The sequence below is a fragment of the Eschscholzia californica genome, unplaced genomic scaffold, assembly GCF_041429995.1.
Source record: "Eschscholzia californica isolate CP2 unplaced genomic scaffold, dmEscCali1.0.p SCAF_1, whole genome shotgun sequence".
Lineage (NCBI taxonomy): Eukaryota > Viridiplantae > Streptophyta > Magnoliopsida > Ranunculales > Papaveraceae > Eschscholzia > Eschscholzia californica.
This window is the reverse complement of record NW_028238198.1, coordinates 40,887,047-41,008,380: the sequence shown is the minus strand read 5'-3', so window position 1 is coordinate 41,008,380 and position 121,334 is coordinate 40,887,047. Positions and strand designations below refer to the sequence as shown.

At 35.5% G+C, this 121,334-nt stretch overlaps 4 protein-coding genes, 3 long non-coding RNA genes and 3 pseudogenes across 11 annotated transcripts; 8 read left to right on the top strand and 2 right to left on the bottom strand.

Moving 5' to 3' along the window:
* The first annotated feature begins 18,273 nt into the window (after positions 1-18,273).
* On the top strand, positions 18,274-21,061 carry LOC147566859 (anaphase-promoting complex subunit 11). Its single transcript, XM_086655886.1, has 3 exons — positions 18,274-18,341; positions 18,707-18,825; positions 20,728-21,061. Exons 1-3 carry the CDS (start codon positions 18,274-18,276, stop codon positions 20,838-20,840), a joined length of 300 nt encoding a protein of 99 aa, XP_086512012.1. The 3' UTR covers positions 20,841-21,061.
* Positions 21,062-38,441: 17,380 nt separating this feature from the next.
* Positions 38,442-41,192, top strand: LOC147566858 (calnexin homolog 1-like). The gene is made up of 4 exons (XM_086653417.1): positions 38,442-38,599; positions 38,691-38,760; positions 39,608-40,677; positions 40,947-41,192. Exons 1-4 carry the CDS (start codon positions 38,510-38,512, stop codon positions 41,088-41,090), a joined length of 1,374 nt encoding a protein of 457 aa, XP_086509543.1. The 5' UTR covers positions 38,442-38,509; the 3' UTR covers positions 41,091-41,192.
* Positions 41,193-48,026: 6,834 nt separating this feature from the next.
* On the top strand, positions 48,027-52,571 carry LOC147566857 (uncharacterized). Its single transcript, XR_015230584.1, has 5 exons — positions 48,027-48,218; positions 49,232-49,419; positions 49,502-49,571; positions 49,898-50,632; positions 52,403-52,571. It is a non-coding gene; the product is annotated as an uncharacterized LOC147566857 (long non-coding RNA).
* A 1,180-nt stretch (positions 52,572-53,751) lies between these two features.
* LOC147566856 (calnexin homolog) lies at positions 53,752-56,280 on the top strand. Its single transcript, XM_086653416.1, has 4 exons — positions 53,752-54,097; positions 54,189-54,258; positions 54,699-55,774; positions 56,050-56,280. The coding sequence occupies exons 1-4, from the start codon at positions 54,008-54,010 to the stop codon at positions 56,188-56,190; spliced, it is 1,377 nt and encodes a 458-aa protein (XP_086509542.1). The 5' UTR covers positions 53,752-54,007; the 3' UTR covers positions 56,191-56,280.
* Positions 56,281-65,126: 8,846 nt separating this feature from the next.
* LOC147566855 (uncharacterized) lies at positions 65,127-67,613 on the top strand (annotated as a pseudogene). The gene is made up of 6 exons (XR_015230582.1): positions 65,127-65,346; positions 65,450-65,632; positions 65,731-65,895; positions 66,461-66,658; positions 66,781-66,881; positions 66,967-67,613. The product of XR_015230582.1 is annotated as an uncharacterized LOC147566855 (transcript).
* Positions 67,614-68,119: 506 nt separating this feature from the next.
* Positions 68,120-69,503, bottom strand: LOC147566854 (potassium transporter 8 pseudogene; annotated as a pseudogene).
* A 1,379-nt stretch (positions 69,504-70,882) lies between these two features.
* On the top strand, positions 70,883-71,961 carry LOC147566853 (uncharacterized; annotated as a pseudogene).
* An 8,355-nt stretch (positions 71,962-80,316) lies between these two features.
* On the top strand, positions 80,317-82,971 carry LOC147566852 (uncharacterized). The gene is made up of 3 exons (XR_015230583.1): positions 80,317-80,465; positions 81,272-81,619; positions 82,088-82,971. It is a non-coding gene; the product is annotated as an uncharacterized LOC147566852 (long non-coding RNA).
* Positions 82,972-98,949: 15,978 nt separating this feature from the next.
* Positions 98,950-102,621, bottom strand: LOC147566851 (uncharacterized). 4 transcript variants are annotated; one of them, XR_015230579.1, is made up of 5 exons: positions 102,379-102,621; positions 101,625-101,676; positions 100,395-100,733; positions 100,242-100,303; positions 98,950-99,128 (listed from the first exon to the last, which is right to left on the bottom strand). It is a non-coding gene; the product is annotated as an uncharacterized LOC147566851 (long non-coding RNA). The 4 variants fall into 4 exon arrangements; XR_015230581.1 differs by having other exon boundaries at positions 100,395-100,660; positions 102,379-102,542; XR_015230578.1 differs by having other exon boundaries at positions 100,395-100,793; positions 102,379-102,538.
* An 828-nt stretch (positions 102,622-103,449) lies between these two features.
* LOC147566850 (uncharacterized) lies at positions 103,450-104,631 on the top strand. The gene has a single exon (XM_086655854.1). It carries the CDS (start codon positions 103,450-103,452, stop codon positions 104,629-104,631), a length of 1,182 nt encoding a protein of 393 aa, XP_086511980.1.
* Positions 104,632-121,334: the final 16,703 nt, after the last annotated feature.

Here is a 121,334-nt window from a genome sequence, read left to right as displayed (position 1 = left end):
CAAAGTTATTCAGTAGGTGGGCGTCAAAAAAAATGTCTAGCAGTAAATAACAGTTAACTCCATTGCTCTACAAAACATAACCTTCTTCTGATTCAATTCTCACTACAAAATGGAAAACCATATAAAATGAACAACTTAAATTCCAGGGCAGTGTAGCTCATACATTGAGGAAAATAACAATTTATTCAATAAGATTATTTATAATCAATTAACTGAAAGAGGAAATCCAGATTCATAAAAAAACTTACACTTGACTCGATTAATTCATTGGAAATGAGAATGCTTCAGCTGTCTCTACCATAGTTGTTGTAGCTTTAGGGTTATAAACTGTTAACCTCCTGAACCAAACATGAACCTTTCCATTCATTTGGCTCTCACGCTCAGTTACATGCGGAGCAAACTAAACACCAATTAAACATTTCTAACCAAGTAATAAACACTGAAATTGAAATAAAAAAATTGAAGAAAAAAATTATCTCAGAAAGTTCAATGTATATATAGTATATCAAAACCCTAATCAAGTAATAAACATTCAAATTGAATTAAAAAAAAATCATCTCATAAACTTGAATGATATACTATATATAATTAAATAAAATTATCTCATATTTACTAAAGAAATCCGAAACATACCTGTCCTCACCTTGATTCCTCTGAACCCTGAAAACAGAATCACTGAGAGAGATAATTAGTGTAAATAAAAACCCTTATTACAGTGACATGAAAACTTTAATCATAAAAATGAAGACTTGGTGGAAAAATTCTGGTCAAATCTCACCTTGAAAATGAATCTAACCGTGAATCGATTTGGTAATGAAAACCTTAAATTGAAGCCAGAGAGGTTTTCAGCAAGAACAAAAACAGAAAAGCCGATTTAGAAAAAACACCAAACACCGAAAAACTAATCACCAAGAAAAGAAGTAGGTCTTACCAGTTTTCTGGAGTTGTTCAAATAATGAAGAACCAGGTAATGAAACATGTACGACCAAATAAAAAGATTGGGTGACAAGTAACGGGGGAGAGATAGAGACTGACAGAAGATGATGAGAATGAGGAGAGTGAAGAAACTTTTAGATAGATTAGTAGAGGTGATTCATTTTGGCGTTTGGTATTAGCGAAGAAGAACCACTTTCTTAGGGAATCATTCAGAATTAGTAACCGATATCTTAAATGCCAAGAATAAATACCAACATTTAAAGAGGATGACCATGATTTGAGACGTAAATGTATCCAAAGGCCACAAATTGAGATGAAAGTTCAACCACGTTTTGTTATATTAATTAGACGGTCCAGATTCATCATGTTGTTGACATTCTCTCATTGAGTGGGTTAACAAATCTTCATTTTTTAAGGGAGGTAATAGATCTAGTGGTTTAGATTTGTAGAAAAATACAACGAACGACCGGATTTGTCTTCGAGTTTGTCCCAGTCAGCAAAAAACTTTGAGATGAAAGTTCAACCACGTTTTGTTATATTAATTAGACGGTCCAGATTCATCGTGTTGTTGACATTCTCTCATTGAGTGGGTTAACAAATCTTCATTTTTTAAGGGAGGTAATAGATCTAGTGGTTTAGATTTGTAGAAAAATACAACGAACGACCGGATTTGTCTTCGAGTTTGTCCCAGTCAGCAAAAAACTTTGTGTTTTATATAATAGATAGATACAGAAGCAGAGGGGTTACAAGAGGGTTGGTGGTAGTGGAATAATGAGTGATTTATTTTAATACATTTCTATAAAAAGAAACTAACTATTCAATACCATCACTAATTACTTTTCCATTTCTAATTTATAAACTTATAATATGGATTTTTGAGTCAAAGATCCAAAATCTGGGGGATAAACCCAAAAAAAATCCACTCTTGCCCAAAAATTAGTTGCAGGTCCAAATGTCAGTTTTTTTATTTTTATCCCCCTCTTGCCCTTGGATGGGACATGCTGACGTTTTCCTGAAAAAAAAACTGACTGGTAAATAAAATAATTTACCAGTACACGAAAAATTCAAATTTTCAAACGAAATTTCAAATTCCCGCCCAGCAAACCATCTCTTCCCAGTAAATAAAATAATTTCCCGTACACAAAAAATTCCAATTTTCAAATTTTTTTGAAATTTCAATTTTCCGTCTAAAATTTCAAATTTTTTTGGACGAAATTTCAAATTCCCGCCCAAATTTCCAGTAAATAAAATAATTTCCCGGTCACAAAATTTTTTTTTTCAAAATTTTGAAAATTTCAAACAAAATTTCAAATTCCCGCCTAAATTTTCAAATTTTTTTTACGAATTTTCAAATTCCCACCCAGCAAAAGTGTCTAGTACAGAAAAAAATTTCTAGTCAATAAAATAATTTCCCGAAAAAAATTTCGTTTCCCGGGAATTTTTTGGTGGCTGTTCCGTAAATTTTTCGATGGCATGAACTGTAAATATTTTGTTTTCCAAGGGCCATTTCGTCATTTTTTTTCCTAACCTGAAACTTTGGACCTGCTTTTTATTTTTTGCCTACCTAGGATGGGAATCCTATTAAGGGCCTCCTTTTGGACCCTTCACCCAATCCCCCTTATAATATATAGTATTTATTAGCTTTAGTATTTTAACTTAGAATGTTATTTTTTTCTTAATTAGCTTTTCCTTAAATGTTTGCTTCCTGCATCCCAATGATTCACTCTAAAATAGTAAAATTAATTTGAAATTTTGTTTTTCTGAGACCAACTTATACAATTCGTATTTCAACAAAAAAAAAAAAACTTATACAATTCGTATTCATGGATCGGGGTTTTTTTGGAGAGAAGTTCCCAAGGCGATTTTTTCTTCCTCTTCTTCCACCCAAAACCCTAGTGCAATCAATTCATAAATTTCATCTCCACCCTCCTAATCTAAGAAGATCTCTAACAGTAGCACATCACAATCTAGCTATACATATTATTAACCCCTTGATGATTTTCTCCATACGAACACACCTCGAACCCTAGCAAGCCAACACATAAACTGCACCTCTTTAAGGAGATGAAGAAAAGCTACTAAACCAGTTTGGAATTACTCAAATCCCTCTACTGAAACTCATATTAATCACAATAAATTCTTCCCTTACCAATTCCTTCACCAACCATAGTCCATCTTAAACTTTGCCCTAATTTCAAGGGTTTTCTCGGTTACGTCTTATTGTGCAAGCGAAGAACCTTTGATTCTCTCAAAGTCCCATAACCAGCAAATCTAACTCGATCTAAAGGAAAAGCTACCAAATTTCGACCTAAACATGGAAGACCCATAAGCATGATATCCTCAAAACCAAGCTAGGCGATACGATGGAAGATCACTTACCTCCTCTCTTAAGATTTTGCTTCCTTTTCACACCCTATTTCAGTGACCTGCTTTGATTTTGATACATGCTGGATCTTGTTGATGATTTCATTTGAGATATAATTTGGTGATATTTCTGGCTAGAATGCTTTACCTTGTTTCTGCATCTTTTCATATGCTGATTTAGTTTCTGGGTATATTAGTATTGACGTAGTAAGATTAATACTCTGTTTATGTTTGATGTTTGTTAGGTAGTTCTCTTTTGGTATTGCAGTAGACTGCTAACGCTAACTAGTATAAGATAGTTGGGTTAGATTTTTGTGGTTTTCTTCCTGCCAGTATGTTGGTTGTACTTTTGTGAAACAGGTTTGCTGTCTTGGTCGGGCTCAGTTAGCTAATAGAATAGTGACCCTTGTAGTTGTTATTTTGTTTTACTGTTATAGTTGGTATCTACTTTATCTTTCAGTCATTACCTTGTTCCCTCCTTCCTGTTGTGTTCTTCCATGTTGTTTCCTTGTCCTCAGTTATGTCTTTTTGCCGCCTCTTTCGACCTTTAGCGACTCCTTAATAGGGCGTGTTTATAAGTTTGTGTCTGGGTTGTTGGGCTTTTTGTCCTTTACTCCCTGTTAGGGCCTAGGGTTGTTTTATCTTTTCTCCCAACATGTATAATAGCACCCCCATCACTGATAGCCCATCCATCCTAAGTTGGAATGTGAGGGGAGCCTCCTCTTTCCTCACTAAAAAACATATTCTTAGTCTTATTACTAAAAACTCACCCGACATTGTCTTCCTTTCGGAGACAGAAAACACATCAAATATCATGAACAAAAACATCCCCATCAGTAAAACTTACGCTAGCCACTTTGTTGACCCGATTAACAAAGCTAGAGGTCTAGCAATGTACTGGAAACATCATTTGAATATCAACATCAAGTACTCTGACAACAATATCATCCATGCAAAGATGAAAAATGCCCATTCGACCAAGCCCATCATTATCACTGGCTTCTATGGATCCTCTTACCATAAGAACAAAATCAAACCTTGGAAAACCCTTATCCAGCTCACCGGGAGACAACCCTTGGATAGTGATAGGAGATATAAACTGTATTCTGGATCCCCTTGAGAAAAGTGGGGGCTCTAGTGTGTCCAACTCCCACATGCCTAAAATACTAGATATCATCAACAACCTTGGTTTGCTGGATTTGGGTTATCAAGGTAAGCCATACACTTGGAGTACAAGCAGTTCGGAGAGCACCTCATTCAAGAAAGACTGGACAGGGCGATTACAAATCTCCTGTGGCTTCAACAATTTCAATCCTCAGGAATTACTCATCTTGAAGCTGTTGGTTCAGATCATATGCCTATTCTTCTAGACAACAGAGACCTCAACCAGCTTAGCCCTCAACCTTTCAAGTTCATTCGCACTTGGATGACCCGCCCAGACTGCCACAGTTTTATTGCTGAAAACTGGACTAACATCAAGAACACCCTGCACCCGAACAATATCCAGCAAGATCTCAAGAGGCTTAGCAAAAAGCTCACAACCTGGAACAAAAAGGTGTTCGGTAACATTGAGAATAATATCAAATAGATCATTAAGAAACTTCAGAATTGTGCCACTAAAGAGGAGTACATCAGTCTGAATCTCAAGCTAGAAGATCTTTACACCTAACAAGATAGCCCATGGAAGGATAAATCGAGGAATAACTTTATTGCGCTGAGAGATAAAAACACCAAATATTTTCACTCCCAAGCTATCAAACACAACAGAAATAACAAGATCAGCGCCACAAAAGATACGAATGGAGATTGGAAGGAAGACATTAAAGATATCCAAAACATCCTCACATCTCATCTCCTCGACATCAATACCTCTATCAATCCCAAGGAAGACCCGGCTACTCTCAACCTTTTCAACGCTGTGATAACTTATGAACAAAATCAAGATCTTCTAGCCATCCCTAGTAAGGAAGAAATAGATCAAGCTATACAAAGTCTTAAGAAGGAGGCAGCCCGGGTCCTGATGGCTACCCCCCTTTTTTTCTTCAATCGAACTAGGAAACAATTAGCGCTGACATCTACGATCTGGTCCAGAACTTCTTCAAGATAACCTACCTCCCCCCTGAGATTAATCACACTCACATTTGTCTCATTCCTAAAACCCCCATTCCTCAAACTCCTGCTGACTACCGTCCCATCAGCCTTCTCAACACTACCTATAAAATCATCACCAAGCTGTTGGCCGACAAACTTAAACACACTTTGAACCCCATCATCACTTCATTCCAAGCAGCTTATGTCCTTGGTAGACAGATAACCGACAATATCATCATGGGTCAAGAGATCATCCACTCTTTCAAGAAGATGAAAGGAGCAGTCGGCTACTTCGGTCTTAAGTTAGACATGTCAAAGGCTTTTGACAGAATTGAATGAAAGTTTCTCACTGACATCATGAGACGATTGGGCTATGACGAGCATTGGATTAGGATGATTCCTACGTGCATCGCTTGTTCCTCGATGTCAGTTCTAGTAAATGGTCGGCCGGGTAAGGTTTTCTACCCCTCTCGAGGTATCAGACAAGGCGAACCGCTCTCCCCTTTCCTCTTCACGATTGCGATGGAAGGCCTTAGTCGTAAGCTAATGTCAAATAACAGTAATAGATTCTTGGATTTTCCTACTAACAACTCAAATCTTGAGATTTCCCATCTTCTCTTCACCGATGACTGCATTATTTTCAGTCGGAACACTATCGATAACATTCATAATCTTAAGAATATCCTCAAAGAATTCTGTGAGACTTCGGGTCAAATGATCAACTACACCAAATCCAACATCTTCTACTCCAAGAACTCACATCCTAAATTCAAGCGTCTTATCATGCGTGCCCTCAAAGTCAAATATGCTTCCACCTCTGAGAAATACCTGGGTGCCCAACTATTTATTGGAGCTCATAAAACCAAAGTTTTCAATGATATCCTCGATCAAATCAAGAATAAACTCAATAAATGGAATCACTCCTTTTTCTCCCAAGCTGGTCGCACAGTGGTCATCTCGGTCATTGCTGCAGCCGTACCCCGATACCAGATACAGTGCTTCGCTATCCCCAAAGGAGTGAGCAAACGCATCAAGTCCGTTCAAAGGACTTTCTGGTGGGGTAAGTCGAAAGGTATATGCACCAAAGGCTGGTCATATATCTGCCTGCCGAATAATCTCGGAGGTTTAGGGATCCACTTGCCTGAGCTGGACAACACAGCCTTGCTCTCTAAACTTGCCTGGAGGCTCAAAACTGAACCAGATGCTCTGTGGGTTAAACTCCTCAAAGCTAAATACTTCCCACAAACCGATAAACCTGGTCCAGCAAAACCTCATCATTCATGGAGTTAGAAAATGATCAGAAAGCACTACAATCTCATAGATGATCTTGCCATATGGGAAGTGCACTCTGGTAAGGATATCAACATTTGGGAGGATAATTGGATCCCTGAATTTAATGGTCTTGTGCCGAACAATAATCATTCTAATCTAAATAAGGTGGCCCAACTTATAACGGATAAGAACTGGAATAATGAGGTTCTCGACGCCAATTTTGATGTTCCGACTAAAAATCTGATCAAGACCATCCCAGTGAATAGCGAAGGTAAAGATCAACTCAAATGGAAGCTTACTAACTCGGGCAACTTCACGGTTAAATTTATGTACCAAAATTTGAGCACCAACAATATCACCCATACTCCTAATTCGCCTAACTGGAATTTCATCTGGTCTCTTCCAATTATTCTGCGTATTGAAATTTTCATTTGGAAAATCTGTACTAAAGCTCTCCCGGTGAGGGAGAGAATAGGAAAATACATTGACAATAATATCACTTGCCCAAATTGCATGAATATTGAAACCATTGAACATGCACTGTTACATTGTGCAATGACAAAAAATGTTTGGTTTAATTGTAATATTATTTCTGAGAACATCACATCTATTTCAGATTGGATCTTCTCGTGGCAAGACAATACCCATCAATGTTACACTAGTGATAATATTCACTTTGTGAGCATTCTTTGGATTCTATGGAAAGTAAGATGTGACCACTGTTTCCAGCATGAGATTAATGATCTTAATAAAGTCATTAGAATGATCAAAACATTTCCAAAATCCAACAAAAAAATAGAGGAAAATAAATAAAAACCACATGGAAAATGGCAACCACCAACAAACCCCTTCATTAAAATAAATGTTGATGCATCCTTTATTAATGTAACATCCAATAATGGAATTAGTTTAATTGCACATAATGCAGAATCTAATTTTATAGAAGCTCAAGTGCAAACCTCGAGGGCTAGAATTAGTGAAAAAAGTGAAGCTATGGCTATCTTATATGGCATGGTATGGGCAAAAGAACAGAATTACAAATCAATAATTGTAGAAAGCGACAACATAATCTCATCAAGCATATCCATAATAAAAGGCATACGGTGCACTGGCAATCGCTGATCCACATTCGACGAATTCGAAAAACCAGAAAAGAATTCGAGATAGTCCAATTCAAATACACCAGAAGAGAACTCAACTCGTAAGCAGACAAGTTAGCAAAATGGACAAGAAAGAAGAATAGAAGCAAGAAATGGAATAATGTTCCTTGTATTTTTGTTGATAAATATTGTAATAACGTTTATTCTAATTAAATAAAGGAAAGTTCAACAACAAAAAAAAAAAACTAATATAATTCTTTTACAACTTTTTAATATAGGTCATGCATGACCGCAGACCTTTTTTTTTTGTTTCTGTCTATATTTTGTCCGAATAACTCTTCCACTTGGAAGGACTTCTGGATTCCGAATCACCCTCCTCCCATAATTAACCATAAGGGGGTCAATATCCAATGGGTGGCTCAACTAATTACTAATAACAATTAGAATATGCAGATGATACAACAATGCTTTAATGATGATATATGCAGTGCAATACTGAGCATAAACCTGCAGAATAACCAGGAAGACAAACCAATATGGACACTCACCAAGTCAGGTAATTTTACAATAAAATCTATGTATTTTCATCTACGATCATATAATATGAATGTGATACAGGACAACCTCGAATGGAAATTCATATGGAACTTAAATACGATACCACGAGTAAAGATATTCCTTTGGAAATGCTGTACAAATAGCCTACCGGTCAAAGCGAAAATTGGCAAATTCATAGGTGATCAATTCACATGTATTAATTGTGAGGATATGGAAACTCTTGACCATGTGCTTTTGCACTGTACGGTTGCTAAGGCAATTTGGTTTAACTATAATGTAAGAACAGATCAGATTAGCTCTACCACTCAATGGATCATACAATGGCAAACACTCAAGGAAGAAACTATTAGCCTTTATACCAAAATTCTTTGGCATATTTGGAAGGCGAGATGTGAAAATTGTTTTAACACAAACAAGAAGAATCCCCCACAAATTATTGAACAAATTAACAATACCAATATAACGCCTCTCAAGTTCGAGAAATCAACCAATAGCAAAGACAGAATAACAAAGAAGAAACAAAAATGGAGACCTCCATCGACACCATATTTAAAGCTAAATGTTGACGCCTCGTTCACGAAAGTCGAAGAACCAGTAGGTATAGGATGCATTATTAGAGATGAAGAGTCTAGATTCATTATAGCAGCAGCACATTCAGTGCGTAGCCAACATGCGGAAGAAAGTGAGGGACTAGCGATACTAACTAGCATGCAATGGGCGACACAATTAAGTATAACTCACGCTCACATAGAAAGCGACAATCAAGCAATAATCAATTACCTCAATGGCCATATTACTACTCTTCACTGGCAATCCATGAAGGCAATACAACAAATCCAGTCCATGAAAAACAACTTTGCAGGAATCAAGTTTACTCACATTAATAGAAAAAGCAATGCTCCAGCTGACGCGCTAGCAAAATGGGGAAGAAGACATGGAGTTCGGAAAGAATGGAATGCAGTGCCGGCATTTGTAATGCCTTTACTTCAATAGTATATGTATTTTAGTTTCTTTGCTTTTCACGCTTCTCTGTTATGTACGCTTGGTTTGTTTAATGCTATGCAATTTCATCAAAAAAAAAAAAACTCTTCCACTTGTGTTGACTGAGACCTCTGTATATATATATATGTATACTTATAGTGTCCAGCTCATGAGTAGCACTATAGTTACTACTCTCAGTTTATCCGACACTTATTTAAAATTTTGAAACATTGCTAACGATCAAAGTTCAACTACTCCTTCATGGAGATGATAATTCATAATACATTGATTATGTATTATTAAGAAGGCCATAAATAAGAATATTTACGATCATTTGTGACCTATACGAAAAGATTGTTAAACAAGTATATTTACGATCATTTGTGACCTATACGAAAAGATTGTAAAATCTCGAGGAAGCTGATCCCAAAAAAGTAAAATACAAATTAATTTTAGAGTAAAAAAAATAACAATAATTACGATAGTTTATTTAGAATATTTTAGTATAAATCCAAGGAATTATAACCTTTAATTTTTATTTTTATTTTTATTATAATCTAATTAATTTCTTTTTTAGTTTATGGACCTATCAATTAAAAGTAGGCCTATTTTCCAAAAGGCCCCCTACTTTGTGACTAGCTTCCCGCGTAGCCTCTACTTTATCAAAAATTTTCAAATGACCCCATTCTTTCGTTACCGTTAAATGTCTGTTAACTCTCTCTCTCCTACATCTCATTACCTCTCTCTGCCACGTCATCTCTCTCGCCATCTCATCATTTTCTCCGATAACGTCGTCGACCGATTAAAATTTCCAGTGACCTTCATAATTAAAAAAAATATATTTCCTTTAAGCGAATATATTTGTTTTTGGATTTACTTTTCTTTCTGTCCAGTCATCTGTTTCAAATAATTAAGATCATCAATCATCAATATTATTCACATCTTGTAAGCTCTTACCATGAAAATAAATCTTTTCCATGAGAAGATTCATCTCTTTCGTTTTGTTTTTCATTCGAAGCTTCCTCAGCCTCTCTGTCTCTTTTTGAGTTTTCTGCGAATTGAAAGACAGTTGATCCTCCATATCCTTAGCGGTAGAACTTTTCCAAGATTTCATATACTTTAAGAACAAGTGTGAAGGGAATGGCAAGAAAAGGAACCCCCTTCAAAATATTATTCAAAAACAAATCTTCTGCCTCGAAAATGCCTTCTTTGCCTGGTCACAAAGAACTCAATTGTCTGGTATGAGAAAGTCTTATTGACTTAACATTGTGTAAATTGTTATCCAGTCACGAAAAACCCTCCTAGCTTAACATGATGTTTTTAGTCATCTAGGCACGAAAAACCCTGCTCTGTTGAGTCAAAAGCTCTACTCCGCCAAAACAAAAGCTTTGCCCTGCCATACGCCATACAAAATATATCTTAACCCTAGAGTCGCCCCTAATTCCATTTTTGTAATACTGACCCCGCTCGATTACCACCATCCCATTGACACCGGTAATTAAAGGGGTGAGAACTTTTAATGGAGCATGCTGATAAATACAGAGCATCCCCAATAACACTAGAAAACACCAAAGTTTTCCAGCTCCATGAACAGTGACGCGCCAAATCTGGTGCATCACTGTTCATCCGACCAAAGTGTGGGCTTCATATTTTCGGTCTCTTATCATTTTAATTTCATGTCAAGTCTTCTTCTTTATAGTGTTTTCATCAAGGAATGAAATTTCGGTTTCGGTGGAAATTTTGGTCGGTTCAAAAGTGGAAATGTTTCGTGGAAACGTTTCGGTCAGTGTGGAAACATTACAAGTCTATGGAAATGATAAAAATGTAACAAAAATAAATAGAGCAACATTATTAAACTATAACAAAGCATAGAAAAGATGTTATGCTTATTCGAACAATCATACAGTTAGGTTAGGGGGGTAAATTGGATATCTTATTGACAATTACACCCGATTTTTACTGCCGGTAGTCATAAGTAGTTGATGCAGGCAGTAAACATGAGAAAATTAATAAATATTTAACAATTTCTGTTAGTTTGGGGAGGTATCTTCAATCACATAGCTAGGTTGGGAGGGTAAATCGAATGATTTCAACTTATATAGTTATAGCAGGGAGTAAATTACTATTTTAAACAATTATGTATACTTAGAAGTAAAAACATGAAACGTCAGAAAGGATGGATCTGAGTACAACAAAATTTGACTCAATTGTGTAGACACCCTGCATAATTGTTAAAGGCGCCTCTCTTAAGGTAGGAAGTTTATGAGGGAAGGGGCGCCTTTTACACTAATATGGGGTGCATATAAAACTCTTATACATTTAGGTTTTCTTCTCTTTTGAGAATAATCAGAACAATACGTAAGATTTGGGTTTCTTCGAGCTTTCTCTCTCTAAGGTTTTCTAAGTTCTCAAATCTTCTCAAGTTGATACAAATTTCTTCGGGCTTTCATACTGAAGATGACTTATAAGGAATTAGAAAACAAATCTAGAAGAAAATTCGATGAAACCAACCAGAAAATGAACAAGAAACGATGAAGGTGTGTTCAGTTTTTTCAATCAAATGTTAGAATCCAGTAGGGTTTCGAAACCCTAAAGCTTTCGCAATTTCGTCTGAAATCTGACACGAAAAATATGTATTCAGCTTTTCCTGTCGGTGGAATGAAATACCGACATATGTCATTTCGGCCGAAATATGTCGACATTTAATTCCTTGGTTTTCATGTTAGGTCTATCAATAAAATTGATATTACTTTTAAGGGTTACTTCTTGAAAGGCCCCCTACTTTGTGATCAGCTTCCCCCGTAGCTCCTTGCTTTTTCAAAAATACCCAGATGACCATTTGTTTCGTTAAATGTTTGTTAACTCTCTCTCCTCCATCTCATTACCTCTTTATGTCACGTTATCTCTCTCGCGACCTCATCATCTTCTCCGACAAGAACTTTGGCCGATCAAAATTTCCGGTGACCTTCATCCTTAAAATTTTTTTGTTCTCTCCTCCGCCTCACCGCTCTTTATTTTCATGCTAAGAGCTAACAAGATGTACATAATATTGATGAATGATGATCTTAATGATTTGAAACAGATGACTGAACATAAAGAAAAGCAAATCCAAAAACAAATATATTCGCTTAAAGGGAATAAAAAATGATGTTGCTGACCTCTCTATGTCGGTACTAATAAACCCTAATACTACTACTACTACCGCTCCAAGTAGTGTCATTTAAAGTACTACTCTTAATACTACAAATTTAAGTATTGCAATGACGAATTTTATTAACGACATTGGGAATCCTTAAAACATGAATCAAATTGGTGGTAACTACGGTAATTTTAATAATGTTGGTGGTGAAACATGAATCAAATTGGTGGTAACTACAGTAATTTTAATAATGTTGGTGGTGTTGAAATCAGCATGGTTCCTGCTCCTCAGATGCAGCTACAACCTGCATCAAATACTAAGAATGCTTCACAAAACCAACCATATTGCAATAGGTTGCAAGATGTGTTTACCAATATCCTTGGTGATGAACAAATGATCCAGGTTGGTGATCAAATTGTTGATTCTACAAACCAAATGCAGATAATGCAACCAAACATAGATCATCATCCTAATCAGCAAGGGCTTGGGAGAGGGGGTGCAACAGGTGCGACAACATCGGGTCTCCCTCAAACGTAAAGAAGAATCGAAGGATTCGGGCCCCTCAAATAACTAATTTTGGTATAAATGTTTGAAATACTAACTTATAGCATGAATTTGATTATAGCTTAGTTGGTAAATCCATTTTTTAAAACTAGACGTCAAGAGTTCGATTCTAGGGCCTCTCATTTTTTTTCTTTTTCTAAATATTTTATTATGAGTATAACTTCTAGACTAATAATTTATAGAATTCTAAATTCAATAATTATTGTTCTTTAATGTGTCTATGTAGGACTAGAATTTAATTTATGTTCTTGAAAGAAAGTAAGTCGGTGAGTAAGTTCTCTCATCTTAAGTAATTTGAAACACAAAGTACATAGTTAATTACTCCGTCACTCACATTCATCTAAAATATAACGAAGAAAAGAACTATGCAATCAAAGTGAAAGTTTTGTTTACTATGATAGTATACAAATTTATTTTTCGTTTTTTATTACCGAAGGGCACCGAGTAAAACTTCTCACCGGGCCTCGTTTCTCAACCACGCCACTACTAATCAGATGTAGTTGCAGTTAGTAGCCATGGAGGGTAGTTTACCGACTGAAGCGTGGAACGGTTATGGGAATGTAATGAATAATGTTTCTTTTTCGCCGAGGCAGATGCGGCAAGAAAATCAATTATCATATTCTGCAATTCAGAATACCAATACCAATATTGGTAAATATTATAATAGTTATATAGTCCCACATTGTGCAATTGGTTAAACTTCTCTCTTGTATTAGTCTTCATAAAGATCTTATGTAATAGCTAGGAAATCAATACAATCAATACAATTTCTCTTTTCTTACATGGTATAAGAGCCTAGTTCTTCTTTCTTGGGAATAGTTAGTCAATAAAGTCTTCCACTTTGCCGGCAGCGGTAGTCCCATTAATGGCTACTGTCCGCCGAACTTTTGTCGATTTTTAGTTTTTGCTTCAAGTTTAGTATTTTTTTTTCCAATAAGAGTAGTTCTCTTCTATTATTCAAATATAGTCATTATTCAATACTTTTCTCAATATTATTTGAAAATGATGAAGTTTAACAAGAAGAAGATATCAAAACAAGAGTGGTTTGTTGAAGAAATCAAAAGATCTCAAGCATTTCATATGCGTCAAGTTCTCCACAACATGAAATCTATGTGGATCAATGGTCATTTAAATGAAGGTCTATTTGAGATGTGATAAATTGGAAAGCTATTAAAGAGGGGAAAAGATTTCATGGGCTTTTCTTAAACTAGTTATTTACCCCATGTTTATCTTGAAACTATACTTATAGTTGTCCAAAATTTTTATCTACTAAATGATGCACACCACATGTTTGATAGAATGTGCGAAAGAAATGAAGTTTATTATCATAGAGGGTTTTATTTTGATGTTTTTGTAAACATATTTGTGGATTCGTTAATGGCAAGTGAATTCATCTTCTTAGTTGTTTACTCATACTTCTTATATCCAAGATGAGAACTCTCAAATGTTTGTTCTTTTAGTAATCTACTATTGCTAGTTAGTTTTCATAAGATCAAATGAAAAGGAGATAAAAGAAAAGAGTATAGAGAAGAATTGAGGTGGGAAAGATCAAGAATGGTGATTGCTAGTGGTTGAAAAAAAAGATAAAATCATTAGATCAAGTGTTTGCATTTTATATGGAGTAATAATCATGTATGAGAGCTATTAATAGCAAGGAGTATATCTCCGCCCACAACCGGACAATGGGTTATAATTGTCCGCTTTCTCTTTAAATAGAGAAAATACTTGGCAATGGCGCCAACTTATCTTCAAATGGCCTTCAAAGGGGGAAAAGATAACAACAACAAAGTAAAATCGTGAAAATGTATAATCGCAGAATGGTGAAATGGTGAACAACTTCATCAACAACAACAATACTTGGCAATGGTGCCAACTTTTCTTCAAATAGAGAAAAGATCAACAACAACAACAAACAACATCATCATCAACAACATAGCAACCTCACAATGATGTCTCCATACCAATAACAAGTCAAAATCTACAATTTGTTTTTTTGGCAAACTCATGAATTTTTCACTCGCAAAAGTCATTCGTTTGAGGGAGAATATTAGAATAGTTATATAGTCCCACATTGTGCAATTGATTAAACTTCTCTCTTGTATTACTCTTTATAAAGATCTTATGTAATAGCTAGGAAATCAATACAGTTTCTCTTTTCTTACAGGTAATAATGGGTTTGGAAATCATATGATTATTTATTCTCAGCAAGGAAAACAATCATCTTATTATATGGTTGAGAATAATGATATTGACAATTTTGGATTTGGAGCTCAAATGATTGTCCCTTCTTATCAGATGCAGATGATGCAAGGAGGTCAATCACCGTATCGTGTGATTCATGATTAATAAGGGAGAGGGCGACTATTGTGGTCTTTAGGATAGTCTTTTTTTTCTCCGGGATATTCGTTTTCTTGTCCTTGTAACATTTACAAATATTTCTTGTGTTTACCACGACTTATGTTATTGACTTATCTTAATATCCCGTTCAAACATATGATGTATTTGTAATGCTGACTCCCACATTAAAATAATACTAGTGTATTTTCTTCGAGAATATAAATTATGAAGAGTTTTGATTTACAGGAAAGAATAATATAATCTTAAGAGAAGGAAGGCACCGGGCCAATAGGCTGTTAGAGGGCGGTCATTTCGTTAACACGGATCAATGATCATTGACCTGAGTTCTCTATAAGCACCGATTCTTAACGTGGGTGATGTTCACCTTCGTTTGCTTCTTCCAAAACAAAAGGAAGCTCTATTCCCTTTCAAAATAAAAATCGAAAAATAGAAGGGCCAACGGATCACATCATCTGTGGCTTTCTAACATAACACTGTTAGAAAGTCACGGATCTCTGGATCCGTGTTTGGTGACACAAACGGATCCAGTGATCTGTGACCAGGAAGATCGGGACGGACTGGACCAGTCCGTTAGAGCCGTAACAGGCAGCATGTAAACTAGGTTCAATGATTGGGGGCTAAAATCTTGACATAAAACTCTCTAAATGTGTTCGAAATTATAGTAAACAACATTCTAAACATGTAATACTATTTTGTTGATGTCCACGACCACTCAAACAACAAATTAATTCAAGAAAATCATAAAAGTTTGGTGTTTTTTAACCAATCTTAAAGGAGCAAATCGAGCTTGATTTCTACTTCGTCTTCACCAAATGTTCGTTGATTCTTTATCTTAGAGAGTAAAAGAACTTATTTAGAGAAAGATTTGACAAAAAACGAGTGAGATTATGAGAGATTAAGTGAGGAAATTGATGGAGGTTTTTCTCCAAATTTGTGTTTCAATTTCTGAAGTGTAAATGGAGGTTAGGGTTAAGTTAGATGAAGACGTGTGCTTACAGATTAGGCCGATGCTACAAGAGAAAATAGCTATTGGGCCTGGTGCTAATAGAGCCCGTTCGCTAACAGCCTGTTGGCCCGGTGCCTTTAGAAGTACCCTAAGAGAAGCTTTAATTTTCGTATCTGTTTCACTCTTACTACTTTCTTTATTTATTAATCTTTTTTAGTTATGTTTTAGTTTCTAAAAATAAATAAAGGTAGTTCTACTTGCGCCCATGTTTTGCTAAAGCAGACGATATCTATTTAATAAGAGAGGAGGATATCTTTTCCCCTCCTCCCAATGTTACAGATTCAATGTCATAAGATTATATTTGACGGTGGAGATTTAAATTTTCAAATTGCAGCCTTGATTTCTTATTGTTAAAATGTATTGAACTACACTTTTATAATTTTGACACTGTTGTAAATTGTCGGTCTATATTCTTCAATGTGTATCGATATTTGCATGCAACTTAATGGATCTAAGGGAAGGGAAAGAGATAGAGGTAATGAGCTATACTAAAATAAAAGTGATAAACTTGAACCAAACTTTATTAGATGAATTCTTTCAAAACCTTTTCCATCTCTTACAAATTCATACAAACACTACACCATGTACATCTATTTATAGGGTGGGAGAAGTAGTAGGAAGGAGACACATAACCCATGTGTTGTCATAAAAAAGATGACACTTCTCATATGGAGCTCCCATGCAATGACACTTCTCATATGGAGCTACCATGAGATGACACCTCTCATATGGAGCTACCATAAAATGACACCACATCTAAGTAGTATTATAGGAATGTTGTACTTCTATAGATATAAGTTTAGATAAGAAAAGGTATATTAAAGGCCTCCAAATCCCTTGCATCACCAATGATTTTATGGGCGGTCACATCCCTTATAACAGATAGACCTTCTTACTTCTAATAACAACAACACCACTATGACTAAAGATAATATGATGCAAACATAACTCAACCATTGGTTTAATGTTATTCGTCCCAAATGGTGCAAAATTAGAATTAATCCATACAGGTATAGTCCTATTTGATCGGGTAGATTACTGTTTACCCCCCCCCCCCCCCCCCCCCCATGGAGGGGCTTTAGGTTTGGGGTTCATCAGCGCGGGAATTTCGAAAGGTGGTAGAGAAGTGAGAACCGATTCTCCACAGTCCACCCACTCCCCGGAGCCCGCCCGCACTTCCTAGTTCCTCCCTCTCGTTCGCACCCTCCGCCTCACCAAAACACCAGTCCTTCCTCCGACTTTCAACTGGTAACTCTCTCTCTCTCTAAAAGTGTTGATTTTGAGTTGTTTCGATTATTAAATCACCTGGTTCTTTTGAATCGCAATTAACGTTGATTTTTATTTAACTTTCTAGAGTTTAATTGATAAAAAAACCCATCCAAATTTTGTATCCAACTTTTCACTTTTCATCTTCTAGGGTTTTTAAAGTTCTGAATAAAAAGTACAGTGGAGTGTATAGATTAATAGAGATTTCTGGTGGGTCTGATTCATAATGTGATTGAGAAGTAAAATTATTGGTGGCGTTGGTTTTTGCAGGCTAGAAAATGAAGGTTAAAATACTACGTATCCTTTTCCATTGAGTTTTCAGCTTTCCATGATAATCATGTCATTGATTACTAATCTTCATTTCTTCTTATTAATTCTTTTGCTTTGAAACTTACTCGTTCCGCAACTGTAAGTGTTAGTCTCTCAGCCCTAGCCCAACAGGCACAAGGTTTTGTTCATTTGAAGGTTCCGCGAGCCTACCTAGAAGTCCTCGGAACTTACTAACCTCATGCTCTCACGGTCTCACCTATAGCTCAAGCTCTAGAAAATGTCTGCTCAAGCTCTGGACGGACCAAGCCTACCCCAGAGTACTAAGTGTTGCACGTTTAGTTCTGGCTCTGGGAACACCTCCAAGCGATATGGAACTAGCAAATAACGAAGAGTCCAAGAGGATAGACTTGATACCTAGGTCGAGTGCAATAAATCAGTGCAGTTGAAGATAGAGCAGTTTTTTGTGATAAGGCTTGCATTTGATGTGGAATTCTTCTACATTTTCTGTATTCTCTATAGCTTCATATGTTCTAATGAAGTTCGGTCCTATCTTTATTACTCCATAACTCTGAAAATTTTCTATTTTCTTGCCAATATCTGTGATATTTCCAATTCATTCTTGCAGCTTTCCTTAACCTACAATTCTATTTGATGTCATTATTGGTAAACAGAGTATGTACTCTTCACCTCTTACAATGTCTCCTCCAAATTAAGTTTTAAAATTCTTCGAGCTATTAACTAAATGATCAGTATGTTAAACTTGTGCTAGTTGTGGTAATTTCTTATAGTGTGAATTTATAGATGGCATGGTGTAGCTTCCTGGACTTGGGATGCCCAAGATGAGACATGTGGGATATGTAGAATGGCCTTTGATGGTTGTTGTTCTGATTGTAAACGCCCAGGAGACGACTGCCCTCTTAGTAAGTTCAAGTGACTCTTTCTTTCGTTGTATTTATATGCTATCAAAATCTATGTAGTTGGTCTCGGCTGTCTCGGCCGAGAATATCGGGCCTCGTCTAGGTCTCGGCCCTCTTCCGAGACGAGACTCGGCTGAGACACCAAGTTAGGGTTGGCCGAGAACCTCGGGTTTCCCGACCGAGACAGACCGAGACAGCATCTTTTAACTTTTTTGAATTTTTATTTTTGGAAACTTTAAATCCTAATCGTATACTATTATTTGTTACCTTCTTACCTACTTGTGATATTCCCAATCAATCTAAGATAAATATCAATGATATTATATATTTTAGGACTTCTGCCTTGTGCAAACTTCGAAAATTTTATAGAAACTTTGAAAGTTCTAGTAGATTAGGAATAAAATATTTTTATTATGATAAAGATTTTGTTTATTATGAATGATTGAAGTAATTTTATGTTTGAAGTCCAGAAAATTATGAGGTAATGAAGAGTCAGATAATTAAGCTTATTACTTAGTACTTATTAGCTAACATGTTTTCTCGACCGAGTTTCCCGGTCCGTCTCGGTCTCGTCTCAGTCTCGGCCTTCAACCAAACCGAGACCGAGACCAACTACATTGATCAAAATTATTCTTCTGGACTAGACCACCATAACAAAATAAGTTCATTGGGATTGTCCGAGTCGTTCGAAGAAGAGTTTGACTGTTCGGTACGTGATGACATCTGATACTGGTTTAGATTCTACTATGAAATTGTATAGGATTTTATCAAACACAATTTTGCTGTTCTTCATGCTCACCAGGAAACAATATAGGAGTTATTGGTAAGAAAGGTATTAGATGTGATGCAGTTCATGCATAAATTATATCAGGAACAGAAAACTATATAGTATGCATTTAGTTACATAATAGCCATGTCGAACTGTCGATGTTGCTTTTTTTTGACTAATTTGATTAAATTGAAAGAAAAAGAGGATACAGGGGTCCCTAATAGCCGAAGCCAAAAAGAGAGCAGGGGACTACACACCCTAACGGGCAAAAAGACAAACAAACAAAAACTTAAAAAGAAAAAAAAAGAAAACATGATTAGAGCGACGAGATAAATGCATCCCAGGATTCCACCATGGTCAAGAAAGAATAAGATCTAGTCCAAGAAAGGAGTCTGCTCCAGTGGTAAATAAGACATTTGGCCGAGAAGAAGATTTGATCCTTGGAACGAGATTTATCGCTGAAGATTACTTCATTTCTTCCCAACCAAATAGCCCAAATGATAGCTTTTGGGATTAGATTCAAAATGTCCCTCTTATGTCGACTGCCTTTGATTCCTCTCCAAGCTAACACCATAGTTGCAATTGAGTTGGGAGAAGACCATACAATCCCCAAGCTGGCTATAAAGCAATTCCACACTCCATCGAGGTATTGCGAAGAATAAAAAGATGTGTGCAAGATTCTTCTTCTAACCCACAGAGACTACATCTGTTAGGAGTTGTACTACCTCTCTTTCGTAAGTTGTCCACTGTTGGGATCCTGTCCCAAATGACAGACCACAGGAACACGCTTACTCTCATAGGAATGTTGCACCTCCAAGTGTCTTTGAAAATAGGTTGCGCCTCCTGATTGCTATTCCATAAGAGAAGGTACATAGACTTGACTGATACCTCTGAGACCGAGGGAGAAATCCAAATTCTGGTGTCCATCTGACTCGATGTTGCTTTTCACAAGCATATTGTCAATGTTTTGTGGTTGGAGTTGAATGTCAAAATCAATGAGTTAGAGACAAGAGTATTTGAATTAAGAAACTGCAAGAAGATTCTACATGAACACATCAATAATCAAAATGATCTTATATATGGTTGTGGATCGTGGCTGTCTTCTTTTCTAATATGATCGATTGACTTTCTTGCAGTTTGGGGGGCATGTGACCACGCCTTCCATCTACACTGCATCTTGAAATGGGTGAACTCGCAGACTGCCCAAGCAAACTGCCCCATGTGCCGAAGGGAGTGGCAATTCAAATGATTCTCGGCCACTGGTTCGCTTCTTCCAGTGTTATATAACAAAAGCATGTAGATCTTATGCTTTTGTGGTTTAAGAGAACGGAATTTTGTGTTAAGGTAATCATTTCCCTAAGTACAAACTTTGTTTTTGTAATTGCACAAATGTTATGGATTATACGATTATTATTTTTGCCCTGTAAGGAATGAAAATCATAATAAGTGCTATGTGTGTATTTGTCTCGACATCACTTTAGTTTCAAGTGCATAGCCCTTTTATCTGAATGACAAGAAAGAGGGCAGGAAAGGGTCTGACTTTCTGTAGAAGTATGTCCTCAGAAACACAAACCCTGACCCATTGAATGAAGTACCCATTTACATAGTTGAAACAATATGAGCTCCGTGACTTCAGAAATTCTGCCGAAGTTATACGATAATTAGTGAGTGAGAACTGAGAAGTCGAACTCACTATATGAACAGTATCCTGTATTGTGTAAAATTCACTTATTTTAATCTCATAGTTATTTGTCACTAGATGAGTACAAAACATCACAGTTTCATACTGAACTTATAAAATCGCTTTTCTAAGCTTCATTAGAAGTATTTAAACTTAAATACTGGATTTGAAAGGTTTCTTAAAAGAAGTTGATCTCGGCTTGAATTGAAGTATATTCCTGCGCTCTGGGTGTTCGGAAGAGATGTTATAATAGTTTGGAAAAACGATAGCCATAGCAGAAATAACCGTCATTTTTAGTGACAGTCTCCATCCAATATTATTTTTCAAAGGTAACACGGTTTGAACGGATAGATGTTATAATAGTCTGTATTGGCAAATTTGTTTTAATTTTATTAGAACATTGATAGAAAATACAGAAAATTATGGTTATCCGTATTATACTGTTTTACTATCTTGTGAATATGTGGACAATAACTTTTTTTTTTTTGATGAAGCTGTGGACAATAACTTGTAAACGCCTAGATCAGGTAAAAGAGAAAACTTGTAAAGACAAAAGAGTGACATTTTAAAGCCGATCAAAACATGAAAAAAGACTTATTCTCATTATCTGTTTAGAGTCTCTCAACAAAAGTTTTCTGTTGAGAGTTAACGTCGATCAACCAAACCAATTCTTGTTCTACAAACAAAACACCAATAAGAAAGTAATTCTACCAGGAAACTAAGAGAAATAACACCATATTGAAGAAGCTAATTTATGAGATTTATATGATGAAGTTCACTTGGTAATGACTAATGTTGTCAAATCGTATATCGTAGGTTCAAATCGTTTTCCGATCTTATGAATCGTATCGTAGGACGTAGATTCAAATCGAAAATGGTAAGATTTATTTCTACTTACATATATATATATATTTGAATATCTATATCTATATAACAAAACAGAACGGGTTTAAAGCTGACTAGGACAAAATAAATAAGACTGACTGGGACAAATTAAATGAGGCTCTATTTCATTCTAGAATTAATCTAAACTGTTGAGTGAGATCATCTGGACCATTAAGTGAGATGAACGAATCCTTATATCCATAACCTTTCGTTTCCAAACCGGAGTGTCATTTTCTCTATCACCTAATAGCCCATAACCCTTTCTACTACGAAAACTCCTTCTGTCTACTTATCAAAGAATTCCTTCGTTCTCTCATCTTCCTTTCTCAATCAATCTCTTTCTTGGCTTTAAAATGAAGCTTAATAATCTCAAACCCGAAATCTCTTTCATGGCTTCTCACAAACATCTTGTGGTCCTGCTTCTATTCAAATCCGACATGTTTGGTTGATTGTCTGGGTTTTGAATCATAAAAGGTAAGTCAAAATAGCAGAGCTAAGGGTTTTATTCCTTACAATTGTCTGCTATCTTGTTCTTATAATTTTGTTTTCCCATCCATATCTAATGTCGTATTCACATTAACAATGCATAGTTCATCTACTACCTTCTGAAATCTATTGGTTCCTTCTTCAAAATCTAATAGCTAGATTGAGGTCAACTACTACGGATTCTCATTCTTATCTGGTCGGTTTGATTTTAAGATTTATCTTACCAAATGTTTTCTGAAATCTAACTCCACAAAAATGTCTTCTGAAATCATCTGCCTTATCACAATCACTTTAGGGGATGGATTTTGGTTCTCATTTGAACATTTGTACAAGTGACGGTTTCCTTGGAATGGGTTAGCTCACTGTTCAGTTATCTATTTCATTGAGGCTACAACAATCTGGCATAAATCGAAGTGAAAGTGTATACTCTAAGGTGCAAAAAGATTTATGTCTAATTACTTCGTAACTACTGAGAAAATTTCATATTTGGAACTAACTTTACCTAAAATAATTTTGAGTTATTGGCAGGTGCTATAATGGTACTCAGGAAGAGTATACGTGTTCTCTACAGTTGAGCAAATATGTTACATAAAGTTTAGGTTCCTGTTAGTATACATGTGTACCTTGACTTTGAAGAGTCGTAAACATAAATGGTTATATATTTCAAACATAGACACCACTCTTGTTCTTCCATTCTCGAAGTAATTCGTGGTAATTTTTCTTTTAAATTTCAGGTTGGCTGCAACTATCAACATTCTCTATTTGTTCCGCTAGTTTCTGAAAGGTAAACCATTTGTTTATCCTTTGATCTATGTTTGTTAGTTAAATTTTTTCCTCCTTTCATCTCTAATCTAATATTTTCTTAGAGAAGTGTTTGAACAAATTTGAAAGTGGAGTTCAAATTGTAATACATAGTAAATTTCTTCATGGTTTTTGCTATTGTTGCTTGAAAAGTATTTGAATTGATGTCAAGGTAAAAATGCAAAATCAAAGAAAAAGAAAATAGTCTAGGTCACTTTGATTGATGCATTGCCTCTTAGACACACATTCCCTTTAACCAAATTAAGGATTGCCTTTAGCGAGATTGTCTATAAGAACTTTAGATATTGGCCATAAAATCTCTCGAATAAAAAAGAAAAGTGCGGGCAGTAGGGTTTAAAAAGAGGGGTTTACATTGTTGTTACATAATTTGTTACATTGGTTTTGTTCAAAACCAAAATTGCATCACTCTTTCAACAAACAAAAACTTTCATAAAAGAAAAACAAACAAACAAAAATCTCTCTCTAGCTCACGCTTGGTGGAGACGAATGAAAAAAAAGTGTGTCCAGTAAGGTTTACAAAAAAAGGTTGTAACGTTCAAGTTGAATGAATAAGACAACGTTATCATTTAAAAAACAAAAAAGGTTTACAAAGGGTGAGGGCTTTGAGGAATAAAAAAAATCTTTAGGGAATAAAGACTTAGCCAACCATGATTGACTTAGTGGTTATTTTGACCCAAAAGTTAACTAACTTGTCTCTTGCCCCCTAATCTTCATCTTCCTCAAATCTCATCTCACCACAAATTCTGGCCAACACAGATTCCGACCACCACCTTCATCTCTCACCTTTTTTTTTCTCTCTCTCTCTCTCCCTCCCGTCTCCTTTTTTTTTCGCAAAAATGGGTCAAAGGTCCAAAAACAGCTCCTTTAATAAGTGAAAAATACAAGCTAGAGAAAAAATGGGTTTGAGGTCCAATTTGACAGTCTTGGTGGGACCAAAGCAAAAAAGTCACCATAATTTTTCTGACATCCCGTGTTTACCCTTCACACGTCCATTCCCCTCTAATTTTTTTCTCTCAGCTAATTTTCTCTTTATAGTTTCTCTCTCTACCTTGCTTTCTCTCTCCAACTTTCTATCGTTTTACTATCAGATTTGAAATTTTTAACTCATTTTTTTTATCTCTCCATATTTTTTTCTTGTTTGTTGATAAATAATCCTAAAATCAATAGGAGGGGTGAACTATTTTTTCTTTAGCGGAAGCCTGGATAATAACAAATCTGGATTGGATGATAACAAATCAAGGAAGTTGTAAAATTTGTTTTTATTTCTCCATGGATAATAACAAATCTGGATTTTCATCAAACTAGATAGAATATCTTTGTTAATTCAGTTTCCTATTTATGATCAACCTTGGGTTTATTTGTAAGAGGTTTGTTAGATCTGTTATTTTTGGGTAAAGAGATTGAGTGAAATTTACGATTTTTTAGATCCCTAAAATTGTGTGAAATCAGATTTAAAATTGCGAATGAAATCTTAATCTAAATGGGAAACTATATCCGGATTTGACGAGATCTAAAATTGTGTGAAATCGGATTTAAAATTTACTATTTTTTAGATCCCTAAAATTGTGTGAAATCAGATTTAAAATTGCGAATGAAATCTTAATCTAAATGGGAAACTATATCCGGATTTGACGAGATCTCCCTGTTCTCTTAGATATTGTACCATTTTTTTTGTTATATTTAACGTCATTTACGTATTGAAATGTAGTGTACATTCCTCACTTCTCGCTACGTTTTATCGGTCCCAATCAGTTCCCACGTTTCCTTGTTATGTGCAAGTTTACTGTACATTTTTTAGTTTCCTTCGTCTTATATTTCTATCTTTTTCCTTATTTTGTGAAGATTCAATTTAGAAAGAGAGATAAAGTAGTTAGAGAGAGAGAATTTACGAGAGAATATTAACTTGTTTACAGTACATTATATGCTGGTGAGTAAATACGAAAATGTATTGTAAGTCTTATAGTTCCCGGGATACTTTAGTCAAACTATTTGTACTGTTCATAGTACATTCGCAAATGTCTAACACATTTCCAAATTTCTTGTTCTTGTTTGTTTTAGTAGATTCCAAGTGCATGTTAAGACTTAAGAAGGCAAGACATAAAAAAAATATATATATATTAGTTACATACGTAAATATATATTCGCAAATGTCTTGTTGTTTTTACTAAAAAAAATTTTCTCTAGAAAATTTCTAAAAGTGTATCTTATCTTTACAGATCTTCATATACTTTCTTTCCAAAAAGGTTTAGTACATAACCAAATGGCCAGTACATAAAACAGTTTCCTGTACATAAGCAAATTCCCAGTACATAAATAAATTCCTGATACACAAGAAAATTCCCAGTACAAAAGCCTCTAGTACATAACCAAATGACCAATACATAAAACAGTTCCCGGTACACAAGGAAATCCCCAGTACAAAAGTGTCTCGTACATAACCAAATGGCTAGTACATAGAGCAATTCCCGGTACACAAGAAAATTCCCAGTACAAAAGTGTCTCGTACATAACCAAATGGCTAGTACATAGAGTAATTCACGGTCACAAGATAATTCCCAGCACAAAAGTGTCTAGTACATAACCAAATAGCCAGTATATAAAACAATTCCCGGTACACAAGAAAATTCCCAGTTCAAAATGACCAATCCATATTTTCCAATGTATTGTTTATTTCTCAATGTTCTGCACATTTGCGAATATACACTTTGAACGCTTTCTAAACTAAGGAACGTTTTCTAAACTAAGTCATGAGATGTATCTTAGTTTAGAAAGCGTTCAAAGTGTACATTCACAAATGTCCAGTACATTTCAAAATTTCTTGTGCATGTTAAGAAGGCAAAGTATAGAAAAACCCCATATTATGCATCGTATATTTGTAAGTGCCCCGTGCATTCACAAATGTCCCGTACATTCGAAAATGTCCCGTACATTTGCAAATGTCCCACACATTTCAAAATCCCCGGTTCATGTTAAGAAGGCAGAGTACAGAAAAAGTTTTACTATTCATCGTAAATTCGTAAATGTCTAGTAAATATCATTTATATTACCACATTTAGATGATTATATGAAAGATAATTATTTTATTTATAGTACATACACAAATGTTCAGTACATATCAAAATTTCTTGTGCATGACAAGAAGCAAAGATGGAAAAAAGTTACATTATTCACCGTAAATTCATAAAGGTCCAGTAAATATCATATATATTCCCCCATTTCTAAATTATGTGAAAGAAAATTATTTTATTTATAATACATTTCAAAATTTCCTGTACAATTTCAAATGTCAAGCGAAAGGAAAAAAAATATGGGAAGGAAAGAGAAATGTGAAAAAAAAATCTTAAGAAAAAAAAATGAGAAAGAAAGAAAAATGGGAGAAAAATTAGGAATTGAAGAAAGAAAAAAATTAAAAAAAAACAAAGAAAAATACCACAGATAAGGAAAGTAGTTAAATAAAGAGATGAAAAATATTTGTATAGATAGAAAGAAAATTAAAAACAAAGAAATAAATTAGTTAGATTGGAGAGAGAAAAAAACTATAGAAAGAAAATAATTAATGGAGAGAGAAAATAGGAAGAAGAAAAAAGATCTGGAAATAATATTATAGAAACAATAAAATTATAGAAGAAAATTTGAACAAAGTTGGAAAAAGAGAAAAAGTTGAAAAAGGGAGGATAGTACGTGCATTTTTTTGATTGAAAGGGAGTACGATCCTATTAAAGAGAAAAAAAAAATGACGTGGAAGGTATGAAGGGTTGCCATTTTGAAATGGTTTTAAATGGATGGCAAAACTGTAATTCTCTAAAAATGTCAAGTCTGGAAACGAAATTTCCCACCCTCCCTGCCATTTTGGACCTGATCCTTATATAAAGGTGGCAGGGGATTTCCGTCCTATTAAAGTCCACTTTTTGGATGGTTGGGTCAATCTCCCTTTTTTTTCCTCCTCTTTTTTCCTTTCTTTCTCTCTAAAGCCAATTCTTTCTTCAAAATTCATAAATTAGGTCTTCTAAAACCATGATGTGGGAGTTATTATCTTAATGCAATTTTACCTCAATTAGGAAAAGGTAACAAAATAAGTATTGATTTTCTAAGTTTGTGGGAGTTGACTGAACTCGATCCAAGATTAATTTATCCCCTTAATTAGGAGTAATTTTGAACCTCTGGTCAGGGAGTATTTCTGACCGTGAGTTGGATGGATGAGATTAATCCCCGTTGACTCTGGCCGAACAAATCCGTTTGGAGGACCAGGGATGCTTACTCGCTCTTCCCTAACATCCACCGTACTAAGGTTTTTGATAACCCGAGCTCGTCATTGGTGGCTCCCCCAAAAAGAAAAAAAAAACCTAGCTCGTTTTTCTTAATTTCTTCTTCCTGAGCAAGTCGAGTCTTCCATTGCTAGTAGACATAAAAGGGGTATACTTCAAACACTGCCTATGAAAGTAGGGTTCCAGTGACCAAAAAAGAAATTTCAGAAGCACAAACATTAGTGATTAATCCTCCAATTTGTGAAGGATGATGGGCCTAAAAAGTTTCCTAAATAGGTCTACACCCGCAAGTGCACGGGTGTCAAGTTGTAATAAATTCCGGTAAGACCGGTTCGTTCCTCAGAGACTAAGTGAAACCTATTCTAAGACTTGGAAGTAACTTGGGTTTTGGTTTTGATGAGGTTTTGGTAATAAAATAAAATAAATAAAATATTAAAATAAAATTACGGAAAGAAAATAATTACAAATGATACAAGGAACTCAAATGGGGGAGAGCCTAGGGTTTTCTGAATCCGTCTTCCTAACAATTCTAACGACAAATTAATTTTGGTCTGATTAGATAGTTCTTTATATAACTCAGGTTTTTAGTCCATGAACGGTCTAAAAACCCGGAAGATTTTATCGTTAAAATGGTAAAAACTTTAATAAATTGTCGAGAAAATGATTATTACGACTTCATCTAAACCCTAGATAGAAAATTAGTTCTTCATGATAAAGGATGGAAGCTTAAATATATGGAAAAAGGAAAGAAAAGTAGAAAAGTTGGATTTCTTACTGATTTTGTAGCCAAACAGAGCCTTAGGGAAGTGATTTCCTTCTGATTTTCCACTGTTCTGCCAAACGCACCCTCTGGGAAAACGATTTTCTCGTCTTCCCGGAAATATTTTCCCTAAGAGAAAATTATTTTCTCTCCTATTTTCTCATCTTCTCCAACTATCTTTCTCTCTCTAACTTGCTGTTTTCTCTCTTTCTCTTTGAGTATTCTATCTCTCTCTCACAAAGTAAACAGAAAACAAAAAGAAAAGAATCAAAACAAGATGAAGATAGTGATTTATTAAAACTGAATCTCTTGGTTCTGTTTTTCTCTCTCTCTACAGTAACTCTCTTTCTCTCTCAACTCTTTCTATCTAACTCTCTCTTTACAATCTCTCCTTCTATCTTGATAATCTTTTCCCTCACTAAAAAGGATTACAAACAGAAGAAGAAGAAGAAGAAAAATAGATGATGATGATGATGATCAATGGATGGTACTCTCGGTTGTCTCTCTCTCTCACTCCATTTCTTCATCCCCAGCCGAGAGCTCTTTACATCACTCTCTCTCTCTCTAATATAGTCGATTTTGGTTGAGCTACCAGAGGAAAACTCTCCAGTCGAGATGATGATTTTTTTTCGACCCCAAACCGAGATGTCCCTCAAATGGTTGCTCTCTCTCTCTTATATATCCAGCCGAAATCTTTCCATCTTCGGCTTTCTCTCTCTAGATTATCTTCTATGTATCCTCTCTCTATTGTATCAAACAACCAAGATATCTTCTCTGTTTAGTTGAAGAAATCTTTCCATAATCCAGCTCTAATGGCATCCTTTTTCCTTCTCAAAGAATTCTTCTTAATATCAAATGAATCTTATCTCTTACCTTCTTTGATTTTGAAAGAACCAAATTTCTCTTTGTTTTCTAATGATTCCGAATTTCCGATAATAGAAGAAGATTCAATCTATATGATCCTTTCCAACTCACCCCCCGCGATCCTGTCTCTACTCTGTTTCCACTTTTTAATGTTGAAAGAAAACTCCAGCTGCCTCATTCCTTTTAGGGGTAGGAGTTGCAAAAGTTAATTAATTGGAAGGATTTTTTAGGGAGAGGCCCAAAAAATGGAGGGTAAATAAGCATTACCCCCAGCCCAAAAAAAAAATTAGAACCCAGTCCAAATTGTCAGGACAGCTCACAGTTTCCTGGTTTTTATTTTATTTATCCCTCTTTTACCCCTCCACGGGAAATTTCTGTGTTTTCTGATAATCTGACGGACGACAGCGAATCAATTAATTCCCCGTACATGACGTCATGTCAGAGAAACATTCAGATTTTCTGAAAATTCAAAAATGGCGCCATTTTTTGACGAAATTTCAGCCAATTTTTTTGGATCCCTCCCATTATATTTTGTTTCAACTCCTTCTTTCTTCTTATTTATACATCCAAAAATCTTCTTTTCATCATTCTTATTTTGTTTTTCACATTTTATCTTCTTCATCTCTTTCAATCTCTAAAAACATAAATTTTCTTTTCTTTCTCTCTCTAAAAGTTTTATTTTCTTATTTTTGGATGTCCATCATTCTTTTTTGTTTCACATTTTATTTTCTTCATCTCTTTCAATCTCTAAAAACATCAATTTTCTGTTCTTACTCTCTCTAAAAGTTTTATGTTCTCATTTTTGGGTGTTCATCATTCTTATTTTGTTTCACATTTTATCTTCTTCATCTCTTTCAATCTCTATAAACATCAAAGTTTTCTGTCTCTCTCTCTAAAAGTTTTATGTTCTTATTTTTCTTCTTCATCACTCTTATTTGTTTCACATTTTATCTTCTTCATCTCTAAAAACATCAAAGTACATAACCAAATGTCCAGTGCACAGAACCATTTCCGGTACAGGAGAAAATTCCCAGTTCAAAAGTGTCCAGTACTAAACCAAATGACCAGTACATAGAACAATTCCCGGTGCACAAGAAAATTCCCCAATACAAAAATGTCTAGTGCATAACCAAATGACGAGTACACAGAACAATTCCCGGTACACAAGAAAATTCCCACTACAAAAATTTCTAGTACATAACCAAATGGCTTGTACACAGAACAATTCCCGGTACACAAGAAAATTCCCAGTACAAAAATGTGTAGTACATATCTAAAAAATGACCCGTACACTAAATAGTTCCCGGTACACAAGAAAATTTCTTTATACAAATCAATGAAATACTACCAAAAATGAAGAAATTTGTTGAGATTGGAAAGAGATCAGAAATAAATCTGGAAAAAAAGAACGAAATTTGTTGAGATTGGAGAGAGAAATATGTGTGGGAGAAAATAAAAAAGAAATAAGAAATAAATCTGGAAAAAAGAACGAAAATGGCAAGTTGGTAAATTTTGTAATGGCAATTCTGTAAATTCATGGAAAGTACAAGGTTTAATGTCAGGTGCGTCAGACTATTTTCCAAAAAAATTCGAATTTCCCGGGAATTTTTCGATGGCAATTTTGTGAATTTATGGAAAGTACACAGTCTGATGGGAGGCGTGTCAGATTACTTGTCAGAAATTTTCGAGTTTCCCGGGAATTTTTCGATGGTCGTTTCGTAAATTTCAAAAAGAAGAAGGGTGTTTCGGAAATTCCACCCCTAGCCTGACTTTTTTGGACCTGCCCCTCATTCTTTATCTGCAGTGGGCCTGATACATATTGTTGGGCTGATTTTGGGCCTTTTGCCCAACCCCTCTAATTGGAATTGGTTGTGAGATGCCAAAAGTTAATTGGCTATATATCTTCTCTGTTTTACCAAAAAGATAACACCCACGTGTGATTGCATCACATAGGACAGGCTGGTCGAGATCTTAGGGGATTCTCTACACTAGGGATTACTTGGTCAACGTACTTTTAATTAAGGCCGCGGCTTTGGGGAATAAAGAAAATTCTCCGGGGAATAAATTCTCGAGGGAATCCAGATTTTTTTGAAAATTCTCCGGGGAATAAATTTTTATGGGGAATACAGAATACAGTTTTTTGAAAGTTCTCCTCCATCTCATCTGTTCTCTCTGCCACTTCATCTTCTCGACACCTCATCATCTTCTCCGGTGAAAGTCGCCGGCCGGCGACCTTCAAACATAAAAAAAAACTTTTTTTTATAATTCTCTCTCTCCTTTCTTTCCCTCTAATTTTTTTTTCTCTCTCTATAGAACCGGTCGCAAGAAGGGTTAGGGAGATCCAGTAGTTCTGATAATCGTAGAGGTGTTTTTCTTATACAGATTCATTAAGAAGAGGAAATGACAACACGACAAATCGTTCCACAGAGTCAAAGAGGTAAATTTTCTTCATGTTTTCAATCAAAACCCTAAAACCCATCATTATGTTTCTTTGATGATCTTTATTTTTTGTTTATGTTGATTTTGTTTGGTGGGTGTTTCTTTGTTGAAGAACTTATTTATCTTTTCTTTTTCCTTTTAATCTTTTAGATTCTTCACTGAATATCAACCCTTCCAGTTTTTTATCGATCTTGATCTACTTACCCGAGTTCTTTCTTCAATGAAATCTCCATTTGTTACATTGTTCTTGGGTATTTAGTTTGATTATTTCACAAACAAAGATCTTGATTTCCCCTTTTCATATTAGGGTTAATTTGGTCTCTTAAAGTGTATTGATATCTTACTCATCTTTGATTGAATGATCTCTTTTGGGTCCTTTTCGATTTTGCATCTTGGGGGTTTAAGATCATGATAGAAATTATTATCTGGGTTTTGATGGAACATTTCAGATGCTGTAGCACCTAGTATAGCCAAGCCAAAAGCTAGGGCACAAGGAGCTCAAAGAAAGAACAGAACAGTCCTTGGAGATATTGGGAATTTAGTCATTATTCCTGGCGTAGTAGACGGGATACAAGTACCGATTAATCGACCCATCACGAGGGGTTTTTGTGCACAGTTACTTGCCAATGCACAAGCTAATGGAGCAGAGAATCACAAGGTAAAAACTTGAATAATCCCAAACAAAAAAACAACAACTTTTTTTCCCCTAAATTTCTTCTGATCAAATTCATTTTGTTGCCTTCTTCTAACATAAACAAGTTCCTGTAATTGCTGATGGAGCTGTTGTTGCAAAAAGAGTACCAAAGGCAGTAGTACCCAAGAAGGTTACAGTTGTAGCCAAATCGAAACCAGAGATAATCGAAATCAGCCCCGACAAGGAAGAAGAAGATATTAGAAATGAGAAACCCAAAAGCCATAGATCAACAAGGAAGAAAGTTCAGAACAGACCAAAAGCCATAGATGTTCTAGAGAAAGAGAGAGAAAAGAAAAAAAATAGAGAGAGAGGAGAGAGAAAATAAAAAAAAAAATTTTTATTTTTATGTTTGAAGATCGCCGGCCGGAAAATTGGCCGGCGGCGACTTTTGCCGGAGAAGATGATGAGGTGTCGAAAAGATGAAGTGGTAGAGAGAGGTGATGAGATGGAGGAGCCTTTTTATAGCATCTTCTAAAATTAGAAGCCCCTTAGCAATAAAAAGAAACATAAAAAGTCAATCTTATTTGACTAGTTTTAAGAAAAGTCTTTATTCCCCGGAGAATTTTCTTTATTCCCCAAAGCCGCGACCTTAATTAAGCAGGGACAACCGTCTGATTCCTTATGCCATGCCTTGTCTGCCAAATCCTACCGGCTTACGTTAATAGCTTGTCCCGTGTTACACCATAGCAAAGGCTAAGCTAAGTCCCGATTGTGACCCTCCTGTCCCACAATTGTACCGCATGTGTACCGAAATTCACATCTTCTGTTCCTGAACTCGCCACGTGTTGCTGAAAGATTTGCTTTTGACCCAAACTTTGACCTGGTCTTGTTTTCTCGTCCGGACTCCGATTCGGTTTTCGTTTTCACCCACGGGCTCGTCTTGGACTCTACTTTAATTTGAGCACCAATGTTGACGAAAATACCCTTGTCATTAAAATGACCAAAATGCCCCTCAAGTATGTCTTTATCATGATGTTTCCGCATCGAACTCCGTAAATGAGACCTGAGAAAGAAAATCAAACAAATAATCAGAGTAACCGCTCGAACTGGACTAACTAACCCGAGTTAAGAGGTTCAAATGAGACTGTTTCATGTCTCATCAAAGGACCATTAAAAGGAATATTGTTTGACTCCAAACTGAAAATAGGATTTCTACTCATAATCATTATGATTAAATAAAGTAGATTGTTATACTCATATTTGAATGGGATCAAACACTAGAGGAAGTGAATTTATTTCTCAATTCATTATCAGGACACAAGGTATTTCCATCATGATCTTGCATGTCCTGTTAAGACATATTCTTCATTTTGGACTATAAGTATTTCCCTTTTATTATCCCTCTCTGTACTTTTTAGAAGACCTAATTTATGATGAAGGAAAAGGCTTTAGAGAGAGAAAGAATGGAAAAAGAGGAGGAAGAGAGAAGAAGGGAAAAAGAGAGAGAAAGAGAAAAAAAGGCGAAAGATGAAGGTGGTGGCCGAAATTTGTGGTGGGATGAGATTTGAGGAAGATGAAGATTAGGGGGCAAGAGACAAGTTAACTACTTTTTGGATCAAAAATAAATATGACCATTAAGTCCATCATAATTGACTAAATCCAGGCTTTAAATTTAAACAACCTGATATCATCTTTCTGTCTGAAACAAAAAGGCGATCCCATAATATTGCAAAGCACATACCCATTAGTAAAATTTATGCCAGCCATTATGTAGAGTCTTCAAACAAAGCTGGTGGACTGGTCCTCTACTGGAAGCATCATTTAAACATAAAAATTATCCAATCTAACTCCAACTTAATTCATGCTGAGATTAGAGATACATCTAATATGAACTCCTACCTCACAGGCTTTTACGGCTGCCCTTATAATAAAAACAAAATTCGTCCCTGGAAAATGCTAATAGACCTTAATGTGAACCTCAACCAACCTTGGGTAGTGATAGGTGATCTTAACAGTATCCTCGATCCACCGGAGAAAAGTGGTGGCAAGGAATCATCTAATTCTTACCTCCCCAAAATCCTAAACATCATTCAACTTCTAGGCCTGGTGGATTTAGGGTATCAGGGCAATCCTTTTACCTGGTCCAATCGTCAATCGGGCGGAAAGCTAATACAAGAAAGACTGGATAGAGCTTTAGTTAATGATACTTGGCTCCAGTCCTTCCCCAATTCTAGCCTAATTCATCTAGATACTAGTGGATCTGATCATAATCCTATTTTCCTTAGTACCATTAATATTAATAAACCGAAACCTAAACCGTTCAAATTTATCAGAACATGGATGTCACATCCGGATTGCCATGACTTTATAGCGAACAAATGGAATAGTAACAATTTTCACTCCCCTCTTCAGATTCAACCTAACTTAACTAAATTAGGGAAACATCTATCAAAGTGGAACAAGGAGGTGTTTGGCAACCTCGACATTCAAATTAATAACACTCTAGCATCCATCCAAAATAATAATAACAACAGTAATGAACTTAGACAACATAAAACTCGTCTAGAAGAATTATATAGACAGCAGGAAAGCTTATGGAAAGAAAAATTACGTAATAATTTTGTGACCTTAGGCGATAAAAATACAAAGTATTTCCATTCACAAGCCATTCAGAGAAATCGTAGTAATCGAATCCTGGCAATTAAAGACCAAAATGGGGATTGGAAAGATGACATAAATGATGTCACTAACATCATTACTAACCATCTTCTGACCATTAATACTTCTTCCGATTGTAATAGATCCACCACTATTCTTGATCTCTTTAATCCAGTCATAACTCAAGCCCAAAACCTAGACATGACAACAATCCCAGACAAAACAGAAATTGATCTTGTTATCCAATGGCTGAAAAAGGATGCCGCCCCTGGTCCGGATGGTTACCCTCCTTTTTTCTTTCAGGCCAACTGGGATACGGTGAGTAAGGATATATACCAGATTGTTCAGAATTTCTTCCAAACAGCAGAACTTCCCCCAGAAACAAACCATACACATATTTGTCTTATCCCCAAAACAGTTGTTCCCCAAATCCCGGCGGACTATAGACCAATTAGCTTACTTAACACCACCTATAAAATTATAACAATAATCCTGCCTGAGAGGTTACAAATTCATCTCAACCAAATAATTTCACCATTCCAGGCAACTTATATACCTGACAGACAGATCTCTGATAACATTATAATGAGCACTCTTTCAAGCATATGAAAGGTACCACAGGATTTTTTGGCCTCAAGTTAGACATGTCTAAGGCTTATGATAGAATAGAATGGTCTTTCTTGATAGATATTATGAGGAAACTAGGATTCTCTGACCACTGGATTAATATGATCTCCAGTTGCATTTCCACTGCCTCTATGGCAGTGCTCATAAATGGTCATCCAGGACCAAAATTTTATCCTTCGAGAGGAATTAGGCAAGGAGACCCTCTCTCCCCTTTCCTATTCACTATAGCAATGGAAGGTCTTAGCCGACTTCTTACTTCCAATCCTGACGAAGGTAAATTCGTAGGTTTTCCTACTAAAAATCAGGATCTTACAATCTTTCATCTCCTCTTTGCAGATGACTGTATCATTTTTGGGAAAAATTCAATTGAAAACGTGCATAATCTTAAAGCCATGTTGACCTTATTCTATTCAGCTTCAGGTCAAACAATAAATTATAACAAATCCAACATTTTTTACTCCAAAAATTCTCATCCAAAATTCAAGCGAATCATCATGAAAACCCCTAAGGTGAAATATGCTTCAACTTCAGAAAAATACCTCGGAACCCAGCTTTTCATTGGTCCTCAGAAAACGAAAGTTTTTAACTCTATTCTAGATCAAATAAAAAATAAATTATCTAATTGGAATCACTCCTTCCTCTCTCAGGCTGGCCGGACAGTAGTTGTTTCTGTTGTAGCGGCAGCCATTTCCCGATATCAGATGCAACGCTTTGCTATTCCCAAAAGCATAAGCAAAAGCATAGAGACTCTTCAAAAGTCCTTCTGGTGGGGAAAATCTAAAGGCATATGTACCAAAGCATGGTCTTACATATGTCTTCCTAAAAAGCTAGGAGGGTTAGGAATTCATCACCCTCACGTTGATAATAAGGCCCTCCTTAGCCAGCTGGCTTGGCGCCTGAAGTCTGACTCAGACGCCATATGGGTCAAGTTTCTCAAAGCTAAATATTTTCCGCAGTCCGAATACCCAGGCCCAGCCAAACCTCATCATTCATGGAATTGGAAAGTACTCAGAAAACACTATGATCTCATAGAAAACCACATTAAATGGGAAGTGCACTCAGGAGAAAACATAAATATATGGAAAGACAGTTGGATCCCAGGGGAAATTCAACATCTACAGAACACAAACAATTCAGAGTTGACTAAAGTATCTGAACTCATCATTGATAACAGATGGGATGATAACATTCTGAGTCACACCTTTCCTGAAAATATTTGTAATCTTCTTAAAGCTATTCCCATTCAATCCGAGGGTACAGATAAGATGGAATGGAATTTAACACAATCAGGTAACCATTCGGTTAAATCCATGTATCAGCATCTAAGTTCAGTCAACCAACCTACTTCTCCTGAGGAAGTAAATTAGAATTTCATATGGTCTATACCCACCATTCCTCGCATCCAGCTTTTTATATGGAAAATATGCACTAAAGCACTACCAGTTAGACAACGCATAGGAAAATACATTGGTAACATTATTAACTGTCCTAACTGTTCTGAAACTGAACCAATAGAACATGCTCTTTTGCACTGTCCCATAGCGAGAAGTATATGGTTTCATTTTAATGTCATTTCGACAAAAATCACTTCTCTGTCTGAATGGATCATGTCGTGGCAAAACCCGGAGCAAACTAGTTGTACTGCTGATAACATTCACTTTGTCACAATTTTATGGTATATATGAAAAACCAGATGTGATCACTGCTTTCAGCAAACGTTATACAATGTGGACACTATTTTAGAGCTAATTAAAACATTTCCAAAAACAAGTAATGACAAAATGAAACCTGATGCTACAGCAAGCGCCAAGTGACAACCTCCAATCTATCCTTTCTTGAAAATTAATGTTGATGCCTCTTTTGTCAATGTGGAACAGGTAATAGGCACTAGTTTAATTGTGCATGATGCCAGATCGAAATTTGTCTCAGCGAATGTGAAAATTGCTAGAGCAAGAAATAGCGAAGAAAGCGAGGCTATAGTCATTCTCAACAGTCTTATTTGGGCAAAAGATAACAATCACATGCAGGTCATTATTGAAAGCGACAATATCAACCTGATAAAACACCTTAATAATCCAAAGCATCAGTTCAATGGCAATCACTGGTACATATTCGTCAAATAAGAAACTTAAAGCATGAGCTTCAGCAGGTGAAATTCAGTTATATCAAAAGAACAGAGAATAATCAAGCGGACAAGCTAGCTAAATGGTCGCGCAGAAAAGAAAGATCTAAGGAGTGGTCTTGTATTCCGTATTTTCTTCTTAATATGTATTGTAATGCTACTCTTACTTATTAGTTTAAATATATACATCCTTAAAAAAAAAAGGGCTTTAAAGAAAGGGTGTTACATGGTTGTTACATAATTTGTCCTAAGGTCAACATTCAGGACCAGAAAAAACAAAAAATGGCATCACTCGGCCAATCACAAAAGAGCAAAATTGGGGCAAGAATCTGACTATGTTATGAAACAATTTACTGTTATTAAAATCAGGTGGGAGTAGTTGGAATGAGAGAGAGAGAAGGAACTCAACATGGACTTATTCTCACTACAGAGTATGAACTACAGACTCCCTTTTAGAGTTTTAGTCAGAGAAAAGAAAAATAAGAAGAAGAAGAAAGACCCTTCTACTAGTCAGAGAAGCAGAATTTTCCATTCTCCGAGTTAAATTTAATTATATTATATTATTTATAAAATTGTATCAATAGTTAGATTTCTCAGTATTTAAGTTCAAGCTTCAAGATGATAAAATTGCATAATTATTTTGAATTGAATTAGTGTTTGAGCTATACAAATTCCATGGAAATGAAATCATTCCTTTTGCAATTTAGTTTTCTTTGTTTAGTTGAATCTGTTATTATTTTCCAGATTTATTGTGCTTCTGATGTGGTAATAATAAATAAGGGTTTCTGATTAATTTACATAAAGAATTTGAATTTTGTGAATATAATGTGTTTTATTTGTGGGTTTAATTTTTCAGGTTTTTTATGAGTCTTTTCAAGAATCATTTGAAGGCAGATGGATTGTATCTGAGAAAGATGGTTATAAAGGTTAGTTAAGTAGTAAAATTCATTTAGATGTGCTTCTTTTTTGTTCTTGGTAGTGATTGTTTCTTTGTTCTGAGTCTTCGTCTAAATTGCTGATTCGAGTTGATATTGGTGTATTCGTATCTGACAATTCAGACTCAGACGAGTCAGATTCAACCACCACCTTAATATGACCTTAGTTCTACGAGAAGAAAACTGTCTTGCTTTCGTGCTCTTGGTTCCCTCTCTCTGTAGGAAACCCTTACAAAAGTCTCTCATGGCCTAATAATAAAACTTGGAGTCACTTGTAAATATTTTTTTTTTCAAAAATCATTTTTTTTTCAAAAATCATTATTCTTCAAAAATCATTATTTTTCAAATATCATTATTCTTCAAAAATAATGAATAATGATTTTTGAAAAACACAATGATTTTTAAAAAAAATAATGATTTTTGAAAAAAAATAAATAATGATTTTTGAAAAAAATATATTTTAAAAAAAATTAATGATGTTTGAAAAAAAATAATGATTTTTGAAAAAAATAATGATTTTTTATAAAAAAAAATAATGATTTTTAAAATAATTATTTTTGTAGAAGGGAAATAAATTTTTGTTGATTTTAAGTTTGAAATTTAGGTTTATTAATCCAAACTCCTAGCAAATCCTAGGGGGTAGGGTAGGATTTTGGTCCAATACAAATTTTGGAATTAGGAATCCTTAGGATTCAAGAGTCCTAGGATTCTTGGTACCCAAACAGACCAAGAATTCATAATTCCTACCAAACACACCATAATGTTTTTTTTCCCTGTACTTTGTTTGGCTCCCATTGGCATTTCGATTTGGTAATAATTTTCTCATTTTGTGTTTTAGGTGTTTGGAAGCATGCTAAAAGTGAAGGGCATGATGATTATGGACTTCTTGTGAGTGAGAAAGCCAAGACATACGCTATAGTGAAAGAGCTCAGTGAACCTTTAATTGTTAAGAACAGAACAATTGTTCTGCAGTTTGAGATACGCTTCCAAAATGGATTTGAATGCGGTGGTGCATATCTTAAATACCTCTCGCCCCAAAAGGGTGGATGGAAACGAGAAGAGTTTGACAATGAGTCTCCGTATACCTTCATGTTTGGACCTGATAAATGTGGTTCCAAGAATAAAGTCCTCTTCATATTGAGACACAAGAACCCCAATAGCGGAAAGTATATCGAACACCATCTTAAGTACCCTCCAACTGTCCCGTCTGACAAGCTCTCTCATGTCTATACAGCTATTTTGAAGCCTGATAACTCATTGATGATTTTAATTGATGGGAAGCAGATGAAACATGTGAATTTTCTCGTAGGAAATGATTTTGAACCACCAATTATCCCTACCAAAACAATTACCGATCTAAATGATTCAAAACCAGCAAATTGGGATGAGAGGGAAAAAATCGAAGTTGTAAAAGTAGTAAAGACTAACGATTGGGATGATGATGTACGAACTAAGAAAGAAGACTACGAACAAACATGCCAAGAAGATCAAAATGACGAAGAAAATGGTATGTGCAAATTGGTACTCAAGTCTAATAAGAAAATATGCATGAAAAAACCTAGTTATGGTGAATGGAGCAAGCTTATAAAGAAGAACCCAACTTGTAGAAGAAAATGGTATACACATCTGATTGACAACCCAAACTACAAGGGCATTTGGAAGGCAAAGGAGATTCCTAATCCTTACTACTTTGAGCTTGACAAGCCTAATTTTGAAAATGTTGTTGCCACTGGAATTGAAATTTGGACTGCCGAAGATGGTATATTGTTTGACAACATTTTGATAGCAACTAGTGAGGAGGTTGCAAAAACAATTAGAAAGGAAACATGGAAACCCAAATTTAAAGTTGAGAAAGAAAATCAGGAAATAGCCAAAGAAGTTTTAGTTAGTTTTCTTAAACCTATTAATGTGAGTATTCTTGCTCTTGACTCTCTTTTTAAGGGAGGTTTAAAAGCGCCCTGTGTAAGTATTAAAGGTGTCTCCTTCACTCACAAACTCTCTAACAAATTTGTCTTGAGAGACACGCCTTTAACACTCAGAGGGACGCCACTCTCTTTTTTTTCTTTTTCCCCAATGTCAGTCTTTTGGTGTATTTTTTTATTTTTTTATTTTATTTATTTTTTTTTTGTTGAAAGTCTTTTGGTGTTACTTCTAAAATCTTATTCTTTTTCTTGCAGAAAAGAATAGTTGACTTGATCAAGTGTAGCAGAGTGGATATAACTTGGAGCATAACCTGGGGCACACCGGCTACTGTTTCAGTTAGAGTTTATTGTTTTCCTTACGTGGAATTAAGTTTTCGTTATGAGTTCAGTTTATTTTGAATTTCTTGATATATTTCGAAAAATAGCCTTCCTCGTATAGGGGGTTAGGCTGGCGTTCATATTCTAGTCAATCTTAATATTTAAAAGTTACATTTCTACATCTAATATATGAGCACGAAGAGAAGAAAACCTAAACAATGTGAATTCACATTCGCCATTGACTATGGAAACAATAAGACGAAGAGATATGGTGTCCACCAAACACGGTATTAGTATCCTATTTGCAATCTGAATTCATATTGGTGGCCAATAGGGGGACAAACAAGATTCTTATGTGGACAACTGAAATTGGGTGTACAAAATAATCGATGAAGGGACACATTAAATTCCTGTGTGGACAACCAATTTATAAACCTCCGCACTTTTTGCAAGTCTACAAGTCAATCAACAAATAGGGTTTCTATTTGGACAACTGCGTAATCATCTAAACCCCAATAAACCTGGTAGATGCATCCACTGGTTAAAGAACAATTCAAGAGAAGAATCAGTCAATCCTTGAACTCAACAATACTTAACTCAGGAGAAGAAGATACTAAATATTTTGTTTACCTGTGTATGGGTTTGTCTGTGTCTTTGTGCGTGTGGGTGTATGATAAATAATTTAGAGAGAGAGAGAGATCAGAGATAGGCTTTAATTTGAAATGAAAGAGAGACATGGTTTGAAACAACTTGAAACATTTAGTGAAGGATGAATAGAAAGTAAGAACAAAGAGAAGTACTAGGAGAGAATTTGATTCCTTCTTAAGAACATTTTCATAACTATTAACTAGCCCTAATCAAGACGCCAAAATCAAGACGCCATAATCATCAAAAACTCCCCAATCTCAAAAAATATTTTTTTTAATTACCCACTTTCTTAATAAATGAGTTTGGTGAAGATTAACTCTGAAAAGATGAAATCCCAGACACTGAAAAAAGATTGTGAAGGAGTACTTGTTAAGTTGGTAGAAGGATTACAACCAGGAGGCAATTTAGCTGAAGGTTGTTACGGTTTATTGTGTTTTTAGAGAGAGAGAATAAGTAAAGTTGAGAAAAACTTATAACCAATTCTGTTTTCTAGTAAATTCTCAAGAGAGAGAAACGATGAAGGATGAAGATGAAGGAGAAATTTATTTTTCCACTCATTATTGTTGTCTCCACTTATTGGCCACCTTCATATTAGGGTTGTAAAATCTATCTGGGCTCACGGCTCCCTAATTGGGTATTAAATAAGGCCGCGGCTTTGGGGAATAAAGAAAATTCTCCGGGGAATAAATTCTCGAGGAAATCCAGATTTTTTTGAAAGTTCTCCGGGGAATAAATTTTTATGGGAAATACAGAATACATATTTTTGAAAGTTCTCCTCCATCTCATCTGTTCTCTCTGCCACTTCATCTTCTCGCCACCTCATCATCTTCTCCGGCGAAGGTCGCCGGCCGACCAATTTTCCGGCCGGCGACCTTCAAACATAAAAAAAAAATTATTTTCTCTCTCATTTTTTTCCCTTTCTTCTCTCTCTCTAGAACAGATCTAGAGAGAGAGGTTTCACGAAACTAAGTGCCAGCAGCAGCAGCGTTATCAGCAGCTGTAGACTACAGAACCAACCAGGCCACCACTACCACCACCATCTTCTTTTTAGAGAGAGAGTAGATGAAGAAGAACATCTCCTTGTTTGGACCTTAATAACGCCATCAGTGAAGATGATATTACTAATACTACTACTCTTGAAAATACTACATTGTTCTCTTCCTTACCACCGTCTTCTTCATCAATTTGTTTGGAGCTTTGGCATGCTTGTGCAGGACCTCTGATTTCACTTCCAAAGAAAGGAAGTATTGTTGTTTACTTCCTAAATTTGTTGTAAATTGGAGAGATTTCTTTTACAGGTTCTTATGTTTCTACATTTTTTGGGAATGATTGATTATTTGGGTTGTTGTTTTTAATCATTAAAACCCTAAATCTCTTGTATAACTACCAGATTCAACAGAAATGGGAAGGTGGGAAGATGGGGAAAGACATTTTTTTGGAACAAGAAGAAATTGAGGGTGAAATTGGTAACAACTCCATTACTACTACCACCACCCCTCACATGTTCTGTTAGACTCTTACTGCTTCAGATACAAGCAGAACTCACTGTACAAGAATCTTGCTCCAATTTACAACAAATTTAGGAGAGAAAATCAAGCCCTTTAAAACTTATGTTTTTTTTTAGCATAATCCTTAGAAAGTTCTATTATTGAAGAAAACAACAAAAAGTTTCCAAATAACATGTCGGAGCATCATATGTGTTCATAGATCTGGTCTGTTCTCATTTCTCTCTCTCTCTAGATCTGATCTAGAGAGAGAGGAAAGAAAAAAATATATATTTGAGAGAGAGAGAAAAAAATTTAATTTTTTTTTAATTTTGAAGCGCCGGTCGGAATTTTTTTAATTGGCCGGTCGGCGACCGTCGCCGGAGAAGATGATGAGGTGGCGAGAAGATGAAGTGGCAGAAAGAGGTGATGAGATGGAGGAGTTTTTTTATAGCATCTTCTAAAATTAGAAGCCCTTTAGCAATAAAAAGAAACATAAAAGTCAATCTTATTTGACTAGTTTTAAGAAAAGTCTTTATTCCCCGGAGAATTTTCTTTATTCCCCAAAGCCGCGACCATTAAATAAGAGGCGGAATTAAATGAGTGATTTTGTGAACTAATAATAGTGATAGTGTAAAAGTTTTAGATGCATTTTCTATTAAGTACTTGGGTTTACCCATACAGGATTCAGCGAAAAAAGTTAAGCTTCTCGTCAGGGTCGGTCCTGAGATTTGGGAGGTCCGAAGTGAATTTTAAGGATGTGGCATACCCTCGTTTCACCAGAAAAAAATAGTATATCGAAACCTTCTAAAATTTTTCTTACGCGTAATGTGAGGACATAACACTTATGTTTATAACTTGCAATCTAAATCAAACGATCTGATTTAGTTACTCGGATTCGGGGAGAGTCCTCGTATGTCCTTCGTCGATCTCCCGATCAAGTGGTTCAGCGAGTTCGAAACTCGGTTAACTCGATTTGAGTCAGTAGCTTGTTCAATCTTCTTATTTTAACCGAAAAAATATTAAAAAATAATTATCTGGAAAAAGAACCCAAAGCAATTTCAGCTTTCTTTTTTTGGTGCTTATGGTGATAGTGGTGGTTGTGGTGGTGGAGGTTTAGTAATGGTGGTTGTTGTAGTGTTGGGGTTTAGTAATGGTGCTGGTAGTGGAGGTACCATGGTAAAGGTTTAGTAATTATGGTGGTGGTAGTGGAGGTACAATGGTGGAGATTTAGTAATCGTGGTGGTGGTAGAAGTATCAAGTAAAGTAATAAAAAAATTACAATTTGATGATGGTGGTTGCGATATTGAAGTTTAGTAATGGTGGTGGTGGTGGTGATGGTAGTGGAGTGGAGGTACGATGATGCTTAGGCTTGAGTTTGAACTTGGGTTGTTTGGACTCTCTAACATGCTTTCTACCAATTGAGCTAAACTAGGCCTCTTGTTTCTTTTGGTAACTTGTTTATAAAGATAAAATAAATTGGGGTCCTCTTAATCCTTTCTTTGTAGTCTACGTATGAGGCCCTTTGGCCCTGAGGGTCCGAAGCGAGGTTTTGTCGCTTGCATCCCAGGGTCGGCCCTGCTTCTCGTAGTGGCGGATCCAAAATTTGATTCTGGGCGGAACGAAATTATTTTCCGAAATAAAAAAAATATTATAAACATAATTAACAAAAGAAAAATTTAACACAAATACATGGCATAACTAGGATTTTACATCAGGCGTGACTGATCATAAGTTAAACAATATGAAAGAAAGAATGGAAGTTTTAGAGGAAGAATTTCTAGTGTAAATACAATTGCTTGACTATATATATTAAAAAAATTTTTTGATGAAGAAACATTGCATTAAAACCAACAAAAACAGACGTACAGAGTCTCTAATGTAAAACAAGTATAAAATTAGGGACTACATTCTAAATTTTCCTTTGACCATTGCGTCTACCCCATTTAGCTAGTGTGTCTGCTTTGACATTGCATTCTCTCGGAACATATGTGAAGATTATGTGAGAGAAATATTTTTTAAGGGTCAGAGATTGATTCAAGATTTTTTGGATTGCCAGTGGATTGCGTCACTTGTGTCATTGATGAACTGGATTAGAACTTTATTATCACTTTCTATTTGCACGTGATTTATCTGCAGTTGAATGGCCCATAGTCTTTTGGGACTATATATGTTAATTGTTAAACAAATACTTTAGCTTCTTTTGTAAAAGCTAAATAGGTAGTTTAGAAAACTAAAATTCATAATATTTAAAATATCCACCTTGAAAATCATAGATAAGAGAACCTCCATTAATGTAGGCTCTCTTATGGAAAGAGAAACAAATCAAGATACAATATTAAAAGACATGAGTATAAGGGACTAAAACAGAAATTAAAAAGGAAGAAAGACGAAAGGGTAGAATCGAAAAGTTTAAATTTAATTTTTTAATAAATGCATAAAAAACATAAAAGAAGGGAATCCAGACATTTGTGCAAATTTAGGAGATCACGCGGAAAGCTAGTCACACGAGTCCAATCGGGAATAAACCTTTTCTATTATAATGTAGTGTATAATATTTATTGGGTTAATTCTGTTTTGGCCCCCGTTGTGACCAACTCGGTATTTTGGGCTCCATAAGTGTTCGACAGTTTGATTTGGCCTCCAAGGGCCAAAATGGAATTATCCTAAAAATTTTAAAACATAAACTCCACCTCATCCTTCCCTCTTTCCTCCATTTCATCACATCTCGCCTCCACTTCATCCCTCTCGCCACCTAATCATTTTTTCTAGTGAAGGTCATCGATCGACCAAATTTTATTCTTAAATGTTTGAAAGTTGCTATAAAATTTGATATTGAATACATTTTGATTATCAATTAAGATTGTACTGAGTGGGACATTCAAATGACGTAATTATCATATAATAAGTAATTCAGACTTTAAACCTTGCAAAAATATCAATTAATCACATATTAGAGTCGGGTATTGGGTACCTATCGGGTCCGTGTCGGATATACCCATTTTGATTGAGACCAGCAACATGGGCCTCTCGGTCATAACAATAATGGGCATCTCGGCAAACTCCAACATAGTTATTTAGCAAGTCCAAGTTTTAGAAGTTTCTTTATTTCATATTTCTATTTAGGGTGATGGCAATCAAGAAGATTTAGTTATTTAGAAGTTATCTCTTTCCTAGTTTGTGTCTATCTAGACCTTATAAAAGGGAGTTCAGTTTGTCTTTGTTATTTAGATCTTGGAATATTATCAATCGAGTTTATTATTTATCAAGTTAATCGTTTTTAACGTTGTTTTATTAGTTTATTTAGTTATTTTATCATAGTTTTAATGCTAGATTCCATTACTTTAACGCTTCCGCAACAATCTACATCAGCTGGTATTCAGAGCTTGAAGAAACTGGGAACAGATGAATTTTTTTTTTATGCATGGATACGTCTCTTCTTGAATGTTTGAAAATTTTTTTCACGTTTATGTTGGGATCCTAGTCGAGATCCACGTCAATTCTATATTGATCGAGAAGATGAAAGAAAAATTCATAAAGTCTCTAAAGTTCGACTCTTCGACGTTCCATTTCATATAAATTTTTGGATTCAACACATGGAAGATTGATTCAGAAATAAGATGTTCATGCCAAAGATAAGGTTTTATTTGTTGAACAACATATGTCGCAAAGAATCAATGAACAATTCAATGCAATGCAATGAAGACTCATTAATCAAGGAAAAAAGATCATAGACGATTGGACTGTATGGTTTTGTATGTCTCTAAGACTACCCAATATTGTTAGTGGAATCTCAAACATCTATATGTTTAACACTAGGTTTCCAGGATCGCATGCATGAACTAGTAATGAGTTAATAACGGAAAGAAGAATACCTTATTCGCTTTCCTAAAATTCAATTTCGTTGCCTTTTCGGATGATCAAGAGCTTCAAAGTAGTAGTTCCTCTATTTGAGACATCGACTAGGTTGACTTGACCTCCCTCCCTTTAAGTCAGCTAGGACCTTGATGAAGGTTGAGACGAATAACTCCTTTTTGACTAGTTAGAAAGAACTAAGAGTTTTTTTTTTTACTAAAATCTTATCTCTCTAAGATGTGCGAGAGAGTTGATTTTCTCTTGAGAAAATTTCACACCTTTTCTGTTCTACAATGGTCCTTATATAGAGAAACCCTAATTAGAATCCCAGTCCAATTAGGTTTCAATAAGAGCACCAGAAAAGATAAACATTAGAGTCCCATCTGATTGGGAATCCCAACTAGTATGGATTCCCATTAGGGTTTCCCCTAATGATGTCTCCGACCAGAGTAACTCATTAATGTGCTTGGCCTGGCCGGCCCACTCCCTTAGGATGGCCGGTTAGACCAACTCTTAAGTGGGCTTGATCTACCCGGTCCATAGTTGCCTTTTAAGTCTTTTCGGGCTTCCCTTTCGAGTCTGGTTCTTTCTTTCTGTTCAGCGCTATCAGACTGGATCACATTCATCTATGGGCAAGCTCCCACTAGTCTTATCTCTCCGTTCAAGTTACCCCTCTTATGTATAACCCGTGTAGGATCCGGTCTATGTTAGCCGTGGATTACGGAAGTGATCCGACGATTGTAAGCGTCTTCTAGCTAAGCATTACGACTCCTAATTGGACCGGACTGGATGATCTTTTGGATAAGGTCATCGTCATCCTATTCGCCAAATTACACGCATTAAGATAGAAGTTTATAAGGCAGTGCCAAAGAGACCTTAAGTTTGTGAGGGAATGAGGCGCCTATAGCACTTACAGGAGCCCCTATAAAACTTCCCTTGATGGGAAATAAAGTGAGTGTGTCTTTTCGGCACCTACCACCTCCACTATCTTCAATGCGAAATAAAGTGATTCGTCTTTGCTTCACCTACCACAACCACTATCATCAATCCCAACTATAAAGTGCTTCTTCTCTTTGTTATGAGTACAAATCAAACCCTAGATTCAAATCTATCCCCATGCGTATGTTTTCTTTGTATTAGAGAACCCTCAAATCCAAGTTCCAATCATATAGAAATCTTCTGGTATTTGAGAGGGGAGAGAACTGTATTTGATAACATCAAGGTAAGTTGGTTTTGATTCATTTCAATTCTGTGTTTTCTTTAATCATGAATTCTTCTTCTGCTGGTTCATTTCTACAATAAATTTTATCTAAGATAAATTGGCCAGTCAGGTATAACAAATGGAAGGTCCTAGGGTTTATGAGGTTCTGGATCTCTACTTTATAGAATCAATATTATTAGCATGGGAGTTCATAAAAGGGCAAGTAATTATCTTAAACTAAACTAGACATAATAGAACATGAGATTTATCAATCAGGGAATTATAGCTTGAACACTATCTAGGTTAACCATGGGTACCAGGAACTTATAGGAAGGCTACTTTATGATGCTGGTAGCGTTTGTTATTTTTCTATGTTGGATTTGAAGTTCGACCCAAATTGTGATAGTCCCACATTGCTTACCAGAGTGTCTGGAGTCTGGGCTATAGGTGTACGTTCAAGCTTAGTAAGTGGCGAGCTCTTTTGGGTGGGCTCGTGAAGCCTTCTCTTAGAACAAAACCCCGTACATGTGGGCTTGGCCTGAGGTGCGGAAAGCGGGGACTGGGACCATATCCTTAATTGCTAAGGCCAAGCAATGAGGAAGAAAAAAAACACCATCTTAGTCTCGTCGGAATTGAGGACTCCACACGTTGCATAAATCAGTTTTACACATAAAGAAATATTATTTTTATACATTTAGCTAATGATCTATTAAACCACTTGTTTCACTCTGCATCTGTTTTTGTTGCTCAATTTCTTCAACCAAAGTCTGTATCATTTTGTTATGTCAATTGCACATGAAAATTATCCGTCTGCTTTTGTTGGTGAATCAATAATAACTTAGCTTCAATTCCAAAGAAAGACAATCTCTCTTTGCGGAAGCAAACACTTATAAAAGATTGTCTTTCCGTCTATGTCAATTAAGTAGAGACTTCTTCATGGTCTTGATATTCTCAAGCTTGTTTTATCCATAACTAGTTACTAGCATTTTTGTTTGTCAAGTGTTTTGTTTGTTAATATGTATGATGTGTTTCAGGTGTGCAAGGATCATGGAAAGATTTGGAGACATGATGATTATGCACTTCTTGCATGTGGGACAACCAAGAAGTATGCCATCCTTAGAGAGAGTGAGAGAGCTCGCTCAAACATTTCAGTTGAAAGGCTAAGACGTACAGTTTGAGATTCGCCCCGGAAAATGACTCAATGACCCTATAATAGTTCAAGGTATTTAAGTTACCAACAACACTGTAGTCCTTTCTCGAGGCGAATCTCAAACTGCAGGTTTTAATTCTTTGTATGTTCTTAGTGCCCTTTTCAATATACAAGGTGTATCCTGCATCAAAAGGGACCGAGCTATAGCATTTGCACAAACGCAGGTGAGTATGTATCGTGGTCCTCTATTTTAGATTTCCTAGGCTCCAAACCATCGTGAGAATTAAAAATCCTTAACAAAAAACCATCGTGAGACTAGACCATTCCTTTAATATATCGGAAATGCTAGCTAACCCAGCAAATTCAACCCACTTGGTTGACAAGTACATCTATTTACATACTTGTCAACCAAGTGGGTTTGAATTTGCTGGGTTATCTAGCGTTTCGGTAAACTTTTACTTGTGTTGAAGTTTGTATGAGTTTACCATCTCTTGCAAAATGGCCTCATAAATTTTTGTAAAGACACTAATTACATTCTTTTTCATGACAGCTTTTGCTAGCATTAGTTCCCAATATTTATGGCCCCCAAGCACATTAATTATCAAGTCTTATACTTCATTATCAACTTTTTATTTTCTCTAACTACTTTTTCGGGTTCTAATTAAATGTTTTTTTCGTTCTCCATCACCTTCAACTCTCTTACTTCCACTTTAATCTTCATTGTCATCTTCTTCAACATTTCTGGTGATGCTTACGTTCATTTTCCATCTGTCTTGATCATCATCGTCTCCATTTCCCTTTAATATGTAATTTTCCAAATCTCAAAATTAACTATCCAAAAACATATTGAGATAATGAAGAATAAAAGTACCAAAAGAGGTTCACTATGGGGATGATGAAGATTAGCCATGGAAAAGAAGTACCAAAAATAGATTGAGATGATGGTGAAGGTTGGTTGTAAAAAAATATATGTTTTGGATATGTATTTTCTATTTTTTTTTAGAGAATAACTATTCAAAAAAGATGATTCTCTTTATCTTCAAGACTTTTGAGATTTGGAGGAGTGTAGAGGAAAGGAATATAAAGATGATGATGAAGATGAAAAATGTTAAAGATGATAATAAGCTTCATCAGCAAAATGTTGAAAATGAAGATTGAAAGAAAAGGTTAAAGATGAGAACATTGTTATTTGAAGATGACATAGGGTGCTAAGAGAAAAAAAAAATTGATGAGAGGAACTAAGAAGTTGACAATGAACAACAAGACATGACAACTAATATGTTAGGCGACTGTCTGGTATGACGTCAGCAAAAAGGCGTTTTTTCCTCTCCTTCCTCACGAAACCCTAGCCGCATCAACAGCTCTAGTCCCAAACCTTGCTTTCATACAACAATTTCTATCTCTACTTGCTTGATTCTTGTTTTAGAAACCAAAAATCTCAAATCCCTGAAAGCTTCTCTATCACCCGAAAAGCTCATCTCAAAATTTCAATTATTGTTCATCTAAACAATGTTTCTAAACCCTAGATCCAGTCTGTCATCATAAAATTCTCTGAATTCTGATCAGCAAATTTTCGAATCAAGAAGAAAATCACTTCCCAGTATGCGAAGGATCCGTTTCAACAACAAATCATAACAAATTGCATGTGCGAGAAAGATGAAGTCTCCATGAACAAGGGTCTTTAAAATCAGGGAAGTCCATTTTAATTTAACTTGTAGTAAACCAGGGTAGTCCTTTTGATTTTGAGGTTCAGTTCAGTTTTGTCTTGGTGGCTTGGTAGAATATTAAGTGGGGTTGCTGAACTTTTGAGTCCATCTTTTACTTTTCAATCTCCTAAATAGAGTTACCTGGTATTCACCTTTTGGACACAAATTTGACCTGAGTTCTCCATAGATCAGTAGTATGAAATTGAATCAATCTTAGAGGGTAGACCTCTTCCGCCCTTTGCATGTCCGACTTACTGCTTTTACAACCTATTTCACCCCTATCTTGACTGTTATCAATTTGGAGTCTTTACCTTCAACCTATTAATACCAAATCTTGCCTCATAGATACTCATTTAATCGGAATTGAATGTCTTCTTTATTTTCTCTGTTGATGATTAGCTTTGTATCGTTAGAGAGCGAGCTTAGAGCCCAACATATGGTGGTGTTTTTCATCCCGTTCTTGGTAGCAGATGATCTAACCCTAGGTGCACACATCTCTTCGACCACAACTGAATATAATTTCTACCTTCGATCTCATCCAATCGGCATCCAGTACTGCACCCAAATAGCTTTCACCTCCTGGAATCATATTAGATTTATGTGGATCCATCGTCTAACTTTGTGGATCATGAGTTCATACCGTTTATCCTATAAGAGGTTCAATATTAGTATTAACTTACCTTTTGATCCTGGATGACTCCATTCTTTGCATTTTAATCTCCATACTCGTCGTGAAGTCTATGTTACCTATCTTCCAGCTAACGTTTTGATGAGTACTAGTGTTTTTGGTGATATTATAGGTGTAACTCTGAATCCAAGTTCTGTAACATGTTCACTTCCACCCTTTTACGCAATTTTATTGTGTACTTATGTCGGATTAGCAGGGTATTCATACTCGGGCTATGACGGCGATCCCATTTCCCAGGTGTCTAAACTATTTCTACATTGTAGATTTCGATCGAATATGGTCTCTGTACATGGAGAATACTGGCAGGATACCCCGGAATCTTGCAGACACCCACGTTTCTTCCGGAAATGTTGGGTGTATGCTTAATCCATCTTAAATGTTACATGAAGTTAGATTCGAGCTTCATCTTAATAGATACCAGACGGACTTTCAAGTTTAAATATTGTATCTTACTCAAGAAGAGCTGCCAGCCTTGCAAATTACAGAATGAAGACTACTCTACAAACAGAAGTTATAATTTGCACTTCTTCAGTTCTGATATTTTGTTGTATTTCTTTAATTATGGTATTTATGTTTTTCTTCTTAGTTTATTGTAAAGACTTCTTAATATTAATGTATTCCCTTTCAACAAAAAAAAAAAAAAATAAAAATAATATGTTAGGCGACCAAAAATATTGTGTAAATTGCCTTTGCACAAATTTTGTAATTAAAAGAAGTGTAATTAATGTGGGCCAAAAGTGATTTATGTAGTTTTTTTTTAAAGTTAGTAGTTGGTGGGATGTTGAGTTCATCTGGGGTTTAAAATGGAATTTACAACTTGTACGCCTTTACTCTCCAATTTTGACCTAGTAGCCCTGCGAGTTTGTGAGTGTTGGAGTTGAAAAACTAGTACGTTCTTTATAATTTGGGTCGAACCACCTAATTTTAAATTTTTAAGTTAAAATGACAAGTTATATTTTTTTTTTGTTAAAAATCTAAAATTTATATAATTTTGAGTTAAAATCTCAAATATTTGTATTTTGTTTGGTCAAACACCCAATATTTTTTGCAAAGTTGTTTCAAGGTGTTCGAAAGTTGTCGTAATGTGTTGGAAATTTGTCGCAAGATGTTGCAAAGCTGTCGTAAGGTGTTACAAGTTGTTGCAAAGTGTGCAAGTTATTGAAAATTACAAAAGTACCTAGGAAGTGGAAGACTAAAAAAAAATTAACTGATCTTTTTTCACCAGAACACAAAATTTACAAGGAGTTTTGACCAAATTTCCCTTTCTTTTTATTAGTTGAAAGAATTTATGTTGAAACTTCTGCCTCTGAGTTTATAGTAAGTAGATATTAATTCAAATATTTCATGAAAACCTGTAATATTGAAATGCGTCCAAACGGTTAAGAACCTCCACTAACTCCCTCACAAATGATGCGAGCGGGAGGATGAATAATATCGAAATGCATTCAATTAATACTCTTGCACAATTGCACTTCAGCACTTTTTGAAACTTTAAAGAGAGAGAAAAACCTCCTAAGGTGGATAAGGATAAAGGTAAATACGCCGTTAGATTGCAATATATAAGTTACTTGAATTTCCATTAATTTTTTCAATGGCTGAGATTGAAAAACACAAGTAGTTTCAAACAATAATAAAGAGATTTATCTATAAAAATGAGTATTCAAGACATAGGGATTTTACATGGTTGTTTTTTTTTTTTGTTCAAGGATTTTACATGGTTGTTGCTAGGAGCACTATATAATTTGTCCTAAAAAGGAGTCAACATTCAAGACCAAAATTGCATTTTACTCGGCCAATCACAAAATAGCAAAATTGGGACATAAATCTGACTATGTTTATGCTTCTAAAATGAATGTGGTTAGAACAACAAAAAAAAATTGATTATTAGAAATAATTTACTGTTATTAAAATCAGGTGGGAGTTGTTGGGATGGGAGGGAGAAGGAAGTCAACATGGACTTATTCTCACTACAGAGTATGAACTTACAAACTCACTTTTAGAGTTTTAGTCAGAGAAAAGAAGAAGAAGAAGAAGAAATACCCTTCAACTAGTCAGAGAAGAAGACCTTTTCATTCTCCGAGTTAAATCTAATTATATTATATTACTTATAAAATTGTATCAATAGTTAGATTTCTCAGTATTTAAGTTCAAGCTTCAAGATGATAAAATTGCATATCGATTTTGAATTGAATTAGTGTTTTGAGCTATCTATACATATTTCAGTACTTACAGGATTGGGTTATTAAATTCAAACCCCCCCTTACCCATGGAAATGAAATCATTCCTTTTGCAATTTAGTTTTGTTTGTTTGATTGAATCTGTTTTTATTTTTCAGATTTGTTGTGCTTCTGATGTGGTAATAATAAATAAGGGTTTCTGATTAATTTACATAAAGAATTTGAATTTTGTGAATATAATATGTTTAATTTGTGGGTTTAATTTTTCAGGTTTTTTATGAGTCTTTTCAAGAATCATTTGAAGGCAGATGGATTGTATCTGAGAAAGATGGTTATAAAGGTTAGTTAAATTCATTTAGATCTGCTTCTTTGTTCTTGGTATTGATTGTTTCTTTGTTCTGAGTCTTCATCTAAATTGCTGATTCGAGTTGATATTGGTGTATTCGTATCTGACAATTCAGACTCAGACGAGTCAGATTCAAACACCACATTAATATGACCTTAGTTCTACGAGAAGAAAACTGTCTCGCTTTCGTGCTCTTGGTTCCCTCTCTCTATAGGAAACCCTTACAAAAGTCTCTCATGGTCTAATAATAAAACTTGGAGTCACTTTTTAATAAAATGTATTGCCCTTAGCAACAAAGAAGTAAATAACATTCGAACTAGGATTCGATCGGTTTTGACCTAACCCAAGAACACTAATGTTTCTTTTCCCGTATACTTTGTTTGGCTCGCATTGGCATTTCGATTTGGTAATAAGTTTCCCATTTTGTGTTTTAGGTGTTTGGAAGCATGCTAAAAGTGAAGGGCATGATGATTATGGACTTCTTGTGAGTGAGAAAGCCAAGACATATGCTATAGTGAAAGAGCTCAGTGAACCTTTAATTGTTAAGAACAGAACTATTGTTCTGCAGTTTGAGACACGCTTCCAGAATGGACTTGAATGCGGTGGTGCGTATCTTAAATACCTCTCGCCCCAAAAGGGTGGATGGAAACCAGAAGAGTTTGACAATGAGTCTCCGTACACCATCATGTTTGGACCTGATAAATGTGGTTCCAAGAATAAAGTTCACTTCGTGTTGAGACACAAGAACCCCAATAGTCGAAAGTATATCGAACACCATCTTAAGTCCCCTCCAACTGTCCCATCTGACAAGCTCTCTCACGTCTATACTGCTATTCTGAAGCCTGATAACTCATTGATGATTTTAATTGATGGGAAGCAGATGAAACATGTGAATTTTCTCGTAGGAAATGATTTTGAACCACCAATTATCCCTACCAAAACAATTACCGATCTAAATGATTCAAAACCAACAAATTGGGATGAGAGGGAAAAAATTGAAGTCGTAAAAGTAGTAAAGACTAACGATTGGGATGATGATGTACGAACTAAGAAAGAAGATTACGAACAAACATGCCAAGAAGATCGAAATGACGAAGAAAATGGTATGTGCAAATTGGTGGTCAAGTCTAATAAGAAAATATGCATGAAAAAACCTAGTTATGGTGAATGGAGTAAGCTTATAAAGAAGAACCCAACTTGTAGAAGAAAATGGTATACACATCTGATTGACAACCCAAACTACAATGGGATTTGGAAGGCAAAGGAGATTCCTAATCCTGACTACTTTGAGCTTGACAAGCCTAATTTTGAAACAGTTGTTGGCATTGGAATTGAAATTTGGACTGAGGAAGATGGTATATTGTTTGACAACATTTTGATAACAACTAGTGAGGAGGTTGCAAAAACAATTAGAAAGAAAACATGGAAACCCAAATTTAAAGTTGAGAAAGAAAATCAGGAAATATCCGAAGAAGTTGTAGTTAGTTTTCTTACACGGATGGGCATCAATGTGAGTATTATTGCTCGCGAGCGTCTATAGGCACTTCCAAAATTACTCTTGGCCCGCTTTCCTCTTTGTGTCCCCACAAACTGGGGCATTCCGTGTTGAGCTTGAACAACACGAACTTAGGCCAGTCCGGAGCCTACGGGAAGCGCCAAGAGTGAAGGCGAGCCTTAGTAATTTTTGGGGCGCTTATAGACGCCTTGTTGCGCTTGAAGTTTGTTTGTTTATTTCCATTGTGCGTCTTTAGGTGTTATTTATAAATCAAATTCTTTTTCTTGCAGGAAAAAATAGTTGACTTGATCTCCAAGTGCAGCAAAATGGATATAACTTTGGGCCCACCAATTACTGTTTCAGTTACCGTTCATTGTTGTCCTTACTTCAACTTTAGTTTTAATTATGCGTTCAGTTTATTTGAGTTTTAATATATTTTGAAAAATTGCCTTCCTCAGTTTTAGGGGTTTGGGCTCAAGTTTGTAGTCACTCTGAAGATTTAATAAATTTACATTTCAACATCTAATATAGCAGACAGAGAATAAAACCTATACAATCCGAATTCATATTTGCCATTGACAATGAAACAATGACAATGAAACAATGCGACAAAGTGTAAGTACCGTTTAGTCTCTTATTTGCAACACCATAAACTAGGTCACCAAAAATAGATCTTATAAAAGAACGATTATGGACACAAATCATATCCCCTTTCTGACCCAATTTCAGTCCTTTATTAGAGACTCAGGTTTATTAGACCTTGGCTTTAATGGTCCTGGATTTACTTGGACAAACAGTAAAGCTCACCATCATTTAACTAAGGAAAGATTGGACAGAGCGATCTGTTCTGTCTCCTGACTTTCTGAATATCCGGAAGTAGGTCTTTTTCACCTTCCTCGATATAATAGCGACCATGCTCCTGTATTACTTAAGCTTATCACCAAAGGTCCAACTAATAATGCTCAGACCAAATTTGAGGTTTTTTGGACCAAACATAGAAATTTTAAGGAGAATTTTAACAATACTTGGGAAAATTCTGAAGGCCCTTTCTATGATAAAATTCAGAATGTTAAAGAGGTTGTTTATACCTGGAGTAAAAAGACTTTTGGTGTTGTTCATAATCGTCTTAAAATCTTACGCAAACGTCTTATGGATATACAGGTTTTGGCGTCAACCCCAACCCTTCTTGCGGCGGAAAGCAACATCCAGGAAGAGATAATAGAATTAGAAGAACTTCAACGTTCCAAAGCAGAGCAAAGATCTAAAAATAATTGGACTCATAACGGAGATAGAAATACGAAGGCCTTTCACTCAGCCATGACTCAAAGAAGGCATAAAAATAAAATACAATGTCTTACCAATCAAAATGGGGATCAAATATCAGACCCGGATTCTATCGCCAGTGAATTAATCAATTTTTTTCAGAATTTGTTTACAGCGGGTGAAGTCATTTCTCCCCCTTCAGAGTTATTGAATGCATTCAAGGTACTCTCAGAAGAAGCACTGGACGACATCTCGAGGACTCCCACCTATGAAGAAATAAAGGCTATCGTGATGAATATGGGATCATTAAAAAGTCCGGGACCAGATGGACTCCCATGTCACTTCTTTCAACACAATTGGGACACTTTGGGACAAGAGCTTGTGAACTACATACAGGAGGTCTTTCAATCGGGTCGTATTGATCCTTCTCTTAATTTAACGAATATAGCCTTAATTCCTAAATGTGGTAATCCGAGTTTCGCCTCAGACTTTCGACCAATTTCTCTTTGCAACTCGATGTACAAATTCATCACAAAAATAATAGCAAATAGAATCCGCCCCCATCTTGAAAGTTGCATAATGTGGACTCAAAATGCGTTTGTCCCAGAGAGACAAATAGTAGATAATATAGTCATAACTCAGGAAATAATCCACTCTATGCACAACTCTGGGGCTAAATCTAAGGGGGCTTTTTGTCTCAAAATGGACATGGCAAAGGCTTATGACCGAGTTGATTGGTCCTTCCTTCAAAAGGTCCTTAGAGCCACCAGATTTAGAGGCAAATTCTTAGACCTCATTATGTCATGCAACACCACGGCCTCTTTCAGTGTTAATGTTAATGGTCAACCAAAGGGTAATTTTAAGGCCACTAGAGGCCTAAGGCAGGGGTGTCCCCTATCCCCCTACTTTTTTATCCTTACCTCCCAAGCACTCTCTCTCCTCATTTCATTATTTAAAGTTCAAAATAAATATACAGGATATAAAATAAATGATCATTGCCCTAGTGTTTCCCATCTACTATTTGCTGACGATTTTATACTTTTTGGTGCCACATCTTCTCATAATCTACAAGCAATAAAGGACATCATGTCTCTGTACTCTAACTTCTCGGGTCAATTAGTAAATTTTGCAAAATCCTCTCTTTATTTCAGTAAAGGTGCAACAATTCCTATCCAGGTTCTATTCAGCTCTGACTTAAATGCTCCCAAGATGAATGATGAGGCAAAGTATCTTGGATCCTTATTATTAAAACCAGGAAATAGAATCAAAAGTTATAAATGGCTGGTAGAAAAATATGAAAAGAACTTGTCAGATTGGAAGCAAAAGTTTACCACACAAGCAGGGAAAACAGTTCTAATAAAACCAGTGCTAAACTCATATTGCACATATCCATTCAGCTTTCAAGTAATAGCACAAGGTCTGATCCAACAGTTAGATAAGAAACAACGAAACTTTTGGTGGGGTCATAAGCAAGATGAGAGGAAAATGCATTTCATACAATGGGATATCATCACAAGCCAAAAAGAAAATGGTGGATTAGGAATTAGATCACTAAAGGAAGTCAATGAATCGTTAATTGGGAAAATGACATGGAGGTTACTTACCCACCCTAATGCAATGAAGACAAAGATAATCAAAGGAAAATACTTTCAAAATGATGACTTTTGGTCTTCAACAAAACCACATTCTTCATCCAATCTATGGAGAGCAATTCTACATACTAGAGATACATGGAAAAAATTGCTTATGGTCGATGGGAGATGGATCTTCAATTAAATAGCTTTTGATCCATGGATACCAACACTCGAAAATCAAAAGCTGGAGATTATTTCACCTTTACCCAATAATATTTTCTGGGTTTTAGATCTAATACTACATAGTCCAAAGAGATGGAATCAAGAACTACTAAATAGCTACTTCAATACCCCAACAGTAAATGCAATCTTGGATATTAAATTGGGCATGGAATTTAACAACGATAATCTAGTTTGGAAACCATCAGTGAATGACAAATTTAACCCGAAATCCTACTACAAGGTGATTCATGAGAAACCTACCCTATCAGATTTTGCTCAGAACTTTCCATAGAAAAAACTTTGGAAGAAAACTACAACGAACCCAAATATTCAGTTGTTTATATGGAAAATGACTCACAATGGTCTTCCTACCTTGAATAATATTGGGATCAGAATCAACACCTTACCTCAAGTTTGCAAGATCTGTGATAGAGACGAAATATAAACCTTAACTCACCTTTTCGGGGAATGCTCCTGTTTTCAGTCACTCATTCAACATACAGGAAATCCAGATCTGCAACAATTAGGAATAAATCCTTTAGAAAACATCAAGAACCTACTACTACAAGGGGAAAATTCGAATAAAACCTGGTTAACGTATACTTATCTCCTCTGAGAATGGTGGAAAGCAAGGAATGCTTCAATATTCAATAATCAACCAGTCGATCTTCGTCGAGTTTGATTAAATACTACTATTTCCCTCAAAACACTTCCTAATTTCTTAAATAATTTAACTACCTCTCTTATTGAAAACATGCAGGAAGAGGAATGGATACCTCCATTAATGGGATCTCTGAAAATCAATGTAGACGGAGCTTACAGAGAGGATGAAGCAGCTGCGTCCGCCTTGATCAGGGACGATAAAGGAGAAATTATGTTTTCAACATCAATTTCCTTCACGCCAATATCTCCTCTTCATAGTGAGATTTGTGGATTCACTCTAGGGTTGGAAGCGGCGGAATTACTGGGATTAACAAACTTTATAATGGAAGGAGATTCAAGGTTAATTGTGGAATACCTAAATGACAAAGATCTGACGGTTCCGTGGCAACTTATCACACATCTGGAAGGGCTAAAAGGGTATGCCGCTCGATTTAGGGTTACCTTTACCCACTGTCGACGTGTGGCGAATAAAGAAGCTCACGTGTTGGCAGCACAAAAGATGAATTAACCCTAAGGGATTCGATGTGGGGCGCTACTTCTTTATTCTCCTGTGTTTTTCTTTATTTATTTGGGGTACCCAAAACAGTGAACACTTGTAATCTTTTTGATATTAATGAACTGTACCAAAAAAAAAGAATTAAATGACCCATTTTGTTGACAAATGATGATAGTTTAGTATAAAAGTTCTAGGGTGTGTGTTAGTGTGTGATTACAATTTACAATAAAGGGAAAGAAAAAACAATGGGACAAAAATCCTTAGAGAAATATTTTCTTATAAACATTTCCTATTAAGTACCTGGTTTACTCTGAAGAGATTCAACAATAAAATCAAGTTTTTGGCAATCGCGGATTTAACATTTGAATTCAGGAGAACGAAATTATATACCCGAATGACAAAAAAAATTAGAAACATGATAATTAACAAAAGAAAAATTATCAACACGCGTACATTATAAGTATATAGTATTATGAATGTATATTAAAGCAACGACACAGCTAGGATTTTACGTTAGGCATGACTGAACAAAAGTTAAAACGGTAAAAAAAACATTGATTTGTGTGACTAGTTTAGAGGAGCCAAACTTTAGTGTGAAGACAATTGTTTGACTCCATATGTTAATTGTCGAACAAATATTTTAGTTTCTTTTCTAAAAGGCAAGAGATAATTTCGAAGCTAAAATTTATAATACTAGGGTAGATCCCGTGCCCTAGGGCACGGACACTTGTATCAATCAAATGTTACGAAATTTATTGTTATTTTATTGAGAGAGAGAGATTTTTATTAGTTATTATTTTTTTGTTTCTTTTCTCTTAAATTAGTTATTATTTATTGAGAGAGAGATTTTAATTTATTTTTTAACCCTTCAAATATATTTTGTTTTTTTTTTCTTGAATTAGAATTTTTATTTAATGTTACGAAATTTATTGTTATTTTATTGAGAGAGAGAGATTTTTATTGGTTATTATTTTTTTTATTATTTTTTTGTTTCTTTTCTCTTAAATTAGTCATTATTTTATTGAGAGAGAGATTTTAATTTCTTTTTTTGAGCCTTGAAATATATTTTGTTTCTTTTTTCTTAAATTAGAATTTTTATTTCTAAGAAGGAAAGGGTTATTGTTTTTTAAATAGGTAACTTTATTTCTATCATATGTTAATTTATTGTTTTTTTGACTCCATATGTTAATTGTCGAACAAATATTTTAGTTTCTTTTCTAAAAGGCAAGAGATAATTTCGAAGCTAAAATTTATAATACTAGGGTATATCCCGTGCCCTAGGGCACGGACACTTGAATCAATCAAATGTTACGAAATTTGTTGTTACAAACATCCTTATTTAATTATGCATATTGTCTAAATGCCCTTCTCAAAATTTAAAATATAGTCCTTCGTAGAAATAAAGTTACCTATTTAAAAACAATAATCCTTTCCTTCCTAGAAATAAAATAACTAATTTAAGAAAAAAGAAACAAAATAAATTTCAAGGGTTAAAGAAAGAAATTAAAATCTCTTTCTCTCTCAATAAAACAATAACTAATTTAAGAGAAAAGAAACAAAAAAATAATACCAAAAAATAATAACTAACAAAAATCTCCCTCTCTCAGTAAAATATAAAATAAAATTTGTAACATTTGATTGATATAAGTGACCGTGCCCTAGGGCACGGGATATACCCTAGTGGTTAATAAATGAGATTAAATAAAAAAAGATATATGAACCAACAAATTATTGTAATAAGCTTTACTCTCTATTTTAGGGAGGTTATCTCATTAAAAAGAGAATTAATTAATTAAATCTTGAAGCTTTTAGTTTGGATGGCACCTTCTAATACAAAAAAAAAACAACAAGAAGATCCCAAAAACATGAAATCTTTTTTGAATTGGTAAGTGTGTGCTTCGAATCCTTGATCTCTAAGTTGGAAGACTTACCTCTTACCACTTCAGCTAAGGGTTGTTGGCCCTAAAACATGAAGTTTGTTTTCTCATTTTAATCATGTTTGAGGTAATTGTCTTATGTGTATTTAAACTTATGTCTTTTACAATTTCTAATCTTTTAAATTGTTAACAAATATTGTGTTAAGGTTCTTCATAGTTTTAAGTATTTCCGTTGACCTTTATCGAGACTTGAAGCTTTAAAATAACAAAACTTTGTTTGGCCCGAATTGTTGTTGAACCTTTAAACTAAGACATTAGCTATTGTTTTAAGATTTAATAACATACAAATGTTATAATACTAACTTGCTTAAGTTATTAAGAATCTATATATAAGTTTTATTTTACTTCATTTTCACGTTTGTTGATTCTTTAGTAATCTTTTATAAATGATAACAAAAGTCTTTTATAAGAAACTAAAGTTTATAAATTTAATAAAGAAACCAAATAAATTATTAAACTAACATTAAACTTTATAAAATGACTTAAGCAAGTTAATATAATAACGTAGGTATGCTATTAAAACATTATTGTTAAAACGACTTTTAAAAGTGATGAAATATTATAACATTAATAAGTTATAAAAGTTTATTTAATATGTTTAAATTGTTAAGTTTGTAATTAAATGTACATTAGTATTTTGAAAGTCAAAAAACTCCTAATTCTCTACATTGAAAAATATTAAATTATTAAAGTAACATTTAAATATTATCAAATATAGATTTATTAATGTTTGAAGAACCAAAAACTTTATTAATGTTTATAGTAGATACTGATGTTGTTATATTTAAATATTATCAAATATAAATTTATTAATGTTTCAATAACCAAAAAAGTCAATTAATGTATATAGCAGATACTGATGTTGTTATATGTTTAATTTCGTTTGAACCCTCTCTCACCTTAGAGGTAAAGTCTCAGTCACGCCAGGGTCACGGAAGGAGACAAACAATGTCTCGTCAATTGCATAACAAAGCCTCGTCTGTTGCATAACACATACTACGGGATTGTTTCCCCATCAGAGACACCACAAGGGAAGGTGTGCAAGATATAGATTTGGAAATACTCATAGAGCTACGAAAAATTTTGCCAACCGTTGAACAGTTTTTGACCATTTCTAACTATTTATTTTCTCCTTCGGATTCAGAACTCGTTTGTTTATGTTTTGTACTGTTAGTTTAATAAAGTTACTTTACAAATACCGTTTTAATAACATACATACGTTATTAAATTAACTTTAACTTGTTGAAATTATCTTAATAAAGTTTAAAGTTAATTTAACAAGTTTTAAAGTTAGTTTAATAAAATTTAAAGTTAGTTTAATAATTTATTTAGTTTGTTTATTAAATTTATAAATTTCAGTTTCCTATAAGAGACTTTTGTTTTCATTTGTAAGAGATTATCGAAGAATTTAAAAACAAGTTTTGATTATTTCATTTTCTCGTTTGTTGATTCTTCAGTAATCTGTTATTATAAATGATAACAACGGTCTTTTTATAGAAAGTTACATTTTATACATTTAATAAAAAAACTAAATAAATTACTAAACTAACTTAAATAAGAGTATGGCCCACATGAGAAACTAATGTAAAAAACATGATAGAGTTCAGAATGTTTTATTTGAAGTTTTCCCATGGACGCGTTGAATGCACCCAAGTTTCCACCCATTACAAAAAGTAAAAACCATTGCGACATTTTACTGAACAATCTAGAAAGTAAGGGTTTAGTATTTTTCTTTTTGTTGAGAAATTGAGACCATGGTTTAGTACTCGGTAGGTGTGGTTTCTATTATCTATCAAAACATGTTTACACATTCTTCAATATGAAAACATATGTGTTTTGATTTTTGTTAGTAAAGTTTGGGTCTCTATAGATGACCCACCATATTTTCCAAGGGCTTAGAGCATCTCCAATACAACACTCAACAAAAACTCAATTAACCCAATGTGCCAAGTATGAGTTGAGTTTCTCTTTCTTAGGTTGCACTATTGAGATACTCAATTCAAAATTCATCTCCAATGCAACACTAAAAAAAACTCAACATTTACTTTAGATTTACTTTTGGTTCTTATTAAATTGTTGATGTGGACCAATTGAGATAAAACAATAAATGTTGAGATACTCAAAAGAAAACTCAACAATTGAGTTTTCTTTTGAGTATCTCAATATTTATTGTTGCCACATCATATTGAGACTCTAGTTGAGTGTTGCATTGGAGAGTGTTTTTTGCCAAAAACTCAAGTAGTCTTATGTGTCAAATTGACTTTTGTAAGTCGGGTATTGCATTGGAGATGCTCTTATACTCATATGGTTCTCCATTCTATAGTAATTTTTCAAGCGGTCTCATAAATAGCTTTGTGTAAAAGATAGAGAGCAAGTAAAAATGCGTCGTATCTTTCATCAAAAAAAAAAAAAAGTAAAAATGCGTCGTAGACAAAGAACCGTACGAGAATTAGCTCCATTTTCAAATAGGGGTGGAGAAAAAAATACCAGAAGGTTTGGGCCCACCCACAAGTAGGCCCAGGGAGAACATATAGATTTTGGGGGTCGGGTAAGGGTAGAGGAGGCCACCTGATATATCGTCCATGCCGATGAACGCCCTAGCTCTCAAAGGCGAAGCTTGCCTTGACGGCCGAAAAGAGAGGCTTTTATCATTTGGACTTCGAAGGAAGAGTTCCTTACTTCAAAATCCCCAGTTAAACGCTGGAACCCGATTCACCCGACCCAATGTTTGAAGTACTTTTTTTTTGTTGAACTGATGGTGTGTTTGGTTGCAGGATTCATATGAAAAGTGGAATTTGGTAGGATTCATAAATCCTTGGTCTGTTTGGCTACCAAGAATCCTAGGACTCTTGAATCCTAAGGATTCCTAATTCTAAAATTTGTATTGGACCAAAATCCCACCCTATCCCCTACGATTTGTTAGGATTTTGGATTAATGAACCTAAATTTCAAACTTAAAATAAAAAGAAAAAATATTTCCTTCTACAAAATCATTATTTTTTTTTCAAAATCATTATTTTTTTCAAAAATCATAATTTTTCTAAAGACGTTTAGAAATACTCAAATAATAAATAAATCATAGGATTCTTAGTTACCAAACAAGCCAAAAAATATTACTTGGATTCATGAATCCGCGGAATCATGAATCCCAAGGACTCATGAATCCGCGGATTCATGATTCGGCCGTCCAAACACACCATGAATGTCTGAAGTACTGGTGGCGACCGGATGCCTGAAGTACACGGCCGCCCGATCCCCACACCTATTCCAAGTTTCCAACCATACAGTTTGACTTGAGTGAGCTCATCAGGTGCGAATGAGTAACTCGCATTCTTCATTTTCTTACTGAGAATTTCATTTCCATGGCATTCCAACTTTATTCACTCATCACCTTCCTTCTCTTCACTCTCTGTTCTTCAAGAACACAACAAGGTAATTACTTTCTTTATAAACCCATAACAACTCACTACTCTTCTTCCTTTTTGTTCTTAACATATTAAAAAAACCCTAACTTTTTCTGGGTTTTTTTGTCCAGTAACGTCTGATCTTGTATTAGAAGATGGATACACAGTAAGTACAGAAATTGATGGCAACAAATTGAGTAATCACATAAACCCTTCTTCAATTCTCCCTCGATTTGGCAAAACAAAGCATGAACTTATCATTCTTGATACTCCAAATAGTGCTTTTTATTCCATCACTTTCCCAATTTCAAATGGTTTGTACTTTTTTTTTTTTAAACTTTTATTATTACCTAAATTCAATCTATTGAATTTGAAATTAGGGTTTGATACTTTGATGTTGTTGTTTACACAGATAGTGAAATAAATAGAGTCAGTGGTAATAGTACTGCTGGGTTTTCTGATGGGGATTTAGTTTCTTCCATGTTTGATTGACCTAGAAGCTTTGCTCTTGATACCAAAGGGAATGTTTATGTAGCTGATAAGAACAACCATGTCATTCGAAAAATCAGCAAAGAAGGTAACTTTTTTTTTTTGTTAAATTGTCATTTTGAATCTTGGAGTTAGGGTATTTTGTTGTTATTGCTTGTAAGTTTTAATGGTTTACTAATGTTTATTTCAAGATCTAAGTAGTCGATATCTAGACCATAATGATCAATGGGCGATTATCGATAAGACATATAAGAAGTAGAATAAGGCGACATGGACGAAATAACGCCGATATTACTTGTCATATCAATGTGGGTTATTAGCTTGTCTATCTTATCGGGCCATGGTAGCCATATTCGATATACCCGAGAAATCACTACATAAGCTAGGAGAAATAAAGGTCTTCTAACCTCTTTTGCCGAGACCGTGGGTGCTGTTAAATTGTGGAGTAGCTTCTAAGTTTTTTTTTTTCGCTATTTCTACCCATAGGTTTCTTTTGTTAGATTGATTGGTGGCTAATTAACTATATAGATCATAAAATGAGCAACCAAGTATGATTAAAACTAGACGTCAGAAAGGTCTCGGGTTTCTTCTAACATGAATTAGCGTCCAATGCGAAACAGATTACTAATCTTTAATAATACCTTGTTGTTTAGGTGTAACAACAATTGCTGGAGGCTACACAAGAAAGCCAGGAAAAGCCGATGGGCCTGCTCAATATGCATCATTCTCAGAAGATTTCGAGCTTGTCTATGTTCCTGAATTATGTTCCTTGTTGATCTCTGATCGGGGAAACAGATTGGTTCGAAAGATCGGTTTGAAACCAGAGGACTGCACAACTGGTTCTGGATTAAGTATGCTTTAGTGTCATTTAGTCCAATTTCTATCATAATCTCGTCGGTAGAAGGTGAATAATCTTTTGTTTCAAGTTTGAAAAAAATAATGTTCTGATTTCTTGTGTTTTTCTTTTTTGAAGAACTTGGAATGTCCTGGGGACGGATGATTTTCTTCGGAGTCTTCTGCTTTGCCCTCGGTTCAGGAGTCACATTTGCAGCTTATCAGTTTCTCCCTCCTCGTGTAAGTCTTTCTTGTTTCATCTATTTGCTATTAATCTTCAACTGAAAACTATAGTAGTTAAACCCTTTTCGAACTTTTTAGACAGGAAATATTCAGCAACAGCAATCTCAACGCGATATGGAAGCACTACCAAATCAATCTGGGGAAGCGAGTTCTGATAGTCTGCTCCGCCATCAAAAACGTAGTTGCTAGATTACCACTTTATGTTCTAATTGTTAAGATTGTTAGAATAAGCTTATCTTATCTTTCTCTAGTAATTGGATTCAATATAGTAGAAAAACGGAAGTTTTGCAGAAACCCTGTTCCTTTGGTTGACTCGGACGGTTTAGGTGAGATTGATGTGCCGAACCCAGAATCAAAGGATTTAATAAATTTTGATGCAGAATTTGATCTTTCAGAGAACGACGTTAATCAAATAGATGGAGATGACGATAGGGATGATGTTAAAACTTGCAGGAATCAAAGAATCGACAGTATGATAGAGAGCAACATTATGGATTTTGGTGTACAGGCTAGAGAAAGACACCGAGATGATGGATTCCTGAAGGGCAGTTCAGGTGTAGTTAGAAGGAAATGAGTAAAAAGTTTGTAGGGAAATAGTTTTAAGTGTTCTTGGATTTGTCTATTTACTCAGACTAGTTAGGACTACTTATGAATGTATATATAGGATGACTTTGTGATTCACAAAGGTTCTCTTTGGATCTTCATCTATTTGCTTATTGGTGTGACTTGTAAGTGTTGGTGTATTTTGCTTCACACTTTGAAGTTATATGGAACCAAGGAGGGGATCTCCCATTTTACCTGGCCCAAGCCCAAACCCAAACCCACGCATAGTCACCATCAACCCCCACCCCTATTACCTTCTTTTTTTTTGCGAAAAATATCTTTTCCAACAAAAAGGATGCGGTACAAATCCATGGTGTCTGTTTTTCCAATTGTGAAGCATGGTTAAGCAACCATACTTGGAGCAAGAGAAGAAATATTGAATGGTGAAATATCACCCAATTAAGTGTGTCTAGTGTATTTTTTGCAGAGTAGCAGGATCATTGACATCATCGAGAAAGAATACTTTTTCTTAGGCTAAAACGTTAATATTGAGATCTCAAATCAATTTATTGGTCTCATGATATATCTTACTAAAACCGAACAAAAAAATATAAGCTTGTTTGGTTGATCTGATTTTTCTATTATTATGATACCAAGAAAACTATTGGCAGACTCCCTTCTTGAGTCCTAAAATCAGATTGACAATAAGTATCCTTGTGAAAAGATACAAGAAGTAGATCTAGCCCTACTGTTATTGTATACAGACATCATTATAGATACAGATAGACAGACAGACAGACAGACATATAAACGATGCCCCGCCATATAGACATAGAAAAGAAGGAATATTAAACATGACAAACCATTCCAACTTTCAGGGAAGATGCATGGGGTATGTCAAGTGCATAAGTAGGTCTTCTGCAGTTTCTTCTCAAGAAATCATATCCAACATTCAGTGCCAGTTTCTTTACAAGGCTCGAACCTCTTTTAGCTTTTACATGTGAGTGCCCGAGAATAAACGCCATACCCGCTTCCCTAGCTTTCATTAGCTCCTGCAACTCTTCTCTCGCGTTCATGTCCATATCTTGACTCTCTGCAAACACAAATCTCCCTCTTCTTCTTGATGAAGATATTGGAGACTCTATTTCTCTATCCTCAAATCCGTTCTGTTCTTCTTGATCCTCACATATTTGGATCCCTTCGGTATGTGTTGAAGATGTTCCAACGACTGTCACTCCTTCGCCATGTCTACTACCCGGATGTTCTACTCTTTGTTCTTGGCTTCCAGAACGTATAAACTCAGCTATACTACAAACAAGATCCTTCTCGAATTCTAAATCGTCTTTGTGAATATCATGGTACCCGTATCTAACGATGCATCTATAGATTCTGTACTCTTTTGGACCAATCCTGCCTATAAGGAATCTTTCTTCGGGTCGAACATATGGGACAGGAACAGATTTTATGCAGAGGAAGACTAGTACCTGGTGGAAGGCTGGAAGGTTGGTCACGAAGTGAGAGAAAACCGCAGGTATCCTTGAGACAAGTTCAGAATGAACGAGGCCGATTCCTTTAACACGGACAAATCCTAGGCTGGGTCCAAGCCCGAGTAGCCAGTTGATGGATACCTTGTTCTGGAGATCAAACTCGTACCTCTTAAGTGTCCCATAATGCCAAACATACATGACAATCAAGAAAATGAACCCAAGAGCGACTGGGAACCATGCCCCTTCAAGAAACTTGACGAGGGAAGCTACGAAAAAGAGTGCTTCGATGGTGCCAAAGAAGAGTATGAAGCAAACATCAAGGAAGACGCTCTGCTTCCAGCATAGGACTATAACTAGCGACATTAAATTAAGCAAGTAGTTACGATCATGACGGTTATAACAGCCAACCCTGTGTCAAGAGAGCGAGACTATGACGTCAGTGACCAAGTAGAGAATTCAAAAGTTATTAAACTACAATTCCTAGTGCTTTATTAAAAAAAGATGTTTGACCCAGTCATCGTTTTCCCTTCTGTTTTATTATATAGATTTTAAATTTCCATCTTGAAAATCACAAAAAAATGACCTTCATTATTAGAGGTTCCCTTAAGAGCATCTCCAATGCAAGACTCAAATGGAGAAACTTAGAGTGCCACTTAGGATTTTTTGAGTTTTTCACAAAACTCTCTCCAATGCAACACCCAATTTGAACCTTAGGATGATGTGGCAGGAGTTAAAATTGAGGAGTCTTAAGAAGAAACTCAATATTTGAGATTTCTTTTGAGTATCTCAATTAGCCACATCAGCAATTTTTATATTAAAAAAAATATCTTTTATTTGTTGGGAAAGTAACTGCTCGTATCCTTCTCTTTCTTCTCCAACGAGTTCCCTTCTCCAACGAATCTTCTTCCTATTTCTTCTACTTCTACAACATACATCAAAGGATTGAAGGTATGTGTTCCTTTTCTAGATTTGTGAAAGATGATTTTATAACTTTCTATCTTTATTGATTTTGCTTTGATGTTCTGAAAATCTGATTGCAAATTAGGTCTATTTTCATCAATCTCAAACTGTGTTTCAATTGTCTTCCTTCATTTAATCCAACATTGAAAACTAATTAAATAATTTCATAATTATTTTGTTTGTGAAAGTATAACTATAAAACTTTTTTATTGATTCTTCACCTGTCATAAAATCTGATTATAAATCAATATATGTTCTTGGTTGTTACTTGTTTTAATCAATCTAAAGTTAATTTATTTTTTGAAGTTTCATAAGTTTTAGGTTATTTGATTTGTGAACATTTGATTATAAAATCTGATTATAAGATTTCTTTTTCTAAATTTTTCATCTTTATCATAAAAATCATATCAATACGGTATATTCACAAATCTGACTAGTTTTTTGCTTTTTCTTCTTTTGATCACAATGAAGTTATCAAAATTTCAAGTTTTATTATTTTTGTTGATCTTGATATATACAAATCAGATGTTAATTGAATTTGTTGTTTTATACAATTTGCAGTTCATAATGTTTAGTTCAACATCGACGTCAGAAAGTTCGACTAGTAGCGATGACCCTTAGTCTTACAGAAATTGCTCATTAGATGAGATATCAAGTGATATCTTAAAATCTGATGAAATAACACAGATCTTGGTGGAAACCGTTGGAATCTATATTCAACCTATTGTTGCAACTACAATGATGAATCGTAAACGCCCGCATGGTGGATCTATTTGCGGAAGACGTCATATTCATCGTGAAAGAAAAGCTCGCCATTATTTAATAATTAATGATTACTTCAAGGGTGAAGATTCGAAGTATTTGCCTGAGCACTTTCGTCGTCGTTTTCGGATGGATATCAACCTCTTCAATCGAATTCTACATGGACTTGGCAAGAAGAATAAATATTTTACACTACAAGTTGATGTCGTTGGAAAAAGAGGATTAAGTCCACTATAAAAAGTGATTGCGGCAATCCGTATGCTTGCATATGGGTGTTCAACTGATCTTCTTTGATGAATATGTACAAATAGGTGAAAGCACCGCAATCGAAAGTCTTCAATATTTCTGTGATTCTGTGATTGAGATTTTTGAAGAAGAATATTTGAGAAGACCTAATAAAGATGACATCAAAACGTTACTGAAACAAGGAGAGAAGCGAGGGTTTCCTGGTATGCTTGCCAGTCTTGATTGTATGCATTGGCATTGGAAAAATTGTCCTACAGCACGGCACGATACACATACAAATGGTTTTAAAAGGGTTCCTACTATAATTTTAGAGGTCGTTGCATCACAAAACTTATGGATTTGGCATGCATTTTTTGGTATGGCCGGTACAAATAATGATATTACTGTTCTTGATAGATCCCCATTATTTGATGATCTTATACATGGAACATCTCCAACATGTAATTTCGTGTTGCAAGGTCATATTTACAATATGGGATACTACCTAACGGATGGGATTTATCCAGAATATGTTATTCTTATTCAAACTACTTCTCAACCATCTAGTATGAAAGAAAAAGTTTTTGCCAAGCAACAAGAAGCTGTAAGGAAAGATGTGGAACGTGCATTTAGAGTGTTGCAAAGCAGATGACATATTATCAAGGGTTCGTCCCGTATGTGGCTGGCAGAGGATCTTAGGAAGATTATGAAGACGTGTATCATATTGCACAATATGATCATTGAGAGTGAGCATAGTCAAAGAATCGATCCTGAACGCTGGGAGCCACATACAAACAAAAATGCTACACCTGTCGAATTAGAGCGTGACTATGTCTTTTTATCAGATATCATTGGTCAGATCAATCAAATTCGAGACAAAAGTGTACACAAAGAATTAAAGAATGACCTCGTTAACCACTTGTGGGAAATTTATGGAGATGGCGAAATTTAACTTTGCTTAGACTAGTATTTATTTGCTTTAGTTTTATTTCATAGTTATTTTAGTTGATGAAAAACTTAAATGAGTTATAGTATTTGTTTTGTTTTAGTTTGATTGCATTGTTACTCTAGTTGATGAAAAATTTAACTGGATTATACTACTTGAATCGTTTATTATGTGATTTGTTAGTTTTTTTATGAAAAATATTAATTAAGTGTTGAATTGGGGCAGCAAGAACAACATTGGAGTTCGCACTTAAATGGTACAACAGTAACAATGTTGTTGCACTTAAATGAGGCAGCAACAGCAATGTTCGCGCGACCCTTAAATGGGGCAGCAACAACAACATTGCGACTGCACCTAAATGAGGGCAGTAACAATGCTATTGTTGCACTTAAGTGATGGCAGCAACAATGTTACTGTTGTCCTTAAATGGAGCAACAACAACATTGTTGTTGCACCTAAATGAAGGCAGCAACATTGTTATTGTTGCACCTAAATGAGGGCAGCAACAATGTTATTGTTGCAACAACATTTCCCATAAATCGGGCAGCGATATCGTTGTTGCTTGCTGCGACATCGTTGTTCATTCATGATTCTAATAAACAGGAAAAATATATTCGAAACACGAAGTGTTCCCGCGACTGTTAAATGGGGCAACAACAACAACATTGCTACTGCACCTAAATGAGGGCTACTACACCTAAATGTTGTTGTTGCACTTAAAGGATGGCAGCAACAATGTTGATACTTCCCTTAAATGGAGCAACAACAACAACACTGTTGCTGCACCTAAATGAAGGCAGCAACAGTGTTGCTGTTGCACCTAAATGAGGGCAGCAACAATGTTGGTGTTGGAGTAACATTGTTGCAACATTTCCCATAAATGGGGCCGCGACATCATTGCTTCTTGCTGTTACTTTTATTTGACCAACATCAATGCTACTGAAATTAGCAATAGTGTTGCTGAAATGGGTGTTCATCTTCTCATTTGCTACAATCGTTCATTCATGATTTTGATAAACAGGAAAAATATATTCAAAACAAGAAATTGAGTCATACGACATAACAAATTCTAAATGTTTAAAATGAAACATTAGATAGCTAATCAAACTTATAAAACCATATACTAGGATGTCTTCTTTTTTAGAAAATATTCAACATATAGCTTGTTGTTTCGGAAACATTTCCTAATAGGCCTTCATCTTCCCATTCCTTCATTATTTGAGTTCGCATTTTTTTGAAAGCATCTTGCAACATAGGTTAGAGGGTGCTAAGATCAGTGTTCAAAATTCGTTCTTGCTCTTTTTTCTCTTTACTGCCTTTTTGACCAAGAGGTCGGATAATTTCTTCCACCTCATTATTTTCAGTAGTGGGTGTATCCAAGTTGATATGATTATCTTCAGATAAGTTAACTGTATCTGGTGATAATGAAGGTGAATTAACCAGGTAATCACTAACCGTCTTCGTTTTCTTTGAATTATTAGTTCTCGAGAGTTGTTTTAAACACCATTTAGGATTGTGTTTCAATATCTCCCAACAATGTATGAATTTGGATGGTGATCCATCTCCTATTCCTGCATATATATGCATTGCACTTTTAATCTACAAATACAAACAAGAAAAAAATTCGTTAATATTTACATCATAAAATCAAATATTGTAAAAAGAATAAGAGGAATTAGTCTTACCATATCTGACATTGTCTTTCCACTTTGGGGAGCTCTCTCAAGTGATTCATATATCCCGTGGAATTTGTTGACAGATGTTTGTATGGTTCCCCATCGGCATTGTAAGCTTTTGGCATTTCTTGACTCATCGTGCGTTCCCATTTTATCATTCCAACTGTTGAAAATGCGATCCCACATACAATGACTAGTCTGATCTTTTCATACAATCGCATCAGTAGATACATATAAATATGACTTTACAAGCGCGGTGTCCTAATGTACAGCCCAATGCCGATTTGACGCTTGGTTCGCCTTTCTGGCTCCTTTGGAAGCAACTGAAGTTTGAGGATTAGGAGCACCCGAGAGAGCTTGGGAAGAACCTTCATTACCATGTAAATTTTCATTCATAAGAGGATATGCAGCAAAATCTCGGTTTAAACTCCTAGGTTGAAGTTGAATTTCTGGCGCGTTTAGATTGGGTGAATGGAAAAACTGATTATAAGCAACATGTGATTGCAGTTGTTCATTTAGATAGTCCGTATGTCTCTCCGTTGGGAGAGAATCACTAATCGTAACCCTCTCGTTGTGCTTATCATACTGTTATGACTCCATAACACCGTACTCTTTTGAATCCAAAAGTATATGCAAACAAAATTAAAAAAACGACCATTGATTAATATTTATGATTGCGGACATGTTAATAACAATACAACACACTAATACTTATGAATTAAAGGAATTCATGTGAATGAAAATTGGTGTGAAGTCTAGTGAACCTAAATACTAGGCTAACTAGAACAAATTAAAACTCGCAAGTGCACGAACCTTATGTGAATATGGCACGTATTACGAAGTCGATCCCACGAGGATTTGTTTCGAATTAAACCTAAACCTAAAATTAACTAATAAACTAGGAAAGATAATAGTTGGGTGTTTTGAGAAATTATCTGAAGACTTAAAAAGTAAAACTAAAGAAACAAGGTAAAATTGTTTAAAAACTATTAGGTTGTAACTCTAGGATATTGGAATTCAACACTAACAATCATATTCAAGTCTAATATCTAATTCATATTATTATCTCTCTTTGATAACTCAAAAATTGGTGGAAATCAATCTCCAATTTTCGGAAGATTAAACGATAAAGAACTTTTCACAATTAACTAAACTCATAACCCACTTCACTTAAAATATCATGCAATTAGGAACCAAGTTGTTAGTTTCTTAGGCTAACCGAAGTACGATGAATTCAAAACATTAAAGCACATTAACAAGAGATGATAAAACAAATATGATACTAAAATTCAAATACTCATGTTAGGGTTTCATCCTCTATCCTAGCGGAAGAGTTAGAAACCCATGGATATTAAATACATGGTTCAATTAATGATAAACAAGTAAAGGAAAAGAGTGAAGAAGATAAAACCGAATTGATATTTGATGAGGCCTGTTATTCCCGTTTTTCTCCAAAACTTGTCTTCAATTGTAGCTCAAGAATCTCCCAAAATTATACTCCAAAAAAAGCTAATGAGTCTCTTGTATTGCTCCTCTAATGTTGCACTCAATATTGGTGTGTGGAGTTATGTCTTCCTTTGAACTCTTGGTCTCCTTTTATAATGTCCCATTAGCCAAATGATTAGAAACCTTGAGATTTGGAAACTGGGGAATTTAGGAAACTATTCAGAAATTAGAAGAAAACTGGCCGCCTATATTCTTTCTTTGTAACCCGTAGCCCTGGAGATTTTAGGCGGTTTATGGAATGGGAAACACTAGAGGCACTCCAGAGAGTTTCTATGAGCCCCAACCAATTAAAAATCCAACACAACCGACTCATTGATTGGAATCTACTGTTTGTAGAGATGTCATCACTATTTCTTTATTTTGGAGGGGTCCCACCATCAATTTCTTCATTCTTTATTTATGCCATATGATGTCATCATCTTATTCCCATTAAAAGCAACACCTCTTCTTCCTTATCAAAATTTGTATGATAATAATCAACCATCATCTAGCTTCTTCACATTTATGGGATTTCCCTGAAAATGCATATAACTAAGGGAGATTCATCCAATTTTAATGACTAACAATATAACTTTGACAACAAATAATTGAGTTTTCACAAACTCATCAAACAACCCCAAACTTATATTTTGCTAGTCCTTGAGCAAAACAGAAAAATATTATACTAATAATAAAAACAAAATCCTAACTCACTTTCGCAGGCATCGCGGTTGCACTTAGCACGTGCAACAAGCCGTTAAACCCCTAGGTCTCCCCTAGTGGACGAGTTGTGTCTCGTGAGGGTTTCTAGTGAATATATCCACAAAATTCATATTCCAAAATACAATAGGGTTCAAACTATTTAGAGTTAAAGAGGAGTCAAAAATAGAACTAGTTCATCCAACGTCAGACTTTAGAAAGCTAATAGAAGAAGATCAAAGTTCGAGACACTATTCAAGTACTAAAATTTTCTCACTAGTAATCTAAACTCAAAGTATCCGTTGCTAGCCAATATGAGCATATTTCAGTTCTGAGAAAGTAAAACTTCAATCCCCATCCTAATACATTTCGCTTCGACTTCAGCCTCACGGACATACACTCGAAAATAAAAGTCACTCGGAATGGTTTACTCGCATGTGTGAGTATGAGTATGGAAATGGACTCAACACATGATTTTAAGAAGAACTAAAATTTCAGAGAGACGATCTCATGGAAGGAATTCAACCACTTTACTAAGGATGGGGAAGCTCACTCATCTTCTCACCCGATTAACTATCTAACAGTACCGTCCTAGAGGTAATTGATATGATGTCGAAATGGAATTTTCGGTTTTCTAAGGATATAGACTCTTTGATATCATCGGAACTTTACTCCTTTGAAAATTTACTCTTTTTCATCTTCTTGTGGTTGTAACTTTTTTTTCTCTTTTTTTTCTTTTTTTTTCCTTTTTTTTTCAACAACCTTTTTATCGAAGATCTTCACTGCTTCTTCCTTTCCTTTATTGATTGTCTTCCTCTCAGAATTCTTTTGGAATAAGTGGTATGGTGACATGATCTGTTATCCTCTACTATGGTACTGTTTATCTAGTTTTTCAGACTACAAGAATGAGGTTTATTCGCATTCCTGATGACACCCTCAGTGATTGGAGAATTTAACTCACGAGATCAAATGAGTTTTCTAAAAATTACGAGGTTGAGTAGCTTTTCATTCTACTCGGAGTTTATGCGGTTTGCTATGTCAGTGTCAAATACTTCTGATTTTCACTTGCGGCAATTTGTGTCGGAAAAAGATCTTATTGTAAGAGAAGAAGCATGTCGTATTGGGCTATTCTTTGGTGGGTTCATTGGATCTTATCATGCCCTTAGATGTTTGTTAAGAAAGTTTAGAAACAAAGAAACACCTTTTAATGCGTCTCTATTCATATTTGGATTACTATTTACTTTTACGACTCAAAACTCTTTAGAATTAATATCTTTTCTTTTACTGCATAATGGTTCCTCTTCGATATTCATGACATAGTTAAGGGCGTGATGGAACAGAGTTCTAGCAGGTTCAATTGCAGGATTATCTATTTTAGCATTAGATGATCCAAGCCGAAGGCGGACCCTTGCTGGATATGGTGAAGTTTAGTGAAAGTAGGGTCAGAGAAGAGAGAATACCAAGGCTTATGTATTGAAAGTCATCAACACAAACATTGAATATAATAAAATTGAACAACAAAATATAATTGCACTCAATTATTTCTGAATTAACATATAATTTTGTTTGGAAATTTCTACGAGCAGTTGATGAGCAGAACCTAAAACTTGCACATGGTTCATAACAATGGTTAGGGCAAACAAAGTTAACCATTACAGTGATGGAGACAAAACTTATGCACTTAATTTAGAGATTTTGATGATGAATAAGATAAAAGATTAATAATGTAATCAAACTAGTTTACTAATCTAAAGATTTTGATGATGAAAAATATCACAAATCCCATACATCAATCATAAATAAAACTGTGGAATTTGAAGTAAACGAAAACTTTTATTGCAATGAATGGTTCTTTACTCTGTAATCTTCAAAGAGAAATGAATTTTCTGTAAGACCAATCCACCATTATATATAGCTCAAAATTTCTCTCTCAAAGTTCCTCCCACATTTCGTGAAAATGTAATTTTGGCGGGACAGTTAACATTTTAGGGGTTTTTTGATAATTTAAAATCCTATAAAATAAATGCCACCTAACCAATTTTCAAGATTTTAGAGTGTTGCATTGGAGATGGGTTTTGAATTGAGGATCTCAAAAGTGACATGTATGAAAGATAATCTCAAATCACACTCAACACATAGGACTAATTGAGTAATTTTTAGCGTTGCATTGGAGATGCTCTTATGGAGAGAGACAAAAAAAGATGAAAATTTAAAATTGGAAGATAGAAGTACAAGGGAGTAAAATCCAAAACTTTCCCAAGTCCCATAAGCCCACTCCTCCCAAAGCCACTCATTCTTGGCCCTGGAAATCTATTACTAAGCAATATTCACAAATGGAAGGTCTTATTTTCTAGGACATCAATACAGGAGTAAACATAAACATTTGGCAGGATTTTTGGATCCCGAACCACCCCCTCCCATAACTAACCAAACTGGGTCTAAACTTAAATGGGTTTCACAATTTATTACTAATATCAGTTGGAATTTTCAGATTTTACAGCAGTGTTTTAATAATGAGATATGCAGATCTATCCTGAGCATCAACCTCCAAAATAATAAAGAAGATAAACCGATGTGGACGTTAACTAAATCAGGTACTTTTTCCATAAAATCTATGTCTACCTATTTAAGAACAGGAAGCACGAACATTGTGCAGGATCAAACCAACTGGCTCTTTATCTGGAACATGAATACTATCCCGCGAGTGAAACTATTTCTATGGAAATGCTGTACCAATAGCTTACCTGTAAAAGCTAAAATTGGCAAGTTCATTGGAGACCAATTCTCTTGTATTAACTGTGATGAAAACGAAACTTTAGATCATTTGATGCTTCATTGCACGTTTGCAAAAGCAATATGGTTTCATTTTCAGGTGAGAACAGATCAAATTAGCTCTACTAATCAATGGATTAAACAATGGAGAAAACTAAATGAGGATATCACCAATCAATATGCCAAGATCCTTTGGTTCATATGGAAAACTCGATGTGAAAACGGTTTTAACACGAACAAACAAAACCCGCGACAAATAATCGACAGAATAAATAGTGCGTCTATCACTCCTCTCAAGATTGAGACGGTTATCGCTAACAAATGCAGGAAAAATACTAAGCAACAAATATGGAGACCTCCATCGACACCATATTAAAGTTGAACGTCGACGCATCTTTTACCAACGCTACAGATCCGACCGGAATAGGATGTAGCATTAGAGATGAAGAGTCGAATTTCATTATAGCAGCAGCAGACTCGGTGCGGTACCAAAACGTGGAAGAATGTGAAGGACTGGCCATCCTTTCTAGTATACAATGGGCGTTACAATTGAACATCACTCACGCTCACATAGAAAGTGATAATCAAGCTCCTGTAAATTTCATCAATGGTCAAAGCGTAGGACTCCACTGGCAATCCTTAAAGATTATGCAACAAGTTAGGTTTCTTAAAGATAAATTCGAGGGCATCATGTTCACCTGTGTACCTAGAGACTGTAATGCTCCAGCAGATGCGCTTGCAAAATGGGGAAGAAGAGATGAGGATCGAAAAGTGTGGAATTATCTACCTTCTTTTGTTTCTGTTCTACTTTAGTTGTATTGTTTGTATATTGTACGCTCGTTTTACTTTAATGCAATGTTCTCTCATCAAAAAAAAAGTACAAGGGAGTAAAAAAGAAAAAAAAATGTAGATTAAGTTTAAATTTGATCTTTTAGTTAATGCATAAAAACCAAAAAATAAATCATCTTGACATCTATAGAAACTTAGAGCATCTCCAATGCAACCCTCAAACTCTAAATCTTAGGGTGCCACATAACTTTTTTTTTTTATAGTTTTTCTTTAAAATCCATTTTCCAATGCAAAACTCAACAATCAACATGAATCTCTAGAATGATGTGTCAAGATTCATTAGATCCTTAATTTAGAGTTCCCTCTTGAAGATCTCTAAGTGTCACATAAGCAAATCAAGTAATTTTGTATCAAAATATAAGTTTTTGGAGTTTCTCTTAAGTGTTGCATCGAAGAAGGCTTTCTAGTAGAGTATTTCTAAATGGCCAAATAGGAAATCGACCATATAGGGATTCACTTTTCACACTTGACAGATAGGATTTTAGAGTTTTTTTTAGTCTTGCATTGGAGATGCTCTAACTTTAAAGTTTTTCTAATTTGAAGTTTTTCTTTAAACTTCAGAAGGCCACGTGCGAAGCTGGTCACACTTTATGGAGGCAAATTAAGAAAAAATCTTTTTATTTTAATCTGGTGTATTTAGTTTAAACAAGTTACTATGCTTCACTCATACGGGACTCACTAATTTTTGTCTATACGAAAATTTTTGTTTATTCCTACGTTGGCCTCGGTAATTGAATGCCATACAAACGAATCCAAAGAGATGGAAGTTTTAAAGGCTATCTAATAGTGTCAAAGGCACCTTCTCGAAGTAAAATAGAAGAAGTTTGTGAAGGAATGAGGCGCCTCTAGTACTTATAGGATGCGCCTATAACATTTCCCTTGATCGGAAATAAAGTGAGATTGTCTTTTCGGCACCTACCACATCCACTATCTTCGATGCGAAATAAAGTGATTTGTCTTTGCTTCACCTACCGACAACCACTATCATCAATCCCAACTATATAAAGTGCTTCTTCTTCCTCTTCTTTGTATTATGAGTACAAACCAAACCCTAGGTTCAGATCTATCCCCATGGGTATGTTTTCTTTGTATTAGAGAACCCTCGAACCCAAGTTCCAATCATATAGAAATTTTCTGGTATTTGAGAGGGGAGAGAACTGTATTTGATAACATCAAGGTAAGTTGGTTTTGATTCATTTCAATTCTGTGTTTTTTTTAATCATGAATTCTTCTTCTGCTGATTCATTTCTACAATAAATTTTATCTAAGATGAATTGGCCCGTCAGGTATATCAAATCGAAGGTCCTAGGGTTTATTATGAGGTTCTGGATCTCTACTTTATAGAATCAATATTATTAGCATAAAATTTCATAAAGAGCATGAGATAATCCCAAACTGAACTAGACATAAAATAACATGGGTAAAAACCCAGGAACTTTTATATAGGGAGGCTACTTTATGTTGTTGGTAGTGTTTCTTATTTTCTATGTGGGATTTGAAGTTTGACCCCAAATTATGATAGTCCCACATTGCTACCGAGAGTGTTTGGAGTCTCGTGGAGCCTTCGCTGAGAACAAATCCCTGTACCTTTTGGCTTGGCCTGAGGTGCGAAAAGCGGGGACAATATCGACGAGAAAAAATCAAAAAAAGAAACACCATCTTAGTGTTGTCGGGATTGAGGACTCTTCATCTGTTTTTGTTGCTAAATCAAACAAGTCCATATCATTTTATTATGTCGATTGCACATAAAACTTATCCGTCTTCTCTCATTGGTGAATCATTAATAACTTCGCCTGAATAACAAAGAAAAAAATTCTTTCTTTGAGAAAGCAAACACTTATAAAAGCTTGTCTTTCCTTCTATGTCGTTAAGTAAACGCTTCTTCGTGGTCCTGAGATTCTCAAGCTTGTTTTATCCTTAACTAGTTACTAGCATTGTTGTTTGTTAAGGGTTTTGTTTGTTAATATGTACGATGTGTTTCAGGTGTGCAAGGATCATGGAAAGATTCAGAGACATGATGATTAGGTACTTCTTGCATGCGGGATGACCAAGAAGTATGCCATCCTTAGAGACAGCTCGCTCAAACATTTCAGTTTTAAAGGCTCAAACATTTCAGTTTTAAAGGCTAAAACCTACAGTTTGAGATTCGCCCCGGAAAATGACTCAATGACCCTATAGTAGTTGAAGGTACCAACAACACTGTAGTCCTTTCTCGAGGCGAATCTCAAACTGCGGGTTTTACTTCTTTGTATGTTCTTAGCCTCCTTTTCAGTATACAAGGTGTATCCTGCATCAAAAGGGCTCGAGTCATTGCATTTGCACATAAAGCAGGTGCGTGTGTATCGTGGTCCTCTGTTGTAGATATCCTAGACTCCAAACCATCGTGAGAACTAAAAATGCTTAAAAGGAGAAACAAAAAAGTGACATCAACATACAGGACAAAGACTAGGATTAGCGACTATTCCTTTAATATATCGAAAATATTAGATAACCCAGCAAATTCAACCCACTTGGTTACAGCTAATTACATACTTGTCAACCAAGTAGGTTGAATTTACTGGGTTCTCTAGCATTTCCGTAAACTTATACTTATTTTGAAGTTTCTATGTATGAGTCTACCATCTTCCAGAATTTGCCCCATAGATTTTTCTCCAAGACACCAGCTTTTGCTAGCATTAGTTGCCCAATATTTATGGACCCCAAGCACATTAATTATCATGTCTTATAATTTATTATCAACTTTTGAGTTTCTCTAGCAAATTAACTACATTTTCGGTTTCTAATTTAATGTTTTTTCAGTTCTCCATCATCTTCAACATCTCTTACTTCCACTTTCATCTTCATTGTCATCATCTTCAACATTTTTGGTGATGCTTGCCTTCATTTTCCATCTATCTTCATCATTGTCGTCTCTATATCCGATTACTATGCAATTTTCCAAATCTCAAAATTGATTATCCTAAAACATATTGAGATAATGAAGAATAAAAGTACTAAAAGAGGTTGACTATGGGGATGATGAAGATTAGCCATGGAAAAGAAATATCAAAAATAGATTGAGATGATAATGAAGGTTGACCATAAAAAATGGGTATGTTTTGGATATGTATATTCTGTCTTCAAGAGGAGAATAATTGTTCAAAAAGGATAATGAAAATGGAAGAAAAATCTTTTCCTCTTAATCTTCTATACTTTTGAGATTCGGAAGAGGGTAGAGGAAAGGAATATAAAGATGATGATGATGAAGATGAAAAATGTTAAAGATGATAATAAGCTTCATCAGTAGAATGTTGAAAATGAAGACGAAAGAAAAGGTTAAAGACGAGAACATTGTTATTTGAAGATGACATTGGGTGTTAAAGACGGAGATAGAAAAAAAGGTTAATTAGACAAAAAGAAGGTATTTGATCGGAGAAACTAAGAAGTTGATAATGAAGAATAAGACAGGACAGTTAATATGTTTGGTGATCGTAAAGTATAACGATTGAAACACAAATTTGGTAATTAAATGAACGGTAATTAGTGTGGGCCAGAAGTGGTCAATTTTGACCTAGTAGCCTGTGAGTTTCTCAGGGTTGTAGCTAAAAAACTATTTTCTTTTATTAGTTGAACAAATTTAATAACGGTAATAATAATTAGATTCGAGAAATAATTGAATAAGGATTTTGGATGAGATTTCAATATATTGTATATACTATTTCCTAATTTATACGGTATGCCACCTTCTTATTCCATGTTGCGTTCGCTTGGATGTCTTTATTTCCCTTCTTTGAGATCTTATGCTTCTAACAAACTTTCACCTTGTAGTTTTTCGCGTGTGTTTATCGGTTACAGTCAATTTCATAGGGGTTTCAGATGTCTAGATCCTACCACCAAGAAAGTATTTGTGTCTCGCCATGTTATTTAGATGAAACTATTTAGAGTTATTTTCTAAATAGCCCCCAACTTTGTGACTGGTTTCCTGCCTAGCCCCCTTTTACTACAACACTGAAATCTGCTCTTACCACTCCTCTAGTATCGAGTCCTCTCTTTGACAGGTATTACTCTGAGTCTCATGCGTTCTCTGACATATTCGATTACGGGAGCGATTGCTCCGACGGTTTCAATAGATTATAGCTCGGAGCGTGGTTTTCAAGGATACATCCCGTTTGGTTGCTCAAGATTTTACCCAGAAACTTAAACTTGATTTTGATGAGACCTTCAGCCATGTGGTCAAACCCCACGACTATTGGGATTATTTTATCTATCGCATTTTCTCGTGGATGGTCCATTCTTAAGTTAGATGTGAAGAATGCCTTTCTTCATAGGGATCTGACTGAGGAGGGTTACATGGCCCAACCTCCTGGTTTCGTTGATACTTCCCATCCATTGTATGTTTGTCGTCTACACAAGGCTCTCTATGGTTAGAAGCAGGCTCCTCGGTCATGGTATGACAAGTTGAGCTCTTACCTACTCTGTATTGGTTTTCATGTTTGTAAATCTGCCAACTCTCTTTTTATTCGTACTGCTCCAGTGGGTATGATCTATTTGTTGCTTTATGTTGATGATATTATACTCAAGGGAGCTTATTCCTCAACTATTGATACTATTATTTCTCAGATGTCTTCTAAGTTTGATATGAAGAATAAGAGATCTCTACATTATTTTCTGGGTATTGAAGCAACTTCGAATAAGGATGGTTTTTTACTTACTCAATCTAAATATGAGGGGTTGGGCCATTGGTCCAAAAAGGGGGCCAAAATGAAAATCCCACCCAAAGTTGCCTAAAAATGAAAGGGAGGTCCAATGTGTCAGTTTGGGGGTCAAAATTACGTAAAGGGCCCTTAGAAAATAAAGTATTTACCGTTCATTCCATCGAAAATTACAAAATTGCCATCGAAAATTCTCGGGAAACGATTTTTTTTTCTGAAAAATAATCTGACAACCCGTCCATCAGAATTTGTACTGTTCAAAAAATTACGGAACAGCCACCGAAAAATTCTCGGGAAACGAAATTTTTTTCGGGAAATTATTTTATTTACTGGAATTTTTTTTCTGTACTAGACATTTTTGCTGGGCGGGAATTTGAAATTTTCAAAACTTTGAAAAAAAAAATTTGTGACCGGGAAATTATTTTATTTACTGGAAATTTTTTTCTGTACTAGACACTTTTGCTGGGGCGGGAATTTAAAATTTTCAAAAAAATTTGAAAATTTTCCCGGGAATTTGAAAATTTTCCCGGGAATTTGAAATTTCGTTTTAAAATTTCAAAATTTCGAAAAAAAGATTTCTTTTGAAAATTTCAAAAAATTTGAAAATTGGAATTTTTTGTGTACAGGAAATTATTTTATTTACTGGGAAGAGATGGTTTGTTGGGCGGGAATTTGAAATTTCGTTTCAAAATTTCAAAAAATTTTGAAACTTTGAATTTTTCGTGTACTGGTAAATTATTTTATTTACCAGTCAGTTTTTTTTTTCCAGGAAACGTCAACATGTCCCGTCCAAGGGCAAGAGGGGAATAAAAAAAACTGACATTTGGACCTGCAACTAATTTTTGGGCAAGAGTGGATTTTTTTGGGTTTACCCCCCAGATTTTGGACTGTTGACTCAAAAATCCTCTAAATATGCCTTAGACATTCTTAAAGTTTTAATCTTAGAGGTAGTGGTGGCCAACGGTCCAGCCGTTGCTGTGCCGGGTCGTGGCTAATGGCCCAGCTGTTGCCGGCCCATTCACGAACTTTTTATTTATTTATTTGTAAAAAAAAAAAGTAACAATATGAAGCACTAATTATTTTTCAAATCAAACGTTGTCATCTTTGTTTAAACTTTAGAATCTATGTTTATTTTATTAATTAATAATTTTATTAAGTATTAATTTTATTAATTAATAATTACTTTCAACAAAATGGTAATAATCTTTTGTAAATTGAGTACCCGTTTCTAAGGGTTAGCGTGGTGTGACGTGTTAGGAACGCTATTGGTCGTGGCGGGTCGTGTTTCCGTTCCTAAAATGGCGTGGTTGACGGGTCTAAGAACTTAAAATCTAGACCCGCCACGACCCGCTTGAGCCGTGACGGGTCGGCGTGACACGCGTCGTTCCGTGTCGGGTTGCCTTATAAACGAGTCGCTGGTCCGTTTCCGGGCCAACACGACCCGTTGCCACCACTACTTAGAGGTGTCAAACCAGCTTCCACGCCTATGATTACAAGCATTCAGTTGTCAAGACAGGGTGCTGCTTTTGCGGATCCTACTCTATATCGTAAGGTGGCCGGGCTCTTCAATATCTTACGTTAACCCGTCCAGATTTGGCCTACGAGGTCAATGTGGCGTGTCAGTTTATGCACTCTCCCAGAGTTGAACACTTTTAGTGTGTTAAACGCATTTTGCGTGCATTTTGCGTTATGTTAAGGGGATGATTCACATGGGTTTACAATTGTTTGCAGACTCTGCCTCTAATTCTCTCCATGCTTACTGTGATGCTAATTGGGCAGGTTTTCTTGGCACACAATGTTCTACATCTGGCTACTCAATTTTTCTTGGTCGAAATCTTCTCAGCTGGAATGCTCGTAAGTAGCCTACGTTTTCTCGTTCCAGCACCCGAAGCTGAATATCGTGCTTGTGCCTATACTACTGTTGACTTAACTTGGATTGGTTATATTCTTGAGGAATTGGGTATTCGTCTATCTACTCCTATTCGTATATATTGTGACAATAAAAGTGTCATCCTAATAACTGCCAACCTAGTGTTTCATGGTCGATCTAAGCACATTGCTTTGGAATATCACTTTGTTCGAGAAAAGGTGACAATCGACTTAATGAAGAACCATTTTGTCCCATCTCATGATCAACTCGCTGATATTTTGACAAAAACTTATCTCATTTCCGGTTCTTGGAGCTTTGTTTCGAATTGAACCTTTGCGTCTCCCTGAAGCTCAATTCACGAGAGCGTAATAACAGTAATAATAATCAGATTCGAGAAATCATTGACTAAGGATTTTGGATAAGATTGGACTTGATATTTTACAATATATTGTATATATCATTTCCTCCTTTATGTATTTGTTTCCTCTCTTATGTATATCTATCAATGTCAACTGCATGTTTACATAAATTGTTGACAATATAAATATACGAGGGAGGTTCATGGTTTTCCTCATACAAAACCTATTCATATTCTTTTAAAATTTACGTTCAAACTTCTGCCTCCGAGTTTATAGTAAGTAGATATGAATTAAGAATCAAATATTTCACGGAAACCTGTAATATCGAAATGCATCCAAATGGTTAAGAGCTTCACTAACTCTCGTACAAATGATGCAGGCAGGAGCATGAATGATGTGAGCGGGAAGTACAAAGGATTCAAAGAGCAGCAAGAGCTGCCAACAAAAGGCAGGACTATTGACAATCGCAAATCCAATTTCGGGAGTGATTAAATTTTTCATTTCCAATGTCAGACTCTCAAATGAAGGGATCCCAACTGAAACATAAACGTGTGATATATGTTTACGACATCTTAATTCTATTTTCAACCATTAATTATTAGTTCCAAATTTAAATTTGACATAAGAGAAAGTTTTAAAAAGATGAAAAAAAAAGTTAATTAGAGAAGAACTTGCTCTTAAGCAAGGGGGGCTCCCACCTCCAACGTTTTAAAAAGATGAACAAAATAAAAAAAAACAAAAAGAAACTATAAATTATTTGTCTAAAATAAAAAATAAAATAGATTGGGTATAGCTGTTGAGAGCTCACAAGAGGGCTCCTAGCCCCAACATTGGACTTGCTCTTAAGCAAGCCATAATGAGATGATAGAGACAATGATTTTGCTAAGAGCAAGCCATAATGAGAGGATAGAGACAATGATTTTGCTTCTAAGTAGTGATGGTGCCGTTTAAAGCCATCCAAGTCAGAGGCCGACGTCTATTGATCCACCTCATTAGTCCCCCTTCGTTGAACATTTTTGGTAACTCTTAAAATTCTCTGAATGATATGATACATTGAAATAGTCAACACAATGTTTAACGTGGTTCAGTCAAAGATCTCATATAATCTCGTCCTACATCAGAGAAACCAATAATGGATTTACTAGTAGTGAGTTTGATTCATTACGTTTATCAAACATCTTGAATTCTTGTTAATCTCGGATCTCCGTCGGCTGGATCCGTCACGATGTTCGCTAATCTCATTACCTCCCGCAAGTCAAAATCCTGGATTTCGAAGTGTCCAAGTTGGAGAAAAATGATGAAAATACGGTAAAAAAATATTCAACATTTGTAGACTATAGTGTTAGAAAACTTGCTCCACGTATTAGTAGGATTGAAGCAAAAGTCACTTGGATTGAAACAAACAACCGACTTTTTTTTTTGTAACTCTTCAATCCTCGATGATTGATGAAGATGATTGAAACAATGATTAAGTCATAACGATTTTATCAAACGAAAACGTTAGGAAACTACACGGAAGTTAATTCAAGATTGATTAACCTGCTCAGATACTATGTTAAATTCACGATTATGTGATAACTGAAAAGATACATCGGAATAGTCGACACAATAATTTAACGTGGTTCAGTCAAAGATCCCAGTAATCTCGACCCTACGCAGGAAAGGAACTCAGATACCTTGGTCTAAACTTGTTTGGTTTAGGGAGGGAATACCAAAACTCTCATTTATAGCTTGGATTGCATTAAAAAAGGGTCTCAAACCAAAAGCGAAGTTCCTAGTACGGGGGCTGGATGTTAGAGAGTCTACTCCACTCGGCTAAACCGAGTGGATTAGTCCATGATTAGGAAAAGGATTCCTAGTATAATTAGGAATCCTAATGCTATTAGGATTGTTGTACTAGATAAAGTTTAGTTTAGTGAGTTTTATATTTCTAAAACTTCTCCTATGTAAACCTATATAAAGAGGTCCATACCCAATGTAATAATCAAGTTGTAAGTGTAAATAAAGAAGGTATTTACCTATCTCTCTCTCTCTCTCACGATCAACTCTTCTCTATCATCTTCCTCTCTCGGCTTACTCACATATCTCCATCACCATACTCGGTTACAACCGAGAAGTGATAGTGTCAAACTCTCGGCATACCCGAGAGCATCAATCCACCATCCTCGGTTATAACCGAGTGTCATTCATCATCTTCCTCCTCGGGTTCAACCGAGAGCTATCCAAGTTATCATCCCTCTCGGTTCTCACCCGATTGTCTCCTCTATACCTCGACTTAACTCGAGTTATAATCATAAAGGTATTTATCGTTTCACATGGTATAAGAGCCTAAAGAATTCAATTTTTTTTTGAAAGATGACTACTCCCGAATCTTCGGAGATCTCTCAAATTAATCCTAACACCAATAGTGGGCCGTTTGATGTTCACCACTCGGATTCTCCTACTACTATTCTCATCACACCGCTTCTAACCGGTGACAATTACTCCTCATGGTCGCGAGGAATGACTAAGGCCTTAAGGGCTAAAGCTAAACTTGGTTTCGTTGATGGAAGCATTGAAAAACCCACCGATCCTAAGGAATTAGAATTATGGGGACGATGTAATGATCTCGTCTCTAGTTGGCTCATCAATTCCGTTGATCCACCTCTTCGTGATTCAATCTTATATGATGAATCGGCCTTTGATATATGGCACAATCTATATGATCGTTTTCACCAAAGAAATGCTCCCAAAATATTCCAATTAAAGAGAGCAATTTCTTGTCTCAAACAAGATAATTCCGATGTTTCCACATACTTTACCAAACTCAAGGCTCTTCAAGATGAACTCAACTCTTTGCTAATTACCGAGCCTTGTACATGTGGTCATGGTAGATCCTTGATTGATCGAACAAATCAAGATAGAGCTATGGAGTTTCTCCAAGGTCTTAATGACCGATTCTCCTCAATTCGGAGTCAAATTTTGTTGATTGAACCATTCCCTTCCATTCTTCGAATTCATTCTCTTATTAAACAAGAAGAGGTTCAACAAAACATTGTTTCTCCTATGAATATAGATAACAATGCTGCTGCCCTAGCCGTTGGTTCCAATGAATATAATCAAAATCGGTCCTATGGTTCCGATAAACAAAGACCAAAACGACAACGACCGTTTTGTGATCATTGTAAACTCCATGGCCATGATAGTTCCACATGCTACAAACTCCATGGTTATCCACCAAACTATGGCCAACGTGGAAGACCACGTTCTCGGCAAGATGCGGCCACCAATTCGGTCACACATCAAACCGATGTGGGGGTGCCTACAGCAACTTCCCTCACTCCGGAACAATATCAATCCGTCTTGGCTTTGTTAGATCAACACAAACAGCCCACAACCTCTATCCGTCTCAACAAGGATCCACTTGTTAACCTCACCGGTAAGTATACTTCTTCTTCTCACCCTCCTTGGGTTATTGATTCCGGTGCCGCTAAGCATATATGTTCGGTTTTATCCCGTTTTTCTTCCTATTCTCTTGCTCCTCCGGATTTATTTGTTAGATTACCCGATGGAACAAGAGTTAAAGTCCACCATATTGGTTCGGTTTATTTTTCCAATAATTTCTATTTACAAGATGTGCTTCATATTCCATCTTTTCAATTTAATCTCATATCTATATCTCAAATTTCTAAATCTCTTCGTTGTACCGTCTTATTTGACAATGACTTATGTCTTTTTCAGGACCGAACAACGAAGATGGAGATTGGGCATGGTAGTCTTCATGACGACCTTTACTTCCTTCGCACGGAGCGTCAAATTTTTTCCGTTTCAAATTTAGTCCAAGACAAATCTAGTCATGAGTCTTTTTCTTTATGGCATTGCCGTTTAGGCCATCCATCTTTTTCTCGTTTTCAATTTTTTAATTCAAGACTTCCATGTATGAATTTTAAGTTCTTATCTAATAAAGTGCCGTGCGATGTTTGTCCACTTTCTAAGCAATGTCGATTGCCTTTTCCTACTAGCACTACTTCTTCCACTCATATATTTGAGCTAGTTCATGCCGATATATGGGGTCCTTTTCCGGTTCCCTCCACCTCCGGGTGTCGTTATTTTTTGACTCTTGCTGACGATTTTTCTCGTTGTACTTGGATATTTCTCCTAAATTCTAAATCGGATTCTACCGTACAAATTAGGAATTTCTCTAATTATGTTCACACACAATTTGAGTGTGTAATAAAAACAATTAGATCGGACAATGGTTCCGAGTTCATAAATCATTCTCTACAAAGTTGGTTTCTTGAAAAGGGGATTATCCATCAACGAAGTTGCACTTATACCCCCCAACAAAACGGTGTTGTAGAGCGAAAACATCGCCATATTCTTGAGGTCGCTAGATCTTTACGACTTCAAGCTCATCTTCCTCTTTCCTTTTGGGGAGAATGCGTTCTAACCGCCGTCTATCTCATTAATAAACTACCCACACCAATCCTTGATGGGAAATCCCCTCATGAAATTCTCATGGGTACTCCTCCGAATCTTTCACACTTACGTGTATTCGGATGCCTTTGCTATGCACGTATCCCTTTGGTCAAGACCAAGATGGATGCCCGGTCTTCCGCCGGCATCTTTCTCGGCTATCCAAGTGGACAAAAGGGTTACCGTATCTACGACATATCTACTCAACGTATTTTCATCTCAAGAGACGTTACTTTCTTCGAGAACCGTTTTCCAATGGCCTCTTCATCTCCGGCACAAGCTCCTCACGCCGACCCGTCTCCATCTCTCCCTATAGATGATGACGGAACCTTTGATTTTCCGGTGACTGCCGAGCCTTGCGCCGATTCACCGGCCGACAACAGCAGGTTCACCGAAGAACCCACTGTCCCTGTCGTCCCGGCTGTGGATACAGCTTCGGGGGTGCCTACAGACACCCCTGCTGCTATACCTTCGGGGGTGCCGACAGAAGTTCCCGCTTCCCCTACGGGGGTGCCGACAGATTTTTCAGACAGGCTCCCTGGTTCAGGGGTGCCGACTGAACATTCAATCGGCCAACCCACTTCAGGGGTGCCGACAGAACCCCCTGTTCACAATCCCAGCCCGGTCACCTCTCTTCCACCGCTCGTGACCGGTGATCTCACTTCCGGCGCTCCCGCCGTTGACACCGGCAGACCGGTTCGGTCTCGTCAACCACCTAGTCACCTCAAGGACTATGTTTGCTCCAACACCACTACCGTCAAGTACCCACTTGAAAACTATTTTTCTATCAATTCTTTTTCGACATCTCATCAACAATTTCTTTCCTCGGTCTTATCCTCGACCGAGCCCACTTCCTTCACCCAAGCAATGAAATCTTCTCATTGGAAAGAAGCCATGGCTAAGGAAATTTCGGCCTTGGAAGAAAACAAAACATGGACACTCACCAGCTTACCACCCGGCAAGAAGCCTATTGGTTGTAAGTGGGTGTATAAAATAAAGTTTAAACCCGATGGCTCCATAGAACGCTATAAAGCTCGTTTAGTGGCTAAAGGCTATACTCAAATAGAGGGCTTGGACTACAATGATACTTTTGCTCCAGTTGCTAAACTAGTAACCGTTCGAGTCCTTCTCTCTCTCGCCGCCATTAAAGGCTGGTCTCTCCATCAATTAGACGTTAATAATGCCTTTCTCCAAGGCGATCTCCATGAGGAGGTTTACATGAAACTTCCCCCCGGATTTTCATCTAAGGGGGAGTCTAAAGTATGCCGCCTTCATAAATCTCTTTATGGTCTCAAACAGGCTTCCCGTCAGTGGTTTTCAAAATTTTCCTCCGTTCTAATTGAACGTGGCTTCTCTCAATCTAAGAGTGATTATTCACTTTTCACTTTTCGTTCCTCCTCCACTCAGATTTATGTTCTAGTCTATGTGGATGATATCATTATCACAGGAAATAATGATCATGCTATTTCCAAGTTAAAATCATTCTTAAATAATGCTTTCTCCCTAAAAGATTTAGGACGTCTCCAGTACTTCCTTGGTATTGAAGTTTCTCGTTCGTCACAAGGCATTTTTCTATGTCAAAGAAAATATGCACTTGACATTTTAAAAGATTCTGGACTAACCGCTGCACGTCCCTCTGAGTTCCCTATGGAACAAAAACTTCGCCTTAGTCCCACTGATGGTACACCATTAACGGATCCGTCAGTTTACCGTCGCCTAATTGGCCGGCTTCTCTACTTAACAGTTACACGGCCAGATATCGCTTTTGCCGTGAATAACCTTAGTCAGTTCATGCAAACACCTAGTCAGGTACACCTAGACGCCGCCCATCGCGTACTACGATACTTGAAAGGTACCCTTGATAAAGGAGTATTTTTATCCGCAAACAGCTCTCTACATATCACAGGTTACTGTGACTCAGATTGGGCTGGTTGCCCCTCGACCCGTAGATCGACTACAGGATATTTTACAATGTTGGGATCTAGCCCACTTTCATGGAAATCAAAGAAGCAACCCACCGTTGCCAAGTCTTCGGCAGAAGCAGAATATCGAGCTTTAGCTATCCTCACATGCGAATTACAATGGCTCAAGTATTTATTACTTGACTTTGGAATTGACCACTCGGATCCGATGACAGTTTATTGCGACAACAAAGCCGCTCTCCACATTGCTGATAATCCAGTATTTCACGAACGTACCAAACACATTGAGATAGATTGCCACATCGTTCGTGAGAAGATCAAAGATAACGTCATTGCCACGCGCTTTACAAGTTCAGATTCTCAACTTGCAGATATCTTCACCAAACCACTCGGGGCAGAACCGTTCAAGAACATTATTGGCAAGTTAGGCGTTACTTCCATTCCCGCTCTAACTTGAGGGGGAGTGTTAGAGAGTCTACTCCACTCGGCTAAACCGAGTGGATTAGTCCATGATTAGGAAAAGGATTCCTAGTATAATTAGGAATCCTAATGCTATTAGGATTGTTGTACTAGATAAAGTTTAGTTTAGTGAGTTTTATATTTCTAAAACTTCTCCTATGTAAACCTATATAAAGAGGTCCATACCCAATGTAATAATCAAGTTGTAAGTGTAAATAAAGAAGGTATTTACCTATCTCTCTCTCTCTCTCACGATCAACTCTTCTCTATCATCTTCCTCTCTCGGCTTACTCACATATCTCCATCACCATACTCGGTTACAACCGAGAAGTGATAGTGTCAAACTCTCGGCATACCCGAGAGCATCAATCCACCATCCTCGGTTATAACCGAGTGTCATTCATCATCTTCCTCCTCGGGTTCAACCGAGAGCTATCCAAGTTATCATCCCTCTCGGTTCTCACCCGATTGTCTCCTCTATACCTCGACTTAACTCGAGTTATAATCATAAAGGTATTTATCGTTTCACACTGGAGATAGATGAAGTACGTCAATTATGTAATGAAGGGGTAGAGACTGACGAACACCTATTGTTCCAATGTGTTTACTCACTCACTGTTTGGAATGACCTGCTACAAAATCTGGGCGTGAGACGTAACTATATAGGAGTTTGGTAAGAGGAAACAGAATGGTGTCTCACAACTTTTCGGGGCAGCTCGATACTTGGCCGAATGGGGGGATTAGTATTCTCAGCATACATTTACAACATATGCACGGAGAGAAATAACCGAATCTTCAAAAGAGAATCACGACCAACTAAAGTGCTAATAAAGGAGATAGTCGATAGAATTAGAATCAAGGATTTAGCCCGGAAAAGCCTACTGAAGCAACGAAAGAGGCAAGAGAAATCCTTGATCAATGAAATCTCGTTACTCCACTGATTACTAAAACCGCAAAGATTTCTAAATGGCAAAAGCCTGATGCTAACTTCACCCTAATAAACACAGATGGAGTGTTTGATGAACTATATTGAGGTTTCACTGCAAATCTTTAGGGACGCAAATGGCGATACAATAGTGGCTGTAGCGGCTATGACAACAAGAATTTCGGTTCTCATGCATGAGAGTGAGATTAGGCCTTCAACTTGCATTAAAATTTGGTAAGAGCAAAGTTAAGGTGGCTACTAACTCATCACTTACAGTCACAATCCCAATGACTACAGACGAGCAACCACCTCGGTAAGTACTTAGAATTGTGCGTGAAATTGCCAATTTATGTTTGAACTTTGAAGTATGCTCGATCCATTATGTTTATAGAGTGACGAACCAAGTGTTAGAATAATATATGTAATAGTTAGGGGTTGTTTAGTAATTTTTCCTTTAAGGGCCTTTTAGTCTTTAATCCTTTCTGTATATTTGTTATCTTGTAAATATAGTTTAATCAATGAAATCCATAACTTCCATGATAATGTTTCTTTCTTCTTCTTTTCTTTGAATATTGTTACTGATTTTTACACGGTATCTGAGCAAGGTTCTTGAAGTTTTTCTTAAAAGAGGGGAGAAGATGAAGGTGGGGCTACTAGGGTTTTTTGGTGAACGCGATTTTGTTTGATGATTTTTGGTTGGTCTTCAAGAGGGTTGGTGAAAAGGTTTAAGTGGTTTTGATTTTTGATGGTGGCGGTTTTATCGGTAGTATGTGTTGGCGGTTTTGAAGATTGGATTCGTTGGTGGTTTTGAAGATTGGAGTTTTAGTTAGTTTTGTGGTTTTTTATATTGGTTGTTTTATTAGTAGGATGTGTTGTTGGTTTTGAAGATGGGATTCATTGGTGGTATATTTTTTGGTTGGTATATTTGGGATTTAACAGAAGTGGTTTTAGTGGTTTCAGAGGGAGTTAAAATAAGTGGATTAAGTGGTTCTCGGAATTTAGTGTTGGAGATTTAAGAAAAATAACAACTATAACATAAACGATCTAACACCATATACTCAAACCAACTATCCTTCAATCACAAATCTTCATTGATCATAAACACAAACATTGTTGTTGGTTCTTTCATTAACAAAGAAAAAGGCATTCAAAAACATTAGATAATAGTCATAGATACATACCAATTAATTACTTCAAATTTCTTCACAAAAGATCTTCTCCAAAAAAAGCCCTTGTTCTTTCTCTCTCTAAGCTTACTCCAAGTTGTAGACATTAGAATCTCTACTACCTCTCTTTAATTAATTTAAGGAGTCTTTTTCCTTCTTTGTCCCTTCTAGTTTGATAGACCCATTTACTCAAGCCCACATTTCATATTGGGCCAAAACCCAAATTTGGTTTAAAAACACACTTTCAACATCCCCCCTTAAACCAAATTTCTATAGCTTCTCATACCTAACATCCACTTCATACTTTCAAAGACATCATGCTTCAAGGGCTTCGTAAATATATCGGCTATTTGATCTTGAGACTTGCAATACATCACTTCAATATCACCTTCTTTAACATGTTCACGAATAAAATGGTAGCGTGCATCAATGTGCTTGCTTCTTTCATGACAAACGGGATTCTTGGCTAAAGCAATAACCGATTTGTTATCAAGGAACACTTCGGTTGGACCAACTTGAGGGCATTGAAGATGCTTCAACATATTTCTTAACCAAATTGCATAACAAACCATAGAGCTAGGGGCTACATATTCCGCTTCACAAGTAGATAAAGTCATAATGGGTTGTTTCTTGGAAGACCAAGTAAATACCGTGTAACCCATAAAAAATACAAATCCCGATGTACTCTTTCTTTCATCTAAGTCTCTACTCCAATCACAATCGGAATAACTAATAAGCTTAAAATCTTGTGCACAAGAGAAACATAAACCATCATTGAGCGTACCTTTAATATATCGAAGGAGCCTCTTTGCAACATTAAGATGAGATTCATCCGGTGTCTCCATGTACCTACTCACTAGCCCAACTCCATAGAGAATATCCGATCTTGTACATGTAAGATAACGTAGACTTCCAATCAAACTTTTGAAATATGTAGGATCCACATTACTACTTCTTGTGCATTTTCTCAATTCTGCTCCACTTTCAAGAGGGGTGTTTACCGGATTACACGACTCCATTTTAAATCTTTTAAGTACTTCCTTAGCATATCCACTTTGAGAAATAAATATTCCATTTTCCATTTGCTTCACTTCGATACCAAGGAAATGACCCATCAACCCAATATCGGTCATATCAAATTTTTAACCATGTTCTTCTTAAACTCTTCAAATAGTCTTGAATCATTAACGGTGAATATCAAATCATCAACATAGAGACAAACAAATAACGTACCTCCATCTTCTTTCATTTTCATATATAAAGTGTGCTCATGAGGGCACTTTTCAAACCCATTTTCTTGAAAATACTTATCAATTCTTGCATTCCATGCACGTGGAGCTTGCTTTAACCCATAAAGGGCCTTCTTCAACTTATAAACTTTATCTTCTTTTCCCTTTCTAACATACCCCAAAGGTTGTTCAACATATATCTCTTCCTCTAAGATACCATTCAAAAATGCCGACTTGACATCAAGTTGATAAATCTTCCATGAATATTGAGCCGCTATAGAGATTAACAATCTTATTGTTTCCATACGAGCAACGGGAGCAAATACCTCACTATAATCAATGTCGACTCTTTGCTTGTAACCTTTAGCTACAAGTCTTGCTTTATATCTTTGGACTTCTCCACTTGCATTCTTCTTTGTCTTATACACCCACTTTACACCAATAGGTTTATATCCCTTTGGTAAACTTGTCAATTCCCAAGTATCATTTTTTTTAATTGCATTAATTTCTTCATTCATTGCATTTTCCCATTTTTCTTCTTGGATGGCCTCTTCATAACTAATAGGATCACAATCCATGAGAAAACAACACAAGTTCAATTCTTCTTCATTATCCACGACTTCATAAATCTCTCCCAAACTTCTAGTTTTCATTGGCCCTTCATTAGAACTTCCCCCCAATGATGAGGACGATGGAGATGAGCAGGCCCGTGCGGTACCCAGTGCGGGCAGGGCGCCCGCACTGGGCCCCGCACCAATGTGGGGCCCAAAAAAAATTTTACTACTCTCTTTTGTTCCGTTTCCCAATAAAAAATAAAAAAGAAGTTTGAAAAAGCCAAACTCCAAAAAAAATCAGGGTATGTATATATTTAAGTAAACTAGGGGGCCCACTCTCCACTAACTTTGACGCAAGAATATCTCTTTTTCTCTCTACTTTCCTTTTTCTGGCTAGTTACTAATTCTCTCTCTACTTTCTTTTCTAGATTATTACCCTTTCTCTCTCCAGTTTTTTTTTGACACTTTTCTTTTACTCTTTCCTTACAAGGGAATCATTTTTTATATACTAAAAATTGGTTAGCCGTTTTTTTTTTCTTAGAAACCGGCTTTGTCGGTTTAAGTTAACTTTTTTTTTTTTTTTATAAATTGTTGGTGCAAAACAATTTTTTCATTATTTTACTTAAGTCTTCTTCCAAATAACACCGGGTAACGTATCGTTTTTTCTATTTTCTCTTCTTGTTGTTATAATTTAGTTGTTAAATTTATGTTGAAGTTGAAATAATTGCATCAATATCACCTTAATTTATTAACTATTAGAACAATAATTCATTGTGGGTACATCAGTCGCTTTAATTTAATCGTTGTAATTGCTATATCAGATTAAGTCTTTAGTATTTTTGTAAAGAAATATCCAACTAGGTTACGATTTTATATTTCAATAATTTTTATTATATTATTATTGATAAGTTATTTTATTCATGTAATTATAATATATGGCACCAAAAAAACACAAATCTGGAAATTTCAAGAGGCAAGAGAAAAAAAAAAGAAGAAAAATTGATTCAATCACAAAGAGGAGCTCTTGATAAATTCATTATAAGAGAACAACAACCGATTTTGACTGAAGAGGCAGTAGTTGAGCAAAATAATGAAGAATCAACTGAAGTTCGCGTTGAAGACGAAAGTAATGTTGATCATAATATGGTTCATGGGGGGGAGTTCCGAAAACGTGGATGTTGATGAAGAGTTTGACGGTGGTATTCCTAATCATGATTTGAATGAGTCAGTTGACGAACCAACTGATGAAATTCCAGATAATATTTATGATCCCAAAATTTGAGATTGTCTTGCTGGAAAATGGAGAGATCTATTAGTTCAAAAAGGTCCAATTAGAGACTTATCACTAAAGAAAGGTCCTAAAGATAAGGCAAATAGATGTTTTTCGTCAAAATTTTACACTAGACAATTACCAAACGGAGAAAAACATGATAGAATTTGGCTAGTGTACTCAAAAGATGACGATAAAGTTTTCTGCTTTTGTTGCAAATTGTTCAAGAAAACTCTCAAAAAATCAGTTAGCAAATGATGGTTACCGAGACTGGAGACATCTTAGTGAGAGGCTTAAAGAACATGAGCTTAGCAGTGACCATATATCTAACATGCATTACAAAAATCGCGAATATTGCCGACGGTAAAAAAGCGTCGGCATCATATAAATTTCGTCGGCATAGCTCACTGCCGACGACAACAAAATGGTTGGCAATGTAGGTGTCACGAAAACTATCCGCGACGAACTTCTCGACGAAAATGAAGCGTCGGCAGAAAGTATGCCGACGGTTTTTGTAAATAAAACACCGTCGGCAGTGAGAAAGATAATTTCGCGGGAACACCATTTCCCGCGAGTTTCTTAACCTATGCCGACGGTTTGTGTTCCAAAAAATCATCGGCAGGTGTTGCTTTTACCGACGGTTTTCACTCCGTCGGCAATAGTTTTTTTTTTGTTTTTTTGAAATCTAATTTCTGTACCCGCTGCTGCACCTGGTAATCCATAAAATGCAGCAGCATAATGAATATTAACCTGCATAACTATAAAACGTCTAATGCACATTGAAGAACAAGTCATATGTTTCATAATAGCCATTGTCTAACGAAAACAAAACCATGAAGGATTTGAAGATTCAAAATTACAAAACTAGTTTAGGAACAATGAACTTATATTAATCAGATCTTCAACAAGTATCTTTATCACCTCTGAAACACCAACAGACCTGCACAAAGAAACAACCGAGCAAACGATATTCAAACTCAAAGCTTGGAACTCAATTTACAAAAACAAAGATTTAACCAATGAATATACGAGACCAAAAACATCATCTTTGGAATGAAAAATGATCAAGCTGACTTCCACTACCAACAAAGATTTAACTAATGAATATATGAATGAATTATCATGTAACTTTGGATTGACTTTCGAGAGAGACGAAATAATGTAGGGAAGACTTGATCATCAATAAGATCCAGATGTAAGAGAAGCTAAAAGTGTGATTCCAGAGGTAGTAATCACTTGTAGGTTTCATGGAATGAAGTCAAATTAACTATCACTTAGCACTACAATAATACCTTCTTCTTCCTATATCAATAATACCTTCTTCTTTCTATATCAATTTTAAGCCAAATATGGAAACTCCCCACAAAAGTTCTCCAACTGATTAACTGAATAATCCATAATAACCTAAGAAAATAAAGACTAGATATAATACTATATCTAGATGAACACTTTTACCTTAACTCATAGACCAAGAAGTTTCGATTATTTTTACCGACAAGCTGACTTCATCTGTGGAATGAAAAATGATCCTATGTCCGATACATATCTCAATATAACACTAAAACCTAACTTAGATATGTCAATACTCTTATCTTTCTAAATTCTACCGACTAACTTACTCCATTTAGGGTGTTGTCTAGATATACGATGTTTAAAGAATAGTAAACAAAAGTCAACAGTTGGTAGCCTATAGGTCCGGTCTTGTTAGTGTTTGAGTCGGCGTTTATCGAATTTCCTAAAGAAGAATAAAAGTACAGAAAATAAAAGTATACTTTATATTATATTAAAACTCTTGTCGCAACAATGATATTCAAATTAAACCTGTTCCAACTAAATAAATGCATAGCTAGGTAACACTAATCAATGTCTCTACTAATGCTCTCATTATAGTCCAGTTCACGAGGGAAGCGAAGTCATGCGTTACAAAATTCGACACCAAACACACGTGTAGCAATAAACAGTCCGGTCTTTCATCGTACTTATATCAATGTGATGTAGAAAAAACTCAAACAAATTAAATGAAAAATAAATGTAAGATGCATAAAGTATTTACCTTAAACAAAAGTAATCACATCCAAGCTAAATCTGAGAAGAAGTTGTGCGCGTATATTGCCCCTATCCAAACAAAAATACAAGAAATCATCAAAATAATTTAAAACAGCAACATACAAAGCTAACATATATGAGATCAATAAGTTAAATTTACCTCTGATGACGAACTAGCTCCCTGTGATCGCATGAAATTCATGACCTGTGTCATTTGTGCTTTCAGAGAAGATACCTCTGATGTGACATTACAAAGCTTCTCTTTTAACTCAGCATTCTCCTCTCTTAACTCAACATTTTGTTCCTTAATATTGGACAGTTCTTGCTCTATTTTCTTATTAGTTGTTGAAGATTTTCGAGGAAAGAGGTCCTTCGGCTTCACATGAGGCATAAGTCGAATTCTACCACTTCGCTCTGGTCCCATGACTTGGGCAAAGATGTCATTAGGACCGGGCAAGTCCTCAAATTCAACTATATACTATCTCTAGTTTAAGTTCAACTGACATAAAAGTACTATATCAAATCTGACATGAGAATTTGGCAGTAGAATATATCAAATCTGACATAAAAGTTTATAGTTGTTACACACACTAAATATATGTTTAGGATTGTACGAAAGCAAATAAACAGATTGTCGCAGACTCGCAGATGCTTCTTCTACATCAAAGCATATTTAGGCACTAACGTCGGACAAAATGAACACAAAACCAACAAAGATGTAGTCCGAACTTTTCTTAGTAACTAGGTATAGACAAGTATCATTCATATGCCCACAACCCTTAATTGATATAAAATGAAACATACAGAAGCTCCCAAAAAATTCAGTGGTTTTTGTAGCAAGTTCTTAATTTTTCTTATAGAAAGTTTATGAAATAAAGGAATCTGAATACAGTGATGAGAGCGTTTCGAAAGGAGAACTCCTCTGTTACCCAATCTCCGAAAGCCTCGATTCTCAAACAATTTTAAAGTAAAAGCATAAAGTAGTTGAAATTTAGAACCCAAATTAGTCATAGAGTCTACTTTAATTTCAGTAATTGAACCAATCGAATTCGATCTACCAATTCTAATACCACTAATTTGTTTTCCTAGTTCAAGAAAAGACTCAACATTTGATACTTTTCTGTTCTTTAATGAAGAATTTCTCATCCCATGATGTTTAATTGTCTTAACAATTTCTTTACTACTATCAAAGTTCAAGTAGAAATCAACTACAAGAATTCATTCATTCAAGTAGAAATCAACATTTGATACTTTTCCTAGTTCAAGTAATGCCTCCTCTTGATAACCCTCATTCATTCAAAACGTGCCAACAAACTCTCACCAACTACAAGAATTCATCATTATTCTAACAAGTGATTAACATATCAATGTAAAATAGGGAAACCCTTACCATAGAAGAAGTGAAGGAGAAGCCTGGTATGCAAGAATCCCACAACTCCAATCTGACAAACAATACCCAAAAACCAACACAAAATGAATGTTAATTACAGATAGATGATAATTATCAGAAACCTTCATATTCTTAACTAAAATGGTAGTTAGAGCAAGATTTAAGTAGCTAACTGCTGAAGACAAATTGAAATCGATCCAAGCAAAATAATGAAAACTCACAAAACCCTAAAACAAAAATAAGTAAATTTTGACAAACTCATAAACTACAATCACAATCAATCACATAATCTACAAACTCAGACTCAAAAATGACAATGACGAAATAGTTATCACTTTAATCAAGTAGGAGAGGGCTCTATAAAACCCTAGCTGCACCTTTACCAGTAATTTCTACATAAAGCCCTAAAATATCATCTCAAACCAAGAGTGTAAACCTAAGTTAATCAAATTTGCAATCCATGAACAACAGATAGATTAAATATTTCGTCCATTAATTCCCATATTAAGTCATTTAAGAAAGAACTAACAAGTTTTAGCATTAGGTTAAAACTTAGGGATTTAAAAGAGAAGAACAAAATGGTACACAAAATTGGAACCATGAAACAATCATACATACACCAAATATGCTGAAGTCGTCTAGGGCTTTAGAGAAGAAGAAGTAGTTGATTAGGGCTTTTTCATCTTTACAAATAGAGAGGGAGAGAGAGAGCTAAATCGAACAGAAAGAGAAGAAGAGGGGTTTCATAACTTACTGATTACTTGATGTAGTTGATTAGGGCTTTTCTCCTCAACCAAGACTTCAAGAGAGAAAGAGAAGAAAAAATCGAACAGAGACGAAGAAGGGTTTTTTCTTTTCTTTTTCTTTTTAAGGGATACTACCGACGAGAAGAATAAAGGTCGTCGGCCAGGGTCAATCACAATCGACTTCTACCGACGAAATTAAATAAAACCGTCGGCCACGGTCAACCACTATCGACGTGGACGAAAATGCCGTCGGGATAAGATTTCGCGGGAAGAAAAAAAAATATGTGCGCCAAATTACCACCGACGGGTTATAGAAAACCGTCGAGCCAAATTTTGGCAGAAATTTTTTTATTTTGAGCGCCAATAAAGTCCACGAAAAAATAAATATCCTGCCAAACTATTGCCGACGGAGTACATAAATCCGTCGAGAAACTAATATGTGCCGACGAAAACGCAGTGCGTCGGCAAGCTATTAAATACGGACTTTTCCCGGAATGACTTATGCCGACGTCTGTTAGTAAAAACCGTCGGCGGAAGTCCAATACGACCGACGACTCATCCTAAAACCGTCGGTGAATATTTTATCGCGACACATTTACATTTTTCGTCGGTAAGGGCCGTCGGCAATATTCGCGATTTTTGTAGTGATGGCCACCTGGATTGGATTGCAGCTTCGATTTCAAAATAAGCATACCATTGATCAAGCTATACAAGACTCAATTCAAAAAGAAAAAGATCATTGGAGATTCTTATTACAAAGGTTGATTTCAATAGTAAAATATCTTTCGAAGTATAATATCGCATTTCGTGGAAGCAACCACAAGATTGGTCAAGAATGCAACGGAAATTTTGTGGGTCTTGTTGAGATGTTGGCAGAACATGACCCGTTGATGAAAGAACATCTTCGTTGAATTCAAGACAATGAAATTCGACATCATTTTCTTAGTAATCGTATTCAAAACGAATTGATTCAATTATTATCTTCTAAAGTTAGAGATGCGATTCTTAAAAAGGTGAGAGAAGCAAAATATTATTCCGTTATACTTGATTGCACTCCTGATGTCAATCATCAAAAACAAATGACTTTAGTTTTGAGGTGTGTTGATATGTCTGCAAGTCATGTGAAAATAGAAGAATACTTTGTACAATTTTTGATTGTCAATGATACATCTGGATCAGGACTCTTTGAAGAGTTACAAAAAGCATTAAAGAGTTTAGATCTTAAGATTGATGATGTGCGAGGTCAAGGATATGACAATGGATCAAATATGAAAGGGTGCAACCACGGTGTACAAAGAAGACTTCTAGATATAAATTCGCGAGCATTCTATACTGCAAGTGGTTGTCATAGTCTGACCTTAACTCTTTGTGACATAGCTAATTCTCATGGTAAAGCGAAAGACTTATTCGGAGTAGTGCAACGAATTTATTCTTTGTTCGAAAATTCTACAAAGCGTTGGCAAATTTTAAAAGATAATTTGAAAGGCGTTACTCTGAAGTCATTGTCGACTACACGTTGGGAGAGTCGTGTTGAAAGTATTAAGGCAATCATAACCCAACCTTTACAAATTAGAGAAGCTTTACTTCAACTTGCAGAAAGTGACACTGAACCTAAAATAAGTAGTGAGGCAAGATCAATAGCAAGATTTGAATTTGATAATTTTGAATTTTTACTAAGTCTAACAATTTGGTACAACTTATTGGTAGCAGTTAATAAGGTAAGCAAACGTTTGCAGACAAAGGACATACATATTGACGTAGCTATAGAGTTAATAAAAGGTTTGATTGATTATCTGAAGATGTATAGAGAAACCGGATTCGAAGAGGCCATGATTGATGCTAAGAGAATGGCTATTGAAATGCAAGTTGACCCAGTTTTTCCTGAGAGGCGTGAAATTCGTCGAAAAAGACATTTTGATGAGACTGGTGATGGATCATCACAATTAGTTCCACCATCAGGTAAAGAAAGTTTTAGAGTTCATTATTTCATCTTATTAGTAGATCAAGCTATTGGTTCATTAGAGAGAAGATTTGAACAATATCAAAAATATGAGAAAATTTTTGGTTTTTTGTTGAGACCGGAAAAGTTAAGTGGGTATGGTGTTGAAGAATTAAAATCTTGTTGTCATAATCTTTCAAATAGTTTGAAGAAAGAAGAACATTTTGATGTTGAAGCAGATGACTTGTTTGTGGAGTTAAAACTCTTGCAAACTATTTTGCTAAGAGAGATTACGAAAGCTACTGATGTATTGGATTTTTGAAGAAGATGAATTGTTTTCCAGCTAGTAGCATTGCTTACAGAATTTTATTGACTATACCAGTCACAGTTGCATCAGCAGAAAGGAGTTTCTCAAAGTTAAAGCTCTTAAAATCATACTTGAGATCAAGCATGCCGCAAGACAAACTAAATGGATTAGCTTTGCTCAGCATTGAAAGTGGGTTCTTAGACAAGATTGATTACGAACATTTAGTTGATGATTTTGCTTCAAAAAATGCAAGGAGAAAAAATTTTAAGTAATATTTTTTGCTTCAAATACTTTTTAAATACATTTTGAGTTTTTCTTTTATTAAATAATACATTTTGAGTTGATAAATAAACGATCAATTATCTTTATAGTCAAATTATTTTGAATTCGTTATCATTTTGTGCCTAATTTTTTTATATTTTGATTATACGAAGGGCCCAAACTAAAGTTTTGCACTGGGCCCCCAAATTCTCAGGCACGACCCTGGAGATGAGGACGATGGTGTTTGTGGGTTTTTTTGAAATTCTCTTGGTGGTGCATCTTCTTCTTCTTCTCTTTCAAGTCTAAGTTCAACTTGAATAATTTCTTTTCCTTTCCATTCCCATGCCAAATCTTCTTCAAATACCACATCTCTACTAAAGAGAACTTTATTGACAATTAGATTAAACAACTTGTAACATTTCATTTGTTCATTATACCCAAGAAAGATACATTTCTCACCTTTGTCATCAAGTTTTGTTCTTCTTGCTTCCGGTATCTTTGCATAAGCAATACATCCAAATATCTTCAAATGAGATACACTAGGCTAGTAATAACCCCATGCCTCTTGCGGGGTCTTCATATAGACACTTTTAGTAGGACATCTGTTTAACAAGTATACGGCACATGCAACGGCTTCACCCGAAAATTCTCTAGGCAAACTTTTTTCTTTTAACATGCTTCTTGCCATGTTTAATATGGTGCGATTTTTTCTTTCGGCAACTCCATATAGTTGTGGTGTGTATGACGAAGTAAGTTCATGAACAATCCCATGTTCTCTACAAAACATATCAAATGCTCTTGAGGTATATTCCCCACCTCTATCGGACTTTAGTTTCTTTATCATAAAACCACTTTGTTTCTCAACCATGTTCTTGAACTCTTTGAATACTTCAAATACTTTGGATTTATTTATTAAGAAATAAACCCATATTTTTCTACTAAAATCATCAATAAAAGTGAGAAAGTAATTGTTACCTCCATTTGTCATTGGCTTCAATGGACCACAAACATCGGTATGCCCAAGCTCCAATATATTAGATGTTCTCCACCTTCCTTCTTTAGAAAAACTTGTTCGATGATGCTTGCCAAAGATACACCCTTCACACACTTTTTTTGAGTGACCAATACATTGTAAACCCCTTACCATATTCTTGCTTGCCAAGGTCTTCATCCCATCAAATTTTAGATGCCCAAGTCTCAAGTGGCACAACCAAGATTCATCTTTCACAATAGAGTTTAAGCATTTTGCATCACCATGTTGAATGTTTAAGGGAAATAATCTATTCTTTGCCATCTTTACCTTAGCAATTAGAGTTCCACTTCTATCTCTTAATGTGAGATGAAGATCTTTCAATCTTATATCATAGCCTTTTTCTAAAAGTTGTCCCAAACTCAAAATGTTATTTTTCATTGCGGGAACATAATAAACATCGGAAATATAGTTATGTTTTCCATTTTTTAGTTGAACGAGGATATTACCTTTCCCTAGCACCGGTATCTTTGAGGAGTCACCGAACTTCACACACCCTTTCACACTTTCATTCACTTCAACAAACAATTCTCTTTTTCCACAAATATGATTACTTGCACTGGTGTCAAAATACCAAGTGTTTGTTTGTGATTCATCAAGACCATCACAAAAAAATAACAATGTCGGATCAACATTAATTTCTACTTCATCTTCACCAAGATTTGATTATTCCTTAACTTCATTTTTATACCAACATTCATTACTATAATGCCCAAGCTTGTGACAACTATAGCATTCAATATCCCTTTTGTCTCTACCTTGGCTATTATAAGATCTAGTAAAGTTTCCTCTACCTCTTCCTCTTGGTTCATTTGTTCTTCCTCTATTAAAAAAATTTCTTCATCTTTGGCTTCCAAAGCCTCTTCTACGGTTATCATAACCTCTACCATAACTCTCATAGCCTCTTTCTTTTTGGGGTGTAAATTGTTTTTCTTCTAAAGTGAGTTTTGCTTGAAGTACTTGATCAACCGAACAAGTTGAAGAGGTTGTGGCATTTCTATTCACCCTTTGTTCATGGATTTGCAATGTTCCCATCAATTCATCTACCGTCATGGATTCCAAGTCTTTTGATTCTTCAACGTCAATAACCACATTATCAAATTTAGGTGTCAAAGACCGTAAAATCTTCTCCATCACCCGAACATCATCACATTTTTCACCACACCTTTTCATTTCGTTAACATTAGACAATACTCTTGAAACATAATCGGAGACAAGTTCTCCTTCATCCATACTCAACCTTTCAAATTCACCACGCAAAATTTGAAGACGAACCTTCACCACTTTATCAACTCCTCTAAAAGAATTCTTGAGAATATTCCAAGCCTCTTTCGATGATTTTGCTTCAGACACTTTTTCAAATGTAGAACTATCAATCCCTTGATATATAAGGAACAAGGCTTTTTTATCATTCTTTCTTGAATCTTTAAGGACATTTTTTTGCAAGTCGTTCATAATATCCTCTTCTTCTAAAGTTCGCTCTACATGACCATTTTAAACGATATCCCACAAATCTTGAGATCCCAATAATACACTCATTTGAATGGACCAATGTCCATAATTTTCTTTTGTTAACATAGGTATTTGAGATTGCACCATATTTGTCATTTTTTCTTACTAGATCCCCAAATTTTTTTTTTCACAAACCCTAGATTCCCAAAATGTTGAAATGATAAGATAACATAGCTCTGATACCATTTGTTGGAGATTGAAGAAAAATAACAACTATAACATAAAGGATCTAACACCATATACTCAAACCAACTATCCTTCAATCACAAATCTTCATTCATCATAAACACAAACAATGTTGTTGTTTCTTTCATTAAGAAAGAAAAAGACATTAAAAAACATCAGATAATAGTCATAGGTACATACCAATTAATTATTTCAAATTTCTTCACAAAGGATCTTCCCCAAAAAAAAGCCCTAGTTCTTTCTCTCTCTAAGCTTACTCAAATTGTAGACATCAGAATCTCTACTACCTCTCTTTAATTAATTTAAGGAGTCTTTTTCCTTCTTTTCCCCTTCTAGTTTGATAGACCCATTTACTCAAGCCCACATTTCATATTGTGTCCAAAACCAAATTTTGTTTAAAAACACACTTTCAACATTTAGGAGATTTGATTTGGTAGTTGGTTTTGATTTAGGCGGTTTAGTAGGTGGTATTGATTTGGTAAGGTGGTTTTGGTCGGATTTGATAGGCGTTTTTGGAGTTTTTTCTTTTATTGGCGGGTTTGGCTGAAAATTAGGCGGTTTGGAGATTTGATTTAGAGGGGGTATTGGATGGATTTATAGGGACAATCATGGACGACATGTCTCCTAGACATTTCTAGACATTTTCAGACTTTTCAAGACATAAAGTTTGTAAACAAAATGTCTTGTAGACATTTAAGACATTAAACAAAAAGTCTTGTAGAAATTTCAAAGATTTGAGCCCTTAGAAAAAAGGAAAAGTGAATATTTTACTATTACTATTATTATTATTATTATTATTATTATTATTATTATTATTATTATTATTATTACTATTATTATTATTATTATTATTATTGTTGTTGTTGTTGTTGTTGTTGTTGTTGTTGTTGTTGTTGTTATTATTATTAATAAAAATAATATTTTTTTACTAATATTTCAAAAGAATATTTTTGGAGCTTCATATACATCTGGGTATCCGTAGACGTTGACGAAAAATTGATAGATATTTCTTGTTTTAATACTTATTTTTGACTTTCGTAGACATCTAACTATCTGTGGACATTGGTGGATATTTATTATTTTAATATTATTATTATTAGTAGTATTATTGTTTTATCATATTAAATAACATATTCTTATTAATATTTTTAAGATATTTTTTTAAAACTTTCTCGGACATTTGCATGTTCGTGGATATTGATGAAAAATTGATGAATATTTACTGTTAAACTATTATTAACAAATATACATTGTTCAAACTAGTGCAACAATAAACTAATTCATACAAAGTATATATTGACAAATTCATACACACTAGTCTCAAAATAAACATATTTCAAACAAAACAAACACATTCAAACAAAATAACATAGATCATACACGTTAAGCAAGTGTTATGATAAAATAGTTCAGACAAAATAAACCTACATTGTTCAAACAAAATAAACATAATTCATACACGTTAAGTTAGTTTTGTAGTCAACGTTTGCCCACATATGATTACACAAACTGTCTCGCCATTCAATAGCTTCTTCACGTTGTCGTTGTTGGGATTGATAAACCGAACCAGTATCAATTTCATCATTTGAAACTGGCAAGGGAACTGAATACGGTTGATTTTCATCTTCTGGAGGATATTCATTAGTACGAAATTCTTTGCGAAGAAAATTGTGCAATCCTGCACATGCTAATACTATCTCTGCTTGAGTCTTTAACGGAAATGGAGGTGTGAACTTGAATATTGTAAATCAAGATTTAAACACACCAAATATCCTCTCGACTACATTTCTTAAAGAAGAATGTCGAAGGTTGAATAACTCAACAACTATATTTGAATCACAACCTTCACCAGCAAAATCTTGAAGATGAAAACGAACACCACGATACGGAGCTAGAAATTGTTGCAGATTTGGAAATCCACAATCTACTAGATAATATTAACCTAATAAAATAAATATTATAGATGCACGATATAGGTATGGTAAACGTAAAAGTAATAGTTACCTTGTGGAAATTTTAGTCCATTTTTTCTTGTAAGAGCATCATTTAACACTTTTGAATCATGAGCTGATCCCTACCAACCGCTAAGCACATATGTGAACTCCAAATAAAAGTTACAGACTGCTAATACATTTTGAGAAGTTATTCCATGGCGGTTACGATAAACACATTCATCGCGTTCTGGTACCATAGCTGGTATATGTGTACCATCCACGGCTCCGATCCAGTCCTAAATAAAATATTATAAAATAAAATTGCATCTTAGCAGGTCAACAAATAAGTTATGGAGATAAAACAAAAATTATAATTGAAGTTCGGATAACTAAATTAAGCAAGTAAAATAAAAATTAGAAGTGAAGTTTGGATACCTTAAAATATGGATAAAATCTAGTACTTTCCTTTATTTTAGCTGGGGTTGTTGTTGCAGGTATGGCCATCATCTGCGGTGCAATTGTGTTCAAGGCTGTTAATATTCGATGAAATTTTATACTGACTGACCAACGAGATCGACCGAATGTCTCGCTCCCCGTACAATATCGTGAATTTTGACCAACGATAAGTAAGAACGGTGCAAGAATTTCTTCCACACAAATGTATATTGTGTCTCGTAGTGGTGTTTTCTCTCTGATGACGTTGCATAATTTTCGAAATGCGTCAGGACACATTCTATACATCCGTCGAAAGTTTTCTTGATCCTCAGTTAGTACTCTTTCTATAAATTCATGCCCAAACCTAGTAATAGGACGTCGAAATAACGGATACTAAATTTGCCGATGACCTGAAATTTCTATTACTTTTGTTGCGGCACACACTACTGAATAAGCACCAGCCATTACAATCTCAACACTATCATAAAATTCTTCTTCTTCCCTCGATTCATCATCACTATCATTATCACTACCGTCAATGTTCTCTTCAGTTTCTTCACTAGGTCTGACATTTTCACCTTCATTACGTGCATCCATTTGTAGAAATCGTACCTATACAAATAGACGTATCCATTGCATTAGTAGTTTACAATTTCTTCATGCAAAATATAAATAATTACATTAAAAGGTAAAAGAACTTGACTTCAAATATGGACAGAGATGGTAAAACATTCAACTAACTTATCAAAGATTTACTATAAAGTTATCAAACATTAACATTTTTCATTGATGTTAACTTGTTTTAGCAACTTACAAAATACACATAAAAGTTACTTCTCAAAAAAGATCATGTAAATGTTACTAACTAAAAGATTCAACCATAAGTTATATATAACAAGTTAACAAGTTCAAGTGACTAGATCATTCTAAAAGATGTCACTACGACAAAAAACCAAAACATTTAAGCACACTTTTTACTGATGGAGCTTTGTAGAAATCCAATTCTTCCTTTCCTCCAGTGCTAAGAGTTTAAACATCTCTTGTTTCCCTTTAGTGTCAAGCAACTCTACTAACTTAAACTTATCGTCAGTAGATAAGTCAGATATTTCTATTATAACATCCAAAAGAATAGTTTTCCTTCCTTTTCTTTCCTAACCCTTTCAACTCTTTCTTCCATGAGACCACGAATTGCCTCTAGATTAGTTGCAACCGATACCACTCCACTTGATAAATTGTTCATGACATCTTTGTCCATAAGACTACTTTGTTCGAGATCTTTCCTTGGCCTTTTTTCTAGTCCGTGTAGTAGGAGTGTTTGAAATGGTTGCCTCACATGCAGTATTGGAACTTGTTGGAAAGGGTCCTTATGGAACTTCATGCTCCCCCTGAAATGAAGAAACATTATCGTATATGAAAAAATTACCTTGATCATCAAATTCACAATCACCCAGTGTTGAACCTCCATGAGTACTTTGACTATGTTGATAGGTTCTTGCATCGTTTTCTTCAAAGTGTAGACTCATCGCTCCTTTTCCACTAGCATTTTTATTTCCGACACGAGGCATATATCTTCATAGTCATCACATGCCTCTTTCATCCATCTATGCTTTGGATGAGACTAGAAAATTCACCAAAAATATCTTATTAGTGTGGATACCAAATAAAAAGAATGTGAATACTCAAGTAAATAAACATATACAGACCTTCACATAATTATCCCATATTTCTTCATCGGCAGCGAACTTCTTCGTTGTTGAGTCATAACCAAATCCAAAGCTGAATTTCAATAACTCTTGGTATGGTTTATATCTCCTCTGAAAATATTTGAAGCGACTTTGATATTCCGCATATGATATGGTGCAATTAAGTTGAGCATTTAATGAAGGCAAGATCTTAGTCTCCACCAACTTCTTATTGAAAGATCCACTTCTATCCCGCCAATTGAAGCCTACGACACCTACTAGAAGCTTCAATAAAAGATTCGTCTCTTCCATAGTCCAAATCTTATATGCTACTTTTTCTTTGGTTGTATTTGTTTGCTTTGAACTATCCATTTTACAGTACTACGTATAAGAAGAAAAATACTTAACATTACTTTATATCCTAAAGAATATAAATATCACAAACAACTACTACATACATATTTTGAAACGTCAAAACTAAAACTGTTTATCTTCTATAAATTCTATAAGTCCTAAAGAGTTAAAATTGAATAATCTAAAGTTAATAATACTACGAACAACTACAACAGTTGTCTAAAAAAAACATAAAGTTTGCAAGAACTATCATCTTCCCAATCTTCTACAAAAAAAAAGTTTACACAAAACATGTCAAAGTTATTAAAAAGGAAACATAAAGTTTGCAAGAACTATCACTTGATCGATGAGAAATCATGTTGGTGTATATACTTCAGTCAGGTCGACTTTCTTAACCAACAGTGACAAACATGATATGACAAAACAAAAGTTTACACAAAACATGGAAAGTACAAAGACAACTAATAATTTGATAGAAAGTACAATTCAAGCTCCTTTTCAGACATTTGCTTTCTTATAACTTCGCATATATCACCATGGTTCATATTATATTCATGTACATAGTAATATGACAAAACAATATCTGCTGCAGATGCTGTTTTTTATTGTCTTGAAGTGGATTAGAAGCTACCTAAAACTGACCTAATTATTTTAAACAAAAATGGATGATTCAGGAGACAACTACTAATCAAGAGATCACCATACAATTATTTGTCTATTAAGCAAGAGAGCACCATTCAGATCTTCATACATTAAGCAAGAGATCACCATTCAAACAACCTAATAACCTAGTAATCTTTAACAACTACTCATACTGTTCATTACTTAAAAAATCTTTAACAACCTAATACTATTCACTATCCAAAACAACTACTCATACTGTTCATCATTCAAACTTGAAAAAAAGTGGCCTAATAACCTAATAAACTTTAACAATAGAATCTTTAACCTAAATCTTTAACCCAATAAAAAAAATTGAAGTTCAGTTCATTATCTATTAATTTTTTAACTGGAAAAGTATGATGATGATGATTGGTGAAGAACTTAGCCCCTTCTTGCCCTAAAAACTCGAAAAGTGTAAAAACTGACTTGAAAATGAAGAATAGAAAAGAGAATAAGAAGAACTATAATGAAGAAGAAAAAGGAGAAGAACTATGGTGAAGAACTCGGTCCTTACTTGATTCGGCTCCTTGAAATTGATTTTCTCTCGAACTCACCCTTTCTTGCCCGTGAAGAATGAAGACATCCAAAATGTCCCAAATGTTTCTCCTTTTTTAGTGGACACATGTGGGTCAAAAAATCACAAAAATCTCTTCTTAAAATCTTCCAAATGTCCCAGATACAGAATGTTTCCAAATGTCCCAAGAAATGATGTCTCAAATCAATAACTTGGACATTACGGGACATTTAAAATGTCCCAAATGAATAACACGGATATTTCGGGACATTTAGAATGTCCCGAACCAATAACACTTACATTGAGGGACATTGCCATGTCCCTCAAAGTCCACAACCACAACCACTACCCTCCCCCCCCCCCCTTTTACTGTTTTGGTTGGGATTTGATTGGCGGGTTGTGGAAAGTATTTGGCTGGTTTTTGGTTGAGAATTAAGGAGGCTTGGATGAAGCCGGTATTTGGTTTGGACAAAACAAGGATAGGAAAGATGTTTGAGCGGTTTGCAAAAGGATAGTTTTGGATTTTGGTGGTCATTTGAATTTTGGATTTTGGGCAGTATTGCATTTGAATTGTGGGCAGTATTGCATTTGAATGTTGGTAGTATTGCTTTTGAATTTTGGACAGTATTGCATTTGAAAGTTGGCAGTATTGCTTTTAAATTTTGGCAGTATTGCATTTGAAAGTTGGCAGTATTGTATTTGCATCTTCTTCCTCCTCTTCTACTTCTGAATTTTGGCAGTATTGCATTTGGATTTTGGGCAGTATTGCATTTGCATCTTCTTCCTCTTTTTCCCCTTCTGATTTTTGGCAGTACTGCATTTGAATTTTGGGTAATATTGCATTTGCATTTTCTTTCTCCTTTTTTCCTTCAACAATGATTGCATCTTCTTCCTTCTCTTCTCCGTTTTGCAGTAATGGATTTTGGTTTAGCAGTATTTCGGATTTTGGTTGGCAGTTTTGGGAAAATGGTAGTTTTTTGGGAAAATGATTTGTCTCGTCCACTATGCAGATTGTTGACTTGTTCACCAAGTCACACTCGGTTTCACGCTTTCGTTGCTTAGCTAGCAAACTCTCTATGCTTTTCAGCACCGCACCGTGAGTTTAGGGAGGGTGTTAGAATAATATATGTAATAGTTATGGGTTGTTTAGTAATTTGCCCTTTAAGGGCCTTTTAGTCTTTAATCCTTTCTATATATTTGTTATCTTGTAAACCTAGTTTAAGCAATGAAATCCATAGCTTCCATAATAATGTTTCTTTCTTCTTTTTTCTTTGAATATTGACATTGATTTTCACACTAAGCAACAGATTACTCATCAAAAATGCGGCCCACACATGGAAATATTGAAATGATACAGGCGAAACTACTAGAAGAACTAAAGAGGATCGTAAGTGAAGATAAACGGGTGTAAATAGAGTTTGATATACTTAGTTAGTATAGATAGTTTCAGTCTGGTCGAATTTGTTTGTTTTTTCCTTAGTTTCTTTTGGTTCATTTGTAACGGGGGCAGGCTCGTTAACCCGTTGAAAATTTCAAATAAAAAAGAATTGTTTGCGGTCAGAGTCTGTCAGACATAACTGAATGATTTAAAAGAAATATCCTAAATATATGATACTCAATCTTCTGGTTATTTAGATATTTTAGAATATCTTCAAATATTTTGAATTCTTGTTGATGGTGGGATCTTCGTCTTCTCAATCCGTCACGTTATTCACGTGTCACTATGTAACTCTTAACTTCAAGCCAACACCTCAGAAGAACGAAGCCATATTTAACCAATGGTTGGGATAAGTATATTGGTTCATGACTTCATGTGGAATCAATTTATGGAAAGTAGAGATTAAGAGCAACAAAATTGTGATTCGCCATAGTCATTTTAAAAAGTGAGTTGTAATTTTGTAAATGTTCACTTCTAATTATGGTTAATATAATAGTAAAGGGGGTCATTATTAGTGTTCTACGATGAACGTTCTATCCAATGAGAGGAAATAGGGCTTGATTGACTTGCGACTGCTCTGGTTGCTAATCGTTCCACGATAACAGATATATAACCTACATTAGATAGTCCAGGTGAGTTAGGGAAAGCTTAACTTTGTCATACTTTTTTTTTTCCGGTTCCATAAATTGAACAAAAGATACCGTTCTTTGACTTTTGTTGTCCTTAAATTGTAAGGAGTAACAAAAACCAAAGAATATGCAAAACTATAAAACAGAACAATAATTAATCAATCTAAGAGCAATTCCAGTGTAAGGGTTAGGGCTCCCAACTTTGGGAGCCTCTAAATCTTTTTAATTCCAATGTCTGGCTCCCGACAAAGGCTCCCAAATCCAAACTATGTATGTGTGTGAGATTTTGATTTCAATTTTTATCTATAAATTAATAGTTCCAAATATGAACTTTAGGTGTCGTTTGACACACTAAAATAAGTTATTTTTTTGCTTATTTAAGTAGAAAGGCAAAACAATTAGTTTTAAAACGTGAAAATTTCCGACTTCACTTAAGTTAAAATATGACTTTCTTTTATATTCAGCTTTTGACTTTAAAATTAAGCAACTTCTCTTCAACATATGCACGAATTTTACTTTATCAAAAACTTTTCTTTGTTTTATTTCCGCTCCACCAGCACAACTAAACTTCCACCTCCCTGTTGTACCACCATCACCAATCACCACTATACACCTCCACCACCACCACACCTCAAACCTTCACCACCACTGTATCTCAACCACCACCACCATACCTCCACCACTACCGTACCTCCACCATCACCGTACCTCCACCACACCTCAACCACCACTACCACAACCATCACCACTGTATTTCAACCACCGCCACCACCATTTGTAGCTCAACCACCTCCACCACCATCACTGTACCTCCACAACCACCACCATTATACAACCACCACCACCATTATACAACCACCACCACTATCCCATACCTGCGTTGTATATCCACCAACACCACCATACCTCTGTAGCGCCCCAAATCCCAAATCTCAAGCTAACCGCCTTGAAATCGAAGATTTGAGACCTTCAAACTGGATCCATAAGCAACGCCTACCATGAGTCCACAATCAATACCTGAAAAATAAAATAGCTGAGTTAAAATCCAATTGCAGTAGATTTCGACAATCCTAAGTCTCGGGTAGGCAAGTTCAATCCCCAATCAAGGAAGCATTGCATTTATATTCATTATTGACGTTATCTGAAATTCAATGGCGAATACTAACATAATATATCAGATTTACCCAATCCCTCTCGAAACTAATAATTATCTTCTTCATTATTAATTATTAGGTTTTCAGGTTCTCGTATTTTAATCCAATACTAACCCTGATAATACAACGATCTTTCCTCTTTTTCTAGCAGATATAAAATATCATGCCTTTAACTAAGGTAAACCTTTACAGCACCAAACTTGATACATCGACAAACATATTATGTCAAAATACACAATCATCAAATCCTCGTTCAGGTATCTCAGACCAATACACAATAAACATTGACTCTTATTAAGAATTACAAACAAGTTTACAAACAATTCAAGCCAACAACACATGATAAGTCAAAAGGGATGATGCTCATAGTAGATCCTCACGTGGATCGCAACCTCAAACAAGCAAATAACAATAATAATTAACAAACATAGACTCACCACTAGAAGGTATCTACCTAGGAGATACATTGCCTAAAGAACATAAAGCATGTGAATTATCTCAATAAATTCGTCCATTGGAGACTGTCTTGACACCTTATACAAAAATTATCATAACTCCTCAATCGGAACTCCGATTGACGCACCGTTTGAAGCAACGAAAAGTAGATTAAAATACCTTTCCAGAAATATAAGATACACATGAAAAATCATCACCTACCCATATCAGATTCAATTTTAAACTAGACCAAGATACAGTAGAGATTGTTCTGTCACCTTGTACGAAAACAATCATAACTCTAGACTCAAAACTCGGATTAATGAACCGTTTGAACTACTAGAAAGTAGACGAACAGACCTTTCCAAACATTTAAGAATCACGCCAAGAGTCATCATATATAAATACCAAATTCAATTTTAATATAGACTGACATACAATAGATACTGTTCTAACACCTTGTACGAAAACTATTGTAACTCTTCACTCGGAACTCCGATTAATGAACCTTTTAAACTAATAAAAAGTAGACGAACAGACCTTTCCAACATATAAGAATCACATGGAGATTCATCATCTGTCAATACCAGATTCAAGTTTAATCTAGACTGAAATAATGTCCTCTATAGATGTTTTATGGAATTCTAGATAAAACTAATGTCTTAACCATTTAATTGTTCTTTAAGGTGATTAGCAATACTAAACCTATCATGGAATAAATTGAAAGAACCCACAAGAAAATTAGGATATAGGAAATCTACCTCTTTTCTCCTTAGATGAGCAAGACCACAATCATGTCTTGTTCTCTCTCTCGAGAACTCTATCTCTACCTCGTTTCTTCTCTATACCTCCTTCCTTCACTAAGGAGCGACTACACCATCTCTCTTTTCAGTAGTGTTTTCTTCAAAAGTGAAGAGGATTAGAGTTTTTATACCCACAACTATTTCATCCAAACAAAACTGACATAGAGTTTTGTTATTACCCCATCGTGCCTCCACCAATACCGTCCACGTACATCCACCATCCCATACCTCCACCACCACAACCATCATATCTCCACCACCACTGCCGCCGCCACCACCATCATACCTCCACCACTACCAATATCACCACCACCTCGTCCAAAAGAGTAATCATGAAAATCAGAAATAAATTTAAGAGTTAATAACTACCCCTCCTATTAATGTATTTTCAAAATAAAAAAAAATAAAACCTAAATTCCACCTCACTTCCCTCTCCAGCACTCATCTCTTTCCACGTCACCTCTCTCCACGTCACCTCTCTCTCTCTTTCCACCTCACTAGTCTCTTCTCCGATGAAGGTTGCCGGCCGAAAAATTTTCCGGCTGCCAACCTTCAACGTCTCTTCTCCGATGAAGGTTGCCGGCCGAAAAATTTTCCGGCTGCCAACCTTCAACCTAAAAAAAAAAAAATTCCTCTCATCTCTCTCTCTCTCTAAAAACTCCGGCTAAGGCGGTTTCCCTTCGCCGGAGTTCTGGTCAGTTCTTCAACAGACCTGAACTTCGGCGAAGGGAAACCCCCTTCGCCGGAGTTTTTAAAGAGAGATAGAGATGAGAAAAAAAAATTAGTTTGAAGGTCGCCAGCTGGAAAATTTTCCGACCGGCGATTTTCATTGGAGAAGAGACTGGTGAGGTGGAGAGAGATGAGTGGTGGAGAGGGAAGTGAGGTGGAATTTAGGTTTTCTTTTTTATTTTATTTTGAAAATACATTAATGGGAGGGGTAGTTATGGCATTTGTATGACAATAGGGGGCCATATTTGAATTTACAGAAATTTGGAGGCATATTTGAATTTACAGAAATTTGGAGGCCATATTTGAAGCTGGTCACAAAGTAGGGGGCCAAATAGGAATTAACTTTAAATTTAAAGGCTATTTCCCAAATGACCCCCAACTTTGTGACCAACTTCCTGCCTGGCCCCTAGATTAGCAAAAATACCCATATGGCCCCCTTTTTCCGTTATCTTTAACTTTCCGTTACTCTCTCTCCTCCATCTCATTTTCTCTCTCTGCCACATAATTTGACCACGCCACATAATCATCTTCTCCGACAGTGGTTGCCGACCGGACAAATTTCCGGCCGGCGACCTTCAAATTTATTTTTTTTATTCTCTTTCTCTAAAAAATGAATTTTTTTTTAACTCTCTCTCTAGATTTGTAGAGAGAGAGAGAGAGTAGGCAGAGCCATTGGAGGTCTGTTCACAGACCTCCAATGGGTCAGCGAACAAACCTTCAAAGGGTCTGCTCAATCTCTCTCTTTAGATCTGTAGAGAGAGAGTTTAAAAAAAAAATTTCATTTTCCAGAGAGAGAGAGGAGAGAGAATAAAAAAAATAATTTGAAGGTTGCCGGCCGGAAATTTGGCCGGCCGGCCACCACTGTCGGAGAAGATGATGATGTGGCGTGATCAAATGATGTGGCAGAGAGAGAAAATGAGATGGAGGAGAGAGAGTAACGAAAAGTTAAAGATAACGGAAAAAGGGGGTCATATGGGTATTTTCGCTAATCTAGGGGGCCAGGCAGAAAACTGGTCACAGAGTATGGGGCCATTTGGAAAATAACCCTAAATTTAATTGAAAGCAAGTATCTTTACGAAAAGAATAGAAAAGTAAATTACATTACCAAACTAACTTTTTGACTTTTTTACTTATAAGTAACATTTTCGTCAATCATACTTATGATGATTTTTTACTTTTTTGAAGAAAAAGAACTTCTACGACAAGCAAAAGAACTTCTACTTTTGGTTGTCAAACGACACCTTAAATTTGATATTATATTATTCTAAAGTGAGAGAATAAAAAAATAGAGAAATAATTAAAAAAATCTACAAAAAATAAAAAGTTTAAATTTTTTAAAAAAAAATTAAAAAAAGAAGAACAAAATGGAGATCCACCCCAAATATGACTGTTTGGGATCCCAGCCCCTGAGATCCCCGGTTGGAGCCCAATGGGATGAGACTCTCAAATTTCAATTTACGAGTCTCAACCCCAACACATCAGTATAACCTCAATCAGTCATCCTAAATCAGTTATCCAGTAAAACCTCATGACTCCGGCAAAAACAAAACCCAAAGTCAACCTCAATCAATTGTCCAGTAAACATCATGACTCCGACAAAAATATAAAAAACCTAATTCCTAACCCGAGGAATCCAAACGTTGGGGATTTTAGATATGACTTAGAGAAAAGCAACCACCATCGTAGATGCTGTTTAAATTTGGGGCATAGTTGAAATACCAAAAACCCCTTATATAGATACACACTCTAAGGCCATCAGATGCGCAAATACCTAAAGGCCACCGTTTTGGGGAAAACAGAAGAGTTTCAGGAGAAGACGGTGGAAAATAAAAGAAACTCAAACCAAACGCACCTTATAAGTCGCCGGCAGAAAATCGTCGGTCCGATGTTGGCGCCGACGGCCAACGACTTCATCGTCTTCAATTTCTCTCTCTATTCTGTCTCTTCTATCTCTCTCTCTCTCTCTCTCTCTCTTTTCTCTCTCTTTTGTCGCTCTCTAAATTCCGGCAAAGGGAATGGTCCCTTCGTTGGAACCTTCGTCTGGAAAACCAGACGAGTTTCGCCTGGATCTAGAGTTCGATCCAGACGAGTTTCGCCTGGATCTGGAATTCAGATCCAGACGAAGTTGTCTAGTTCTTCCAGATTCGTCTGGTAGAACCAAACAACCTCGTCTGATTTTCTATACGAGGCTCCGGCGAAGGGGCCTCCCTTTCGCCGGAACTTACAAAAATAGAAAGAGAGGGAGAGAGAGAGAGGGATGAAGAGAGAAAGAGGAAGAGAGTCGGCGAAATTAGTGTTGGAGGGCTTCCCTTTCTATCTGAACTCATACATGTCATAAATATCCTATTTGATTATTTATTTTGCAATTTCTCTTGATCATTTTGTTGAAAATCTCTCGATCAATCCACATTAAATTGAATTTTATTTCTAACAAGTACTTTTGTTATGCGTATATTATTTTCCGTTTATATGTTATATGTATATCAACATTGGCTTGTGGCATTTTTAAGTTCTTGACCGTGTCCATCATTAGTTGAGATTTTACAAAATTGCAAATATTTACGAACGATAACGTGCTACGTAATTGCAAATAAAAGAGTATCACAAAATTTTGTAGTAATTTCATAAGATATCTTTGTGGCAGTTACAACTTATTATATACATGATTAGACTAAACTATATTATCTACGCTTTGAACCTAATTTTAAAAAGTTGTCATACCAATCGAATTATATTACGTGGCATAATAATGATTTCTCGTTCTTCAAAGTACAGTTTTTAAAAGTATTTGAAATTAGTATGCGTTTCATATTAAAATTGACACAAAAATTATATTTTTATTCAACAAAAAACTATTTTAAAGTTGTTCGAAATTTTGTACAGAAATTTGCTCGCATATATGAACAATTTAACTTAAAGGAGGAACACCTTATTAATAGGAATAAGGTAACAAAATTAT

What these genes read in the sequence shown, in the direction of transcription:
- LOC147566856 (XM_086653416.1), top strand. Translation starts at nt 54,008, where the DNA reads ATGGAAATGAAATCATTCCTTTTGCAATTTAGTTTTGTTTGTTTGATT. An exon ending in TGAGAAAGATGGTTATAAAG is followed by an intron (nt 54,259 to 54,698) that starts GTTAGTTAAATT and finishes TTTGTGTTTTAG; the next exon opens with GTGTTTGGAAGCATGCTAAA. An exon ending in TTACACGGATGGGCATCAAT is followed by an intron (nt 55,775 to 56,049) that starts GTGAGTATTATT and finishes TTTTTCTTGCAG; the next exon opens with GAAAAAATAGTTGACTTGAT.
- LOC147566858 (XM_086653417.1), top strand. Translation starts at nt 38,510, where the DNA reads ATGGAAATGAAATCATTCCTTTTGCAATTTAGTTTTCTTTGTTTAGTT. An exon ending in TTTATTGTGCTTCTGATGTG is followed by an intron (nt 38,600 to 38,690) that starts GTAATAATAAAT and finishes TTAATTTTTCAG; the next exon opens with GTTTTTTATGAGTCTTTTCA. An exon ending in GTTTTCTTAAACCTATTAAT is followed by an intron (nt 40,678 to 40,946) that starts GTGAGTATTCTT and finishes TTTTTCTTGCAG; the next exon opens with AAAAGAATAGTTGACTTGAT.
- LOC147566850 (XM_086655854.1), top strand. Translation starts at nt 103,450, where the DNA reads ATGACTTTAGTTTTGAGGTGTGTTGATATGTCTGCAAGTCATGTGAAA.
- LOC147566859 (XM_086655886.1), top strand. Translation starts at nt 18,274, where the DNA reads ATGGAACTAGCAAATAACGAAGAGTCCAAGAGGATAGACTTGATACCT. An exon ending in AGGTCGAGTGCAATAAATCA is followed by an intron (nt 18,342 to 18,706) that starts GTGCAGTTGAAG and finishes GTGAATTTATAG; the next exon opens with ATGGCATGGTGTAGCTTCCT. An exon ending in AGGAGACGACTGCCCTCTTA is followed by an intron (nt 18,826 to 20,727) that starts GTAAGTTCAAGT and finishes ACTTTCTTGCAG; the next exon opens with TTTGGGGGGCATGTGACCAC.